General features: G+C 40.0%; 1 protein-coding gene across 1 annotated transcript; it reads right to left on the bottom strand.

Moving 5' to 3' along the window:
* Window positions 1–62869: 62869 nt before the first annotated feature.
* Window positions 62870–140659, bottom strand: LOC124596236 (beta-galactoside alpha-2,6-sialyltransferase 2). Its single transcript, XM_047135300.1, has 4 exons — window positions 139604–140659; window positions 86013–86212; window positions 77300–77474; window positions 62870–64392 (listed from the first exon to the last, which is right to left on the bottom strand). The coding sequence occupies exons 1-4, from the start codon at window positions 140415–140417 to the stop codon at window positions 64151–64153; spliced, it is 1431 nt and encodes a 476-aa protein (XP_046991256.1). The 5' UTR covers window positions 140418–140659; the 3' UTR covers window positions 62870–64150.
* Window positions 140660–144179: the final 3520 nt, after the last annotated feature.

Raw genomic sequence — 144179 nt, 5'->3', positions numbered from 1 at the left:
GTGTCGAAATTCCATCCTTCGTCGCAGATGAACAGCAACCAGCATGGGTACGTGAACCAGGCGCTGCTGTGGAGGCCCACTGCAGCAACATTCTTTGAACGGTCGTTGAGGAGATATACACTACTGGCCATTAAAATTGCTACCCCACGAAGATGATGTGCTACAGACGCGAAATTTAATCGACAGGAAGAAGATGCTGTGATATGCATATGATTAGCTTTTCAGAGCATTCACACAAGGTTGGCGCCGGTGGCGACACCTACAACGTGCTGACATGAGGAAAGTTTCCAACCGATTTCTCATACACAAACAGCAGTTGACCGATGTTGTCTGGTGAAACGTTGTTGTGATGCCTCGTGAAAGGAGGAGAAATGCGTACCATCACGTTTCCGACTCTGATAAAGGTCGGATTGTAGCCTATCGCGATTGCGTTTTATCGTATCGCGACATTGCTGCTCGCGTTGGTCGAGATCCAATGACTGGTAGCAGAACATGGAATCGGTGGGTTCAGGAGGGTAATACGGAACGCCGTGCTGGATCCCAACGGCCTCGTACCACTATCAGTCGAGATGACAGCCATCTTATCCGCATGGCTGTAACGGATCGTGCAGCCACGTCTCGATCCCTGAGTCAACCGATGGGGACGTTTGCAAGAAAACAACCATCTGCACGAACAGTTCGACGACGTTTGCAGCAGCTCGGAGACTACGGCTGCGCTAACCCTTGACGCTGCATCACAGACAGGAGCGCCTGCGATTGTGTACTCAACGACAAACCTGAGTGCACGAATGGCAAAACGTCATTTTTTCGGACGAATCCAGGTTCTGTTTACAGCATCATGATGGTCGTGTCCATGTTTGACGAAATCGCAGTGAACGCACATTGGAAGCGTGTATTCGTCATCGCCATACTGGCGTATAACCCGGCGGGTGGTATGGGGTGCCATTGGTTACACGTCTCGGTCACCTCTTGTTTGCATTGACGACACTTTGAACAGTGGACGTTACATTTCAGATGTGTCACGACCCGTGGCTCTACCCTTCATTCGATCCCTGCGAAACCCTACATTTCAGCAGGATATTGCACGACCGCATGTTGCAGGTCCTGTACGGGCCTTTGTGGACACAGAAAATGTTCGACTGCTGCCCTGACCAGCACATTCTCCAGATCTCTCACCAATTGAAAACGCCTGGTCGATGGTGGCCGAGCAACTAGCTCGTCACAATACGCCAGTCACTACTCTTGATGAACTGCGGTATCCTGTTGAAGCTGCATGGGCAGCTGTACCTGTACACGCCATCCAAGCTCTGTTTGACTCAATGCCCAGGCGTATCAAGGCCGTTATTACGGCCAGAGGTGGTTGTTGTGGGTACTGATTTCTCAGAATCTATGCACCCAAATTGCGTGAAAATGTAATCACAAGTCAGTTCTAGCATAATATATTTGTCCAATCAATACCCGTTTATCATCTGCATTTCTTCTCGGTGTAGCAATTTTAATGGCCAATAGTGTAGTTCGTAGCCCCTGTTTCATCTGGGCGGTCAGTTGCTCAACATTTGAACGTCTATTCGCCCGTACGTATCTCCACAGCTGCCGTTAATCCCTGTCATCTATGGTCCATTGTGCACCAAAGTTTCCTCGGCGCCAGTTTTCGATAGCGCCATTTTGCCATGCACGGTCTACTTTAACCAAGGCGGCACGCGAACAGTTTACAAGCTTCGCCGTTTCGGAAACGCTTCCACTGTTGGCTCGTAAGACAATAATCATTCCTTTTGGGACGTCAGATAAGTAGCTCTCTTTCTGCATTACAACGATTGTCCTGTTTTCCACACCTTCCCTACACGCTTTGTGTGTCCTCCATTGTTAGTGCTGCCAACTGCCGTCTGTGAGTGATTGTTGCACGTCGAACGTAGGCGGTGGATACATCAATGTAAGTGGAGCGTGTATGTGCCAGGTGTATGTACGCAAAAAAAGACAGTACCAATTGTAAGTACATATTTTACGCAACATTCAATTGTCCTGAGAATAAATAAGGGAAACTAAGGGCATAGTTTTCCTAAGCGTTATTCCCCTCAGATAATTCCATAATAGCGCGTATTCCCAAAGGATTCATTCTATTTCACAAGACTACGTCTTTCACATACATGAAGATAGAAACATGGCCCCAGCAATAACATCCAAATAGTTTTAATTTGCCGATTCCGATCAAGATTTTCAGGAAGTGGATGGCGGCACTGATAATACACTCCCAAATATTTCCTGTTCGAGGTCCCTTTGCCTCACTTCGAATTTACTGTGGTTTCGTTGGAAAGAATACAAGTTCTACAACAGCCCAGGCTGTAGGTACAGAATCAAAGATGCACTAAAATAAAAAGCGTTCATGTTTTTGCTGAGGCTATATGCTCCAAAAAGCAAATTGAAACAGTTTCAATATCTAGGTTTCGACCAAGGTTTTCGGTAGCTTCCCCTCGGTCGGCCCCTCAAATACTGAAATTGGTAGTATTTTCCCAAAAACTCTATTCTCCCCCCCCCCCCTCCCCACCCACCGCACTGGAATTTAGCTGATGGAAACCGAGTGTCTTACAACACACCATACTCACTTCAGCAGTGAATGAAAGTTGCAAAAAAAAAGAACCTGCAAATGTTTAATATGAAGCTTCGTTTCTGCCATTTTCGGAAGGAAGTGGAGTAGTGATTAAGACATTAGACACGCAATCGAGAAGATAGGTGTTCGAATCTCTATCCAGCCTTCCAGATTCTGGTTTTCTGCGGTTTACCTAAACGGTTTAAGAAAAATAAAAGTGATTTCTTTGATTCGGACACGACCGAATTCGTCCTCCATCCTTGGCCTATCTAGACTTGTGTTCCGTCTAGAATGATGTCATCTGTGGGACGCTAAGCACTCCCCTCCCTACCTTTCTGGGCTTTTTATAAAACCGTCATGAAAATCGTCTTAGAACAAACTATACGCAAAATGACTGTTATTTTGTAAAATTGTTAAGGTTTCCCTGATATGGTGGTCTGAAGAAATAAATTGTTACTTTTTAAAAGTGAATATAAAAAATTCCCTGTGGCAAATCTAATTAACATTAAATGTTAACAAAAACCACCACACTTGTTATTACACATGTGTTCATTAGCTCATAGTCCGCCCTCCGTAGCTGAATGGTCAGCGTGATGGATAGTCAATCCTCTGGGCCCGGGTTCGGTTCCCGGCTGGGTCGGGGAATTTTCTCCGCCCAGGGACTGGGCGTTGTGCTGTCCTCACCATCATCCTATCATCCTCATTAACTGCAGGTCGCCGAAGTGGCGTCAAATTGAAAGACCGGCACCCGGCGAACGGCCTGCGCGACGGGGGGCCCTGGCCATACGAATAAGAAATAAATTACTTCATAATCTGTTTAATTCTGAGTGAACATCTTCAGATGACAAAAATTGCCGGTGTCATGACTCTGAAAATAGGTGATTTAAACATCTGCAGATTATGAACTAACAAAGAGGAGAATGGATTTTCTGTATGTTATAAGGGGTATGCTAGCAAGTGACGAGCACATCCATTCACTCCACCGACTGTCTGGGACAAGCACAACCATCACTACGAGCAGCCCTATACTGGACTACATACTCTGCATGTTTTTATGTTCCTCGTACGTAGTGATGGCTGTGCTTTCCCAGGCAGTCGGTGAAGTGGACCAATGTGCTCACCGTTTTCTAGCATATGCTTTGTAACATTTTGTGTGGTGATTAGGCATTTTCAGAGCGATGACACCGGCATTTTTTGTCACCTGAAGATGTTCGCTTAGAACGAAACCGGTTGTGGCGTAACAGACGCACATGTAATAACAGCTGTGGCAGTTTTTATCAAAATTTAAATTATTCTGCCTTCGAGGCACAGAATGATCAAGATCAATAAATAACAATAGATATGTTTTGACGTAATTTTTAATGCCTCAGAAATAAACATGTTCTCACTGTTTTTGAAGTATTGTGCGATAGCTTTGTAATATCTCGGCTATTTTTGCAATCAGGAAGACGACGTTAGATTACAATAGGCGTCTGTTTGTTTGAGGATGCGGCGCTTCACATGACCTTTTGATATTTATGTAATGACGCCTCTGCAACATCCCTGTCTGTCTCTTGTCTTTTGATATTTATGTAATGACGCCTCTGCAACATCCCTGTCTGTCTCTTGTCGTTTCCGTCAATATGATTTAAACATCTGCACATTTGAGCTAGCAAAGAGGCAAATGCATTTCATGTTCTGAATCGATGCCATAAACATCAGGTCGGATGCGATCTGAGCTAAATGTCTGACATTGTGTCTTCCTCTGTCACTCTTTTCAAATCAGGCTTTCGATTGGTCTGATGCCGTCGTCCATCTCTCTCTTCGTTGTGCTAACCCTTTCACCTGTACGTAGCTACCACACTCTTAACATTCTCCACAATTTCATTTATATATTCCAGTCTTTGTCTGTCCCTACAGGTCATTTCCTGTTGTCCTCCTTCCAGCTCCAACCAATTACTTGTAATACACTACCTGATCAAAAAGATGCTGACACCCTAAGTAATGCGGAATTGATTACTAGTTGTCACGAGAGGCGGACCCGCCAGTGTGCCCCAGGGAAGTGTGGTAGGTCCGCTGTTGTTTTCTATCTACATAAATGATCTTTTGGATAGGGTGGATAGCAATGTGCGGTAGTTTGCTGATGATGCTGTGGTGTACGGGAAGGTGTCGTCGTTGAGTGACTGTAGGAGGATACAAGATGACTTGGACAGCATTTGTGATTGGTGTAAAGAATGGCAGCTAACTCTAAATATAGATAAATGTAAATTAATGCAGATGAATAGGAAAAAGAATCCCGTAATGTTTGAATACTCCATTAGTGGTGTAGCGCTTGACACAGTCACGTCGATTAAGTATTTGGTCGTAACACTGCAGAGTGATACGAAGTGGGACAAGCATGTAATGGCAGTTGTGGGGAAGGCGGATAGTCGTCTTCGGTTCATTGGTAGAATTTTGGGAAGATGTGGTTCATCTGTAAAGGAGACCGCTTATAAAACACTAGTATGACCTATTCTTGAGCACTGCTCGAGCGTTTGGGATTTCTATCAGGTTGGATTGAGGGAGGACATAGAAGCAATTCAGAGGCGGGCTGCTAGATTTGTTACTGGTAGGTTTGATCATCACGCGAGTATTACGGAAATGCTTCAGGAACTCGGGTGGGAGTCTCTGGAGGAAAGGAGGCGTTATTTTCGTGAATCGCTACTGAGGAAATTTAGAGAACCTGCATTTGAGGCTGACTGCAGTACAGTTTTACTACCGCCAACTTATATTTCGTGAAAAGACCACATAAGATAAGAGAGATTAGAGCTCGTACAGAGGCATATAGGCAGTCATTTTTTCCTCGTTCTGTTTGGGAGTGGAGCAGGGAGAGAAGGTGCTAGTTGTGGTACGAGGTACCCTCCGCCATGCACCGTATGGTAGACTGCAGAGTATGTATGCAGATGTAGATGTAGAGTATGAAACATGGAGGGGAATGTCGTGTTGTCAGTAGAGAAGCTGTAACACCTGAATATTCGATCAAGAGACCTCAGTGACTTGGAACGTGGACCAGCCATGGGACATCACTCGAATAACAAAATCATCAGGCAGTGTTCAGCCCTTCCAAAGCTCGTCAAGTCGACTGTTGGCGATGTGATTGTGAAGAGGGCACGCGGAGGAACAACCACAGCTAAACCGAGACCAGGCAGACCGCATGTACCGACGAACAACGACCGTCGAGCACTGCAGAAGTATTGCAGAAGTTGGTTGTAAAAAAAAATCGCGTGAAATCATTGGAAGGTATTACTCGTGGACTCCAAAGTCGTACCAACAGTCCAATTAGCACAACGACTGTGCTTGGGGTACAGTGGTTCAGCAGTTCCTCAGAAGCCACACATTTCCGTAGCCAGTTTCAGGTGACGCTTGAGGCAGTGTAGAGCGACGCCACTGAACAGTGGAGGACTGGAAAAGGGGTGATTTAGATAGGTGAATCACTCTATAACCAGTAAAGCCCGACTGAATGGTTTGGGTTTGATGAATGCCTGCCATCAAGTGGAGTGCCAACAGTGCAATACGGAGGTGTTGTTACAGTACGGATATATTTCTCGTGATTAGGGTGTGACTTACTCACTGCGCTTAAGCATGCCAAATTCAGAAGACCGCAAAATCTCCAAGACTGGCTAAGTTTCACGGAAGCTCGAAATTTAGTGCGGACGTCAATACGAGATGCTTTTCATAGTTTCCACAGTGAAATATTGTCTCAAAATATGGTAGAAAACCCAAATAAATTCTAGTCGTATGTAAAGTACACCAGTGGCAAAAAACGGTCAATACCGTCACTGCTCGATAGCGATGGAAATGTTACCAATGATGGTGCCACTAAAGCGGAGTTACTAAATACAGTTTTCCGTAATTCCTTCACGAAATAGGACGAAGTAAATTTTCCAGAATTCGAAACCAGAACAGCTGTTAGCATGAATGACATAAAAGTAGTTATCTTAGGTGTTGCGAAACAACTCAAAGCACTTAAGAAAGGCAAGTCTTCCGGTCCAGATGGTATACCAATGAGGTTCCTCTCAGAGTATGCAGACACAATAGCGCCTTTCTTAGCAATCATACACAACCGCTCACTTGACGAAGGGTCTGTTCCTAAGGACTGGAAAGTAGCACAGGTCACACCAATATTCAAGAAAGGAAATAGGAGTAACCCATTGAATTTCAGACCCATATCACTGACCTCAATTTGGAGTAGGATTTTGGCGCATATACTGTACTCGAACATTATGGACCACCTTGAAGAAAATGACTTATTGATACATAACCAACATGGATTCAGAAAATATCGTTCTTGTGTAACACAGCTAGCTCTTTATTCCCATGAAGTAATAAGTGCTGTCGACATGGGATCTCAGATCGATTCCATATTCCTAGATTTCCAGAAGGCTTTTGATACCGTTCCTCACAAGCGACTATTAATCAAATTGCGTGCATATGGAGTATCGTCTCAGTTGTGTTACTGGATTCGTGATTTTCTCTCAGAGAGGTCACAGTTCGTAGTGATGGACGGTAAATCATCGAGTAGAACAGAAGTGATATCTGGCGTTCCGCAAGGTAGTGTCACAGGCCCTCTGCTGTCCCTCGTTTATATAAATGATCTATGTGATAATCTGAGCAGCCCCCTTAGACTGTTTGCAGATGACGCTGTAATTTACCATCTAGTAAAACCATCAGACGATCAATTCCAATTACAAATAACCTAGAGAGAATTTCTGTATGGTGCGAAAAGTGGCAATTGGCACTAAACTAAGAAAAGTGCGAGGTTATCCACATGGGTACTAAAAGAAATCCGGTAAATTTTGGGTATACGAAAAATCGCACAAATCTAAGGGCTGTCAATTCGACTAAATACCTAGGAATTACAATTACGAGCAACTTAATTTGGAAAGACCACATACATAATATTGTGGAGAAGGTGAAACAAAGACTGCGCTTTGTTGGCAGGACATTTAGAAGATGCGACAAACCCACTAAAGAGACAGCCTACATTATACTTGTCCATCCTCTGCTGGAATATTGCTGCGCGGTGTGGGATCCTTACCAGGTAGGATTGATGGAGGACATCGAAAAAGTGCAAAGAAGGGCAGCTCGTTTCGTGTTATTGCGCAATAGGGGTGAGAGTGTCACTGATGTGATACACGAGTTGGGGTGGCAGTCCTGAAACAAAGGCGGTTTTCTTTGCGGCGAGATCTATTTACGAAACTGCAATCACAAACTTTCTCTTCTGAAAGCGTAAATATTTTGTTGACACCCACCTACGTAAGGAGAAATGATCATCATAATAAAATAAGAGAAATCAGAGCTCAAACAGAAAGATTTAAGTGTTCATTTTTCCCACGCGCCGTTCGAGAGTGGAATGGGAGAGAAGTAGTATGAAAATGGTTCCATGAACCCTCTGCCAGGCACTTAAGTGTGAATTGCAGAGTAACCATGTAAATGTAGATGTTAAGAAAACGCTTAATGCGCAAGGATACGAAAATATATTATGGCACTGTGTGCTATGTATAGTAGAGGGATCAGTTCGGAGGCGATAGTTGTTTGTATTAGCGTGAGACTGCACCCTGTCACGAAGCAGCACCTGTGATGCATTGGTCTGCAGACAATAACATTCCTGGAATGGACTGGCCTGGCCAGAGTTTCGACCTGAACCCAATAGAACACCTTTGGGTGAATCGGCTTCTCTCCAAACCCCACAGCTACCTTTTCTTGTTTCGGCTCTTGAGGAAGATTGGGCCGCCATTCCTTCACAGACGTTGAGACACCTCATTGAAAGTGCCCCTCAGAGGAGTTCAAGCCGTCGTAATACCCACTAACAGGTGACCGGATACTTCTGATCAGACGGTGTACAATATGCCTTGTGTCATTTACATGTTTAAAGAGGATTGTCGGCACAAGCTGGACGGACTGTCGTTCGATTGTTAGAACCTATGTATACTTCATCGACGGAACCACACTACACAAAAACTCCGTCGAACAATATTAACGTTAGCTTGATTGATCAAAGCCATAGGCGACCGCGAAGAATTGTTCGCTCGTTCCGAGCTTACAGTCGAGAATAACTTAACATGCAGGGAACAAAACACCAGCGTTATCTCGTAAATACGCTCGAAGTAAACTGGTAGCGTGGAAGACACAAAAATACAACACACGTATATAAAACACAGTGCCTCTGGTGACTGGCGCGCGAAAGTTTGACGGCACGGTTTCCAAACACAACACAGTGACACGCGCGATGCAACACTACTTAACTGCACGATGTCGTCACAAGGATAAATGACTATCTACGTTCCTCTGTACGTGCCGTAATTACTCTCATCTTATTCTCATTATCCCTAAGCGGGGTATACAACAGCAACAGCAGCAGCGCAATGATCACACAGTCTCTCAAGTACAGTTTCTGTATGCTTACAAGGTTTACGAGAAATACGTAGTGTTTCTTCCATAAATTGCCATTTACATTCTCTATTATAATCCTAGCAGGGTGTCACACAATTTATTGGATGCCAATCATCGTGCATACTTAACAGGTCATCTAAACACTACAATAATTCTCTAGAATTGGCGGAGCTTGCATCTGCATATACAGATGTACTGCAGTTTTTCAGAACACTTTCGGTTGCATCCTGCTTCAGTATCGTTTCTTAGTTGCAGCCCTAAACGTTAATATGAAGTTGGTTGGTTGGTTTATTTGGCGGAGGAGACGAAACAGCGGGGTCATTGGTCCAATCGGATTAGGGAAGGAAATCGGCCGTGCCCTTTCTAAGGAATCATCCCGGCAATGGCCTGAAGCTATTTAGGGAAATCACGGAAAACATAAATCAGGATGGCCGGACGTGGGTTTGAACCGTCGTCCTCCCGAATGTGAGTCAGGTGTGTTAACCACTACGCCACCTCGCAAAGTTAATATGAAGTAAAGTGCTCAAATGTTAATCACTAATACAGGTGTTTATAAATGAATATCGGGGTTTTAACGCTTCATAATATTTATTACATTAAACTTACAGTTATAAATGATATGTCAAATGAAAGAGCAACTCAAACAGTTGTGTTTGGCACCAGTGCGCATGCGCAGCGCGCAATGATTCCGCCGCAATCCGCTGAATTGGTTGAACTTCACTGTAGCCAAGCGCTGGATAGGCCGCAAGGGGCCCAATGACCGGGCTTGCTTTGCATGGTCTTCACGTTCACCCGTCCTAACGCCATGCGATTTTTTCCTTTGGGTCTTCATCAAGGATCGTGTATACGTGTCTCCGCTACCAGCAGACCTCCATGAATTAAGAAACCTGATTGAAGCAACTGTTGCTACAATCACTGAAGACACACTTATCAACGTTTGGGAAGAACTCAGCTATAGACTTGATGTGTGCCGTGTGACAAATGGTGCTCACATTGAACATTTATAAGGTTCTTGGTAAGACTGTTTGAGTTGCTCTGCCGGCCGCGGTGCCCGTGCGGTTCTAGGCGCTCCAGTCCGGAGCCACGCTGTTGCTACGGTCGCAGGTTCGAATCCTGCCTCGGGCATGGGTGTATGTGATGTCCTTAGGTTAGTTAGGTTTAAGTAGTTCTAAGTTCTAGGGGACTGTTGACCACAGCAGTTGAGTCCCATAGTGCTCAGAGCCATTTGAGTTGCTCTTTCATTTCACATATCATTTATAACTGTAAGTTTAATATAATAAATATTATAAAGCGTTAAAACCCTGATATTCATTTATAAACACCCTGTACAGTATTATAATCGAATACTGTCGAGTTCTTTCTGTTTGTTGTGGGCATTACCTTTCATTAATCCACACAGAAAAAAATCTTCCACAGGTTATATCAAGTGCAAATTTGGTCAATCCTTCTGTATTTCATTACACCTGTAATCAAAAAACGAATTAAATTTAAGAAACATTTACGTATATAAAAGACTGAACTAACATTCTGAAAGCCAGGGTCTCCCCGCCTAATACAGCTGTTATTTCCTGTACTACATTGTGAAGTTAAGAATTAGCACAGGAGTATAGCTGTGTTCTTGGTAAATGGGAAATACCTACATCTATGGTGAGTTAAAGTGCACAATGAAGTGGCTGGCAGAGGGTTCATTGAACCGCCTTCAAGCTATTTCCGTATCGTTCCACTCTCGAACGGCTCTGGGGAAAAACAAGCGCTTAAATCTTTCTGTGTGAGCTCTAATTTCCTTATTTTCATCATGCTGATCATTTGTACCTACGTAGGTGGGCTACAACAGAATATTTTCGCAATCATATGAGAAAGTTGGTGATTACCACAACAAAAAACGCCTTTCTTTTATTAAATGATAGTCACCCCGGTTCACGTATTATGCCCGTGGCACTCTTTTCCCTGTTGTGCGGCACTACAAAACGAACCTCTCTTTTTTTAACTTTTTCGATGTCCTCCGTCAGTCCCATCTGATGCGGTTCCCACCAAGTTGTATAGAATATATATCGCTCTGCTGTACTCCAGAGGAGGTGGGCAATCATAGTGAAAACAGTCCCTTTAGTAGACTTGTTGCATTTTCTAAGTATTCTGACAATAAATTGCAGTTTTGGTTTTTCCCACAACATTATCTACGTGATCGTTCCAGTTTAATTTATTCGTAACTGTAATCCTTAAGCACTTTATTCAGTTCACAGCCTTCAGATTTGTGTGATTAATCGTGGAACCAAAATTTAGCGAATTTATTTTAATACTCATGTGGATGACCTCACACTTTTCATTATTTACACTCAACTACCACTTTTCGCACCGTACAGGTTTCTTGTCTAAATCATTTTGCAATTGGTTTTGGTCAACCGATGACTTTACGAGACGGTAAATGGCTGCATCATCTGCAAACTATTTAAGAGGATCGCTCATATTGTCTCATATGTCGTTTATGTAGATCAGGAACAGCAGAGTTCCTACAACACTTCCCTGGCGAACACCAGATTTTATGTCTGTTTTACTCTATGACTTTTCGTAAGTTACTACGAACTGCGACCTTTCTGACAGGAAATCACGAATCCTGTCACACAACTCCATAGGCACACAATTTGATTATAAGACGCTTGTGAGGAACGGTATCGAAAGTCTTCTGGAAATCTAAAAATACGGAATTCATTTGACGACCCCTGTCGATAGCACTCATTACTTCGTGAGATTAAAAGTCTAGTTGTGTTTCACAGGATCGATATTTTCTGAATCTGTGCTGATTATTTGTGAGCAAATCGTTTTCTTTGAGGTAATTCATCATGTTCGAACACTGTATACTCATATGTTCCAAAATCCTACTGCAAATCGACATTAGTGATATGGGTCTGTAATTCAGCGGATTACTCCTATTTCCTTTTTTGGGTATCGGTGTGAATTGTGCAGCTTTTCAGTCTTTAGATTCGGATCTTGGGAAGAGAGAGCGGTTTTATATGACTGTTAAGTGTGGAGCGATTATCTTTATTAAGTGATTTAAGCTGCTCCGCTAAATCGAGGTAACCATGAAATGTCTGTATCATAGCTTACTATTTTTTTCGACATGAATGAAGGAATCATTTAGTTCGACTGTAATAAGACATATGTATCGATAGTAAGCACGAGGTGGGGGGGGGGGGGGGGACGTTTGGCAAGTGTCTTTTTATTCGGTCGCTACGAGTAGCTATGAAGCCATGATTACTAGAGTACAAAAACTTAAATTTTTCAGTAATTATTTCTTTCTGCTAACAGAAGGTTTTGCTTTGCGGATGTTTAGGAGCCTTTAAATCGCTGCCTATTCCATTTAGCCCGTTGAACGTCGTTTTATCGAATTTATCAGCGACGAACCGCAATTGAAACCTCCGTTTACATCCACTCTGTGAGTAATGAGGGTATATATCCCATATGCATCTGGATCAGCTGTCTGAAGTAATGTGTAGTATTCAGTGTCTTCGTGATAATACTAGCAGCCTGGTGTACAACAATCCATCAAGCGAATTCATATTAATCGAGTCTGACACTTTCATTTCTGAAGATTGCCATAACAGTTAGATCGAACGTAAATAGAGGCTGTTCAGTCCTCGAGGAAACATTTCCTTCTCCTTTTTGTTCAGATGCAATAATCTGCCGTGTAGTGTCTTAAGCAACACGGAACTTGCTGTCATTCTCTTACAAGGACAACGCGCTCCACAGAAATGTTCGTGTCCTTGTGATGCCTTGGAAGTATTTCTTGCCACGTATCTTGCTTTGTTATTCCAAAGACTGCAGTTGACCGGACGTGCCGAAGTGCAGAAGCCTTCACAACCGTTTACCCGTCCTCTGACTGTCGTATGGTCTTGAAACAACACGATGCCTTCCACAAGAGATTTAGAAAAGATTACTTCTGGGAAATATCCACTCTTCATGCAAGTATCGCAATCTAAATCCAGGTGCAATCCCACGTTAGATCATAGCACATTTCCTCAAGACAACACTGCCGTCAATGTCTCGCGTGCGTTTGATTTTCTTCCACATAAAAATGTTACCTTCACAATGAAGTGCCTCGAGACGGAGAATACAATACTGACAAAACCATATTCGCATCCGTACACTCTGGCATTACTGTTCTGGCGTGAAAAAGTTTTTGAAATCTATTCATGGTGTTCAGGGACAATAGAGACCAAATTAGCGACAGTTTCGGTCGAGGTAATTTCAAACGTCAATAACGCTACAGCGTAGGGGCGCGATCTTAGTCTCATATGAAGGATGTAAATTAGTGCTAGTATTGCACCCACGTTTGTGGCTGCCGGACAAAGGAAACTGCACACGCGATAAATAGGGTTACCATATTTCCAAACGAAAAACCACGACATATTACAAAAGCGTATTTCTCGCTGCCTGGAACCTTCTTTAGCAACTCTTTCTTGGATTTGACGTTATCATACTATTGAGAACAAGTGATATCTTTATAGTTATAATTGACGATCAACAAGTTATTCACACCTTGTACAAAAAATGGTTCAAATGGCTCTGAGCAACATCCATGGTCATCAGTCCCCTAGAACTTAGAACTACTTAAACCTAACTAACCTAAGGACAGTACACAACACCCAGTCATCACGAGGCAGAGAAAATCCTTGACCCCGCCGGGAATCGAACCCAAGAACCCGGGCGTGGAAAGCGAGAACGCCACCTTGTACATAAAGTCTATTTCTTCCGTCTGTCCAAGGTGTATTTAATAAGGAAAACATCCTTTCTACAACTGCATGGTGGGCAGGGATTGTAAAAAAGGATTGCACAATTTTCGAAACTTCTGAATATTCATCTGCAGAACGTTTGCTCATGAAAATACACCGTCTATCAGATACAGTTTTCTCTAAAAATGTTGATCTGCTTCCCGAACTGGGCTGTTCACTTAGTAAGATTTACTTCATCAAATAATTCACTGTCATCCAAAAGAACATGTCCATTTTCCAAACATGCTACAGCATTTTCCACACTTTCACTATCAACTTCTTTGCTAAGAGTGTGCCTTGTGCTTCTTTACTTTTTTTGTGCTTTTCGGTATTAACATGATCCATAACATCAGAGTTCCCATCTTGTGATATACAGAAGAAATACCAGGAAGTAAACAAACTTAAAATAATACTAGTAGTAAGTTATAAATATAATACCGGCCAAGCATGGACGCAGGACACAGAGCTGCAGGCTCTGCATGCATTATTTTCTTGCACGTAATTATGTTTAAGAAATACATGCACATCAAGCATTCTGTCTCATACAGTTCTCACTTCTCGTAGAAATGGAAATTCATTCATGCATTTACAGTTATCTTTAGGGATATTCGAAACGTTAACATCAATGACGACGATACGACCACGGCCGACTCGAAACGTGGTAGGCTACTCTGCAGAACAGTTTCCCAAACTTTTCTTCTGATGTAACACATCTACATCTACATCGATACTCCGCAAGCCACCTGACGGTGTGTGGCGGTGGGTACCTTGAGTACCTCTATCGGTTCTCCCTTCTATTCCGGTTTCGTATTGTTCGTGGAAAGAAGGATTGTCTGTATGCTTCTGTGTGGGCTCTAATCTCTGATTTTATCCTCATGCTCTCTTCGCGAGATATACGTAGGAGGGAGCAATATACTGCTTGACTCCTCAGTGAAGGTTTGTTGTTGTCATCTTCAGTCCTGAGACTGGTTTGATGCAGCTCTCCATGCTACTCTATCCTGTGCAAGCTTCTTCATCTCCCAGTACCTACTGCAGCCTACATCCTTCTGAATCTGCTTAGTGTATTCATCTCTTGGTCTCCCTCTACGATTTTTACCCTCCACGCTGCCCTCCAGTACTAAATTGGTGATCCCTTGATGCCTCAGAACATGTCCTCCCAACCGATCCCTTCTTCTAGTCAAGTTGTTCCACAAACTCCTCTTCTCCCCAATTCTATTCAATACCTCATCATTAGTTATGTGATCAACCCATCTAATCTTCAGCATTCTTCTGTAGCACCACATTTCGAAAGCTACTATTCTCTTCTTGTCTAAACTATTTATCGTCCATGTTTCACTTCCATACATGGCTACACTCCATACAAATGCTTTCAGAAACGTCTTCCTGACACTTAAATCAATACTCAATGTTAACAAATTCCTCTTCTTCAGAAACGCTTTCCTTGCCATTGCCAGATGTTCTCGAAACTTCAACAAAAGCCCGTAGCGAGCTACTGAGCGTCTCTCCTGCAGAGTCTTCCACTGGAGTTTGTCTATCATCTCCTTGCCATTGCCAGATGTTCTCGAAACTTCAACAAAAGCCCGTAGCGAGCTACTGAGCGTCTCTCCTGCAGAGTCTTCCACTGGGGTTTATCTATCATCTCCGTAACGCTTTCGCGATTACTTAATGATCCTGTAACGAAGTGCGCTGCTCTCCGTTGGATCTTCCCTATCTCTTCTATCAACCCTATCTGGTACGGATCCCACACTGGTGAGCAGTATTCAAGCAGTGGGCGAACAGGTGTACTGTAACCTACTTCCTTTGTTTTCGGATTGCATTTCCTTAGGATTCTCCCAATGAATCTCAGTCTGGCATCTGCTTTACCGACGATCAACTTTATATGATCATTCCATTTTAAATCACTCCTGATGCGTACTCCCAGATAATTTATGGAATTAACTGCTTCCAGTTGCAGACCTGCTATATTGTAGCTAAATGATAAGGGATCTTTCTTTCTATGTATTCGCAGCACATTCCACTTGTCTACATTGAGATTCAATTGCCATTCCCTGCACCATGCGTCAATTCGTTGCAGATCCTCCTGCATTTCAGTACAATTTTCCATTGTTACACCCTCTCGATATACCACAGCATCATCCGCAAAAACCCTCAGTGAACTTCCGATGTTATCGACAAGGTCATTTATGTATATTGTGATTAGCAACGGTCCTACGACACTCCCCTGCGGCACACCTGAAATCACTCTTACTTCGGAAGACTTCTCTCCATTGAGAATGACATGCTGCGTTCTGTTAATGATCCTTCGGAGTCCTGGTACGATGATGTAACACCTTGTTTATTTGGAACGTTACTAATTAAAAAAAAATGAAAAACACTTACTTTATTGAGTTCTTACTTCAATTTTAAATCATAACTAACAATACAGAAATTACAATGAAATTTTTAAAAATAAGAAAAATCTCGAAAAAAGACCGCCATGTTATCAATATTTTTCGTGGAACACTGGTTTCCCGCAGAACACAGTTTCATACACACAAACTGTCGCATGACTCTCTGGTGTGAAAGTTGTTACCGTTTGACAGTTGGAGCGATACTAGCGCCCCAAGCGGTAAGAAAGCAGTGACATGTGTAGTGAGAATAACGAAAGTTTTATTTATTTTTTACTAGTTAACGAAATAATTGTTATATTTCTACCTTCCATACATTGCTAAGTTACCAAGGTAATGAATTAACGTGAGACAAATGTACAAGCAGCCGAATTTCACTGATTCAGTGACATAAGGTACAACTTATTAATGAAGAAATTGTTTCGAATACGTGTTTCGAATATCAGTTTAATAAGTCACAGCTGCAAAATACTAACGCGAATTCTTTACAGACGAATGGAAAAACTGGTAGAAGCGGACCTCGGGGAAGATCAGTTTGGATTCCGTAGAAATGTTGGAACACGTGAGGCAATACTAACCTTACGACTTATCTTAGAAGAAAGATTAAGAAAAGGCAAACCTACGTTTCTAGCATTTGTAGACTTAGAGAAAGCTTTTGACAACGTTAACTGGAATACACTCTTTCAAATTCTGAAGGTGGCAGGGGTAAAATACAGGGAGCGAAAGGCTATTTACAATTTGTACAGAAACCAGAGAGTCGAGGGGCATGAAAGGGAAGCAGTGGTTGGGAAAGGAGTAAGACAGGGTTGTAGCCTTTCCCCGATGTTATTCAATCTGTATATTGAGCAAGCAGTAAAGGAAACAAAAGAAAAATTCGGAGTAGGTATTAAAATTCATGGAGAAGAAGTAAAAACTTTGAGGTTCGCCGATGACATTGTAATTCTGTCAGAGACAGCAAAGGACTTGGAAGAGCAGTTGAACGGAATGGACAGTGTCTTGAAAGGAGGATATAAGATGAACATCAACAAAAGCAAAACGAGGATAATGGAATGTAGTCAAATTAAATCGGGTGATGCTGAGGGAATTAGATTAAGAAATGAGACACTTAAAGTAGTAAAGGAGTTTTGCTATTTAGGGAGTAAAATAACTGATGATGGTCGAAGTAGAGAGGATATAAAATGTAGACTGGAAATGGCAAGGAAATCGTTTCTGAAGAAGAGAAATTTGTTAACATCGAGTATAGATTTAAGTGTCAGGAAGTCGTTTCTGAAAGTATTTGTATGGAGTGTAGCCATGTATGGAAGTGAAACATGGACGATAACCAGTTTGGACAAGAAGAGAATAGAAGCTTTCGAAATGTGGTGCTACAGAAGAATGCTGAAGATAAGATGGGTAGATCACGTAACTAATGAGGAGGTATTGAATAAGATTGGGGAGAAGAGAAGTTTGTGGCACAACTTGACTAGAAGAAGGGATCGGTTGGTAGGACATGTTTTGAGGCATCAAGGGATCACAAATTTAGCATTGGAGGGCAGCGTGGAGGGTAAAAATCGTAGCGGGAGACCAAGAGATGAATACACTAAGCAGATTCAGAAGGATGTAGGTTGCAGTAGGTACTGGGAGATGAAGAAGCTTGCACAGGATAGAGTAGCATGGAGAGCTGCATCAAACCAGTCTCAGGACTGAAGACAACAACAACAACAACAACAACACGTGCATAATCCCAGATTACTTTGCTGACAGCGAGAGAATATAAGTACATATTTCATGCATGAAAAGCATACATTTCTGTTGTTGTCTCTTCTTATTGTGATGGGCACTTTCTGAAAAAAGGATTCGCCCTTTCTGACAATTCACTCGACTTTCTGATAGACGAATATTTTTTTAAATGTAATTACTTTTGCTTCAAAAGCGAATATGTTGAGAATTCTTGCCGTTTGTGGCTCAGATGTAGCAACCAGTGTGGAATTGATTTATTCGCTGTTGCAAAACAGTTTTATTACTTTTTGACTTTTAATATAACCTCTGTGCTGTTTTCCCTACAGCTACAGGTGTGGTGACCTATGTGGTGCCTTAAATAATATAGATATTACAAACCATACAGGTTTCATACGTTCGACATTCAGTGAATTGGACTGGATATGTAGCGAACTAAACTTCGCGTTGTTGGGTTGATATTTGACGTCTTTCTGAAAAACTTCAGGTCTTCTTGTGTTCTCGGTCAATTCTTTGTTGTCAAAGGAAAATGACATCCTTCAGTCAGTATCCGTATGTTACAAGAGATCCGTAAATAAACTGGCCTGTAATCTACCGTTTCATACATCCAAGGGTAGAGAATGTGGTATATAATGACAATACGGTTTCATTCTTTTTAGTTATTGTCGATTTTGATGCCGGTACCAAGCTCCCTATTGTAAAAAATATGTTGCAAATCAATAGAATGGATAGTATTCCCAGCTATTCGATATCATACTCACTTTCTGGCCGCTTGGCACGCTGCTATCGCTGTAACAAAAATCACCTGGATTGTCGCGACACTGATGTAGAGAAGCGGAGGTGAAGAATGATGAAGTCGCCAGGCCACGACAGTCTCCAATCGCCGGAAGTGTCGCCAACCCGCTTTTCTCTCTCCCACTTAACGCCGTTTCAATTTTAGTCAGCCAGACGATGCTTGACATCACAGAACAACAACTTGACATGGAAGTCCAAAACTCTTATTTTTTGTACTGTTTTCCAAATTTGCAACAAGGAGTTGGTGGTTCAAATGGCTCTAACCACTATGGGACTTAACATCTGAGGTCATCAGTCCCCTGGACTTAGAACTACTTAAACCTAACTAACCTTAGGACATCACACATATCCATGCCCGATGAAGGGTTCGAACCTGCCACTGTAGCAGCAGCGCGGTTCCCGACTGACGCGCCTAGAACCGCTCGACCACAGCGGCCGGCTAAAGAGTTGAAATACAGCATTAAAAACCAGATGGAATCCGGATGAACCGTACGATTCGGTAACCCTACCAATAAATTAACATACGACTTCCGAATTTGCGGATTCGTGACGTGCCGGTAAATGCGATCGTAGCTCAGAATTTAATTTTCTGATCGGACTGTATCAAGTCTTGTTTTCAAGAGAAGTGTATTTCTTCCAAGTCATTTTGGGCTCCAAATGCTTATATCAGAAACAAAAAGACGCACAATTGTGAATTTGCAAAACGTCTGAAAATGTCCAGACTTTCTTAAAACAAAGTAAAAACTGAATTCCAGAATTAGACACGAACGCACCGAATACCAAGGCGCAGTATTGCCATGAACATATGATACTTAAGTATTTCCAGAGAAAGCAAGCTGCATCTGTCGAGAACGGATCAACTACAGGCATGATTTCCGTCGTTATAAGATGAAAAGAACAATGCAGTTGAACCCTGAACCACTGGAACCACTCTGAATATCTACAATGTGCTGATCCCGACTACGTTAAAAATTATCACTCAATTTCAGTATGTATAGTCTTTGTTCATGAAAGTAACTGCCGCGGTGCCCCACTATACATGGTTTTTTTCCATGTATTTGAATACTACAAAGTCTGTTTTCCTTCCCACTTCTCATTATTCCTACTTTTTGTGTGTAATTCATATCTATTAAATAGAGCCCAAGCAGGACAATGTAGAGGATGCGCAGTGATCAAGTTTCGTCCAAAGCGTTGGGCGAGTTCATTCGTTTGTTCGAAAGGGGAGGCCGACGGCCGGCCGCGGTGGCCGAGCGGTTCTAGGCGCTTCAGTCCGGCACCGCGCGACTGCTATGGTCGCGGGTTCGAATCCTGCCTCGGGCATGGATGTGTGTGATGTCCTTAGGTTATTTAGGTTTAAGTAGTTCTAACTTCTAGGGGACTGATGACCTCAGCAGTTAAGTCCCATAGTGCTCAGAGCCATTTGGGAGGCCGACAAATGTTTGCCCACTTTCGACTAAATGGTGATGACAGAATAGAGGCGTTCGCCCTACTATCTTTCTCAAACGATTTTACAAAAAGGTATTTCGTAAAAAAATTCATTTTTGCTTTAGTTATAGCTTTATATGTCAGGTTCATGATGATGTGCCGATCATTTCGTTAATAATCTTAGCTATTGTGATATTTATGTGTAAGTAAGACATTGCGCGAAATTCGGAAAAATTTGCAATGAAAGGCAGGGTAACCTTGGGTTCTGTGTGGGGCGGCAGTGGGATGGGTGGACTGCTGTGGCCTGCTGTAGGGTTGTGAACCACTGAAGGCTACAGTAGGACGAAGCCTCTCCGTCGTTTCTAGGTCCCCATTTCAGTACACAGTACACAATAGTGCTGGTGATCCACACTCAAGCATAGTTTTACAAATATTCGCTTCATTTTCTGTTGTTTATCTTAGTGTTTATGAATAAATTGTTTTACTTTTATATATCTTCTGCCATCAACATTTAACACTTCTACTTAATTATTATCTACTTGTCGGTAAGGTAACCTTCAAAACTTCGAAGAGAGATGAACTGACTTATCAAAAGTGCATGTCGCCTGATGTTATCTAGAATCATAAGTAGAAGGTTAACACGAAAGTTTTCTCCACATAACTGAAATATTCGTAGATTGCCTGGATCTTCATGAAGTGTGTGGTTTACAGTGAAAGTGATCGGTTCCAGTTTTTAAACATTTATTCTTCCGTTCGTAACAGCTGATCAAATCCATAATGACGCATTGCAAAGAGGCCGAGTTGCACAGTATGTCTTCGTAAAACAACTGACTGGTTCACAAATCAAGAAACACTCTTTCACAACTTTAAATCTTAGTGAAACAATATTCAAGTAACTAACACAGGTTACACTTCGAGATATCAGCTCAAACTGACCGTCACAGCAGCCTCGCTGCTTCCTTATTTATATATTCTAAATAATGGATGGTCACTTGAACCATTATTACTTAATAATGACAACATATTTTTCATCTTATTTACAATTAAAAGTTCCAAAGCTAAGATGTTCTGATTACACAGAATAATACGTCTAAAATTACACAATTGAATAATATGCGAAACTTATAATGTAAAAATGTTTTTAGATGTGAAAATTCCATCTAAGTATGAGTACAAGAATGAACTTCACAAAATTAATTAATACACGCTAATTACACAATGACTCACATTCCTAACAATAATTGAAGCTAAGAGGGTAAAACGAAACAGGTTTTTCGATTGACAGAATTTGTAACAGATGCCTAGAATTTTATAATTAGGAATATATCTGGTTATAACAATACAATTTTAATTAATAAAGTCATTAAGACGGAATGTTCTTTACAGTTTTCATCCTAAATTTACGTTTTACAATATGTGCCTTCATTTGCAAGCGACAGAATAACTTCTTGAATGAGTAAACTACATTCGTAAATGTCCAATTATTTGAATATTTACAGTTGGTGATTTATACCATATATTTTATTCCTACCATTTTCACTAATTCAAGTCTTTCCCATTACTACAATGAATGCCACAGTTTGTTAAAATACATCGCCGTTTGTTTTATTTTGTAATAGTGTCTGTTAATTAGTCTCCAATTTAGTGTCATTTTTATGAAATTCACGAGTCACCATAATACCAATCATTTTAAAGTGAAGTATTGTACTACACGATGTCAGGCAATCGAAGTTTTCATAAAGTCTTTGTATATAAGGTATATCACAAACATTTACAAAGGGCGTTCAATAAGTAATGCGATAGTTTCTTTCTCGGACAGTTTCTGCTGAAAAAAAAATGGAATTTGTTGTGTAACATCATGGAATATTCCCGCTTCAGACCTTGTCGTTCTATGACTTTCTGATACGTGGCAGCGCTTTAGGTAGCCTTCAAAATGGCGCCTGTATCGAGGGTGCGTTCCAAGCAGAGAGTTGTCATTGAGTTTCTTTTTTGCAGAGAACCAGAGCATTGCAGATATTCATATGCGCTTGCAGAATGTCTACCAAGACCTGACAGTGAACAAAAGCGCAGCGAGTCATTGGACGAGGCGTCCGTCATCATCTCAATAACGTCGCGCAAACCTGTGCGATCCCCGGCGTGCCGGTCGGCTGGGACTTTTGCAACGTTGGAACGTGCGGACAGTCTCATTCGATACGCTCGACGGATCACAATCAAACATATCGCTGCTGAACTGGACGTTTTTGTTGGAAATGGTAAAACACCCGGCTACCAGTTCGGGTACTCAAAGATGTGTGCCCATTGGGTTCCTCATCGCCCAACAAATGACCATAAAAATTGCAAATCTGTGGTAAGGTCTTATGGGACCAAACTGCTGAGGTCATCGGTCCCTAAGCCTACACACTACTTAATCTAACTTTAACTTACGCTACGGGAAACACACAGACCCAAGCCCGAGGGAGGACTCGAACCTCGGACGGAGGGAATCGCAGGGACCGTGACAAGGCGCCCTAGACCTCGCGGCTACCCGCGCGCAGCACAAAATAGCATAAAGAGCAACGAATTACCATTTGGACTGAACTGCTTACGCGTTACGTGGCTGAGCGTGACAATTTTTTGTCCATCACTGTGACAGGTGATAAAACATGGGCTCATCACTACGAACTGAAAACAAAACAGCTATCTGCGAAGTAGAGCTACACCACCTCTCCTGAAAAGAAAAAGTTAAATGCCTCACCCTCAGCCAGTAAAAGTCATGGCAACGGTTTTCTGGGACTCTGAAGAGGTTATTCTGCTTGATGTCCTCCCTCATGCTTCAACGATCAACAATGAGGTTTAATTGTGCTACCCCCCAAAAAACTGAAGAGATGACTGCAGTCTGTTCGTCGCTATAAAAATACAACTGAATTTCTCCCTTACCATGACAAACTTGCAGCCTCGATCTGTCTCCTTTCGACTTCCATCTGTTTCGCCAATGAATTTTGCTCTCCACTGGAAGCAGTATGTGTATGACGTGCAGGTTATTGATGCAGCAAGACGTCGGCCAGTGGTGTGGTACCATACAGGCCCTCCCAGTAAGGTGGCGTAAGAACATCGCATTAAAATGAGATTACGTTGAAAACCAGCGTATTTTAGCCAAAAGGGTGGCAAGTAATATGATGTAATTGGAATCCCGAATAAAACCAACCTACTTTCAGAAAAAAATGTGTTGCATTACATATTGAACGTTCCTTGTATATTCTTGCCGAACAGCGTCGAAGTGTCCTTGTAATATTTTCAATTCTGTCTCCAGGGTTCTGACATTTGCTCTCTTATTTTCAAATTTCTGTTTATACGTATTTTTAAATTTGTCCAGCTTTTCGTCCACATCTGTATCTCATGTAGAACATTCCAATATTCAAAATTTTTACTTGATCGTCAATACTTCTCTCCTTACATGGTCGCTTCTCTTTACAGTCTCTTGTATTTATCAACAGACATTATTAAGTCATCTGCGCTAGCTGTTTCCTTTAAAAAGAAAAAGTGCATGTTGCAGCTGATCTTGACAAAACTGTATAACACAGACATCGTCACCATAGAGCGTAGTACCAACTGAGATACTTTCTCCATGAAAATTCCGTGTGAACCAGGAATTTCCATATTCTAAACATATCGACCTTACATGTTTCAAAATTATTTGAAAAAGGGAGAGAACTTAGAGAGCTCTTCTTTCTTCGATTACTCGTTTCACTGCGAAAATGGTAGCTGTTCATGACCGCTCTTTCCTAAAATTATATGGTTCTTCGGTGAGTAATGATTTGAATATTTTAGCATGGTGCAGCAGAATCAGCAACTGTAAAATGTAATTATATTAAATTTCATCCTGCAGTTGCATAAGCAAAGAAACTTTACCTAGGTTTCGGCTATAATAATGTAGCCCTCTTCAGAAATGTGACAGCATAATACTACACTACTGGCCATTAAAATTGCTACACCACGAACACGTGCTATAGACGCGAAATTTAACCGACAGGAAGAAGATGCTGTGATATGCAAATGATTAGCTTTTCAGAGCATTCACACAAGGTTTGCGCCGGTGGCGACACCTACAACGTGCTGACATGAGGAAAGTTTCCAACCGATTTCTTATACACAAACAGCAGTTGACCGGCATTGCCTGGTGAAACGTTGATGTGATGCCTCGTGTAAGGAGGAGAAATGCGTACCATCACGTTTCCGACTTTGATAAAGGTCGGATTGTAGCCTATCGCGATTGCGGTTTGTCGTATCGCGACATTGCTGCTCGCGTTGATCGAGATCCAATGACTGTTAGCAGAATATGGAATCGGTGGGTTCAGGAGGGTAATACGGAACGCCGTGCTGGAACCCAACGGCCTCGTATCACTAGCAGTCGAGATGACAGGCATCTTATCCGCATGGCTGTAACGATCGTGCAGCCACGTTTCGATCCCTGAGTCAACAGATGGGGACGTTTGCAAGACAACAACAATCTGCACGAACAGTTCGACGACGTTTGCAGTAGTATGGACTATCAGCTCGGAGACCATGGCTGCGGTTACCCTTGACTCTGCATCGCAGACAGGAGCGCATGCGATGGTGTGCTCAACGACGAACCTGGGTGCACGAATGGCAAAACGTCATTTTTTCGGATGAATCCAGGTTCTGTGTACAGCATCATGATGATCGCATCCGTGTTTGGCGACATCGCGGTGAACGCACATTGGAAGCGTGTAATCGTCATCGCCATACTGGCGTATCACCCGGCGTGATGGTATGGGGTGCCATTGGTTACACGTCCCGGTCACCTCTTGCCCGCATTGACGGCACTTTGAACAGTGGACGTTACATTTCAGATGTGTTACGACCCGTGGCTCTACCCTTCATTAAATCCCCGCGAAACCCTACATTTCAGCAGGATAACGCACGACCGCATGTTGCAGGTCCTGCACGGGCCTTTCTGGATACAGGAAATGTTCGACTGCTGCCCTGGTCAGCACATTCTCCAGGTCTCTCACCAACTGGAAACGTCTGGTCAATGGTGGCCGAGCAACTGGCTCATCACAATACGCCAGTCACTACTCTTGATGAACTGTGGTATCGTGTTGAAGCTGCATGGGCAGCTGTACCTGTACACGCCATCCAAGCTCTGACTCAATGCCCAGGCGTATCAAGGCCGTTATTGCGGCCAGAGGTGGTTGTTCTGGGTACTGATTTCTCAGAATCTGTGCACCCAAATTGCGTGAAAATGTAATCACATGTCAGTTCTAGTATAATATATTTGTCCAATGAATACCCGTTTATCATCTGCATTTCTTCTTGGTGTAGCAATTTTAATGGCCAGTAGTGTAAATTAAAACATGACAGATATTGGCCTTGTCAAACTTAAAAAAATGGCTCTGAGCACTATGGGACTTAACATCTATGGTCATCAGTCCCCTAGAACTTAGAACTACTTAAACCTAACTAACCTAAGGACATCACACAACACCCAGCCATCACGAGGCAGAGAAAATCCCTGACCCCGCCGGGAATCGAACGCGGGAACCCGGGCGTGGGAAGCGAGAACGCTACCGCACGACCACGAAATGCGGGCTGTCAAACTTAAACAGTTAGTACTACAGTACATAGTCATAAGACTGCGTCACCTCTACTAATGTTTTGCCGATAGGTCACACCAACGGGCCTGACAGGTGGGCCACGGGCGCTGAGTCGTAACTGGGAGCCGCGGGCAGCGACGCAGCGAGCTCAGCTGGTGGTCGCGCGCAGGCGCGTGCGGAGCAATACAAACTTAAACCAATAAATGTTAACTGAGATTATTACTGACAATAACTTATTACTATAGTTCGGACTATTAATGGCATTAAAACCATGTCACCGAAGTTACCGTTTCATAAAATCATCCTTTGTACAGTACACTTTTTAGATGTCTTTTGCATTTTATAGAACAGTAACTTGAGTGTCTTATGGTTTTAATGCCATTAGTAGTCCGAACTATGGTAATAAGTTATTGTCAGTAATAATCTCAGTTAACATTTATTGGTTCGAATCCTGCCTCGGGCATGGATGTTTGTGATGTCCTTAGGTTAGTTAGGTTTAAGTAGTCCTAAGTTCTAGGGGACTGATGACCTCAGAAGTTACGTCCCATAGTGCTCAGAGCCATTTGAACCATTTTTTTAAATTTTCAAACCCACAAATCAGTGCACAAACACCAAAAAAACGTCTCTACTTTCCGCCAAAACACATGTGCGGCAGTACATCCACATAGCTGATTGTCGAACTGGTTCAGTTCATCCTGACATTTACAATCGCTATGAAGAACTACTAGCAGCTTAGCAGCTGCAGTAGAGTGTATACACTTAACTACGTAAAGAATTTGTTACAAAATGTTGCTCGGTACAGGATACATCGAAGAAATAAAGTCTGTAGCTGATCAGTTACTCTAAGCATTAAAGGGTTAATTGAGAGAGTATAATTTGTACATATTACACATGCTGACAGAAAATGAAGCACCCAGAAGACGCGGTTGGATGTCATTGGAACTTAGTACACATACAGGGTGTCACAAAAAGGTACGGCCAAACTTTCAGGAAACATTCCTCACACACAAATAAAGAAAAGATGTTATGTGGACATGTGCTGCTAGAACATGTGCCTTTACAAGTACGTCACAACATGTGGTTCATGCGCGATGGAGTTCCTGCACATTTCAGTCGAAGTTTTCGTACGCTTCTCAGCAACAGAATCGGTGACCGATGAATTGGTAGAGGCGGACCAATTCCATGGCCTCCACGCTCTCCTGACCTCAACTCTCTTGACTTTCATTTATGGGGGCATTTGAAAGCTCTTGTCTACCATATGTAGAGACTCTTCGTGCTCGTATTGTGGACGGCTGTGATACAATACGCCATTCTCCGGGGCTGCATCAGCGCATCAGGGATTCCATGCGACGGAGGTTGGATGCATGTATCCTCGCTAACGGAAGACATTTTGAACATTTACTGTAACAAAGTGTTTGAAGTCACGCTGGTACGTTCTGTTGCTGTGTGTTTCCATTCCATGATTAATGTGATTTGAAGAGTAGTAATAAAATGAGCTCTAACATGGAAAGTAAGCGTTTCCGGACACTTGTCCACATAACATATTTTCTTTCTTTGTGTGTGAGGTATGTTTCCTGAAAGTTTGGCCGTACCTTTTTGTAACACCCTGTATAAAGCATCGGCGGGAATGTAAATAAATGATTTAGAGTCGCCGTTCTGTATGACAGTTAGGCGCCCACCTGAGTGCTTTAATATTGTTCATAGAAGGGAAGTGGACAGCTTCAGTTGTTGAGTGACAACAGTGAAGGATGTACAGATGCCGCATACTCATGGTGGACAGCGTTATCAGCACCTGACGGAGTTTGAAAGGAGCCTCATCGTTGGTGTCCATTTGGTCATATGGTCGAATCGTACAATATCCAGATTTGTAGAGCATTCGAGTGTGACAGTGGCCTGCATGTTAGACTGCATAGTAACTTGAGGGCAGACGTACTCGTCCTCGAGGTTCCTGTCGACCTCGCCTGACCACCACAAGGAAGGGTCGCCATATTGGCCACCACACATCGTAACCCATTCACATCTGCTGCTGCCATCCATGAACAAGTAATGTGCTCTCTGGATTATATTGTCATCCCGCTGCATTGACTGGAGACTAAAAATTACATTGTAATCTCAAGAGCTCCTTCCCAAGCCCGTGAATTAATTTATTTCTGGCAAACGTTAGTCTTGAGATTTCTGACACTTCAAGGCCAGGATCACATGGCGAGACGTTGCAAAGAACTTTCTGACATCTTGATACTCGCCGCCAGTCGAACTACAAATCTTCCTTACTATCTGATCTCGGAACTTGTAGTTCGACTAACAGGCTTTAGGAAGGTAAAAACAACAGCAGAACTCGTAAACATGGCACGTATGTCGTTTTCCCCTTAGTGGTCCCTGTTTGTGAATACTCCTTCTAGCGCGTCGTAGCCAACGGGTTTTTGACACACAGAAACGAACGGATTGCACAAATTATGTTGTGCAACAGGAAACCTGCGATGCGTGCGGGAAGTCGGGTTTCCGATAAGTGAGGTACAGTAACCACTGTAATTCAAGGGCCGCATTGTCCGAAGCATCCTTGAAATACCGCTGGCGCTCTGCTGGCAACAACTACGTAACTGTTCGCACAGATGTCACCTGCAGCGTTTTGCACCGATATTTGGATACAGCAGCAAAATTTGTACAAAAACAACTTGTCAAATGAATTTAATGTTTTCTTCATTGACCAATGGAGCAACGGTCATTGCTGATGGTGGCGCGCATTTTCCCATTGAATCTCAAACGCATCTAAAAAGAATGCAATGATTTCGGAATAAAATTGGCTCCTAAGGTTTTTACCATTTACGAGCCGTGGTAATTTAATACCACCATCACTTTTGTGGGGCCTGTATCTGACAGAAGCGAGAGCAGCAGCGTCACAGTTCGGAGACAATGGCCAGATCATACGTAATTTGCATTAGATCAGAATGATTGCAAATAACCGTTAAATAATCCGCAAATAATCTCAGGGGCACGCTTTGCTTATAGAATAATTAAATCAATGACTGAACGCGGCCTGCATTTGGCACGTTGTGTCTCTTTTGATACGATCTGCTTAGTTCACGGTTTACAAATATATAAAAAAACCGTAACTCATGTACAACTTAATAATTTCGGGGAGAACTTCTTCTTCTTCTTCTTCTTGTTTCGTATAACCCATTTGGAGGGTACGATGAATCAGCTTTGGCTAGTCTTCATTGTATTATATTTCCTTAGTTTCCAAATTTCCTTCATCCTTTTAGAGTGTTGCTCCCTTTCTTGAGTCCACTTTCGTCTAGTTGTTTTCTCTCCCTCCTGAAATTCTGCCTTTTGAACTTTCTTTTATTCTCTGTATTATATAATATTTTGTCATTAAATAATTTTTTTGCAGCAATTATCACCTTCCTATAGATCTTTTTGTATCTATGATAGAAATTTAAGAATTCTGGATCATTGCGAATCTTTTTCATGGAACAGAGGTGTTTGAGTGTTTGGGAGGACTTCTTAATACTTGCTGTTATCCATCTGTTTTTGTGAGATGTTGATACAGGTATGCATACTTTTGGAAATGCCTTTTCAAAGTTCAATTTAAACAATATGGAGAATTTTGAGAACATCATATTCACATTGGTTTCCTTATACACTTCATCCCAGCTTTGTTTTTCTAGTTCTTTTGAAAAATCTTTTATTTTGATTTCTGATAGGTGTCGTTTTTAGGCTTGTAGTTTATGGAATGATTCGATGCCTGATTTTTCTGATGTTATTTGACAGAGATGGTCTGATAGTCCGAGATCTTTTACAGCTACATCACATTTTTCCCTGTCTATATTTGTGGCCACTTCGTCAATTACTGGTGAAGTCGTTGTAGTCACCACATGCCAAAACTTTGAAGGATGTTTATGAAGGTGCTGCTGGATTCATTTGTGACATTAGTGTTGGTGTTAATGTCCCCACACAGAATTATGTTGACCTTTGTACTTGAGATTTGTTGAAAAAAGTGTCCACACTACCACTGGGAGATCTATACACACACAAAATTATTAATTTCTTGGTGATATCAAGCCCTGTTAATTCAATAGCTGATATTTCAAGGTGTTTGTCTTCACTGAGGTCATGTCTTGATTTGAATTGTGTTCCTTTTCTGATATAAATGCATGATCCTCCACCTCTTGAAGTAGTTCTGCAGTAAGAGTTTGCCTTTTCATACAATGATAATATATGTTGGATTTCTGTGTCTCTACACCAGTGCTCAGTAATACAAACTACCGTGCATTTCAAAGATTGCAGCTCAACTTCTAATAGTTGTATTTTATTTTTTATTGGTTGCATGTTTTGATGGAGGATTGTAAAGTCTGTGGAATGCCCCATGTTACTCTTTCCAATTGTTTGTTTATTTTTTGTAACATCTGGCATATGTAATATTTGAGGTGTTAAAATCTGTCTTGTGAGTGATTGTTTCAGTATTTTTTTAAATGCTGGTGATACTCTTTAGGCAGAGGAACATGTTCTCTGGATTTATCCTAAAAAATACCTTCTTTTCCCACCTATGACAAGAGGTATTTGACCATGTGTGGCCCGAGATCCACCCCCTATACTTTCATGAATCAGCTATACCAATCTTCTCTTCCCAGTCCTGTTTAGGTGTAGGCCATGCCTAGTGAAACCCCATCTGTTGATAGTCCCGATGGGCACCAGAGAAACACTAGCAAATTTGGCTGTCCTCAGAGCCATCCCTAACCCCACATTGATTCCCCTCACAGCTCCATCAAGGTGTGGTCGAGCATGACGCCGGAACAGCTCAACAAAGTGTATGTTGGTGCCATGAGTCAGGGTAGTTACCTTGTCCAGGTCACCACCTATGTCATATGCCCGTGTTTGATATGGAGCGAACGCTGGAACTGCATAGAAGACGAAAAGATACGTGAAAACAATCCAAAATCGTCGTATCGAATGTATTAAAGTTTACTTGCCTGGCTAACACTGAAGAAATCAGGAATAATACGAGTATAAGTTTTGCGCAAGTTCTTAAAATGATAACAAAACCTTGTGTTACTTGGAATCGACTGTACTCCATATTAACAGTGCAGTAACGTCGGCGGAATCTCTAGATGTTAGCTTATATTTCGATTTTCCAAGAAGGGGCTATAAATGAAAATGGAAATCTGCGGCATTTGTCAAAATGATTCAAATGGCTCTAAGCACTATGGGACTTATCACCTGAGGTCATCAGTCCCCTAGACTTAGAACTACCTAAACCTAACTAACCTAAGGACATCACACACATCCATGCCCAAGGCAGGATTCGAACCTGCGACCATAGCAGCAGCACGGTTCCGGACTGAAGCCCCTAGAACCGTTCGGCCACAGCGGCCGGCCGGGATTTGTCAATTTTCAGTAAAAGTACGTGCATACAACTGTACAGAAGTAGTGGAACAAAGTTCATATGGCCCCACTCTCCATTGTTGCCAAACTTATTCAAAACGGCGGATCCAAGATGGCGGCAATAGATATGGCAACGTCGCAATGATTTCATCACAGGAAGTTCAAATTTTGGCGGGAAAATAGGTCAATTGGGCTATCTCCACTAACCTAACCCCCTCCCCTTCCCTATAAAATGGCAAAAGTACAAATTGCAATAGGACAATGCAACGCACCATGGCTACCTCCACTAACCTAAGAAAATGGCGGGAAAAATAGGTCACTTGGGCTACCTCCACTAACCTAAGTCATCTGACCGCCACCTCTTCCTAGGAATTGGTTGGAAAAGGACTCAGCCCGTGCAGGGCTGCTGGATAGGATGGACGTAAGTCTTTATTTTGCATGCTGTGTTTATTTAATCAATTTGAGGCAGTAGCTCCGTCCTGTGTGTCCACCATGACGTCAGGAGTCCAACTGACCTAGTACACAGTACTGCCACCAGAAGGTGCTGTTGCCCCTCCTGTGACATAATCCAAGATGGCGGTCTGGGGTGGGGAAAATGGCGGGAAAATGACTCAGCCTGTACTCGGCTGCTGGAGAGAGGAAGGAGTGTGCGCTATTTATTTTGGAGGAATTTATGTAGGGACGGATTTCACGTAGTTTATTTATTACACTGATACAAAACACATGCTCTGATGTGCTTGGGGTCACAATACAGAGCCTACAGACCTGAAAACTACGCGTAAATCTCCGAAATGATGCAGTACACTGATGTGCAGTGACGCATACAATTCTTAAATTGCAAAAATAATGCGTGGAAAAGGTTCTGCAAACACACTTACGTATTGCCAACTGTCGAAATCATGCACACCTGTTCACAAAATGATGCAACAGACACTAAAACAACTCTTAAATTGTCAAAAGATATTGTAAGTGTAACGTTACGCAAACATGCTCACAACACTTAAACAGACAAAAATAATGCGGTGCACAAACACTCATTTCACATAAAAAAGACACTTTCGAACTATCATCAACCGCGATGTACAGCGAACTGTTCCAACATGTGTACGTGTCGACGCTGCTGCGTACCACCGACGGATAGACAAATGCATGGGGCACAAGCCATTGCTCTTGCACTGCTGACGATGGCAGGTGAAAATCGTGTCTACAGTTAAAGTTCTTCGAGTGCTATACTGACGTCACATGTCTATGTAAATAAGAGCCAAGTCACCCTCTGGATGTGCACATGTTCACCGTTGCTGGTGCAATTCCTCTCTACCTGCGGTCCAGCGAAGATCTAATTGTCGAGTGACTCACCCTCGCAGATGCAGCAGAAATCTGTTCCAATGCTTCACAGAATAGCACAGGCTGCATTGTTCCTAGCGATCCTAAAGGGACATGCAAGCTGTGTCCAGCCTTGCACGCATTTACCAGCCAAGCATGACATGCATCACCGCGAAATGCTCGTGTAGCTACACACCATCACAAGCGCATCTAAAAGGTTCTCAATGTTATACTGGTGCCACATGGCTTTGTAAAATAAGAGCCAAGTCGACCTCTCGGAAATTGTATAGTGTCCCAGAAATAATTAACGATCGCTTCTGTAGGAGCTTTCGTGATGTCTCTGCTTGTCCGCAAGGAAATTCTTGCCCTAGCAGAACCTGTTTGCGAAAATAGCCCAGAATAACACCGAATGCATTCCTCCTGATGGTCCTAATGTGGCACCCCGCCCATCACGTGTTACCCTTCCTGGAAATTGTCCTGCTTTCAACAAATATCTCCAAAATGCAAACATTCTCACCGCTCTATAGACTCCTATGCCCCAGCACAAAGGATGTCTTGTGAATGAACGGAACTTTATCATTGGCTCTTACTGATTTTACCCGCCAAATTACTGATTACGCTGGTGTGTACGCACTGTCCGCCATTTTTTCTTTCTGCAGACGAGACTTTCAGCGGAAAAAACCCTGCAAAGAGGCCTACAGATCGTCAAATACAGAAAGACTCTTACTCAATTATACTTCTCTGTCACTGAGGAAGGATGCTTGAAACTGATCTCCAACCCGATAATATGTCACCGATACCATGTCGATGTAGTAAACGTACAATTCGTATCCTGCGCCATACAAAATCGCCCCTTTTGCATCATGCATATAGCTATCGGCCGCCAAGACACTCGTACATATGCAACGAAGACAGACAGCATAAGCACATACACCATACGTGTATTCCTCGCTCCACTAGATATTTCCCGCGAGGTCGGGCGGTCATCCAATCCCAACGCATGACCAGAGTGCTCTCAGCAGACCGAAGTCACTCTCAGAACTTTTGTACAAAGCCAGGGTCGACTACCTTCGGCACAAAGGCGTTACTGTTTCTGGCCCTGACCTGCCTGCTCGTTAGCTTTTCACATCCTTCTCCAAACTCTGGGATTAGACTCTGGGATTACAAGAAAGTATGTAATTTCACATGGTCTGCCAGAATATCATGCTATTTTCGTGACTAACTCATACATATACCATGAAGACAGTTGTACAAAGGCTGGGTCGTTTCCCCTCAGCACAAAAGCGTCAATGTTTCTGGTACCGACCTGCTTGCTTGCTTTCTACACCAATCTCCAGACTGTGGGATTACAAGAACACATGTATTTTCACATGGTTTGCTAGAATATTATACCCTTTACGCGATACTCCTCGATATCAAGCACATAGCAATATCGCTTGCATAGCAGTGTCGCTCACGCAACATAATTCCGAAAATATAGACTGGAAATTATTTCTCTAGAAACCCGAAACTTTAGCGGGGTGGAGTGTGCTGTAAACCACTGAGTAAACTAGAAACTTACCCCTTCTGCGTAGACCTTTAATTGAAAACTTGAAAAAAATAGAGAAACTGATATTTCCACTAACGAATACCGATGTCGGTGATGTAACAGATTCCAAATCATCCCTATAATTTACAAAGTCAACTGAGGTGTTTCTCATGTCTAGAGAAATTGCAAACGTGTCTTCCACCTGTCTTTCACCTGCTAGATGCACACACCACAATCGATGTTCAATCAACTAAATAAAGGCGCGAAATGTGCAGAAGCAGTCAACCGTATAATTTACATGGGACGAAATAATGGTCCAGCGCAAACACACGTCAATATTGAATCTTCTCAAATTTCCACGTGATCACGAAAGCTGTCCAACACATACTAAGTCTTAGTTCGTTATTCGGCCGTCTAGAGGACGACACGGTTAAGTCCGTTACGTTCCTGCATGCCAACAGACCTCTCCATTTGGACAGCTCCTATCGTTAGCTGGAAACGTGAATCATTCCTGCCACAGACCACCGCCAGCGCGCCACGCATCCCTAGACGGAATTATCCTAGGAAACCAGTCTCAAACAAATTTGATCACTATACTTAAAATCAAATATTACAATTGTGATTCCAATTGGACGAAATTCAAGAATGAGTGAAGTATCAGAAACACACCCCGCTGATGGCTGTGGCTCTGGTAACCGAAATATCTGTACCATTCTTATTACTTGACATACTTTCCCCCTTTGCTATCACAGTAGACCACGCCAAATCCATACCTTCATTACGACTGGACATAGTCATTTCCTTTGCACATGTCGGAACACGCACACTTACCTTAAAAGCCTGATGCTCAAGGTGAACCTATCACGCACCCTCTACTATTAAGTATAATGCTCTGCCAATAACCGATTGCTGGCGATACGAAATAATACTAAGAAATTCAGCGATGCATGGGCATGTCTCATACGTTTTTCCTGCGAGTGCCACCACTGCGTCTTAGAAAGAGGGCGTAATCGTCTTACAAACCGCTATATGTTTAAAAAAAACACGACCACAGTACTATCACACTCGGTCTTGGTTCTACAGGTGCACACAGGTATTCACGTTAAAAGCTATACCAGCTTTCTAAATCGACTTATGGCATTACCTACAAATGAATTGGTTTTTCCAGTCAAATACCGACACTGAATATAGATGGTGATAACTGGATTGTATGTTATCAGACCAACGGCGCGGTTACACGTAGCCCATGATGCAACCTCATGATAAAATCGCGGAATTTTGAAAGTGATTCGGCTAAGGAACATGGTATGAAACCGGAATTTGCAACTCCCTCATGCTGCCGCTAGATATTTCTCTAGTATTTGTGATGTATTCTGTCTCAATACCATGTCAGAGGTTCTGCGATATATCCAATGGGTTATGGGCGAAAGTTGATTGAGAAGGATCTCAAACCAATGATGGTGTGCTGATTGAGGTTGTAAGAAAAAAAAATGGTTCAAATGGCTCTGAGCACTATGGGACTTAACATCTATGGTCATCAGTCCCCTAGAACTTAGAATAAACCTAACTAACCTAAGGACAGCACACAACACCCAGCCATCACGAGGCAGAGAAAATCCCTGACCCCGCCGGGAATCGAACCCGGGAACCCGGGTGTGGAAAGCGAGAACGCCACCGCACGACCACGAGATGCGGGCTAAGAAATATACATAGGGTTTTCAGGTCTCTAGCGTTACACTCTCCAGTACAAATGCTGCCTGGGATTAGGAATCAAGTCTTCCCATTCTACCACATACCTGTGTTGGATCCTATGGAGAAGTCCTTTAATGATTACTGTCATTAGTGAATCATATTTCTAGCACTCTCATATCTCGAAACAAGTCACCTTTTTCGAACCTATCAGCTACAGAAAAATCTGCTTTGCGCATGTGATTGTTCCAATTTAAGTCGGAACTGAGCAGAAGTTGGAGAGGGCTATACCCGCCACATTTTGCAACTCATGTAGAAACTGAGTGACCTGAGTTAGTGCGACAGGACCGTTTTTTGACCATTCAGAGGAAACGGGAACATGTTGCCGTAGCTCCGCCAACAGTGTACGATGTGTAAGGTTAGTGCCAAATGAAGCCTCCTCCTGCAACACGCCCGCATCTCGTGGTCGTGCGGTAGCGTTCTCGCTTCCCACGCCCGGGTTCCCGGGTTCGATTCCCGGCGGGGTCAGGGATTTTCTCTGCCTCGTGATGGCTGGGTGTTGTGTGCTGTCCTTAGGTTAGTTAGGTTTAAGTAGTTCTAAGTTCTAGGGGACTGATGACCATAGATGTTGAGTCCCATAGTGCTCAGAGCCATTTGAACCATTTTTCCTGCAACACGAGGTAGTATAAAAGACAGTACGGGAACTGGGGAAAGGACGAGGATTTTGCTACTGCATTGTAGTGCGCCCTCAAACTACGTACCAGTACTGCTGCCGAAGCAGATCCGCATCCCTCAGGGCCAATTCACGTCTGTTAGCCCAACATGCTATCTTTGTTATTCTGTCCCATCCAACAGAGAAAAATTACAAACTATAAAAGCTCCACTAACTTCATCCGATAGAGAACTCGATAAGAATTTACCGCATCTCTCTCCTCCCATATATAGAAAACCAATACCGTCTGCATGCCACCATTTAGCACATGTGACGATCCTATTAAATATACAGCTATTGATCCATTGCACAGACCAGTGTAAAGTTGCATCGCCTGTACTGTAGGAAGATGACCGTATCCCACAAACTATACTATAAGTCAAAGAGACCCCACCCCCTCTGTGATCCTGTGTCGTTGTTTGAAACATTGTTTTTTTTCTGCTGTAACAAGCTTTGTACACTGCCATACATTTTGTTTTTTTTCTGCCACGACTTCGAGGTCTATGTCAGGTTCAAAACTGATCCATTGCTTCTCACAGAAAACTAGACGTCGCACAGCATAAGTCATGCTACCATACCACACCAAACACACTGGGCGATTTTAAATAAAAGATAGTTACAACCTAAGGAAACTGGTTGGGTTTGGCGGCGTTGTGGAGAGGTTCCAAACTGCTGTCAGGAGGTGATTGACGACCTCTACATTTAAACTCATCTGTCACAGTGACAGAATAGATGATGGCTCTGCGTTCTGTTTCGAATGATTCATCATATTTCAGTCATGTTCGCGTTCACTGTTTTGGTGCTAGCCATTCCCAGAAGCCATGCAAAGTGGGTGCGCAGTTTGAGGCACCGTGTCACGGATTTCGCGGCCACTCCCGCTGGAGGTTCGAGTCCTCCTTCTGGCATGAGTGTGTGTGTTGCTCCTAGCATAATTTAGTTTAAGTTAGTTTAAGTAGTGGGTAAGTCTAGGGACTAATGACCTCAGCAGTTTGGTTCCTTAGGAATTCACACACATTCGAGCATCCCCAGAAGGTCTTGCCCGTCCACCCAAACTCTTCCACTTACCCAAACAAGAGATGTCAGTCAATCATTATGTGGTAACCAACAGCGTACCAGTGGACGGATATTTTTACTGACATTCGAAATGTATGCTGTAAGTCAATGATATGACCTTGAGATGCTTATTTTTGTGATGGTCTCTTCATAAACTACGTCTTTCCCTGCAGGCCCACGAGCAGCTCTTGTCGTTGCAACTGCATTGTTAAGCAAGTTCAAAAGTAACATGCTTTGACATAAGTTTTATTCCGAATTGGAATCCCCTTGCCCCAATTCCAGCTGGAATGGCCTGGCTCACAAAAACTAAGTTCTACAAGGACCCACCTTCTCCTTTCCGGACGGGAATGTAAGACAAAAAAAAATTACAAAAAGAAACAATCTACATCTACATCTACATCCATACTCCGCAAGCCACCTGACGGTGTGTGGCGGAGGGTACCTTGAGTACCTCTATCGGTTCTCCCTTCTATTCCAGTCTCGTATTGTTCGTGGAAAGAAGGATTGTCGGTATGCCTCTGTGTGGGCTCTAATCTCTCTGATTTTATCCTCATGGTCTCTTCGCGAGGTATACGTAGGAGGGAGCAATATACTGCTTGACTCTTCGGTGAAGGTATGTTCTCGAAACTTTGACAAAAGCCCGTACCGAGCTACTGAGCGTCTCTCCTGCAGAGTCTTCCACTGGAGTTTATCTATCATCTCCGTAACGCTTTCGCGATTACTAAATGATCCTGTAACGAAGTGCGCTGCTCTCCGTTGGATCTTCTCTATATCTTCTATCAACCCTATCTGGTACGGATCCCACACTGCTGAGCAGTATTCAAGCAGTGGGCGAACAAGCGTACTGTAACCTACTTCCTTTGTTTTCGGATTGCATTTCCTTAGGATTCTTCCAATGAATCTCAGTCTGGCATCTGCTTTACCGACGATCAACATTATATGATCATTCCATTTTAAATCACTGCTAATGCGTACTCCCAGATAATTTATGGTATTAACTGCTTCCAGTTGCTGACCTGCTATTTTGTAGCTAAATGATGAAGGATCTATCTTTCTGTGTATTCGCAGCACATTACACTTGTCTACATTGAGATTCAATTGCCATTCCCTGCACCATGCGTCAATTCGCTGCAGATCCTCCTGCATTTCAGTACAATTTTCCATTGTTACAACCTCTCGATACACCACAGCATCATCCGCAAAAAGCCTCAGTGAACTTCCGATGTCATCCACAAGGGGATTGACGACCTCTACATTTAAACTCATCTGTCACAGTGACAGAATAGATGATGGCTCTGCGTTCTGTTTCGAATGATTCATCATATTTCAGTCATGTTCGCGTTCACTGTTTTGGTGCTAGGCATTCCCAAAAGCCATGCAAAGTGGGTGCGCAGTTTGAGGCACCGTGTCACGGATTTCGCGGCCACAATGACGGAAGAGCTAGGATGATATTAATGGCAGGCCGTGTGCGGTCCAACGGCAGCAGTCTATGCATCCCTGTTGTAATGGACATATCTAACAAGATTCCGTAATAGTAATTTTATTTGTTTAGACATGTATAACGAACCTGCCAGGAACTGGGCCTGCAGTTGGTGTGGGTAACTGTACCCACTCAAAAATTGCAGATGAATATTTTACCACCTCTAGATTAGAAGGAATATATTAAGACCAAAAGACCCTTCGCAGAGCAGGTGTGTTAACTACAGTTACAATGACGTACAGACATCTTAGTGCGAGTACTCTCCTACATTTGGACCTTACTAACCAAACATACATCAGTAACTGCTGCTGCGTGTGTGGAAACGCTACGGTTCCAAGTGGGAGCCAGGTTACCGAAACCATAGGCGTCACCACCGCAGGGAAGGCCAGGAGGGAACGTATCCCCCCTCTCCCCCCCCCCCCCCCCCCAACATTTTTAGGAAAGTTATTTAAATTTTAGCCTCAGTTGACAAAAAAAGACACCGTTTATGGAGAAAACGGTACTCGGGGCTGTACTTCGAGAGACCATAGAATGTATATTTATAGGAAATATTGTAGGAAATAACCTAAATGATATGATTCAACCTAGTCACTAAATTATTTTAAATCACAGCCAGGTTCGTTACTAATCCCGTAAATACTGTAGGATTAGATTATGTATGTATGATTGTATGTATGTATGTATTGAACTGGGGACCTAGAAACGGCGGAGAGGCTCCGTCCCCGCCGTGGCCCTCAGTGGTACACAACCCCACAACGGGCTAAAACAGTCCACTCGCCCCACCACCGCCCCACACCGAACTTCGTCTTTCGAAAGATGCATCGCAAGTAAACATAGTGGGAGCAGGATACATAAGCACGAATCTGCTGGGTTTTGCTGTAAGTTTGTAGGATGTATGGCCAGGAAGCAGATGTCTAACAATCGAACACCATGTGACAATCACTACAGTCCGGTGTTGGCAAAATATCAAAAGTTTTAGTTAGTGCTTGTGTCAAGAGAAATCGCTATGAAGATAGTTCGAGGCAGTTCATCAATACTGTATTTTTTTAAGGCAAGGAAATGATGGTAAGTATATATTTATTTCAAAGCGTATTCCAGATCAGTCAGTTTTACCACTACAATGCAGTAGAACACTAGTTTATTTATATTTATCAACTTCTTAACTGATCTAAATACAGCAAGTAGCCTATTATGCTCTGCGTATTATTTTTCCTTGATTCTTCCCTACAAAAAGTTTTATAATAAAATGCAGTTTACCCGTAACAGATTCGCCCAAGCTATTCAGTAAAACTACGCGCTGTGAATTTTTAGAGGATGTATTTGTAAAGTAATAGGATTCCAGCTTTCTCAATGTTTTAAAATCATACGTTTGTACTTTAAACTAGGAAATACATTGTGTTTTCTGCCGGATTATTTTCACCTTCTTAAAATGATTTTAACAATCAAACTAACATATCATTTTAAATTGTAGAGGCTTCGTCTGCTACTGTTTCACTCAACCAACTTTGCCAAAATTTTGCATGAATAATGCTTTTACATATGAAAAGAACGTAGAACTATTGCCGTTTCTAAATATTTCACCATTTTATGGTAGTTGCCGACTCAATTATTTGAATTGTCACTAACAATATGTGAGAAGTTATCCCATCCTTTCCACTGAGAACAGTGTATAAATGATATATAGTCAAGAGAGACAATCCGTAAATATTTCACTCAAGTGCACTTATTAGTAATTATACCCTTCACAACTTTTCCAAAAAAATTCAGAAAAAATTTAAAAAAATAGAAATGACATACCATTACATTTTCATATTGTCTCTTGGGTAATGTTGAGAACTGTGAAAAATATTCTTTTCATCCTTGTGAAGGATACGTTACCAACTACTTGACTATAATAGTATAGAATATTTCCTATTATTTTGCTATACCTTTTTTGGAGACCACAGCAGACTTCCTACTTCATATAAGATTTTGTCACTATTCCTATAAAATGTGTGTTCATTTTCAGAGAATTCGGAAGAGAACGATAGTAAACTTTCATCTGAAGGAAAATCTGAAGAGCAGGTTTCTGCCATTGCCATGTTCAATAACACTGAGAGACCGAAACATGTCGCTGCAACTGCAGAAGAGTTGCTACTGCATGACGCTAGTGTTCAAGTTTTTGGCGATCTACAATGTGAAGAACCTAAACTTTTGCTTCACCACTGTAGTGTCAAGATCCAGTCTTTGATCAAAAAATTATTAACCTTTAAGAAAAGTATGACGAAGTAGCATGGAAGGCCATGTTGTGTTAGCAGCTGCAGGTCGGTAGCCACCAGTGTGGTGATGAATGCGGGTCACAGTGAGTGAAACGAAAGCGAAAGTAAACATTGATAATAATAATTTTCCTGCACCACCAACAGATCACTTTAGTCTATAGTTGTGTGTAACCATAACGCAATTTCATTCTGATGCCGCTTAATAAATAAATACGAACTTAGATGTCTCAGGAGATTTAATACGAGTAAGTATCAGTTCTACGAAAGGTACATTTTCACACTCGACAACGTAAACAAGACTGTAGTTCCAAATATGTCCTCTTGGGCGCTAGGGTAGACATACACAGTAGGTATGTCCTGTAATCGGTCGGCGTGAACCAGTCAAAGAGTCAGTAGTTCCACACTTGTCGCTTGGGGCGCTGGTGCAGACTAGTATATGCTAGGTGTGTCGTGTAATACGGACTACAGTGGACTCCGCAGCGAGGATAGACGAGCTCATCGGTAAACGGCGATGGACAGCGGTGACCATGTCGCAAGGGGGGCGATGTCACCACACCACGACGAGTCTCTGGTTATGGCAACACGACTAGGCACCGGGTTTTAGTGAAACAAACGGGCACAGGAGGCATATAAATAAGTCTGAATTTTAAGGCAGGGAGCACTTGACATCGCTGGAAGCCAGCAGTAGCACCATAACGCCAGAGCGAGGCTTGACAGCGAGACAACTCGGCTCTGCCTGCTGTAGCCAAGGGTTCGAGACTGGGCTGCGCCTGCCGCCTGTACCATCACAGGACTTGGTGTCCATCCCGATTTCTGCCTGAGGGCAACGGACTGTACCTTTCACACAGCAGACTCCACACACCGCCTCGGCCGCGGGCTGAACCGAGGGACTGTCTCCCGAGTGAGAGACCACCGCAGCACTACATCACGCGCCGCTGACATCAAGGGCTGTGGCCTACAGAGGCAGCCGGTCTCAGTAGCACCCATCGGAAGCTACAGCCTATTCATCAGCCCCAGCCAGGGTCAACTACAACACGTATCGAAATCAGTAAAAGTTCTTTGTAACTGTTAACAGCGTTTGCCCTGTGCCCTTCGGTCTGTCACCACCACTCACTCACTCCCCAGCCTGCCCACCCCGCTACGGAGTCTCGAGCAAGATAATAACAAAAACATCAAATTCAAAACATCTCAAGGATTTTTCAGAAAATCATATTTTGAAGTTTGTGACCAACTGGTTGCGTCACTGAAGCGTCGATTTCTTAAAGCGTTGGACAATTTACATTTGAACATCCTTCATGTCGCGATGAAACTGTAAAATTTTACAACAATGAGTTAAATGGAGATAGATTGATAAGTGATGTAGACACGTTTCTGCAACTTTGGAAGAGACAAAATGAGCAGGCAAAAAACTTGAGAGAACTTGTGGAGTTTTTTAAAAATATGAATGAACAAGGGGAATAATTCTAGAGTCTGTGCCCTTCTTTCACTTGCTTATTACAATTCCCAGACCATCCTGTTCTAATGAACGAAGTTTTTCTTTTTTACGCCGATTAAAAACTTAAGATCAACAGAGTTGCGAGACCGACTCAGCCATATAGCTATTTTGCATGTTTACTGTGGCGTTAGCGATTAAGTCACATGTTCAGCTTCTCTTTTTGTGTTCATTGTTTAATTCTTGCGTGTTTTTCTGTGCTTACATAGTTCTTAAATACGTGACATATATTTGTTATTGAGAGGTATAGTATCATGTTTTTGTAATGGTAACTTGCACGGCATTGGTGCTTTCTATTTATTTCAACAGAGGGATTTGGGAATCTGCTAGCATTAACAATGCAGGCGTACTGTTCTCGCTTCTTGTATTCATAATGATGTGACACCGTTTTGCCAGCAGTCTGCATGGGAAGCCAATTTGGCATGCCCTGAGTGCACCATCCTGTTGCATTCACATCACTTGCCTTGTTGTTAAATGAAGATCGTCGAGCAGAGCAGGCAGTTCATTCTGAAGGAAGTTGGCATACAGTCTCAGTCTGCCTTAAAAAAAAGAGGGGCAGCAAAATGGCTGCCGATAGTACCAAGCTGTCAAAAGATGGTCCATAGGTGTTGATCTGTCTCACGCAGCCTGTGGGGATTCACGAAGGACCAATAGTGTTCAGCAGGATGACTTGGCACACCTATGCTGCAAAATATTGACTCGTCTATAACTGGAGTCCCTTTAAGAAAACCAGTAGATTGCTTTAACGCCAACTCATAAAAGGTTGCCCTATTGGCCTTGCCCTCCACTGAATGCTTTTGATGCACGTGCTTACAGAACGGAGTCTTTCAAAATGTGATACACAGTGGTGCAGGATATCTGTAGCTTTCTAATGAGCATCCTGTGCTGCTTTGACGATTTTCGTGTACCGTTTCCAAAGTTGTTGGATTTGTTTGGATTTCACAAAGGCCTGTTTCACTGCGTGCAAATTCCCAGCTTCTCGAATTCGTTGTGGTACAGACCGAAATGTCCTGAACTCAGTATGTACTTAACCTGTGCCCCTTCGAACCCCTCTCAAAGCTGTGGCTGTCAGGATAAGGACAGCGCAGGAAATAACTGTCTGCAATGTATATCTTCCTCCACGTGGTGCAGTACCCCTGAACGTATTGGCTGCACTGATTGATCAACTCCCTAAACCTTTCCTACTTTTGGGAGATTTTAACGCGTATAACCCCTTGTGGGATGGCGCCATGCTTACTGGCCAAGGTAGGAAGGTTGAAAATTTATTGTCACAACTCTACCTCTGCCTCTTAAATACAGGTGCCCCCACACATTTCAGTGTGGCACATGGCACATATTCGGCCACTGATCTCTCGGTTTGTAGTCCTGGCCTTCTGCCATCTATCCACTAGAGAGCACATGACGGCCTGTGTGGTAGTGACCATTTCCCCATCTTCCTGTCACTCCCCCGGTGTCATGCCCACGGACGTCTACCCAGATGAGCTTTAAACAAGGCAGACCGGGAAGCCTTCACCTCTGCTGTCACTGCTGAATCTCCCCCACATGGTGCCATCGATGTTGTCGTTGAGCAGGTCACTACAACGATCGCTTCTGCGGCGGAAAACGCGATTCCTCGTTCTTTATGGTGCCCCCGGCGAAAGACAGTCCCTTGGTGGTCGCCGGAAGTCGCTGAGGCAATTACAGAGCGTCGGCGAGCTCTACAGCGACATAAGCGGCACCCTTCCCTAAAGCACCTAATAGCCTTTAAGTGGCACCGTGCCCGCGTTCGCCAGCTTATAAAACAATGGAAACAGGAGTGTTGGGAGAGGTACGTGTCGACCATTGGGTGCCATCGTCACCTTCCCAAGTCTGGACGAAGATCAGACGTCTTTTTGGGTACCAGACCCCATACCAGGCCCCAACAGGTGTCCCTGGCATTAACATCAATGGCGTGTTATCTACCGACGCAAACGCGATTGCCGAGCACATTGATGAGCACTATGCTCGAGCCTCTGTGTCAGAGAACTACCCCCCAGCCTTTCGCACCCTCAAACGGCATATGTAACGGAATGTCCTCTCGATCACTACACGCCACAATGAACCCTATAACCCTCATTTACGGAGTGGGAGCTCCTCAGCGCCTTTGCACATTGCCCTGACACAGCTCCTGGGCCGGATCGGATCCACAGTAAGCTGATTAAATATCTCCTATCTGACTACAAGCGACATCTCCTCGTCATCTTCAAGCGGATTTGGTGCGATGACGGGAGAGCACCATTATTCCGGTGCTCAAACCCGCTCAAAACCTGCTTGATGTGGATAGCTATCGGCTCATCAGCCTAACCAACCTTCTTTGTAAGCTGTTAGAACGTATGATAAGTCGGTGGTTGTGTTGGGCCAGGTTGGTTTCTGCCTGGGTCGCTCTACAATTGATAATCTAGTTTTCCTCGAGTCTGCCATCCAAACAGCCTTTTTCAGACGCCAAAACGTGGTTGCCGTCTTTTTTTATTTAGGTAAAGCATACGACACGACCTGGCGACATCATATCCTTGCCACATTGTATGAGTGGGGTCTCCGGGGCCTGCACCCGATTTTTATCCAAAACTTCCTGTCACTTCGTAATTTCTGTGTCCAAGTCAGTGCCTCCCATACTTCCCCCGTATTCAGGAGAATGGCGCTCCGCAGGGTTCTGTATTGAGTGTCTCTCTATTTTTAGTGGCCATTAACGGTCTAGCAGCAGCTGTAGGACCGTCGGTCTCACCTTCTCTGTATGTGGATGACTTCTGCATTTCGTACTGCTCTTCCAGTACTGGTGTTGCTGAGCAGCGCCTACAGGGAGCCATTCACAAGGTGCAGTCATGGGCTCTAGCACACGGCTTCCAGTTTTCAGCCACGAAGTTGTGTGTCATGCATTTCTGTTGGCATCGCACCGTTCATCCAGAACCAGAACTTTACCTTAATGACGATCCACTCACTGTAGTGGAAACATATCGATTCTTAGTACTGGTTTTCGAAGCCAGATTGACTTGGATACCTCACCTTCGTCAGCTTAAGCGGAAGTGCTGACAGCACCTCAATGCCACCGCTGCCTGAGTAAAACAATCTGAGGTGCAGATCGCTCTACGCTGCTGCTCTACAGGGCCCTTGTTCAATACCACCTCGACTATGGGAGTCTGGTTTACGGTTCAGCGGCGACTTCAGCGTTGCATTTACTCGACCCAGTGCACCATTGTGGCGTTCGCCTGGCGACGATGGCCTTTAGAACAAGTCCAGTGACCAGTGTCCTGGTGGAGGCCTAAGTCCCCCAATGAACACTGGACTCGCATTCGGGAGGACGGCGGTTCAATCCCGCGTCCGACCATCCTGATTTAGGTTTTCCGTGATTTCCCTAAATCGCTCCAGGCAAATGCCGGGATGGATCCTTTGAAAGGGCATGGCCGAGTTCCTTCATCCGATGAGACTGATGACCTCGCTGTCTGGTCTCCTCCCCCAAACAATCCAATCCAATCCCCCCATTTAATGGTAGGCGTGCACAACTGCTCGCCAATACGTTGCACACTTTAATAGTTCTCTGCGCATCTGAATTACCATCTCCTTTTCCCAGGACAGCGGTTCATCAACCGCATCGGCAGCCCAGGTCAGGACGTATGACAGCGGTTCATGTGCGGTCCCTTCTGTCTGAACTGGAGTCCTTCCCGTTACCACCTCTCCTTGAGGTCCATTCACGTACACCTCCATGGTGTACACCAAGGTCGCAGATTCTTTTGGACCTTTTACATGGCCCTAAGGACTCCATTAACCCTGCTGCTCTCCGCTGTCACTTCCTCTCGATTCTCGACATGTACTGGGGCCATGAAGTGGTTTACACCAGTGGCTCGATGGCTGGTGGTCACATAGGCTTTGTGTATGTTCATGGAGGACATATTGAACAGCAGTCCTTGCGAGATGGCTGCAGTGTTTTCACTGCAGAGCTGGCGGCCGTATCTCGTGCTCTTGAGCATATCCGCTCATGCCCTGGTGAGTCATTTCTCCTGTGTACTGACTCCTTGAGCAGCCTACAAACTATCGACCAGTGCTACCCTCACCATCCTTTGGTAGCGTTCATTCAGGAGTCCGTCTATGCCCTGGAATGGTCCCGTCATTCAGTGGTGTTTGTGTGGGCCCCAGGACATGTTGGGATCTCAGGCAACGAACTTGCAAACAGGCTGACCAAACAGGCTACGCGGGAACCGCTTCTGGAGATTCTCTGAAACTGATCTGCGTTCTGTCTTATGCCGCAGGGTTTTTCGGCTTTGGGAGATGGAATGGCATAACAGTGCGCACAACAAACTGTGTGTCATTATGGAGACTATGAATGTGTAGTCCTCTCACAGGGAAGCAGTTGTCCTCTGCCAGCTCTGTATTGGCCATACTTGGCTAACGCATGGTGGTTACCTCCTCCGTCACGAGGACCTACCTCAGTGTCACTGTGGCCCTACCGTTGATGTTGGGCGGCAATGCTGAACAGCAGCTTTAGTTTTACGTTTTATTCGTGAGGGTGCGTTTTATCATTTGATCTAAGTTTTAGTGCATGTCCTTTATCCCTCTGTGTCCTCCACCCTATATATATATATATATATATATATATATATATATATATATATATATATATATATGAAGAAGGTATCTGTTATTTCAGACATATATATATAGTTAAGGCTCATCGGCCATTTGACCTTATTCTTCTGTGCGGATGCACAAACAGTGCCCGAACTCTTACGGGAATTGGCAGCAAGCCGCGAGTAATGATTATAATGGGCAGGGGCACTATCAGTATAGTGCGGGACAATAAGTTGAGAATGTGGGTCACACAGGAGGCATGCCAGAATAAGTCCCTGCAGTTGCACTATCCTCAGTGGCTCAGTTGGATAGAGCATCTGCCATGCTGCCAAGTAGGCAGGAGATCCCGGATTCTAGTCCCAGTCGGCATTTACAACATTTCATATCCAAAGGGCATTGATCGAACCTAGATAGGAAACCGCAAATTGTGAGCTCTGCTTGCACGCCGTGAGTGAGGCCAGCAACCTTCATCACTTCCGCAAGCCGCCTGTAGGAACTGAGAATGGGCTCCAAACCCAAGTGACAGGTGCTGTTGGTGCCAACATGAGCAACAACTTGCAGGCTACTGCACCCTGCACCCTCAATAGCTGCAGGCAGGGCCTCCTCAGCATCTCATGTAAGGCCCATGGCAGACACACCGAGTGCACACTGGAATTCGTTCCAGGCCTGGACGTTATTTCCCCAAGGGGCTCCATAATGCGCATAATTCTATGCTCACTTTGGGGCATTTGTAACGTAGCCTCGTGCCTGGCACATGTAGCTGATGAGGTGTGGCACAAGTTTCAAGCTCCTGCGACATGTGCTTGTAACATAGACGCTGGTATGCCAGGAAATACTCTGTGCTGGCACATATGCCTCTACCCATTCACTCATCGAAAACACACCATAAATCTCTGATCCATTTTTTACTGCGCATGTGCAATCAGTTCACAGGCAGACTCGTGATGTTGCATCTTAGAAGCAAGTGATAAGCTTTGTACAGTTGGTAGCAGTTTGTGAAGCTGGAGTGGACTAAATTAATACCATTAGACTAATTGAAGAATTTCGCCAAAAGCGTTCGTAACGAGATCCTGTGATTCTAAAAACCTCATCACCAAACGCGATGCAGTTCTATATTTGCGTTTTGGATAAAAAATTGGGCAGTAAAATTCACAACCTGAAGTCACAATTCCTCCTTGAATTTAACAAATTTTCATCGTAGAAGACATCAGGATTGGGCAAAGAAGAGCTGTACGTATCAAAGTGGTCCACCTACAATTAGTCGCCTTTCCTGAAGAATGTAAACAAACCAGAAATGAGTTTATCCACTTTTGAGATAAGTTAGAGCGTATTTCTTTCACATAATTCTTATCATATATATTTATTTACATGTTAATAAAGAATTTTAATGTGTTGTTTACAGTCGTGCATGAAAAAGAAAGCGTTTTTGATGAAGTTGGTGATTATCACTGAGCTATCTTTGACACTATGCAAACAAATATTGCCACTCTATTTGTCCTTCAGCAGTGATCAAATATACTGCAAACCTGTTTCTCACCTGCTTAGCGTCTTTGGTAACATTTCTACTGACTCTTGATATTGATGTAAGTGATGATAATGATGATGATGACGATGATGATGATAATGTCTGGTTTGTGGGCGATAATGTCTGGTTTGTGGGTGCTCAAGTGCGCGGTCATAAGCTCCAATATAAAGTCCCAATTTTTACACAGTCCATTTTCTTGTAACAACCCAATCTAGTCACTCTCAACACAAACACCCAGTCCCCGGGCAGAGAAAATCTCCAACACAGCCGGGAATCAGACCTGGGACCCCGTGATCTAGAGGCAGCAACACTAGCCCATAGACCATGAGCTGCAGACATTGATGTAAGTGGTGGGTAATCTCTAATCTTCTGGGCTCTACAGTCCCCCTTTCTAGGTTTTGAGAATCGAAACCGCCTGGTGGTAAGCAAATTAGGCAAGCTTCTCCATTTCTTCTTACAAGTTATGAAGATAAATGCAGCACAAAATCACAATAGTTGCTTTATGGGGATCGAGATGAATAGGTTTCAGTAGAACATGAAAAACAGACGATAGTAATTAAGTATTCTAAATTTGCTGCTTTTGTTATGATATGTTCTTGAAGTGGAAAGACATCGTCAGCAATAATTACTTGGGGGAGGGAGTGGACATTGTTCTTCCAGGCAGAGGTTCTGATCTGGGTATGTGCAGCTCACCTGTTTGAAGGTCTTTATTAAAGGTTGTATGGTTAAATATGTCCTTGCATTGTCGGACACCACTGAAGGAACGGCCCACTTGTCCACTAACAGAGTAAATGGATGAGGCCAGATGGCCAGCCACCACATTGGTCCTCTGCCTCAAGTAATGTGACAGTGTAACAACCTGCCACTCATCCTGCAGTGAGCATGGATCCCCTGTGTCTGGTTCACTGGAAAGTGCCCCAACAACAGAGCCCATGGACAAAGCAAGTGACACCTGAGGTGTCCCATTCAATGGCCTGTTTCTCTGCTGCCGCCACACACTGAGCCAGCAGCCTGTGGACATTTGACCGCAGCTATAAGTGCCTTCAACTGTCCCTCACCTACAAGCAACCCTACATCTGCACACAGCATGCACACAACCTGTCAGTCCTACTACTGCTAACTTAAGAATTCAACTATGAAAACAAACAGAAAAGACTAAATGTGTGACTTGCTAGTCTCCTGGTACTTCGCCAACGGAGGCTGGCAGCTGACGGAGCTCTGGCCAGTGATTACTGGCCGTCCAAAACAACATATGGCTACTGTGCTACACACATGTACACATGGTTACAGAATGCAAATGAGTTACAAAAAATTGCTTTGGTAATAATTAAGCAAGTTGCTGACTGGCTAATTGGTCAGGATTGCATTGTGAAAATACACTCATCAGCCAGAACATGACAACCACCCACCTAATAGACAGTGTGTCCATCTTTGGCATGGATAACAGCAACACTGGATCAAGGAGTGAAAGCAATGAGGCCACGGTAGGTTGCTGGAGGGTGTTGGCACCACATCTGCACACACAAGTAAATTCTGGGAAAGGTTCCAATGAACTCTGAAGCCATGTAAATCACATCCCTGATGCTTTTGATTGGGTTCATATCTGGCGAGTCGGGGGGCCAGCACATCAATTGGGAATCACCACTGTGGTCCTCAAACATCTCTATCACACTCCTGGCCTTGTGACTTGGTGCACTATCTTTCTGACAAATGCCACTGCCGTCAGGAAATATGACTGTCATGAAGGGGTGATGTGACTGCAACCTGTGTACCATACTCCCTGGCCAGTGTGGTGCTTTTCACAAGCTCCACTGGACCCATGGATACCAATGTGAATCTTTCCCCGAGCATAATTAAATCACTGCCATCTCATCTCCTTGTCGCAGTGCAGGTGTCAAGGAGCTGTTCCCCTGGAAGACGGTGGATTCACGCCCTCCCATTGGCATGATGAAGAAGGTATTGGAATTCATCAGACCAGGTAATGCTCTGCCACTGTGCCAACATCCAGTGCTGATGGTCAGGTGCCCATTTCATTCACAGTTGCTGATGTCGTGGTGTTAATATTGGAACATGCATGGGTTGTCGGTTGTGGAGTCCCATCATTAGGAGTGTTTGATGCACTGTGTGTTCAGACATATTTGTACTATGCACAACATTGAAGTCATGATAGTTCCACCACTGTTTGCTAACTAACCTGTTTTAACAGTCTGCACAGCCTATGACTTCCACCATCTGTAATGAAGGGTGGCCACCCAACCGCCGCACACTGTCTGGACATGATTTCACCTTGGTTTTGCCACCTTTTGAAGGCCCTCACCACATCACTCCTTGAATAATTCACAAGTTGTGCAGTTTCCAAAACGCTCATCCTGAGCCTCTGGACCATCATAATCTCCCCTCATTCAAACTCAGATAGGTCACGTGCCTTCACCATACTACACATAGACAGCACACTCACTGATAATATGTACACAGTGCCTGTGTCTGACTAGCAGTCATTCCTTGCCAGATGACACTGCTCTTTCCTGGATTGATTTATATCAATAATAGGTCAGTCGTCATAATGTTCTGCCTGATCAGTGTATAGTCTTGCCACTCACTAAGTGCAGTGTTTCAAATTATGTAAATTCAGGTTGGAATATCAAAAATATTAGAGAATTGATAGACTGCTACTCACGATGTCATCTTTACAGTGAGTAGCACTCTATCCTTTTTGTAACATTGTTAATGGTGTTTAATCAACTATCTGTTTTCTTGTCTTAATTCCAGACCTTAGTAAAATACAGTAGATATTATTGTGTTAGGGATGTGGAAACTGAGAGACCAGGCTGTTCTGTGACATCCTGATTAAGCTTACACTATATTGGGCTGTATCATTACTATGGCTACATGGATTGCTGATTGGTATCTAATGCAACTGATAACTACAAAAGACACTAAAAGACTGGTAAACATTTAATCACCATTTCTTCCTTGCTGACTTGTCACATCTCATGTGTCAGCCTGCCTTGTGCCATCAACTACCCCCATGTCTGCAGTAGTGCTGCTCAATTATTGCTAGAATACTGTTTTTTTTTCCTCATTTACTATCCTTGTTAATACATTTTGACAAGTTGAATATTGTACTAGACTAACTTAGGACTGATCTGTCAACTGGCTACATAAAATTCTGCTTTAAAAATAATTTTGTTTGTGACAGGCAACAAACTGACATTTTCCTTTGACACTTGGCATTGCATGGGAGACATGATGATTAGTATTTCTTTTCAGGACTCCAGCTAAACACTGCAGAAGCTAAATTGCAAATATCTGCCAAAATACTAGAAAACTGTGACTGATGACTCTAAACCTATATATACCAGATGCTTAAAAAAGTGTACGATTTCCTGTAGAAGCAGTACTGGTAAAAACAAGGAGGAAAGTTTCTGTAATGATATGTTCAGAAACAAATACTTGTTGAGATATGGGCGGCTGAGGACCCACAGTTCACAGCTTGTATTTTATTTACAGATGAAGTAGGAGTCACAAAATATGGCATAGTAAAATACAACATACATGTGTGGGCAGATGCAAGTCTTCGAGCAATCACGGAGATGAGGCATCAGTATCAATGTATCGGCACGAACTATCAGTGACAGCCTCATAGGGACCTAAATTTTAGCAAACAGGTGTGGTGCTATGCATCAGTGATACTGTTTCCATGTGATGAATTACCAGCACTATTGTACAATTTTAACCTCACAGAAAGACAAATGTTGATATCTCAACAGTTACTGGTTTCTATTCATATCATTATACGAACTTTTCTTCTATATTTGACCAGTACTTCCTCCTGTATGAATATGTACATTTCCTAAACCTATGTTGAAAATGACTACAGCCCTTTCTAGATTCAACGATTCATTTAAAGCATCAGTTAACCATCCCTGAGAACCAATGTTTCCTGCTATTTGTGTATGAAGCAGCGTACAACTCATATAAAATTTGATTGTCATTGGACATCGTAGTATAAATCTAATATTGTGACATTTATGACTCAATTAACAGTGAAATTTTGTTTTTATTATCACTGGTATGATTAGGCAGCATTTAATTTCCTCCAGCCATTTAATCATTACCTATTTTTGGTTGCTGTAGGAAGGGGAAGCAGTAGTCACCTTAACAACGTGGAGGCATAAAACTGTCCTTTGGAGATGTCTCAAAGCTATAAAACAAAGGAACCTGGCCAAAAAGTCTCACATTCTGTGAACAACAATCTTAGGTTTTATTAACAGCTCCCCATGCTCCCCCCACCCAACCCCAAAAAATCACTGCAGTAAACCAGCAACTGATGTCCTTCCTCCTCAGTTAGTTATTTTCTCAGTACTCTAAAATACACTCTAAGACAAAAAAAAGTTGTGCCACAAAGGAATTATCCAAATGGGATGGATATCAGTAGATGTGGTATGCATGTGCAGACAAGCAAATGATTACAATTTTAGAAAAATTGGAAGATTTATTCAAAAGAAAGAGCTTCATAAACTGAGCAAGTCAGTAACATGCTAGACACCTCTGGCCATTATGTAAGCACATATTTGGTTTATTATTGAAAATAGTATTGTTGGATGTCCTCCTGAGAGATATTGTGCTGAATTCTGTTCAGTTGGCATGTTAGATCATCAAAATCCTGAGTTGTTTGCAGGACCCTGTCCATAATGCTCCAAACATTCTCAGTTGGGAAGAGATCCAATGACCTTCCTGACCATGGTAGGGTTTGGCAAATACAAAGGCAAAAGCAGTAGAAACTCTCATTGTGTGGGGGCAAGCATTATCTTGCTGAAATGTAAGCTCAGGGCGGTTTGCCATGAACAGCAGACATGTCTTGGACCTGGACTGGACTGGAGTAGAATTGTCTTCAGTGATGAATTCCACTTTAAACTGAGCCCCAATGACCAGCAATGTGTTTGGAGGTTCCCCAAATAGCAGTGTGATACCAACCTGCCTGTTACCCATCATACGGCCTGACAACCATGAGTGATGGACTGGGATGCCATTTCTTTTCATAGTAGAACCCCTTTGCTTGTCTCCCTTACAGCACAACGGTACATCAGCAATTTTCTATGTCCCCTTTTGTTGCTCTTCGTGGCAAGCCACATGGGCTTATATTTCAGCAGGAGTTTCTACTGCTTGTTTCATCATTGCCAAACCGTAAGTTGGCAAGTAAGGTTGCCAGATCTCTCTCCAGTTGAGAACATTTGGGGCATTATGCACAGGGCCCTTCAAGTGACTCAGAATTTTGATGCTGCCATACCTGTTGGACAGAATTCGGCCCAATATCTCTCAGGAGGACATCCAACAACTCTATCAATCAGTTCCTAGCTGAATAACTGTGTGCACAAGGGATAGAGGTGGACCAGCATGTTATTGACTTGCTCTATTTGTGAAGCACTTTTTCTTAACTAAATCATCCAATTTTTCTGCAACTGTAATCATTTGTTTGTCTGTACATCTACATTGCTCCTAATGATTTCTGTCCCATTGAGATAATTCTTTCATGGTGTGTCCTTTTTTTTTTCTTTTTTGTCTTAGACTGTTTGTTAGTTTCATTGGTTGGGTCTAGACTACAGGCAGTCCCTTTCTTCCATCACATTTATCCTTTTTGATAGTAAGCTGTAATTTTGGCTTCACAACTTAGGAGAGCTTGTCCCTCTCTGCTGCTGATGCACTTTCGGCACATCGGTGGGTCACTTACATGTTATTACTCATCAAGAGACAGACATCATCTTGATATGAATTAGTTCACCTCATTAAATGATTGAAGAACTGTAGATGCCAAAATGACTCAGGGAATTTTACTGCTGACATAATCTTCCATATCCTGCATGCTATTCCAGGGTTTTCAGCATACGTACGTGGTTATAAAGCATCCAGTCTGCCTTATGTACCTGGCTATAAAGCATCCAGTCTGCCTTACTGAGCATCTGTACAGAGAGCCAATTTCTATGTACTGCTCCGTATGGCAGAAAAATGATCTATTACTTTTAGATAGGTTTTTCAAGTTTTTAGGCCAACATATTTTACTCAGAATCTCTATATTATTATTATTATTATTATTATTATTTTATCTTCTATGAGTAGCCTTCATTGTGACACAGTGAAGTTTAGAGATATGTTGCATAAATACTTTGTGAGATGTTGCAGTTTTTTTAGTTGCGCTATAACAACACTTTTCTCTTCATCGCAGTTTTTATTGACTTTGTTACACCTTACAACTTATGCATTTGAGCATTATGCCATTTTCAAAGGATCTGAATAAGAAGGGTATGCATGAGAAACATATGATGACATCAAATAATTGTAAATACACCATGACAAGTGAATAAAAATAACGCTTACCAAACATATTATACGCAATGCGTTATAGATCAACAAACAGCAAAACTGTATCTGTTGAACATATACAGGTATGACATAAGACTGAGGAGATACAATGTATTGGACAGATTCGTTTTTGCTATTTGTTAGCCTACAAAGCAGTGTGTCATATACACACAACAAAAAAAGTTTAGCACCACCGCAGTTCCCAGAACTCCTGAACACAGACGTTGACTGTGGATATTGTAACATAGACACAGTCCCTTTGACTATTCAGAGATGTCCCTAAACCCAACCAAAGATGTAAACAACCATGCCTGAGCAGCGCCTGTTAGATGGTGGGGCTTCGACAGCCAATCAGTTCGAGTCATTCCACCAGGAAGGAGGTACACGACTCATGTTGTCTGTAGTTCAACCAGTCTAGATGGTCAATACCACGGTTCAATGATGTCCACATTGTTACTTTGTGCCAGGAAGGGCTCTCAATAAGGGAAGTGTTCAGGCATCTGAAGTGTCCAGGCGTCTCGGAGTGAACCAAAGCGATGTTGTTTGGACATGTAGGAGATACAGAGAGACAGAAACTGTTGATGACACGCCTTGCTCGGGCACCCAAGGGTTGCAGTGGATGACCGCTACCTATGGATTATGAAAGGAGGAACCCTGACAGCAACGCCACCATTTTGAATATTGTTTCTCATGCAGCCACAGGATGTCGTGTTACCACTGAAACTGTGCACAATAGGCTGCATGATGCGCAGATTCACTTCTGATGTCCATGACAAGGTCCATCTTTGAACCACAACACCATGCAGCACGGTACAGATGAGCCCAACAATATGCCGAATGGAGAGCTCAGGATTGACATCACGTTATCTTCACCGATGAGTGTCGCATATGCCTTCAACCAGACAATCATCGGAGACGTGTTTGGAGGCAACCCGGTCAGGTTGAACGCCTTAGACACACTGTCCAGCGAGTGCAGCAAGGTGGAGGTTCCCTGCTGTTTTGGTGCGGCATTATGTGGGGCCATGTACGCCACTGGTGGTCATGGAAGGCACTGTAACAGCTGTACGAAATGTGAATGCCATTCTCCAACGGGTAGTGCAACAATATCAGCAGCATATTGGCGAGGCATTCATCTTCATGGATGACAATTCATGCCCTCATCATGCACATCTTGTGAATGACTTCCTTTAGGATAACGACATCACTCGACTGGAGTGGCCAGCATGTTCTCCAGACATGAACCCTATGTAACATGCCTGGGAGAGATTGAAAAGGGCTATTTATGGACAATGTGACCCACCAACCACTCTGAGGGATCTACGCCAAATCGCCATTCAGGAGTGGAGCAATCTGGACCAACAGTGCCTTGATGAACTTGTGGAGGGTATGCATCAATGCAAGAGGATGTGCTACTGGGTATTAGAAGTACCAGTGTGTACAGCAATCTGGACCAGCACCTCTGAAGGTCTTGCTGTATGGTGGTACAACATGCAATGTGTGGTTTTCATGAGCAATAAAAAGGGCAGAAATTATGTTTATGTTGATCTCTATTCCAGTTTTCTGTACAGGTTCCAGAACTCTCAGAACCAAGGTGATGCAAAATTTTTTTTGATGTGTGTAATTGGTAAGTGTTAATTTCCATTCACTTGACACAGTGTATTTACTATTTATTACTTGATGTCATTATTTGTTTCTCACATACACACATTTTATTGCAGATCCTTTGAATATGGCGTAACACCAAAACACACGAACTACACTCCTGGAAATGGAAAAAAGAACACATTGATAGCGGTGTGTCAGACCCACCATACTTGCTCCGGACACTGCGAGAGGGCTGTACAAGCAATGATCACACGCACGGCACAGCGGACACACCAGGAACCGCAGTGTTGGCCGTCGAATGGCGCTAGCTGCGCAGCATTTGTGCACCGCCGCCGTCAGTGTCAGCCAGTTTGCCGTGGCATACGGAGCTCCATCGCAGTCTTTAACACTGGTAGCATGCCGCGACAGCGTGGACGTGAACCGTATGTGCAGTTGACGGACTTTGAGCGAGGGCGTATAGTGGGCATGCGGGAGGCCGGGTGGACGTACCGCCGAATTGCTCAACACGTGGGGCGTGAGGTCTCCACAGTACATCGATGTTGTCGCCAGTGGTCGGCGGAAGGTGCACGTGCCCGTCGACCTGGGACCGGACCGCAGCGACGCACGGATGCACGCCAAGACCGTAGGATCCTACGCAGTGCCGTAGGGGACCGCACCGCCACTTCCCAGCAAATTAGGGACACTGTTGCTCCTGGGGTATCGGCGAGGACCATTCGCAACCGTCTCCATGAAGCTGGGCTACGGTCCCGCACACCGTTAGGCCGTCTTCCGCTCACGCCCCAACATCGTGCAGCCCGCCTCCAGTGGTGTCGCGACAGGCGTGAATGGAGGGACGAATGGAGACGTGTCGTCTTCAGCGATGAGAGTCGCTTCTGCCTTGGTGCCAATGATGGTCGTATGCGTGTTTGGCGCCGTGCAGGTGAGCGCCACAATCAGGACTGCATACGACCGAGGCACACAGGGCCAACACCCGGCATCATGGTGTGGGGAGCGATCTCCTACACTGGCCGCACACCACTGGTGATCGTCGAGGGGACACTGAATAGTGCACGGTACATCCAAACCGTCATCGAACCCATCGTTCTACCATTCCTAGACCGGCAAGGGAACTTGCTGTTCCAACAGGACAATGCACGTCCGTATGTATCCCGTGCCACCCGACGTGCTCTAGATGGTGTAAGTCAACTACCCTGGCCAGCAAGATCTCCGGATCTGTCCCCCATTGAGCATGTTTGGGACTGGATGAAGCGTCGTCTCACGCGGTCTGCACGTCCAGCACGAACGCTGGTCCAACTGAGGCGCCAGGTGGAAATGGCATGGCAAGCCGTTCCACAGGACTACATCCAGCATCTCTACGATCGTCTCCATGGGAGAATAGCAGCCTGCATTGCTGCGAAAGGTGGATATACACTGTACTAGTGCCGACATTGTGCATGCTCTGTTGCCTGTGTCTATGTGCCTGTGGTTCTGTCAGTGTGATCATGTGATGTATCTGACCCCAGGAATGTGTCAATAAAGTTTCCCCTTCCTGGGACAATGAATTCACGGTGTTCTTATTTCAATTTCCAGGAGTGTACTTTCATACTTACAAAAACTTTGACATTGTGAGGAACATGCATCATTCTAAATATGAGGAGGAAAAAGCTCTTTTAAGGATAACAGATCATAGTAACAACAGGTGAAATGCAACAATAAAGAATTATAGGCAAAATGTAACAAATGTTAATGTATATTCTCTGAAATGGAATACATTACTTGAGAAAGTTGTAAATAAGAATTAAAAATTATCACTGAATTTATCTTGCAAATTTTCTCTCTCATAGTCAAAATTGTTTGAAAACAATGCTTCATAATATCAAAATCATATTTTCAAAACAGCTAGTCATTAATTAATTACTCAGTATCAGTCTGCATTTGAAGAGTCCTTTTGTGTATGCCCTGATCTTATAAGTAAGCACATGTGCACAAGACATGTAGTTATCTAGAAAAACATACATATTTATTCAATACATTGTTGGTTAATAAACTTGATCTCAAAAACAAATTTAGTGCTGCAGTTTTGCAAGCATCCTTTTCATAATCATTATTAAATAAATATTTATTCCATTGCAGCACATACTTTGTTGCTCAAAAATAAGCCAGGTCATTAAGGACACATCCATCATTTCTAAGATTGTAAAATTGATGATTATTCTAATCAAAAACATGATTAATGTGAGGAACAATTACTGATACAATGTGTTTATAATGTATGCAGGTCACCAAAACATAAAAAGAACATGAAAAAATTGTTTACAAAAAGTTCCAACATTCATTTTAGGAGACCTCTAAAGTGTATACCAGAACATGATGTTATACTATTTCAAGCACATCCAGGTAGACCAACAATGTGTAACTGCATTACTGATCAGTTCACCATCCAAATTTACATTAGTATCACAAACCTCTTTCCAACTGAGCACTTACAAAGAATTATCATTGCATATCATCTGCCATAGTGACAAGGAAAGAATATCATCAAAATAGCCATAGCAATGTGTGATATCACTCCCAATACAACAACAATGAGCAGGTGCATTATCGTGTTGCGCTTATAAATAACTGTATGTCGGTGAGGTGAATCTTCAAATTACTCAGACGGCTTTTGTTGAAAGTAACATAGATGTCTTTCTTGTATAAAACTTTCATTTCCAACAGCTGGCCAAGTGAACAACTTATTGATCATGCCACAATATTCATTGTGAGGATATTAAAATCAGCCTTTATTTTCAGTGACTTCTACAGCAATTTTTATAAAGTGGAAATGGTGCAAACATAATACCTTGATAACTGTTAGTGATAAAACTCTTATTATAAACTATTTTTCTTTAAGTGATAACAATAATATTCCTAGTCTATGACAAAGGCTGTGTTCAGTTACAGTACTTCATTTTCAAAAAATAAAATAATACGGGTAACTGCCAGTTTTGAAGCATTGAGAAAAGTGTGTGTGTGTGTGTGTGTGTGTGTGTGTGTGTGTGTGTGTTTGCCACATTTGAATAGCACAGTTAAAGACTATGAAGACCATGTTAACTAGCCAACTTTAATAACACACTGACAACCATAGAAAATAGTTACTAATCATTCAGAGAAAAACAGAACACAGAAGTCTTCAGGTATGAAATTATTTGTTTGTGAAGTCATGATAGTTACAGTTATAACACAGTATATTATAGAATCAGAGTTACAGAGTGTATACCAATATGCAAATGAGCAAATGTTAATTGCTTATGGACTTCCACTAAACAAATTTAGTATCTAAATTCTTTAATTCCAGGCAGCTGAATATGTTTATTTAAACACAAAGAAAATGACACATCACCAAGAGATAATGCAGGATGCTGTTTCCTCAAATAAAATTAAATGATTCCAGAAGCACTAAAACAATGTGTATATGCAGGTGATCAAGAAATGACAATTAAAATTTTCCAGTTCCTATGCGTATTTATTATGAAGGTGAAAGTTTGTGCTATATGTATTTGGTATCAAACAGTTTCTGTATTGAATATTTTTCAGTCTACAGAGTATAAATGATAACTGTTTACAATATACCACATTGGTGTAAAGAGAGAAGAGATGAACAATTTTAAAGTAGCAAACTTGTGGTCTATCAAGCCTGGAAACTGCCTCAAATTGGCCTGCAAAAACCATCTAAGCTACAACGCATGCACACCATGAGATTTTCAGTATTCTCTCATTCTCTTCATGCAATCTATTACTCCTAGAGAAAAAATGAATAGAAACTGTTTTGTATGAAATTTAATGTAGTTTAGTTTTGTGTTGGGATTGTTACAGATTGTGATTTTAAAGTTATTCAAGAAAAGCATATGAAAGTGACCTTCAAAAGTGTCTCACCCTGTACCCACCCGACCCCAGTCAGGATTTTTTGTGTGTTGTCCTCCCTCCTGTTACTACAAAAATTTGAAGGTATGCAAATTATTTCCTTTTTGGGGTTCCGTTCATAAATTAGTAAAAATGGAATCCTTATGGGGTCACTTTCTTGTCCATCTCCCTGCCTGTCTGTCCAGCTGTTAGAAACCCTTTCCTCAGGATTGGATAGATGTATTACGTTGAAATTAATGTCAAATATCGAAGTCTATGGTCCCATAGATGTGTAATGAAAGTAAGCTTCTAAATCAATGCAGACAGAAGATACAGTTATTTATGTCATATACTTTGATACTCACACACTCATTCATCAAAACCTACAGGGTGATCCCCATTGGTCTAGGATTGTGAAATTTGGCAAGAAGCAATGTTTCATATACAAGTAAAGGAAAAAACAGAAAATTGTTTATTTGTAATTATATCACACGAAAAACGTATTTCTTTTGTCATTTGTTATCTGACTTCCAATTGAAAATTAAAACATTCTCAAAAGCCTTGGAAATCACAGGACCAACATTGTCCAAGTATCAATGTTGATAAAAGGCAAAAATCATTTCTGCAATAAATGAACAATCTATACAAACAGTTAAGTCTGTGCAGAATCCTTAGAGCATGAGTCCTATTCTAATCTGACCAACTATTCTGGTCCTCACTGACTGGACTATTATACCATCGGCTTAGTCGTGCACTCACAAATTGTATAATTTATGTTTGTGTATGTTTTACCTCACAATTTTCTGATTTTAACAGCATGAAATTGACAGTTAAATTGTGTTGATTGTGTGGTCTTCTTAGTATGAAGCTACTACAGTTGTTTATATCAAATTTTAAATGTAATTAGTTTTTGCAAAATGTCTAAGTAACAATTTTTTTCTTTCATTACCCTCAATGGAAAGTTTAAATTAATAATAGTCAACTAAGCCAGTGGTATAAGAGCCCATTCAAACAAGATTGAAAAAAAAAATATAGTTGAATATGGAAAGTAACTTATGTAGTCGCAAATTTTTGTACAATGTTAGGAGGAATGCCATGAACAACATACTAAAAATCCTGATTGGTGTGGGAGGGGGGAAAGGGGTGCACCTGAAAATCACTTTCGTATGTTTTTCTTGAATAACTCCAAAACTGTGTCCTATAGTGAAAACTTATCCCAATACAAAATTGAAGTACATTCAATTTCCTACAAAAAAGGACCCATTCATTTTTTCTCTAGGGCTAATAGTCTGCTCAAAGAGAGTGAGAGAATATTGAAAACCCCTCATGATGCAGATGCACTGTAGCCCAGGAGATTTTTGTAGTCCATTTTGAGGTAGTTTCCCAGCTTGATAGACCACAAATGTTGCAAATGCTATTAGGATTATGCGTGACTGAAGATGGCAGATTTAGTACTATTGATAGGCACATACAAAAATATATGCAACTATTTTAGTTTTGAGAATTATTACTTATTTCCTTAGAGAGGAGAGATGGATCGATTTGGCAATTGGGCAAGGTTAAAGATGAAGGGTAGGTGACTCAGACTTCAGGATGAGACAATCCTATCAACAGCTGTGTTTGAGCAATTGAGCACTGTAACCATGTAGTGAGCCACGTGAGCAGCAGTTATTCCCAGTCACTAACTATCCGTGCAGCTTCTGTCTTGCTTGCTTCCAAGTGGGCAAGCACTTGGTGAGTGTGACCCAATGGACATGTAAAATTTTCCAAATGGCTAAGGAAATGTGATGATTAGCTACGTTAAAATGCAGTACAAGGCCTATGGGAGAGCACTGAGCCTGTACACACTGGAACTTCACAGCCTTTGTGCATCATATGATTTGCGTTTGGCAAGTCATTAGGCAAGTCAGTGAAATATCTTTGGCAACTTCCACTAAGCTGTGCTAAATTTATTCGTCTTCTCTCACACACAGCTGCCAAGAAAACAGCACACAGGTGGGCATGTGCTTGCAATGCTCTACTGGGTGACCTCTCTTCCTTTTTAACCCTCCCTGGCCTATCCCTCTCTTCTCTCCTCTCTTCTCCTTCAGGAAGGAACTAATTGTTCTGAAAGCTAGGACAGTGTTTACTGTTAAATGTGTTTGTTGGTATTACTAAATATTTTGCTTCCTAAAGCCAGGGCTCATAATTTTATAGTTTTCTTGAGGAAATTTTACTCTTGATGCAATTAACTCAAGCAATAACAACACCCTTTTTTTTATATTGTATTCTACAAATGGGAGGAGGGTACTTTATGGCCACCACAAAAAATGCAAATTTTGTTAATTGTTATTGACTTTTATTAACAACATACTTTTTAAAAAGATTCTGATGTCTAAGTATGGTCCAGACCTGAAATTATTGAATATGGCATCCACTGTAAAATGTTGCATCTATTACTACACATCAATTACACTTCAATTTTTGGATTAAGTCAACCTCAAAAAATTAATACAACTAAAGAATTTGGTAGAAGCATTCAGTGAAAATAATAAATATTTCCTCCATAATTTTAAAATATAAAGTACATGCCTAGATTACAATAATTAAAAAAGGTGGGCATAAAGTAACCCCCTTTGGAATTGTTATGAGTTGAACATAACGTAGCATACTCAGTTACGATAATGATGAATAAACAATCATTCCATCGTTAAAATCCTGTACACATCTGTAACAAAATCCATACTCCAAATAAAAAATAAAACTACTCCTATAGATAATGAGACTTGATATTTACATTACATGAAATTGCTAGAAACTATGGTGTCTGTTACTGTAAGTCAGGCTGAAAACTACTTCTGTCGTAAGTTATGAAACATATTTCCCCTTCCTGCTATTGACCACAATTATGTGATAACAAAGTACTGAACTACACTAATTTTGTTTGGTGCATCACAGAAATGATAGTGACTGTTCATAACCACAATGCTACTTCCTATCAAATTGTAAGTTACCAACAAGACAATAGCTCATCTTTTGTAATAGCAATTCTGTAAATATTCAAAAAATTTAAAAGGACACTCATACTCATATACATCATTTGGTAAACCTCACACCGGAGGTTACATGATGACTTTCTTCCTTATATTTAATTTGCAATGTCTGCCTGATTCAGTTTTTTAGTTTTTATCTAGGTATAATTAATGATATCACCTGCATTAAAGATTTGTCTCTGATTTCATTTTGCATTTTCCCAAATCATTACTGAGAAATGCTGTGCCACCTTGGAAATAGAGTAAATTCGTTGAATAAAGTGACCTGACTGTTAACACTACAGTGGTACTAAATTTGTATTTGTACACTTCACTTTAGTTTAATTTGTCCAAGATCACAAACTAGATGTTTCTGTTTTGAGGAATTTGCTTTAAAATGAGTGGGGCTGTGTGTTATCAAAACATGAATTTATTTTGAGGAGTCTGTTAGTGTCAATACAGTACATAAGACAAACTAGATATCATTATAAAACTATTTCATGAAAATAAAATTTGAAAATTATCATTTATTGTAATATATATAAATATTTCTTTCTTGTGAATAACAATAGTTGTTAGAAGAAGAAGAAGTTATTAAGAAAACATAAATAAACAAGATCAACATCCCAATGTTTTGTATCCAGGGACTCTTACATAACCATCATAGAAAACAGCCACATCATTTGCTGTGTTGAGAGCCAATGCTAAAAGCTTCTCTGCTGCCAGAGGATGCCAAACACCAAATGTACATGAAAGGTCTTCAGCTACATCCCAGTAATGACATCGTTTTGTCAGTCGCACAGAGGGCACATATTCAAACAGATCAACATATGCACAATGTGGAAGCAATAGTGCAAGTCCTGCAAAGCAAATATATAAGACAGAAAGCTACTTTCATAAAAGACAAGAAATTCAAGTATTTAAGTGTAACAGACAGACTGGAAATGAATTACAGAGCATTTAACTATGATGTACTACCTTTGGCATGACAAACAAAAAGAATATCATTGCAAAAGTCTTGAATTTTGAGTTTTCTTGAAAACATTTAACATTATGTCCTTATTTTCTTTCCACACATTTAGGGCAAAAAATATATATTGATTGTACTCTGCTTACAGTATAATCATTTCAGCATGACCATTTTCATAGTTAGAAGTGATAGCTCAAGAAGTTTCCTTTGGTGCCAACAAAGTACATAAAGGCTATGAGAACACAGAAATGGAAGTTTTTATTACATATAATTTTTTTCTTTTGATGCCACTTGATCAAGACCAGATAAAGAGATAGAGTTTTATAAAATGAAAGTGATAACAAGTGAATATGAGTGTAACACTTACGGAACCAGGAAATAAGAAGAACCAGAAACAAATGGAGAAAATGTCCCAGCATGAAATGCACGATGTAAGAATAAATAAACTAATATTGTAATGTAACATACTACGTGGAATGTAAAATATTATGTAAGAAAATCCAGACACTCACAATATAGAGAAAGCACTGAGCACTGAGTAGTGTCAGGAGAATGTAGCTTTGTTAAGTCCATATGACAAAACATTAATCATCCCATTCAAAGGGCACAATGGTCAATTTAGAGCACTGTAGATGGTGCAAAACTGCTAGCAGGTTGTGAGATCCTCAATAGCTGACATAGGTCATGGCAGTGAAGTAGTGTGTATGTGGCAGTCAATTGTATGGAGTCAGTGCAGTAAGGTGGGTCAGCATGGCGATGGGACGGAGTCACAGGAAGGAGATATCATGCCCATTACCACATCATGAATGAAGTTGTCTGGTATATTGCTGTATGAACTGCATGACATGTCTACAAGAAGCAGTGTAACATTCACAGACATGTATCACAGCATGAGGAGTGTGGTTGTAAAAAGATACTGTGCTGGTGCCACTTTAGATTACCATGAAAGCCAAGTAGTTAGCACAACTTTACTGTCAGCTGCTATGGCACTGTTTCTCACACGTGCCCGCTGATGGGACCATGCCAGACTCCAGCATATAAGTCAGTGACAGACTGGCCTGATTCTTACCTATGTGTGTCATGATGCCAGCAATGGAGTGCATGTTGAGTATTATCTTTTAGGCTTGAGCATTATTTTGTGTACTCTATCCGTAATGTGCAGAATTCTAATACAGCTTGGATTTTACTTTGCTTTGAAACAGACTTAACACTGTTTCTGAATAGCATCTTATATATATATATATATATATATATATATATATATATATATATATATATATATATATATATATTGTTATGAATAAATTCTGTTGGTAGTACATGGAGATCACCTTTTTTTACAAAGGTGGCAACAAGGATGAGATTTGTGATGCTTGTAAAATGGATTCTGAAAATTTTTGTAATTAGGAGAGAGTGTGAGTTACTCAACAATGGAAGAATTCCAAAAGCTCCTAATGCAAACTGTGCCGACTTATCAGGACTTAGTGACATTTATATAATAGTCAATGCATGTGTTAGTGACTGTAACAGGAATGCCTCCCACGCCACTCTCACTTACAACCTTTCCACCATTTAATGAGCAACAATACCAGCTATATATTTTGGCTTGACAAGTTTCTGATACAGAAAGACAAAAGTCTATGTTCTTGTCAGGAAATCATGAACTATATCAGCTTATACAAAAGCTACAGCCGTTAATAAATCTGTCAGAACTTGAGTTACCTAGATTGTTTCCTCTATTGCAAGAACATTTTTCAATGAAGAAACATTTTATTGCAACCAGGTTAAAATTTGGCAGTGAAAAAACGCCCCTATCACTTTTATGCAGACTGGGCCACTGACCTACAGAGGTAAAGGACGGGTGGCAATTCAAATGTTTGTGCACGTAGAATTATGCAGACACTCTAATTAGGGGCATTATAGTGCATCTTATTTCCAATGCAGAAGTGAAGGATCACATACTGCAGGAATGAGATCCATCTTGTATGGAAGTTATGTGGGTAGCTCAAGCCTATGAAACTGCCCACACAGCCCACAATTTGTTTATGGAGGAAGGAGACATCACAGCGATCTGCTCCATGGCACTGGTTATGTGGGACTACACGCCACCTCAGATGGGGTCCCAACCTGCTCCACAGTCCAGGTAGCATCAGCAGCTGAGCTGTTACCCAGCTGTAAACATTGTTCCTTCACCTTGCACACAATATGTGCACGTATCGACATGTGACATGCCACATGTGTAAAGGAAAAGGACACTTGCAAGATATATGTCAAAGCAGGTTCTAAGTGTATATGTCCCAATCAACGGAAGTGTACCAAGTGAGTGATGACTCTGCAGAAGTGCAGATGTCTCAGGATGAAAGCTAGCAAGTGTACTTAGATGTGTTCATAGGTAAACACCCTGTGCAGTTACTTCTCAGCACCAGTGCTCTGTGACCTTGCTAGACCAGTCAACTTACTTAAGTTTCAGATTGCTGACCTTGAAGGCAGCTGAAACAAACCTACGGATGGACCTATGGTTACTATCAGATTCCCTTGCTAGGAAAATTTAGTTACAACAAAGAAAATTTCCTTGTGGCATATGATCTCATTTATGGGATAGACACTTCCCATATTCTTGGATTTACAATTCGTGAAGAAGCAAAAGGACTAAAATGCAACCTGCACATTGTTTCAGGCAACCCCTCCTGACAGATTTTTGTTTCAACTTCTCGGGCAGGACTCAGACTAAATGAAGATTTTATCACAGTCACCATTCGTGTGGATATGATGCCTCACACTGCATCTGATATGCACTCTGGTATTCTGGCAACTTATAGGGGCCAACCTGACTGAAGGTCACAGCCCTGCACTGCCAGTACTTCATGACTGCCCATCACTGCACCCTCTTGGACATTTTGCATCTGCTTCTGGAGCATGTCTTTGTTAAGTGACCTCCCTTCTAGGTGGGCTCTTTGGTACAGGCTCCTCAGCTAGGACTCAACCCAATGTGGATTAGTGGCACAAACTCTGCCCACTGTGGGCCTGTGTTGTATGCCATGGGATCCATCCATGGACTTCTATAGCAATCATTAATACAAAGGCAGTTTTTGTTACAATAAGATTCTTTCAAAACATGTTGGAGTGAGCAACCAGTCACATTATTTCTATGAATCATTAAGTCATGACAGGAAGTATACCAGATGTGAGCTTTGTTCCATGGATGGCTCAACACCCTCAGACTTGATATGACTGTGAAGGTCAATAGATATCCTCAATGGTCAAAACTGGGTATGTATATGTCAAAGTGATATAATGAAGAGGTTTCACCATAGTGAACCTAACATCATCTTTTCTGTGACAGTCATGCAGTAGAAAGAGTTATGGATCTTGCTTAGTGTAACTGATGTAAGATTGTGCCTATATTGAAGTCTTATACATCTAAACTAATGTTTCTGGTTGCAGCAACTGACATGTCAATTTGGTTATTCAAGAAAACATAGTAATAACTCAACAAGAATAAATAATTAGTTCTGTCTTCTCAAGAAACCAACTTGGACCTATGTAATGAAAAGTTTGGATAAATTATTACAGCCCCTAGATGACAACAACTAAAGGGCAGATGAGTATTTATCGACTTTTTCCAGTAACATTATCTTAATGGAACCCATTTATCCTTTAAGGTTGGTGATGATTCACTATGATTGCATGCTAGTATTCTTGTCAATTATTGTTAGTCTTACCATTGTGTGAGAGTGTTATACTAGTATTTGGGTTCATCAGCTGGTACCTGATAATCACATTCTGAAGTACTAATTATTATTGCAATTTTCAGCAGCAAATGTTATTTCCAAGATGCATAGGTGGCAAATGCAGAAGAAAGAGGAGGCACTTGAAACCTGAAAATTTCTGAAAAAACTGAGAACAGGTCCCACTGTCAGAAACAGCTGCTGAATTGGACTGCATCACGTGGAGATAAGTATAGTATCACGTTTATAGAACAGTGTGGTGTCTTTCAAGCACTTTATTTTTCACTATTTTGTGTGTGTAAAACAAAAGGGAGCACAAACATAGCAAAAACAGAAGATGAAATAAAATCAGGATGTAGATGTTGTGTTAAATCTGTTAAATCAGTCCATGGCAGGTTAGAAGGGGTAAAGGATCTTAACTTTGCAGAACTGACTGAAATACTTTCCACACATAGGAAAGAAAATAATGAGAGTTGGAATCAGAAATGAAACTTAACAATGTTGAAACTAGTAAACAATTACAAAACAATAAGAAACAGCTCGAGGCATTCAAACTAGAAAACAACAAAAAGTTTCAATTTATAAGACGGAAATAAGTGATCAATTACAGGTGAAGCCAATGGACAGTTTATGGTGTTCAGGGAGGAAAGTAGCGAAATCCTTGGTGAAGTTGAAGGTAAAATTGCAGTAAATACTACTCAAATGGAACAGCAAAAAGTCTTTGTTGAGACTGATCTATAGGGAATGGAATATATTGAAAACAGGATTCTTAACTTAGAAACTGAGTTTATACAAGAAAGTAGTAAATGTGAACAGAAGTTCAAGGAGACTGGATCTGTTATTAAAAAGGAAGATAATAAAATAAAAACAGCCTTGCTCAAAATATATTAGCAAATGAAATGAACCGTGGTGGTATCTTAGATCATGCAGACTTTCTCCAACACACTAAAGATAACTTTAACTTTATGAGTGGTATGACAGACAATTTAAAAATTAAATTCATCAAAATATTTCTTGATGGAGAAGTTTTATATTGGGCAATCCAAACCTTTAATCAGTGGGTAACACCTGGTGAGTTTGAAAATGTCATCTTAAATAAGTTTTTATCATATTGTGAACAAGGCAGAATTAAAAGCAAGTTGTAAAATGGAACAAACTACAGGGGCGGAAATGGGGATATGAAAAACTTTTTCAAAATCTAACTGAAGAGATTAGTACATTTAGACAGCCTTTTAATGAAATGACACAAATTGAGCCACTGAAAAGGAGATTGCTTGAGAACTTACAATGGAATTTAATTGATGAACTGGATGATTCAACGCATCAATTTTTAAAAATGTGTTGACAAGTTAAGTAGGGTTTTGGAGAGTATTAATAGACAAAACTTCAGTCAGAGAAATCATCAATATGGGGGATGAAATCAAAACTCAATATGGAAATTTTAGAAATGAACATCACAATAGTAGAATGAGAAGTGATTGTACTGGAAATGGTAGAGACAGAAATTGGAGAGGCAATTCTGACAATAGGAACAATGGATGGGAAAGGACAACTAAAGTGCAAACACAAAAAATACCTGTTAACAGGGGAAAACAAGCAATAAACTGAGGATTGTTCCAATGAGGCCCATAATTTTTGGGTAAGGGGATCAAATATTAATCAGACCAATGAATTTTGTTGGGTTGTTAAAAGTAATTACATCCAGATGACACAAAAACATATCGACAATACTTTACACCAAGTGAATAGATTCAAGTTTAACAGTGAATTTTGCTATACCATGAGAAAGAATGATCTGTTACAGGATGACAATAGGCAAAAGGATGTTAGAAACTTGGGTCTGGATACAGAAGTAGTTGCAGACAGTTACAGTTTGTTTGAAAGTGACTTCAAAGTAATGAAGTGGGAAGAAGTGGAAATAAGAATAATGTTGATTCTGAATTTGGGGGGAGGGAGGCAAGGTTATTTAATGAAGAAGGATGTGATGTAGTGATTACTAATGCTGTTATGCATAATGCTGATGATTAGACACTGGGAGCTGAACAGGCTGAAAACAACATTATTGAATATAATGCAAATAAGGTTGGTTGGTTGTTTGGGGGAAGAGACCAAACAGCAAGGTTATCGGTCTCATAGGATTAGGGAAGGATGGGGAAGGAAGCCGGCCGTGCCCTTTCAAAGGAACCATCCTGGCATTCGCCTGGAGCGATTTAGGGAAATCACGGAAAACCTAAATCAGGATGGCCGGACTGCAAATAAGGAAACTAATATAAATAGTGGTGATAAAGGTTCTGAAGCTGCTACTGAAGTTTATATTGAAATAAATGAGGAATAAGCAGTCACCAACAATCAGTCTTTCCCTCTCATCCCGTTTGGTAAGTCTCCCTCATCCAGGATTCCAGATGGCTTTTCCAAACTCTACCCCTTTTCTTAAACATCACCAGTCCTTTCCCTTCACCCCTCTTCCTTCCCCTTCAACCCTTCTGCCAGAAGAAGGAGCCACTAGCTCTGAAGGCTAGCACACTGTCATATCTTTTTATATGTGTGCTCTCCTGCTGCCACTTGGTGAGTAGATTTGTTATCTATCCAATTACTTACATGAAGAAATAGTAAAGTTAGATGGTGAAGATGAAGTTTCAAATGAGGATAGGATTAGTGATCCATTTGTATCTCATAGACCATTGTTGCTCATTGAAGTAAGCAAATCAACGAACATTACAAATGGTCATGATGATTTGGGCAATTAAGTTTTTTATGTGTGTGGAGGGGAAGGGAGAGACATTTTTAAGATTATTCTGAAATTACTGTGGGAAAACTAATTGTAAAGATTTTGCGACAAACTTGGGGAAATTTGTGAATCTTTTAAAGGAAAGGGGTGTAACAACAGATTTATTGTTTTGTAACCAACTTATGTCAGAGGAGAACACATGCATCAGAGACCCTGGTGTATCCATCAATCTGTTAAAAACTGAGATGGAAACCTTAAGGGAAAAAGAGATAATAAAAGAAACGAGTTTTAAAGGAACTGAAAATGATTTGCTGTATGAAGATTCTGAAAGAAGAATTGCTTCCCAGATAGAAATTACTCCAAAAGTTGTATAGGGATTAATTATCCTATTTTTTGTCTCTTCCACATTCCCAGCAGAGTGATATGTCTTTGCTAATTTCAACATGTCATTAACAACTTAAAATGATCCAGAGTGGTAAAATTTGAATGATTGCTTTATTGTTTATAAGTGTTTGTAGATGTTCACCTTTATATATTTTATTGAACTGCTCAAGTGTAACATAATTTTGTCAATACTTACACTATGAATTCAGATCAAAATTTTTGTGTAATGATTATTTAGATTACTTGTAATGATTTATGTTGAAATCGTTTATTAGAAAGTAGGAAGGAAGAAGGTTGTTGAAAAGTCGAGAGCAATGGAAAAAGGTTTTGCTCATTTTCAATACGGGTTTACCTTTTCAATTTACTAAGCAGTACCCTATGATAGCAGGAAACTCTTATGTAAAAATTTTATTACTGAAATGATGTTATTTCTGAAATGATGTAAAAGTCCATAGAATTGTCAGACCTGACTGTTACCTAGCCCTCTCTTTAAATGAGACAAAGACTAATTTTGTGATAGCAGAACACCACTGTTGGGTTGGAATAGCTGAGTAAAAATTGATTGTGGATAAGCTATCGTTTTATCCTTCAATGTGAAACACTATTGAAGATTCTATATAGTATATATCTTGGGCAAATTCTCTTTTCTTCCCAGAATGAAACTTCTGTGGTAGTTGCACATAGTAATTTTTTTAAAACTTAGTCTTACTTACATAGTATGACACTGTAGGTAGTGGAGAGAAGGTGTTGTAATTACAACAATAACTAATCAATCGCACTCCTGTCGCTTACTATGAATACTTTCATTCTCGAACGTACACACAATGTGTGTAGCATAGACTGCATACTACAGAGAACTGATCTGGCGAGGATACAGTTGTTCTTGCTGTAGTAGGGCAGTGTAGAAGTGTGTAACTCTAATACGAGAAAAAGTTACAGTTCTGTGCTAAAAAAAGGAGTTTGCGAGAATTGTAACGTTGAAATAACAAATTTAAGAGAATGAGTTTCAGGTCTACAATTCTTAGTCAACACTTTAAGAAGCGAAATCACCACACTCAAGAATGAAAATCGGGAACTACGGTCGAAGAACAAATCAAGCGAAGTGGCACCTGACGAAAGGCACAAATCGTCCGAGTGGACAGAAGTGAGACACAAAAGTAGGACTTTAGCTGGAAAAATAAAAACGAACTTTGCAACAGCAGTTACATTTACGTATAAAAACAAATACGGTGTTCTGCAGTCCAATGACAGTGTTAAAGACAGTGTAAATGATCCAGACCATTCAAAAGACAATGCACTGAAAACGAATAATCACTCTGGGAAAAAGGTTGATAAACAGGGAACAACGGGTAAAAATAACTGTGTGCTTTTTCTAACAGAGAGCCATGGCAGGAATTTATCAAGTATGTTTCGAGAAATAAATCGAGACTTAGCAGTGACCAGTGTTGTTAAACCCGGAGCGGGAACTAAACACTTTTTAGACCCTTGCATTCAAACAAAATCCACGCAAGAAAATGACTTTGTCATATGCATAACAGGATCAAATGATGTAGTGAAAAATGAAGCAGATGTCTCCGTAAAAGTGCTTCAGAACTTTCTCGAAAAAAATAAATCAAGGAATACAGTTGTTGCTACAGTGACTCATAGCCATGATCTAATCTATAGTTCATGCATTAATAAAGAAATTCGAAGAACGAATATTAAAATAATGAAACTGTGCTCTGAATACGGAAATTGTGCTGTGGTCGACATAAGTAAACTGCAGCGTAACCTTCACACCAGACATGGGCACCATCTAAACTATGAAGGGAAAAAGTTTGTGTGCAAACATGTCAATGAAATAATTAAAGAAAGACTCACACAGAATAAAACAATCTACGAAAGTAGTGGTTTGAGTAATACCTGGAATGTACGTCATTTTTTGGTATAAAAGTCTGTGAATCGGTGGGTAATAAACCTCCTGTACTTGAACTAGGTGCTAAAAGTGACATTTGAATGAGAGAGTGTTCACAGACAATTAGGAACAAAGTATTACAATTAGAACATTTTTGCAGTATTGAAAACATTGATGTTGTTTGTATCTCAGAATGTTGGTTGACAGAAGATCAAGTACAATATTTTGTTCCTCAAGGGTATGCTGTTGGGGACATTATCTGTAGAAGTGAAAGAAAGAATGGAGGTGTCCTAATATTTGTTAAAGATAGTATAATGTTTACTAAAATAGATGTTAGCTCTTACTATGCAGAACTAGATGGAGAATTTAGCTGTATAAGACTAAACGTAGAGAATACTATAATTGTTAGCTTATATAGATCACCAGGAGGAGATGTAAATACATTTTTCGAAAGATTTGAACTGCTTATGAGGAAAATACTAAAATCTAACATAAAACTAATCATCTGTGGTGATTTCAACATTGAAATGGTCAACAGTGATGAACATGTTACCAGAACGTTTTTTAATATCTTAAGATCACTAAATTTACAATGTACAAATTACACACCAACACAGGATAAGGTGTGCTTAGATAACATTATAGTAAATTTTTCTAGAGATATGTATGACATCAGACTTGCCAGTGGAGCCCTAGCTGATCATGAACCAGTGATTTCAACATTCTCCTGTGATCAGTCGCCCAAATCAGTCAGAATCAAGTCTAATGCCACATGGGTAAGAGGGCAGAAAGATGAATATATTAATTTATTTATTGACAGAATATCTGATGTTAACTGGGACTTTGTATACAACACACAACCTGAGAAGGGGCTGGTGAAATGGTGTTTAACAACTTCCTGGAAATACTCATAGAGTTATGGTACTCCTGCTCACCATTAATCAAAAGTAGCCCTAAGCATAAACAGAAAAACAAACAGCTAAAATGGTATACAGATGAGCTAGCTCTCACTAGGGAGGAGATGCTCAGAGTGTACAGAATATATAAAAATTCTTGTCAACAAGGACCTGAGCTAGATAATACTTCTTATAGAGCTTATCTAAAATGTAAAAAAATCGACAAAGACAAACTGCCCTTGGCCAAAAAACAAGTATGTGAACATTACATTGAAAGTGCTCCCAACAAATGTAAAGCAGCATGGGATATCATCAACCAATATAATTCACCAATCCATACACAAGATGGAATGCTTGGTCCCAGAAGAAGTAAATAATTACTTCCTAACCTCAGTGAACAAGCTGAAAAACAAAATCAAGCAAAATGGCACTTGTGCGCTAGATCATCTTGGTGCTGTGCCCCATAGGATGTATACTTTCCACTGGAATGTTGTCACCCCAGAGGATATTGTAAAAGCTGTGGCAAGATTCACCAACTCCAAAAGTATGGACTGTTATTGGTTTTCTAACTATGTAATGAAAAAAAATACACCTTATCTGTCAACCTCTTTCTTTCATTTTTAATGTGTGTTTAGAATCTGGAGATTTCCCAGATGCACTCAAAACTGCTAAAGTGATACCAGTCTTTAAAAAGGTAGATAAACATCTGCCCCAAAACTATCGACCAGTTTCTATTGTGTCAATTTTCTCTAAAGTTTTTGAATATGTAATGTACAGTCAACTAAATAACTATTTTGATAAGTGTGGTCTCCTCTCCAACAGACAGTTTGCATATCAACATGGTAAAAATACCACTACTGCTGTCACTGAAGTTGTTAACCAGGTGTTAACTGCATTCGAAAATAAGGATCCAGTATCAGTCGTACTTTGTGATCTTAGCAAAGTCTCCGACTGCATACCATCTAACACCCTCCTTGCAAAACTGGAATTTTATGACATACACAAACCATCTTTGGATGTAATCGAATCATACTTAATTAAAAGGAGACAGTTTATATCAATTAAAAATAGATGCTCCTCACTGAAGGAAGTTCGGACTGGAGTGCCTCAGGGCTCGGTCCTAGGTCCTTTTCTGTTCATCATTGCAATTAATGACTTACCTTACCATGTAGGAGAAAATTCAATAGTGTGTTATGCAGATGATACAACATTGCTCAATACACACCATGACACAACAGAACTGCATCAGGCAACACAGGAAAAACTAGAACTAGTAATGGATTGGTTTTCTTCTAATGAACTCCTGTGTAATTCTGATAAAACACAAGAACTAATTCTGGGTTTAACTACAGCTGTTGAAAGCAAATCAATAAAATTGTAAGGATTCCACATTGATTCAAAATTAAACTGGGAGGAACACATTAGCCACATCTGCAAGAGAATAGCAAGAGCGCGTTATCTCATCTGGAGACTGACAGATGTAGTCACTGATGAGTATCTAAAGGTGGTATATTTTGGCCTCTTTCGGTCACAAATTTCCTATGGCATATTGTTATGGGGACATTCTTGCTTTGTCAGTGAAATTCTGAAAATTCAAAAAAAAGTAATCAGAATAATGAGCAAATTTAAGCCCAAGGAACACTGCCGCCCCATCTTTATCAATCACATGATATTAACTGTTGTGAATCTATACATCTACACAGCACTGCTTTATGTCAAAAGCAACTTAAATGAGTTCGAGACCAGAGAGAACATACATCCCCACAACACAAGAGGCAAACTGGACTTCGACATACCAAGACACAGACTCATAAAGACTGCAAACTCACAGAAAATAACGAGTTTAAAACTCTTCAATAAACTTCCAGCACCTGCCCGGTCACGTAAGGTTTATGACTGGTTACTCAAACACCCATTTTATAAGATAACAGAATATTTTGAAATAATCATTGACATTAGTATATAAGAATATTCCTAAAAGAAAAGGAATTAAATTGTAAAAACTTTAGTGTAAAGTTATTGTTAATTATATATTTAATGTTCAGACCTATTCTGCTGTAAGTGGTCAATGGTGAATAAACTGAATACTGAATACTGATGTTATTGGGTGGGGGGTAGAGCCAGTGATTCTACAGCTCCACAATATTTCTGCCCTAGAAGAGTGCATTTTAGTGGAACTCCTTTGAGGATTGTACATAAAAAGTAAACTCTATAATCTTTTGCATATTTCTGAGTTTAGGAGATCTTCTAGAACAAAGAGCATCAATTTCATGTTTCCTTTGCTTCCATAATCAAAATAAATCTGTATACAAAGTACATTATCTGGGGTTTTATAAAATGTCAATTTAAAAAACAGTGCTCAACTTTTGTCACACAAAATAATAATGTCTAAGATTATTGCGGGCACACATTTAAAAAAATTGACTGTATTGCAAACTGAACTGTGGCACAAAAGAAACAAGGGCTGCATTGCACCAGAAGTATGACTAAAGAAAAGGACTAATATGTCGATGAGGGGAACACATGAAATGAAATGTAAGAAATAAATTATTGAAAACAACTTATGTAAAAATAACCTGTAGAACAGAGATAATTTACTTTTGACAATATTATGAAAAGTATAGTTGCTACTGACCATATAGCAGAGGTGGCAAGTCGCAGAAAGACACAACAAAAAAGCTGTGAAACAAAGCTTTCAGCCACACAGGCTTTCATCAGAATTAGAAAATGTACACACACACATTCACTGGCCACAATCTGTAGCCACCAAGGCCAGCTTTGTTTGACAGTCTTTTTGTTATTGCTATCTGCAACTCAGCAACTCCACTATACGGTAGGAGCAACTGCCCTTTTCATAATATTGTCATTATTCCATCCTGGATTTTCCATTATTTGACAATTTGCTTATATTACTTCATTATGAAATTAATTAATAGACATTATGTCATTTTCCTTAACATTTTCTTGAAGTCACTAGGCACGTCACTTAATGTACAAAAAGATGTTTCTGACAACAACAAAAATAAAATAAAATGTAATATATGACATAACTAAGAACTAATTACTGCTTTGCTAAACACTATGACATATGAAAAGATAGGAGTAATTTAATTTTCCAAAATATTATATCCTTGTTACTTTAAATTTGTGAAGAAGGGAGACATTACCTAAGAATCCTGAAGATGGTGGATTTTTTCTTATACGTACAGGAATGTGGCTCTGTATGTATTCCCATAGAAGCCACTGTGAGCGTGGATCCAGCAAGTGAAACACTGCATCTGGAAACTTTTCTCGGTGTTTGAAGTATGGGGTGAAAACATCAAAATCAGGATTTTCATACCACTGTAATTCAGAAATAATCAACTATGAACAACTTCCTAGAAGCTGAAATGATTAATGAATAAATTTACAACTTGCACAACATAAAATTTTGTGACATAAGGGAGAAAATAAAAAAAAGGTAAATGTACAAAATTGAAAATGTTAAAAGAAGAACACCATAAAGCAGGGCAACTTTGTTACTTAAGTATTTCATTTTGACAATAGCTTTTTGTTCTTAAATACTGTAAGTTGGATCAATATTCAACACTTAGCTATGCTGCAGTGTGTTCTTGCATAGTGCTGCAACTAGCGATGGAAGCAACAAGTATGTGCACTACACTTGAGGTTGTCACAAAGCCATTTTGTCTGCAAGCGTAAAAAGTCTCTGAAAATTTCTTTGGATCTCTTTTCCACTGTCAATAACTTTGAAGAGCTGGCTAACTGAAGGTAAGTTGTTATAAATAAGTTTCATCCACCATTCTGTATAAAAGTTAAATTTCCTTCAGGCATTGGAGAGTGAAATAAGCTATTTCCATAGATTATAAGGGTAAGTTTGTGACTACACACATACCTGCAGAAACAAGTGTGACAATTTAAAATATAGATAACAAGTCTCATTAATGAAATTAGTGATATCTGTGAATGGTTTAGTAAAAAAAGACAAAATATTTTTCACATTTTAACTTCATTTCTAAAAATAATACACAGTTGCTCATAATATAGTATTAAATACATCACAACATTTTTTTGTTTCTCATACCACTGGAACATGTCTAATAGTTTGCACTACTTACCTTGCTTAAAATATATAGTGTTAAATGCAAGTGTTGTGACCTGCCCCTTTTTTCCCTCCCTCTCACAGTTCCGCTGAACAGATGGGTAAATAAGTGTGTAGAAGTTTTATTTAATTACTTTTCTTAATGCAGTTTGACCATTTTTCTTCATTTTTATTTTGTTTCAATCAGGATAGGTGTTCCAACATTTGTATTTTAAGAAAGTTAGAGATAAAAGTCTCACCAATTTGCCAGACTTTGTGACTAATGTTCTTCTGTGTATTGATGAAACAAAAATCATAAAACTGAGCAAATCTGTAACAAAGTTATAACTGTGTGCCATAAAGAAACACTAAGTCAGCCCATCTTATGTTATGGATAAATTTAACCCTATTCTCCATGTCTTAGACTTCATGTCACAATTTTGTCCTGAGTTAGGTGGTAACTATGTGACAATTAATATTCTATATTCTGAATACCCCATCATCATAGTCATTTGTCGCACATAAACAGGCCATTTAGGCCCGGGCACAAGACAAAAATATACAAATACTTAAACACAAAATATAACAAAATAATCATCCAGTCCATCAATCATAATTAAACAGAATTGTAACATCATAAAAATTTATTACATTTGTTTGCCCATTTACTTCTGTCTCAGGCATCTTCAATCCTGGCTGTTGGATCTGTTTCTTTCAGGGTCACTAGAGTTCTGTCTTTCCACCTTGCCCACAGATGATCTGTTGAACATCTACCAGTTGGCTGATGTACTACTTCTTTGTTAGGGAGAGTATCAACTTCTGCTCAGAGAACATGTCTTCTCAAATGTGCTCTCAAAAGCATGGATCCACTCTTCTGTTGCCTGTGTACTTGCACATCTCACAACCATACATTATAACCAGTTGCACTAGTTACATGTATCTTGCTTTCCTGGGATACAATGCATGACGTATGTAGGTGGTTTAAACTGTAGTACACTCAGGTCACATTTATTGTCCTTTGTTGAATTTCTTTCTCTGTTCCATTTATATTTGACAACATTGACACTGGTACTTGAATGTTTCAACTCTCAAAATTGTGACTGTATACTGGTGGTGTCCTTATCATTTTGTCAACTAGAAATTACCATATATTTTCCTTTCTCACCATTGACCAGTATCCCTAGTTTGCTTGCTTCTAGCATAAATCAAGATGTATCTGCTGCCATCTTATTGAGAGTTTCACCTACCTTCACTACATCATCTGCAACTGCAAGGATAATCTCTCTTCCAATCATTTCCACAATCCTGTTACAGCCAACTGCACACTACCATTTCCAGTGCAAAGTTGAACAGGACTGGTGACAGAGTGCCACCCTGTCTCAGCCCATTCTTAACTGTGAACAGTGCTGACAACTGATTTGCGAAGTGTACTAGTCAACTCGATCAGTTGTAACAAGCTGCAATCACCCTAAAATACTTCATTGGTATACTGAACTCCCATGTTATCTTTTGGAGGGGTGGCCTATTAATGCTTTCATATGCCTGCTGGTAGTCAATGAATATAAGGTGTAAGTCTTTATTGAATTCATAAAACTTCTCCATCATTTGTCTCAGTGTGAATACTTCATTCACATAAAAACTTATTGTCACCAAAATTAAAGGATGCAGGTTATAAAATTATATATATAGAGTACACATTTGTATAAGGTTATGTTATAAAAAGTGCTCATTCTAGGCATCACAAAGTTGCCAGTTTATGGTATATTTCTACCTTCATAAGATATAACTCATTATGTAGTGCATTATATAATTCACAGATCCTCCAAAATAAACATTAAACCATTAAGATAAGGTGGAGTTTACAACTAAGTTAAAGAACTTTCTGTTGCATGGCTCCATCTTCTTCAATAAAGAGTAACTTCACAGAAACTGTTTAAATCATTGGTTTAGTTTATTTCATGATTAATGTCAGCACTAAAATACGGCAATATGTCATACTATAAAAATAAATGGTTTTAGAGCAGGAGGAAGTGTCTTCCAAAACACTCTGACGCACTATGAACTGATAGGCTAAAAAAACTGAAGAAACTTACATTGTGAGTGTCGGTAACACTAAGTCATTTTATTGTATTGCTCTTAAATAAAATGTATATCTTACACTTCTTTCCACATCGCAGAGATTGCTTGGCATTGTGTCCATATAACACAATTATTTTAATATAATGTAAACTAATACTTTCATCTGGAAAGAGCTGAAGAAGAAAAGGAGTTGGGAAGGAATTATTTGGTGTTAAAATTGAGGACCATACTACAATATCTTCTCCTCCCTTTATCTCTGAAAGTATGTACTACTGTTTCACAAACCTGGGGTTTATATTTACAAATATTTTCTTTTGGCCAAGATAAAGTTTCCTTCTAACAGGAAGATGTCAGTCCTACTTCTGAAGCATGTCATTACCAATACTTAGTACACAAATATACAATCATATACCATTTTAAATTACACCACTCATGACTATGATCATGAAAGACTTAAAGTCTTAATGAAGATATGGTGCATTTATGCAATGAAAGAACTGTTTGGGTTACACTTCATTTCTCTACATCAATTGTTATAATGTATTTCATCAGACTGTCATCACTATCTCCTGCTGCAAAATTTTTTCTTAACAATTTCAAGATTTACTGTTTTGCTTATTTTTATGATAGAACCTAATGATGGTAGTCTGCTCAATAGATTATGCAATCCAGACAGTTCTTTCACTGTATTCTTGGTAGTATCACACAACATCATCATGGCAACAATCTATCCCTTCACCCTCATTTTGAAAATAAAAATAATACCATTCTTGTGAAAATACTGTGAACAAATGCACAACAATGCACACATCATCATTATGCTATTGATCCACACCTCAGATTATTTTGGTGTCACATACATTTCTGGAAGAGAGATATGTATCCCTACTTCTACTTTACCAATAAATGATACTCACAAAGTATAAAACAATGTAATAAATATAATAGAGGGAAACATTCCACGTGGGAAAAAATATATCTAAAAACAAGATGATGTGACTTACCAAACGAAAGCGCTGGCACGTCGATAGACACACAAACAAACACAAACATACACACAAAATTCTAGCTTTCGCAAGCAATGGTTGCTTCATCAGGAAAGAGGGAAGGAGAGGGAAAGATGAAAGGATGTGGGTTTTAAGGGAGAGGGTCAGGAGTCATTCCAATCCCGGCAGTGGAAAGACTTACCTTAGGGGGAAAAAAGGACGGGTATACATTCACACACATACACATATCCATCCACACATATACAGACACAAGCAGACATATTCAAAGGCAAAGAGTTTGGGCAGAGATGCCCCTCAGTCGAGGCGGAAGTGCAGAGGCAAAGATGTTGTTGAATGACAGGTGAGGTATGAGTGGTAGCAACTTGAAATGAGTGGAGATTGAGGCCTGGTGGATAACGGGAAGAGAAGATATATTGAAGAGCAAGTTCCCATCTCTGGAGTTCGGATAGGTTGGTGTTAGTGGGAAGTATCCAGATAACCCGGACGGTGTAACACTGTGCCAAGATGTGCTGGCCGTGCACCAAGGCATGTTTAGCCACAGGGTGATCCTCATTACCAACAACCACTGTCTGCCTGTGTCCATTCATGCGAATGGACAGTTTGTTGCTGGTCATTCCCACATAGAATGCGTCACAGTGTAGGCAGGTCAGTTGGTAAATCATGTGGGTGCTTTCACAAGTGGCTCTGCCTTTGATCGTGTACACCTTCCAGGTTACAGGACTGGAGTAGGTGGTGGTGGGAGGGTGCATGGGACAGGTTTTACACCGGGGGCGGTTACAAGGGTAGGAGCTCCTGTATGTGTATGTGTGTGTATGTGTGTGTGTGTGTGTGTGCGAATGTATACCCATCCTTTTTTCCCCATAAGGTAAGTCTTTCCGCTCCCGGGATTGGAATGACTCCTTACCCTCTCCCTTAAAACCCACATCCTTTCGTCTTTCCCTCTCCTTCCCTCTTTCCTGACGAAGCAACCGTTGGTTGCGAAAGCTAGAATTTTGTGTGTATGTTTGTGTGTCTATCGACGTACCAGCGCTTTCGTTTGGTAAGTCACATCATCTTTGTTTTTAGATAAACAATGTAATAATTAATATTTAAAAGAGTACTACTGTTGTGAATGTTTTTGGTATACATTTACATGTGGTGAGTAATCTGGAGTAACGACTTGTGTCTTCGAAGTGGGATGATGATCACATAAACTACACAAGTGGCTGTATCCGCAGGGCCATTTGTATATCCTCCAAGAATCGAGACACATTGGCCCTGATGCAAGAGCAATAGATGACAATATGGAAAGCAAATAAACTGAGCCAAAGAACTTGAAATGTGTATACATTCTATTGTTTATTTCAATCTGTCATCTTGGCACTTACACTGCATTAGAGAGTTAAGGAACTACTGTATTATTCCACGTAAAGAAACGTTTAATATGAAGAGTTGCTGTATTTGAGAGCAAGAAAATATGGCTCACAGATCTGGGAAGTGTCATATTTATGTGCACTGTTGGATATTGTGCTAAATCCATAGCTTCCAACATTTACTGCCAAATCTGAAGACAAAGTCTGAGCCTTATCCTTGGTCATGATTAAAAGTGAGCTTACGTCATAATCAGGAGTCACCACTCATGAGAAATGTCAAGTTCTATAACACTAATCATGAATATAAGGAATATTACACTATGACTTTGATTGTCAGCCTGTGTGCGCAGTGTTGTAGTGTTCAGTGTAGAAGCTTGCTTTCTTGACTTTGTAAAATATTTTAATTAGTGTTGATCACAGTCTAAAAGATGCAAGGACTTGTTTTTATTTTTTGTTTTGTTTCTTTGTCGTTTATATGTTCTAATAGTGTAGCATTATGCTGACAACAGCATCACAGTGTAGTTTGACCTCTTGCTGCTGGAAGGAGATGAGTATATACTCGTTAACATGTCATGTTATCTCAGCACTGCCACTTTACCAGAGATCCCAGAGATTTGCATCACTTGCATTAACATATTTTACAGGAAATAAATTCCTTAACATGAACCTCAAATTTACAGTGTGTTTGCTTAGTTCCTCTTCCAAGATACTCTAGGACCAGTAAAAACATCAATTAAGGAAAACAGACAAAATAAATTAACTTTCTGGCACATTTAACTTTAAGCTCAATGTAATGGACACATTGTTCATCTTAGATATTTGAGAATCTGTCTAATATGTGATTAAACAATGTCCAGTGCTTTTCAACATTTTTCTGTGCATAATGTCTCCTAAGTATCTACAATAGTTTAAACAGAGGTGTACACATTACAAAGTAGGAGAGACTATGGTTATCATCTGGAAAGGCACAACACAAAAAGTGTAGACCACAGCTCCTCTTATGTGGGGATCAAATTTTATAACAAACTTCTAAAAAATTTAAAACTCAAGTGGAAACAGCTTTGAAATAGCCTTGAAGGAGTTTCTTATCAATAATTTTTTTCAAAGTATTAATGAATTCCTTTTAGAGAAGGAGAATACTTCCATTTATACAAATAGTATTTATATGTAGCATTAATCAGGTTATGCAATTATATCTTTTATTTTTATTGTTCGTAATAGTTGCCACAATGTTATGACAGGAAGTGTAAAATATACCCACAATCTAAAACAAACCCTTATATTTTTCTATGGAGAATAAATAAAAATATTTGGCACCTCTAATTAACTGATAAAGAATTAAAGAATCAAAACAATATATTAAACAAGTGATCAGTTCACAAAATAAACAATTCATTTGTGCAGTCACAAGTCGTGTTCTGTAAATCCCAGAGTTGATGTTTTAAATATTACTTGTGTGGATAATAAATATATATTTATCAGTGAGATATGGAAGCAACTAAGTGGCCTTAATTGAAAAATTAATCTTTTTTTTAACCTTTTTTAACTCATATTCTGTAAATACCATCATGTAGCAGAACCATGTGGCATATTGGATTATTCGAAGTATATGATAACAAAAAAAAGGTGCTTAGCTAAAATGCATGCATTAAAAGTAGCAGTAAAGCCTCTTATGTGAAAAATGCTGCTTCTCCCCCATTACAAAAAGTATCTGCTATTGCTTGCTAAATAAATCTGAGAGTTATTGGACAGAGATGTGCAATCATACATCATTTGCTGATGCTTGCAGTGGAATGGTTTTCTGAAATAACCTGACTCATACTAAAAGTAGGTGCCAATACTGTGTGCACTGCATTCCTTTACTGTTATCTGGTATTTACATAGCAATTGAAGTCAAACTATACTCTACCAACAGCTTTGTCATTCAACTTTTTATGCATTATTTTGATATTCTTATGAAAATGTCAGTGCAAACACTAATGAGCACAGTATTATTGTACCCTTCTTTGCAAGAGCTACTGAAGTAAAACTAAGAAACTACTTTTATCCCTTGAGATGACTGAATACGTTTTAATAACTTGGCAACAAAAAGAGTTACAAATATCAATCACACCACAAAACTTTTCTTGTTCCAAGCATTAGTCAAAAACTTTGATTTAATATTTTTAACAGTCTATGATATATTAAGTCTGTTTATGAAACATGAAATACACTGTGGAAGCCTACGACAGCTGTTTAAGAGGGTACTGATGGGCCATATTTGTGTTATTGTCATTTTGTTCTAAACAGTTGTTAATTCATAATACCTTCCCCTGAATGTCATGCAACTCCCTTATATTTTACATGCTTCATACATTGTATTAAATTCTCCACAAATAGCAGAATATTATTACATAGTGACACTTGCACTTATCATTCAACATTGGCATTGAAATATTTTCACTATATTATTTATCATGATGGAAAAGTTCCATTAATAACATAATTTTATATGTCAACAAGCATAAAAACAATAGCATGATGCACACAACTAACTATAGAATATTATGCACAATTTCAGTAAATTATCATTGATCAATAGTCTTCCTTTATTTTCCCTAGCATTTATCCTGTCAAGTATGGGGTCCACTTTTATACGGCAAATTTTATTTTATTTTTTAACTGTGTAGCTGGATGCTCCTACTGATGCCAATAGTTGTCAAGGAACCTAAGGGAAAGAAGTTGTGTGGAGCACCTGCCTGTGAATCATGTACCTTTGTTAAGTGCATTGTCATATTTAAACTGCTTGCAATTAATATTCTCTGATGCGGAAGTTAGGATCCAGCCCAACAATTGCCTAAATGAGCGTGAGAGACAGCCTATAACACAATCATGCTGTCACTAAACCAGCCGACAGTTGTTAATCTGCCATGTGGATTCAGTGTGGGTCTGGCACATCTCCCTATCTCACAAGCCAGTGCACTGCATGTTGTGCCATATGAGCAGATACTAATCAACAGTACAGTAAGAATAGCTAACAGTTCAGCATCAGCAGGTATCCGTAGTAGACCACATGATTTCAAATCCTTTCATCCAAGGTATCAGAGATGTCAGCAATCACTGATTGAGCAGCATATGAGAACATGTTCATCCAATGAACAATAAGTAGCAGGATTTACTATGAGTATCATATACTGCTATACAAACAAGAAGGAGACAATGCGAGAAAGTTGATTTTCCTCTTAAACCACTGAGCAAAATTTATCTGATAAATTAAGACTGTGGGTATGTTCAATGTTTCTCCAAGTGTAAATATTACTTTCATTATTATTATTATTATTATTATATTAGAAGTGACACCAGTAAAATTAAGGAACAAGCTTACCTCTTCAAGAGATGATGAGTAATTACTTGGATCCCAAGCAAGGAGAGAGATACCTTGATAAAGTGCTGATGTAAGGAAATTGAATTCAGGTTTTGATACAACCTGTGAATTAAGAATGCGCAGAGTTGTCTTTGATCCAACATCAGATTCATAACCTTCTGTTGGTGCATGGTTGAACCTCAGAACAACATCATGTGTATCTAAATCATATAAAGTCAAATGTCAGTATGGTATTCATGTAACAATTTAAGTCTGCACAGAAAAAAAACAAATGAAGAAAAATAATAATGCATGCCAGAACTAACGTTATTCATTATTACAAAGCACAAAGCAATTTGTGTTCAGAAACTGCAAATATATGTCTTTGGATCATTGCTTTTCTGATTTGCAGAACTGCATTTGCTGACTGTAAGCCTCTGAAAATAAAACTATCTGGATATATTACTCAGTGAGCAGAGAACCATAGTGTAGGCATACAAAATTTATTTCAGACAAAGACATGATTACACTAAGTGTGCTCCCTTGAGTAAAATCAGCTTGTTCAGAGAATTAGACTGGGAGCATGTTGTCAACTCAATACACAAATATTTACTCTGCAAGGAAAAATTTCAACACAATTGTAAGATGACCACAAGTATCTTAGTTATGAAGCTGTAATTTGATGCTGTAAGCTTTAACATTATCATAAAACAAGGAGGGTCATGTTATCAAGCAAAACTGATACTTCTTAAACCTACATACAAATCATCTGGAGATGGCTGACAATCTTTTTGAAAGTCTCATCTATCCAACTCCCGAAGGAAAAAAACATGCTATCTACATGTTAATGGGAATTCTCCATGAATTTACAAAAAGGGGATTATTATTATCTTTCTCCATATTCATGGATACTTTCCTTCAACCCAAATATGGAAAAGATGATAGAGGAAAAGTTTTGCTTTGTTGCATAAGTGGCACAAGTACAAAAAGTCATAATGCACCGGCAGAAAAATGCTCCTATCAGAGCACAGAAAAGGCAGATATGCTCATATTAACAAAAATATTCTGACTGAAAAGTGGGGTACTAGCTGTATCATTCTACCTTCCTCAGCACCTTTAAACATGTTCACAAACATATTCATGCTCTTTCTAACATGTAACTCACCTCTCACTCCCACAATCTGCCATAAATCTACACAGATACTCCACGAGCCAATGCATGGTGAGTAGCAGAAGGTACCCAGTCATTTCCTCCCCTGTTCCACTTGCAAATAGAGCAAGGGAATTTCTTGTATGTTAACGTCATCATCGTTATGCAAATGTGCATTGATGGTAGTAGAATCGTTTGGCCATCAGCTTCAAGTGTTGGTTCTATAAATTTTCTCAATAGTGTTTCTCAAAAAGAATGTTGCCTTCCCTCCAGGGATTCCCATTTGAGTTCCCAAAGCATTTCCATAACACATATGTGTTGTTTGAACCTACCATTATCAAATCTAACTTGCTGCCTCTGAATTGCTTAAACGTCTTCCTTGAATCCAGCCTGGTACAGATCCCAAACATTCACACAGTACTCAAGAACAGATCGCATCAGTGTCCTATATGCAGTCTCCTTTATAGGTGAACCACTCTTTCCTAAAATTCTCTCAATAAACCAAAGCTGACCATTTGCCTTCCCTACCATAGTTCTCACTTGCTTGTTCCTTGCAATGTTACCCCCAGATATTTAAATGACTGACTGTGTCAAGCAGGACACTAGTAATACTGTATCCAAACATTACAGGTTGATCTTCCTATTCATCCGCATTAACTCACATTTTTCCTTCCCATTGCTGGTGTCTCTTCTCACTGTCTCTGTCTCTCTCTTCCTTGTAGCCATTGTCACTGACTCTATCTCTCATTATCACTGGCTCACACCAAGTTCCACTTTCTCTTTCTCTTTATTCTTCTCCCACTAGCACTCTCTCTGTCACTCTTCTCTCAATGTCTACTATGTTCCATTGCGACTGTATGCCTCTCTTTCTCTCACACTGCCATTGTCTCCTTCGCTCTTTTTATGCCACAACCACTGTCTACCATCTTCCAGTATTTGTTAGTTTTCTGCCTCTTTCTTACTGCCACTTTTTCCTTCTTTCTCTGCAAAAAAAAAAAAAAAAAAAAAAAAAAAAAAAAAATGTGAATATGTTTACATGCCAATATTTTTGTGAAAATTTGACAGGTGTTGAGGAAGGTAGAATGTGGCAGCTGGTACTTCACTTTTCAGTCCGAGCTTTTTAATAAAGAGGAGCATATTCACCTGTTTAATGCTCCTCTTCTTTCTGCTGGTTCCCTTCTTTTCCCTGCCACAGCAAGGCATGTCACTCATATGAAAAGAAGTTTATAGGCTAGCAAAATTTTGGTAGTTTACTTATGTGGAACAGAAATAACACAAAACTAATTTTACACCTCAGATTGGAGTTCATGAGCACAAAAACGTTTCTTGTGCTTTAGTTTCCAGAACCCTTCTGATGATAATGGAGACACTTTACAACATGTTTCTCCATTGTATGTCACTACATTTTCACTTCACACTGCAGCTTAAGTGCATATTTTATGTGCACAAGTAGGGTAACTTCAAACCTCTGTATCTCGATAATGGATAAAAATATCTCGAAAATATTCAGAGCTGTTTGAGATTGGAATCTTAGGAATATATCGTAAAAATTACAGCAATTTGCTGCTCATAGTGATCTCAGAATCCACAATTGGGTTTTGGTCTGCTGCTGATGGTATAAAAAAGGTGAAAAATGCATTTTTTTGTGGTTTTCTCAAGAACTGCCCATAAGTTTATGCAAATGTATCTTTCATTCATTCATTCATTTGGGTATAACCATCAGTCAACCTATTTAATGTACACCTATTACAGAGCCTGAGACATTAAGAACCTCATCTCTAACTGAGGGGACATATCATTTAAATGAGTAACAAGAAACACACTTTTGCACAGCCATTGTGTCATCAATCCTATCTGATAACCAGGCTGTTAGCGCCTCCTCTGAAGACCATACACTGCAAACAGATCATCTGCTGCACAACACACTGAAAATAAATGACAATGGAACCTCTAAAACCAAAAACAAAGTTGAGGCCTTTAAGGGAAAGGTAATTATAAGATAAAAATATGTTCAGTTGCCACCTGTATCAAAAATATCAAACTTTAATTACAAAGGCCACAATATCACATATGAATGCAACCAAGACATCCTGAGAAAGTTATCCATTCTCAGGGATGTGCAGCACAATATATAGATCATTGGCAAAAACCTATGGCACAGAGACCCAGACAAAATTCTGCAAGACAGTGAAAGTCCCAACCCTTTTGTACAATAGTGAAATATGGAGCCTGAAGGCTAATGGCAAGAGTCAAATTCAAGCCACAGAAATAAAGTTATCGAGAATGGATCACATCCACACAGAAGACGCCAGATGAGAACTGGTAATCCTTCCAACATCAGGATACAGGTTGGCTGGCAGCTTTTCTAGGAGCTCTTTGTGGTGTGGGGGAATAGCCATGTATGTGAAAAACGGCATCCCAGTTGAGTCAACTGATGTTTCAAAGTACTGCACTGAAAAGGTGTTTGAATGTTGTGCAGGTATGGCTAAATTTAATGGAGCTAAACTTCTAACCGTTGTTATTTATAGATCCCCAGACGCCGATTTCACAACATTTTTGCTAAAGCTAGAGGAGGTTCTTGGTTCACTTTATAGGAAATACAAAAAGTTAGTTATATGTGGTGACTCAGTGATTGTGCAAGGAAAAGGATACTGGTAGACCTCCTTAATTCATATAATCTTATGCAAACCATATTCTTTCCAACGAGAGTGCAAGGGAACAGTAGAACAACCACAGACATTTTTGTTCATTCCTCATTACTAGAAGGGCATTCTGTTAGCAAAAAGGTGAATGGCCTTTCAGATCATGATGCACAAATTTTAAATCTAAAAGATTTTTGTGCTGCAACACATGTTAAATATAGTTATCAACTGTGTAGGAAAGCTGATCCAGTTGCTGTAGAGACATTTGTAAACCTTATCAAGGAACAAGAGTGGCAAGATGTTTATAGCGCTGATACAGTAGATGATAAATATAATACTTTTCTCAAGACTTTTCTCATGCTCTTTGAAAGTTGCTTTCTGTTAGAATGTTCAAAACAGGGTACTAGCACAAACAGGCAACCTGGGTGGCTGACTAGAGGGATAAGAATATCCTGTAGAACAAAGTGGCAGTTATATCAAAATCTAAATGCAGCAGCCCATTACAAACAGTATTGTAAGGTGCTTAAAAAAGTTATTAGGAAGGCAAAAAGTATGTGGTATGCAGGTAGAATAGCTAAGTCTCAGGATAAAATTAAAACCATATGGTCAGTCGTAAAGGAAGTGGCTGGTCTGCAGAGACAGGTCGAGGATATAGAATCAGTGTGTAGTGGGAATGTCCGTGTTCCTGATAAGTCGCATATATGTACAGTATTTAATAATCACATTCCGAATATAGCAGGTGAACTAAATAGAAACCTAGTCCCAACAGGGAATCATGTAGCGCTCGTAGAAAAAAGTGTTCCGAGACTGTTACATGAAATGCTCCTCCATGACACTGACAAGAAGGAGATTGAGTTAATAATTAAATCACTAAAGACCAAGAACTCTCATGGATATGACGGGGTACCTAGCAGAATACTGAAGTATTGTTCTGTGTATGTTAGCCCAGTACTTAGCCATATCTGTAACTTTTCCTTTAGGAGTGGTCGGTTTCCTGACTGATTAAAGTACTCTGTAGTGAAGCCACTTTATAAAAAGGGAGACAGGGATAATGTTGACAACTTTAGACCTATTTCCATGCCATCGGTGTTTGCTAAAGTTATCGAGAAGATTGTATTATCAAGGTTACTGGAGCATTTAAATTCACGTAAATTGCTGTCAAATGAACAGTTTGGTTTTAGAAATGGTTTAACAACTGAAAATGCTATATTCTCTTTTCTCTGTGAGGTTTTGGATGGAACGCTAGGTGTTTTCTTTGATTTAACGAAGGCTTTTGACTGTGTTGACCACAAAATATTACTGCAGAAGTTGGACCATTATGGAGTAAGGGGAGTAGCTTACAATTGGTTCGCCTCTTACTTTAAGAACAGAAAGCAGAAGGTAATTCTCCGCAATATCGAGAGTGGTAGTGATGTTCAGTCGCAATCGGGCACTGTTAAGTGGGGCGTTCCCCAAGGGTCGGTGCTGGGGCCACTGCTGTTTCTTATTTATATAGATGATATGCCTTCTAGTATTACAGGTGATGACACCAGCTTAGTAGTGAAGCATCTTGTGTGTAATAATGAAACAGTATCAAATAATGTAGTTCATGAAATAAGTTTGTGGCTTGTGGAAAACAATTTGATGCTAAATCACAGTAAGACTCAGTCTTTACAGTTTCTAACTCACAATTCAACAAGAACCGATATTTTGATCAGACAGAATGGGCACATTATAAGCGAGACGGAACAGTTCAAGTTCCTAGACGTTCGGATAGATAGTAAGCTGTTGTGGAAAGCCCATGTCCAGGATCTTGTTCAGAAACTAAATGCTGCTTTATTTACCATTAGAACAGTATCTGAAATAAGTGACAGTTCAACACGAAAAGTAGTCTACTTCGCGTATTTTCATATGCTTATGTCATATGGTATTATTTTTTGGGGTAATTCTTCTGATTCAAAAAGGGTATTTTTGACTCAGAAATGGGCTGTTCGAGCTATATGTGGTGTAACTTCGAGAACCTCTTGTCGACCCCTATTCAATAGTCTGGGAATTCTGACATTGCCCTCACAATAAATATTTTCTTTAATGTTGTTTGTTGTTAGCAATATTAGCCCATTCCCAAGAGTTAGCAGCTTTCACTCAGTTAATACTAGGCAGAAATCAAATCTGTATGTGGAATGCACTTCCTTGACTCTTGTGCAGAAACGAGTGTAGTATTCTGCCGCATCCATTTTCAATAAGCTACCACAAGAACTCAAAAATCTTAGCAGTAGCCCAAAGGCTTTTAAGTCTAAACTGAAGAGTTTCCTCATGGCTCACTCCTTCTATTCTGTCGAGGAGCTCCTGGAAGAGCTAAAAAATTAAGCAAATTCCAGTGTAACATTGTTGATTTTCTTTATTTAAACTTACGACTTGTCGCCTGATATGTTTTTTATATTTCATTTTATCTGTTTCTACTATCATTTTATAATTTCATGTATTGACTTGTTCCATGACCATTGAGACTTCTCCTTAATGTGGTCCCACAGAACAATAAATAAATAAATAAAATCAGAAAATCGAAGGATATAGCCAAAAATGGCTCAGCCATATGCTTTGAATAGACAATGAGCAGCTAGCAAAAACAGTGTGTTGAATACTGACTGACAGGCCAAATATGCTAAGGAATACCAACAAAGAGGTGGACTGATAGACTGGAACAGTCCAATAGGTCGAATCATGATGTAGATGATGATGTAAAACTTGTATGGGCTTCCATTCTAGTGACTACCTTCCCATATGGTTACCACAAACAACAGTGCCTGAAACTTATGCATAAGCAGGACAGAAAATATGGTAGTTTTCCCGAATGCTCTGTATCTGGTGATATGCCTCAATCACGCAGAAGAGAAAAAATATGTTTCCTGACAGAACTGACACACAGAATGATACTTATGACAGAGGACCTGCCAAATTTATTTAAACCCTAAAGGGACAACACCTAAATGCTTTGCCTTCAATAGAGCCCCCCCCCCCCCCCCCAATATGAAGAGCTTACAATTAAACTGCAATAGCAGCACTTTGGTTGGAGTAGAATTATGTAGACTTCTGAATGAAGTACAGGCACATATAATCTATCTCCAAGAGCCATAAATGCATGGTGAAAAACTTCTACGCTTTCTGTAAATCTCACAACAATTACTGTGAACTAAAATACCAAGCCTGGGCTTGTAATAGTGAAGAAAATTACACAGTCACAAAAATAATACAACCATATTCTGAACATGTATCCAACCTGAAATTATGCATGGATGAAAATCTTGAATCATCACATCCATGTAGGCACAGTACTATTATGACATACGGCCTTTTTTCTGACCAAATAAGAGATATAGCACAGTTTTACAGTTTTCTAGGGACAAAAGACTACTCATACTTAGTGACATCAGTGCATGGTCAAAGCTCTAACATGTAGACAGAACAGACAATAGCAAACAAATCGTAGTTTACACAATAAATGAATGCCAGCTCTTTGATCTAAACACCTACATTCTGCAGCAATGTAGGAGGAACGAGCAGTAGTGACATCTCACTAGCAAATGTAAAGTCCATACTATATCCCAACAAATGATAAGTACTAGAAAATAGAAACAGTGTCTTCTTTCAAATGAAGCTGGCTGGCAAAAATTTGCACTGAAACAGAAACTCCATTGGTTCACTGAGGCAACAAACTAAGGAAAGATACTAGTGAAAAAATGAAACATTACCAAAAAGTGAAAACAGCACAAGAGAGGGAAATAACACTAGAACTACACAGTGATGCAACACAAACAATTGAAAACAAACTACACAAACTAGACAGGATCACTGGAACAAGTTTGTCAAAACTCAGCTACAAAACAATATATGGGGGAATCATTCAAACTTCAAACAGCTAAGGTAAAGATGCAGACACTACTGCCAACTCTTAGCCACAAAGAGGTCACTATTACAGGGGGCTGGAAATGTTCAGCAGTGCACCAGCTGAACAAGTTTCTCCCTGATGATGAAAAAATGAATAGCTAGTAACATCACACAAACTTACAAAGACAAATCGATGACACCTACACAAATAGCCCTATTGCTGTCCCATTTGCCCAAGGAGAGCTAGTGTTAGCAGTTAAAAAATCAAAGAATAAGAAGACTCCCAGTCCAAATGGCATACACTCAGAAATACTCAAAAATACAATTGCACATATCATTTCTACAGCTACCGAATGATGCACTGCTGCAAGGTAGGGTCCCTGCCATATGGAAAGAAAACTGTGAAGATAGTAATCAGCAAAAATCAGGGGATTAGCACCCATAGTTTTAAACCCAAACACTCAGTAGACAATGCAGTTAATCACACACTGGAAATAATACAGGACATACCAGAAAAATACGCAGCAACAAAAGCAATATACATAGCCAGCACCTTCAACAATCTCTGGTGATCTGCCTTGTTCGCAAGGCTACAAGAGATGCAGACACCAACAGTTGTATACAATAGCTTACTTGACTACTGCAAAGGTAGGGTGACTCAGTGGTAAGCAGGAATGCAAAAGGTTATCAAGAAAATAACTGAAAAATGTCCACAAGTCTCAATCTGTAGGCCAGTTTTCTAGGCTATTGCCATGAAGTCACTCCTAAATAATCTGGATGAAGATGCTTGGGTCAAGGGCAAAGGTATGGCAAAGGTATAACAGCCTACACTGACAAATTCCTAGCAGTAATAACTGTGAAATCGAGAGCACAGCTTGAAAGCATGCTTACACAGCTCCATGTAAAAATAACTGATTAATGCAGCCATAATAATCTCACAAGTGTGGCAAACGAACAGTATAGTTACTAGTCAAAGGGGAACTGCAGAGAAAACCCACCATTTGACTAAACAACACTAGCATACAGAGAAAAATAACAAGATACCTAGGTACACACCATGATGAATGACTGATGTTCAATGAGCACATTAGACTTACCATTCAAAAAGGTGGCAAGACTAATGCACAAACTTGCCACACTAAACTCAACTCACCACAGACTACCATTGCAGACAATATGAATATATCATACAGCCCTCTTTGAGGCTATTTATGTGCTTCACAGCAAGTGTCTGGTCACATCAATTGACACAACCAACAAAACTATTGTGAGGTGGACAAAGAAGTGCATTTCTCAGAATGTCAGGGGCATTTGGCACCATGCCTTTGGAAGCCCTATGCATTTTTCTTGCAACATGCCTCATTTACATAACTATTAGACAGAAAGTAGCAGCATACTGGCTCAAAAGGGGAAGACTGGACATGGTACATGAGATAACAGGAAAGCAGGTTACAGAAAAATGCCAATTAAATCTTTGGAAGATTGAGACATGGCAAAAAGAATGGGGAAAATCTATGGCTGTCAGGTTTTCTCAATCTTCCTGAACATCCAGGATCAGTTGAGGCTCAGACATGTTGACCCAAGTTGTGGTATAGTACAAAAATAACACTACACTGCAACACACACACACACACACACACACACACACACACACACACACACACACACACAGAGAGAGAGAGAGAGAGAGAGAGAGAGAAGAAGAAGACAGAGGACAGAAATTGAAGACATAGGGAAAGCTTCAACAGACACAGAAAATTGGAGCATATTTAACCACATCACTGATGTAATATCAATAGGGCTACTTATAAGCAACAGTGTCCATATATGAAATCACAACCAGATGTACACTGTATGCCACAGTATGATACATGGGACAACAGAAATTCAAATACTGGTATGGAAATTGATAAACATACAGATATAGATGATGACGTGAACATGCCAGTATCAGAAAATTCAGATACATATATGGCATAGTAAAAGATCACATGACTGCAACAATGATGCACATAATATATACATGGAACTTAGAAATAAGATAATAATAAGGAATAAAACAATGAATCTTCTTGTTTGAACAAAGTAAAACAAGGAATTCTTTAGTTTTGTGTATCATTATTTTCAAACAGGTGCTTGTTTAATATGTAAATTGTATAGGCTACAGACTGTAAGGAATGTGAACTTTATAATATTGTACATAAGAATACATATGCAGTATAATAAGACGTAACTACACACACGCAAACACAGAACATAGATAAGAAGTGCCCTGCAGGTAGATGATGCCCGAGGGCACCCTTCTGGGGCTCCTCTCCAGTTTATGGTGGGGGCAAATGGAGGAAGTAATTGTAATAACAAATAGTATTGTCATATCTCATACACAAACAACATAGAGTTAATCTCATGACACACATACATACAGTAGTAACCATAGTAGAATATATAATGTTAATTCAAGTGAGACAGGCTCAAGAGTGAGGTACGCTTGAAGTGTTTACCAAAGCTCTCATACTTGAAATAGACAGGTAGAGGAATCTCTTTTACTATGTAAATCTTTCCTTTTGTCTATTTTTTTCTTCTTAAGAACATAGTAATTTTTTTTTCTTTTTCAAAATGTACTTTATGAATCAAACGTTTTTTTAACAATGTTAATTACGTAAAAGGCAAGAAAAATAACAGTACTGAGAGAAGCTGTAGAAATAGACAAAGATTCTGCCTTTGCAGCTCCTTACTAATTTTTAGTAGCAAATGACCTACCATAGTTACCAGGGTGGTGGGTAATTCTGTAATGTTAATAAATAAATAAATAACAAATAGTGCCTGAAACAATATTTCTTTGAGCAACTTTGACAGCAGATAGAATATGTGAGAGTTAACTAGCTCTATTTGAACAACAATGTAGTATCCAGAAATTGGTGGCTCACGTGACTTACATTATTAATGAAATTTCTATTAATCTAATTTGTCATCAGTCTTCTGACTGGCGACCCATCCCAACTTCCAGTCCTGCACCAACATCTTCATCAGAGTAACATTTACATCCTATGTGCTGGATTATTTCTTAGATATATTCCAATTTTTGCCATCTGCACATTCTCTAGTACCAAGCATGTTATTCTCTGATGACTTATCACACTCCACTATACAGTCCCTTCTGGCCAGTGTTTCCCATATTTTCCTTTCCATCTCAGTTTTGCAGAAGACCTGATTTCTTATGAGTCCACTTAAATTTCAACATTCTTCTGTAACCTCACATCTCAAATTCTTTGCTTTCCTTCTTTTCCTGTTTTCCCACAGTCCATGAGTCAATTCCATTTAATGCTGTGCTCCAGACATAAATTTTCAGAAATTTACTCCTCAAATTAAGGTCTGCGTTTGATACTAGTAGACTTCTTTATGTAAGTTATGTCCCCTTTGCCTTTGCTAGTCTGTGTCTTATATACTCCTTGCTCCAACCATCAGGCATTATTTTGTTTTTGCGAGGTAGCAGAATCCCTTCATCTACTACATGGTCCCCAATTACTTTTATATTAAGTTCATTGCTTATCTCAGACCTGCAACTCCTCATTACTTTCTTCTTTTCAGTTAGTCCATTGCATTGTTCACTCCATTCAACAGATCCTGTGTTTCTTCCTCACTTTAACTGAGGACATAATTCATAAGCAAATCTTATCATTGTTATCATTTCACACTATATTTATGCCACTCCTGAAACTTACGTTTATTTCCACCTTTGCTTCTATGACATACAGCTTGAACACTATGGGAGAAGGGCAGCGTCCTTGCCTTACACCCTTTTTAATCTGAGCACTTCTCTCTTGGTATTCTCATTGTTCCTTCACATTTCTTGTACATATTATGCATTACCTATCTTTTGGCATAGTTCATACAAATTTTTCTGAGCATTTCAAACATCTTGCATCATTTTAAATTCTTGTATGCTTTTTATGGATTGACAAATCCTACAAAGGTCTCTTGCTTTTTTAAAAAAATTCACCTCCATTATCAAACATAACATTATAAATATCTCTCTGGCTCCTTTATATGCATTCTAAAGCCAGATTAATCATCATCAAACAAATCCTCAATTTTTTCCATTTTTCTGAACATTGTTCTTGTCAGTGACTTCAATGCATAAGCTGTTCAGCTGGTTGTGCAATGGCTTCCACATTTGTCTGTCTTTGATACCTATGGGATCGTGTAGATGATGTTTTTTTAAAAAAATGTCTAGTAGTGTGTCCACAATCCCATCGATTCTATGCAGTAACTTTAATAATCAGTTGTTCATCACTACTGCCAATGACACGAGAAATTACAGAGAGAAGTTCCTTCTGCCTTTTTTGATTGTAAGTCTTCCAAAGTTCTTTCAAACTCTGACCATAATACTGCATCCTCTGTGCATTACAAATTGACACCCATTTAATCTTCTATAACATCAGGATACAGTTCCTCCTACTCGTAGATACCTATCATGTACTCTGTGGATCGATCCCCTGCCTCTTTTGGGTTTAACGGTGGAATTCCTTTTGCGATGTTATTATTGAAAATCTTGCTTTTAATTTCACCAAAAGTTATTTTGACTTTTCTATATTCTGAATCTACTTTAACAATGACCATTTCCTGGTGAATTTCTTCACATTTTTTCAGTTATTTCTTATTACTACTTTGCCAATCATCAAATCGTCCCATCATTTACCTAATATGGTTCCATGGGAATAATATTGCCTTTCTTCCAGAGATCGTCTCTATTACACTTTTATGGTGGCTATACTGACCTCTTATTATCCCAGCAGCATGTCTCAATTTGTCTGATGTCCTTTGTCATTACTACTTGATAAGTAGCAATACTCTAAAACAGTTTGCACATATGTCTCAATATGCAACTTCCTCTACAGATGCACTGCCTTTCCTCACAACCTTCCCAACCTGCATAAGTCATCTGTCCACTTTCCCTATTACTGATTTTACAAACTAGTATGCCTAATAATGTAAATGGTGTAAAGGCTCCATACGTTTACCATTAATCTTGAAAGATGTTACTGGGTTCTTTCTCTTTTTTTTACAGTATTACATTGCATTTATCCACAAAAAAAAAAAAAAAAACAAAAAAAAAAAAAAAACTTTTGATCTTTTGCCCAGTAACATAAAATGCTGTAAGGTTTCCAACTAAAATTAAAATTTAAACTGAAACCATTTCTCATTTTTTCTGACTTCACTAAAAGAAGGTATCCACTGATAGGACAAATTGTGGGGCATCGAAATAGTCAGTTTGCTAATGGATGGAACTGTAGGGGGTACAATAAGTTCAAATGGGTGTAGGTCACAGCAGTTATTCAGAGATGAAAAGGGTTTGTACAGCATGGACTAGAATTGAGAGCTGCACCAAATCAGCCTTAGGATTGAAGATTGATGAAAATGATGATGATGGTTGATATTTTAGAGCACAAAATGGTGAGGTCATCAGTGCCTTGGACTGAAGGCCACAACAACAACAACAGCAACATTTACTTGGTTACGGTGGTACTTATCAATGAAAATAGTTACCTACAACTTCAAATTTTAATTCCAATTTACTACCTGCCATGCAGGATTACAGCAAACACTGCTACTTGACACTTCGCTAACAGAAAAAAATTATTGAATATAGGTATTCAAATCATTTGTAGAAGGGGTGACTAATGAGATATGCTTTAGTTTTCTTTCAAATTGGTGGGCATTCCTGATTCCTTTTAGATGGAAGCTTGTTGAATATCTTCACACCAGAGCTCATAATGACACCATGACTTCCAGACAAGGAGGCAAAGACAATGAAAATTATTTTTCTGTTCTGTATTGTGATTCTATACATCACAGTTCAGCTGAAACTGATTATTATTGCCAGCAACAAAAGCTGTTAAGGAGCAAACATATTTGGAAGTGATCGTAAGAATTCCAAGACGTTTAAAAAGGCTTCTACAAGATTTAGAATCATCTAGTTTACACAATATTCTTATTGCTCACTTCTGCTGAACAAACATTTATTTACTTTATGTTGACTAGCCCACAAGATAATTCCATAAAATGGGTGTGAAAAAATTTACAAGATAAGGCAATGCTTGTCTTTAGGTGAACACAGTGAGAGATATTTCTAGGACAAAACACATCAAACTGTGTTTCTTAATTAGTGTATTGATGCCTTGATCCATTTTAGTGCATCATCCAACTAAACACCAATAAAATTTATACAGTGTATTTCATTTCATGTATGAATGTTAATGTCTATTTCTGATGCTAACACATCATTATTGCTTGTTTGAACTCACATAATACAAATCTTTATAATATTAAAATTTAAACTGCTAGTGGGAATCATTTTTTAGCCTGTTCAGCTATCACCTGAGCTGTGTCTGGTTGTATTAAAACTGCGACACCATATGCAGTACAAGAAATGAAATTTAGTACAAAGGGCTCCATCTTTGGCAGAAAAAACAGCTCTAACCAAGCTGGGAATCAAGTCAAATTGAGCTTGGATGATGGATATATGCTGCTTCATTTCTACACCAGATCTAATCAATCATGGAGGTTGGCAAGTGGTGGCATGCAAGTCTCTTGCCAACCCATGACAACACATTTACAGTAGATGAGAGATATGAAGAGATCACTGTCCACAGCAACAGTTAAATACACAGCATATCAAAGTAGGTCTGGACAGCAAAGGCAACACGTGTTCTTGCAGTATTTTGTTGAAAGATGACTTCATGGACACTCAACAGCTTAGCAGAGGCTGTTCCAGCTCAAGTATCAACCAGTGGACAGTCAGGCACATGCGTGCAGCTGTGGGCAGGGGTGGGGAAACAGCTGAAGCATGGGCTGTCAGGCAGCAGGGGCGTAACGTACATCACCATACTGTCCTGATTTCACACTCACAGGGTGGTGAAATGGTTCACATGGACAGGTGCAATGTGAGCAGAACTGGGAGTCATCCAAGAGGACATGTTGCCACTCTAGTGTCCACTGCTGTTGTTGGTACAACAACTAGGAAGTTACAACAATTGTATTGTATTGTATTGTATGTTAACCGGGGGGCCAGAAACAATGGAGAGGCTCCATCCTCGCCACAGCTGCAGTGGTCCACAACCCCATGACGACTACCGCAGTCCACTTCACCCCCCACACCGAACCATTCTTTCAGGGTTATTGTGCAGTTCGGCCCCCGGTGTACCCCCCAGGGAATGTCTCACACCAGACAAGTGTAACCCCTATGTTTGCATGGTAGAGCAATGGTTTTGTAGGCGTACGTGGAGAACTTGTTTACGCAGCAATCACCGACATAGTATAGCCAAGGCGGAATAAGGGAACCAGTCCACATTTGCTGAGGCAGATGGAAAACTGCCTAAAAACCATCCACAGACTGGCTGGCTCACAGTATACCTCGACACAAGTCCACCGGGCGGATTCGTGCCAGGGACCAGGCGCTCCTTCCCAATCTGGAAAGCCGTGCGTTAGACCGCACAACTAACTGGGCAAGCAGTTGCAACAATAATATCTCAGCAGGCAGTCCTCGGTGCTCCTGTCACTGTAGCACTGTCCATATGGCTGCTTTTCTTGTTGTAAACAAACCCATTTGCTCATCTGAGGCAAGCTGAGTGAACAGTGTGAAGTGGCCAAAAAGTAACAATTTTTTTTACATTTGTGGGTTTCATACATTCTACTGTTAAATTTTTTTATCTTGTTAGGGCACATGTTCCTGATGAATGTTTACATTTTCAGCTCTATTGCATATTTAGTTTATTGTTGACAGCTGAAAATGTTATACAAGTATTTGGTGCTTGATGAATTTTTACTTTTGAAAAGATGGGTCACAGACTCTGAATTAACTTTCGATAGAGAAACATAATAAAATGGAACACTGGATCAAAATGTTGGCTGTGGCTAATTGTGTGTCCACTATGAGTAAGACAAGAGTTTATGAGTGGTATAAACGTTTCAAGAGGGTTGAGAAGATGCTGAAGATAACGGCCACCCTAGCACATCAGTTACTGACAACAGTGAGGAAGAATTAATGAATTGGTTCTGGAAAATTGCTGAATCTCCATCAGAGATGTTGCTAATGATATTGACACATCCTCTGAGTCATTCCAATCAATTGTTTTGGAAATTTTAGGCATGAAATGTGTAGCAGTAAAGCTTGTTCCAAAATTATTGAATTTTGACCAAGAATGGTGTTATGTAGACATCGCTCAGGAATTGCTGAATGAAGTCTACAAAGATCCAGTACTTCTAAAGAAGGTTATAACAGGTGATAAAATACTGGTGGATATGAAACTGAAAACAAGGCCCAATCGTCCCAATGGAACCTGCCTGAAGAGCAATGAGCAAAAAAAAATTTCAACAAGTTTGATTACATGTGAAGGTTCTTCTCAGTCTTTTCTTCAATTACAATGGAGTAGTGCATCCTGAGTTCCTGTCTTACGGTTGTACAGTAAATGAGGAATACTCTGTGGGAGTTATGCACCATTTTCATGAAACAATCCAAAGAAAATGACTAGAATTGTGGCAAAACCACTAATGGAAATTGCATCACAATCATACTGCCGCTCACACCTCAATGCTTGTTCATGTTTTTTTTGGCAAAAAACAAAACTGTTATGTTGCCTCAGCCACTGTATTCACCAGACATGGCTCCCTGCAACTTCTTTCTATCCCTGAGACTGAAGAGAACCATGAAAGGCTGTCATTTTGCCACCACTGATGAGATGAAAACAGATTCACTGAAGGAGCTGAACACTATAACAGAAAGTGAGTTCCATAAGTGCTTCCAAAATTGGAAAAAGTGCTGGCACAAGAGTATTATATGTGAGAATGATTACTTTGAAGTGGAAAAAGTTGATGTTGATGAATAAGTAAAAATTCTATGAGAAAACAAAAACTTACGATTAATTTTTGATCATACCTTGTATGTCTCTCTTCTAGGGCCCTAGTCAAATGGGGCTATTGAAAACTGAATGGCACTGAGTGTGATATTCTTCAGTACATTAATACCATCTTCACATAACTGTTGCAGAATCCTGACTTACACAAGCAGAAATATCGGGAAGCTGTGAACCGCAGTCTTGATACTCGACAATCCTGTTGCTGTCACAGTCAATCATGTGTTGGTACACATTTCTCCTTCACATGAGGCTTAACATGATATTCTCACAAACAACCAAATTCAAATTTGATTTCTGATGAGAAACCCACTGTGTAATATTTCCTTATATACATAAAGTAGACAGAATTACTCCCATCTTATATTGTGCAGTTGTACTAAAACCCTAATTCTCTGCATATCAAAGCATGTTGTAGACTTCATGCCAACTTTATTTTTGTTGCATGCAGTTTTTATGGTGTCGCAATTCCAATGGCCAAAAGTATGTTTGAACACAGCAAGCCAGACTGTACAAAATAAACTGTTTATTTAAAATAAAGGATACAGTATCAAGCAAACTGAGATACAATGCTACATATTCATACATTATTTTCTGTAGACTTCATCATGAAGGAGAAGCTCTAGAACTCGAGAGTCAAAGAAAATGCTAATAGTGATGATACTATTTCCCAAGAATGTATTTGCAAGTAATTTTCTATGTGTGATATAAAATAAGCTAATACTATTGGCCCAAAGAGACTTCTTTGATAATATTTCTGTTTTTTGATTAACATTAAGTAGCTGTGGTTCTGCTGTTTATGCTTGCTTCAGATTTACATGCCCATGGACCCAGGAAAGGAAAATCATGGTGGTCTACACCAAGTCAATTAGAAAACTGGTTATTGTCACAGGGTACTTAAATGATATAAGAATATGACCTGTAGATGGTGAAAATAGTTATTTAGCATGTCACTAATATAAGATTTTTAACTCACAAATCTAAGTAGTCAAATAATTTAGGGAATGAAAATGTTCTTAATTTTTATTTAAATTTTTAATCATTCCCAGATTCTCACTTACATCTGCTAGTAGTGTTGTTCCAAGACCTGAATATAGACTTCTGAACAAAGACGTATATTCTGTATGGAAATTATTTCTGTGTCAGTCATCATAGTTAAGTATTAAATGAAGTCTCTTTGGTATCTGGAGGAGAATGGTGACTTATAAACTGATGACTGATGAATTCACAGCTTTAGACACATTTTATTTTATTTGACTAGTAACCAGTTTCAGCTTAACAACTACTCTCAGATCTATAACAGGAAATTTAAAATTAACGTTGTTTCAGAATGTGTTAAAGATGAACCATGAACCTATGCTATACACATGGAAAATGGTTCAGCTTATACCTTATTATGAAACAGTGAGAAGACATTTAGTCACTAAATGAAATGATTAACAATATGCATGATACTTAAATTAAGGTACTTTACTTGATTTAAAGATTTTACATCACAAACAAGAAGACATGTTACTTGATGTAAAGTACTGGATGAAACTGAAATCTATGCTAATCTGAAAAGTAACTGTAAAAACTCCCTTAATTTACACTGCCTAATTCAAAACTCTTAGACAATTGTTATAACAGAGTACATTGTCATAGTATCTAGTCGCAGTTTGGTTCCTGTCATAAGTGTCCATCATTATTCTATGGGCTACTTGCTGGCAATGATCAGATCCTCACAGTGGACTGATACAAACACAAGATGATGGACTGCCTGCTCCCCTACCCATTCCATGACTACCACATGCTGATGGGCTCCCTATGCAGAGACAACTGCTGACATTACTTTGGACAACTATCTCCTCATCATGCTTATGTTTCTTTGGCATATACTTTATTTCTTATCCTTTGTAATTTCAGGCATATTTTACATTACTTCTATTACTTTTAACATATCACTTTGTTTTTACATGTAATGAATTCACACTCCTCTATGCTCTGAAGTATACTGTTGCACTACATTTTCTTGTAGCCTTTTTCTCAAATTATTTTTACCATATATGTACTTGGCAAATGTATGAACATCACTTTTGACTGAACTTAACTACTCTCAGTAAATGTTAGCTTATTAAAGAGCTGTCACTGCCCCAACCATCAGCACCTGTAGTGCTAATATTTGTAACTACTACCCATTATTTAAGTCTCATACATGTATATTGTTTATCACTCTAGTTAACGACTATACTTTCTTTGTGTGGATGGCTTCTACAGTAATTAGCTTACTTGTTTTCCAGGTGTGTGTGTGTAATATGTTCATCTCCATGTTTCACAAATTCTAAAATGCTTCTATTTTTCATTTTCACCATTTGACTGTATTTATGTTTATTACGTCCACTGTCAAAATTTAGACTTTTTGGTAGTTTCAAGAGCAATACAACAACCTTCAGCATATGTCAAACATGTTATGCAGAAATCTGCAAACCCAAAATTGTAAAAGTATACATAACAGTCATAATTGCAATCAAATGGCAAAAATGTTGTCATTTTAAAAATTTTGGATGACTGTGGTCCCCAATAAAGAAAAGCTCCTATTTTTATTTTCCTTTTATAGATGATTCCTGTACAGCTGAAACCCTTTAAATGCTCATATAAAATAAAATTTGTCAAATAATGTGAATCATCTGGTTTATTGAAGTAATTTATATTACAATTCAACAAGTGAAACGCCTACAAACCAATTGCAGGAATCTCAAGATCTTCCAATAATCCCCTGCAAGACTGTAGCATATGAAATATACAGTATGTGTTTAGTCTGCAGGTGAACACAGTGAGTGATATTTTTAAGTGGAAAATATTCCAAACTGTGCTTCCTTATCATTCTGTAAGTGTTATCACCCCATTTTAGCTCAATATCTATTTAAGGAACTATAACATTCATGTAATGTATTTATAAAATTTGACATATTGTTAGTGAAACATGACACTATGGTTTAAAATTAAAAGTCTAGAGTCACAAATTTCTATTTTATTTACTGGTAATTGATTTCAGTTATTTAAATATCAGACCTAAAAGAAAAAAATGTTTTAATTGTTCTAAAAATATAATACTGTGGCTGTAAGACTACTACGTCCATATGGTTAAGTCTTACCACCAGCACACTGCCAACATGGATTGCAACTAAATTACCACCTAGGCAGGTACACATCGCTTGCCAGAGATACCTCATAACTGAGTTCTTACAGTGGACAGTTGGGCATTATATGACAAATGGCTCTGCCCACTGTGCATCAGTCACCCAATGATAAGGTTGTACCATACATTACATAATTTGATTAGCAACTTCAGAATACAAGGATTTCTCTAAAATAATCCTTTCAACATGAACTTGCTCACCAAATTATGCAGCGTAAATGATGCACATCTAGTAGGTGGAGTATGTTGCTTTATAACACCAAAGAGCTCAGTTGTGAAATACCTCCTAGCAAGTGACATGTGCCTACCTAGGCACTACTTTATGATCAATCTATGCTGGCAGCAAGCTGACAGAAAGAACGGACCATACAAATATAGTGATCTTGCAATTGTGGTATTGTCTCACATTTTAAGAGTATTTATAACATTTCCGTATCTTTTAGATCTGATGGTGGTTAAATAACTGAAACCTAATACCAGATATAAATGTGAAAACTGCAACTCTTACACTTTCTTTCAGTTACATTGTATTCATGTACTGTATGACCACAGTGTCTATACCTGACTGATATTTTTGTCATTTGTTTGAAGATTCATCAGTCAGCACAATTCTTTAATAATTGGTGGATCATTTATAAAGGTTCACAACAGGAGAGCACTGACTACTGAAATTTGTGATGTTGTAAATTTTATGTGCCTGTGTTTCGAGTTTTGCCTTGCTTCTACAGTGGATCCCTTTTATTTTCCAAACAATAAAAACTTGTGGTGGGATCAAATGGCAGGTACTTTTTCTTATTTATTTTAACCACAATGTTACTGCATACCAATTTTTTTTAAATTTTAAGACATTAAAGAAATATGCCCTAATTTACTGACTAATTACAATCCCAAGTTATGGGATTTTATAAAGTCAATTTAAGTTTTCAACATTCTACAATAAATATAATGACAGTCAGAAGAACAACAGATTTTCACCTACATAATGACTTTCGTAATCTTGGTTGTTGTATGACAGCTGCTATTGTTGATTGGGCATCATTCAAAGGCATGTCAAATGTTTTCATGATATATTTTATTTCTTACTTTGGACAAATTTGAATGACGACATTTTAAAAATCAAATATCACACCAGTGCAACTTCTTATGTGCAAAATAGCTAGGCCTTAAAGAGATGAACTTTTCGACACTTCATTTACACAGGTAGTAGCAACTGTTCGTGAAATATTTCAATTTTCCCTCAAACCACTAACTAAGTTTTTATTAATTACCCTGATTTATTTCAAGCAATTAAATATTTTTTTTTTGCAAAACTAGACATCACACTGCTCAATTTGATATCCCATTTCTCCATTTCCAAATCTTTGTTTGACTATGAAAATTTGAACAAAAGCCCATTGTGTTATCTGCAGGGAGTCATGTTTTTGTTACACTCAAACATTTCACCACTTTGTGTTCAATGATTTCAGTGCATTGTCATTTTTCCCACCGTAACTTCCTGAGACAGAACTTTACATATGTGCTTCTATTTGTTTCTATTTAAGCCTGATACATACTATTCTTATTGTTTTATTGTTAGGGGTGTTTTCAGTGAGTAGTGCATTCTTTTTATATTTGAAATACTAAATCAAGAGTCTTAGGTACTGTTGCTTTCAGTTTTTGATTACAGCCTGTCATCTGAATTAGAATGAACTCTATCTCCCTGACATAAGATGCTTTAATCCTAGGTGTTATTTAAACTACCTGACTCCATGTATCTTTACCTTCATTTCTCTTTATGGAAAACAATGTTTGAACTGTTACAGGAATTGATTTGCAAATGATTTTTAGTTCACATTTACCAAATCTGCTTTAGTAAATACCTTTACATAACTTGATGAAATCATCTTGTGTTATCAGTGAAATAAAGGACTTGAACTTAGACAGTGTTTAAGCAGGTTTCCTTCATCTTCAGCTAACGTGTCAAGATTCATGGGGGAAATAATTTTTATGGATTCCAAACAATACTCCTTATCTCTCAAAGTGTGTATATAAAAGTGTGTCCCAGCCACTGGTGTGTGATAAGGTACTGTCAGTCCAAGAGTTGAGTATCTGTCCATCTGTCAGTTGTTCATGCTACGATAATCTCCGCAGGGCGCATTCATACTGAATGTGCATTAATGCAGCATCCCTTGAAGAAATTAAATGTAAACTTCTGCCTCAGTTAACAAGATCACTGTTCACTTCTCCAACATTTTGATCACACAGTTCCAGAATCCACTGGCATCACACGTGCCTGTTTCACATGATATGGTCACAGGGTCACCAATGGACACAGCAGAGCCTTATGCCCAACACCATGTGTCCACTGGCAGCCACAAGCTCCACTACGTTTAGTACAGTATATCTATGGATGGCATATTAGTAACAATCACAGTCACATACAGTGTGATGATGAAACACTACTGTGTACAAACATAGTCTGTGAATGTGCTCTTGGTTTGTGAGGTACTGCCAATTTAAGCTTGGTCATAATTGGAGTTTCTTACAGTTTTAGTTGCTGTGCATTTATTGTAGCCTATTGCCATTACAATTACCAACACAAATGTATGGGAGTGTGTGAGTGTGTGTGTGTGTGTGTGTGTGTGTGTGTGTGTGTGTGTGTCATAATTATCATCAAGACAAGGTTTGTATGAAAGAAAATTTTTGGAAAATCCACTGGAAAAGTCAGAACTTTGGATTAGATTTTTGTCTGAAAATCTCAATGCCAAAAATGTAATGGGCAGTTTTATAGTTCTGCTGTCATGTTTTCATAAGAAGAAAAAGAAAAAAAAATTGCGATGTTTAGTTTTTATTGTTCTGATGTCACCTGTTTTCATAACAGCAACAAATTCCGCACTGCATATTGATATTTTGCAGAAATGAATACAACTGAAAGTGGTATTTCAGTGTGATATTAATGGTGACCATATATTTGGTGTGTTGCAGAAATTAAATTGATGTCAGTTGATGGTAATTTTGTATGTTGAAAACATTCAGTTAATTTCAGTTTGTGGTTTATTTCTTTAGCAAAAAAGCCACCCTTGAGACTTCCAAATATTGGTTGGTGTACATGCAACACAAGCCAAATACATGATCATTGAGTCAAAGAGACAGATGAAGAGCATAGACAGCATTTGGAGACAAATTGAACAAGCATTTCTCAAGCATAATCCATTATGATTGCATAACAATGGATATAGACATGTTTCAATCACTCAGTTGGAGCTTACGCACAAAATAATTTGAAATGTTGACAAAACAGACAGTGAAACATGACAATTCATACTGCAGATAAGGTGTTAGGATATGATCTAACAGTTGGTTATGCAGTGCATGTATTGGTCGACTTTGGAACAATGGGCAATGTTGCAATGCTGCCAGGATTACGTTGTGTGAGTGGGATGGTCAAATTACCACAATTGACACTGCCATTAGAGCCACTGACATCATTGCTTCCTGGCCAAGAACTGTTTGAAGCATTCCTTGCAGAATATAAAAAAGTACAACACTTACTTCCAAATGACTTCATTTGAGGCAAATATTATCAAAGAATGAGGGCTTAACCCAACTTTTAAGGTAAATTCTTTCTTGTCTGCATCACACATCAAGATTCCATTTACAATAACAATAAATAAGTTCAGAGAGAAGGGTGAGGAGGAGATGGACAGACAAAGGAGGAGGAAATGTACACAAAGAAAGGGAAGAAGGATATGGACAAAGAGATGAGGGAGGAGGAAATGAATAGAATGAGAGTGGGGTAATAGATGTACTGGGAGTGGGGGGAAGGTGATGGACAGAGATAAGGGGGGGGGGGGGGGGGGGGGAAGCAGGAGATGAACAAAGGGAGGGGGAGGAGGAGAGGGATAGAGAGGGGGGGTGGAGATTAGAATGTACAGGGTGTTTCAAAAGTGACCGGTGTATTTGAAACGGCAATAAAAACTAAACGAACAGCCATAGAAATACACCGTTTGTTGCAATATGCTTGGGACAACAGTACATTTTCAGGCAGACAAACTTTCGAAATTACAGTAGTTACAATTTTCAACAACAGATGGCGCTGCGGTCTGGGAAACTCTATAGTACGATATTTTCCACATATCCACCATGCGTAGCAATAATATGGCATAGTCTCTGAATGAAATTACCCGAAACCTTTGACAACGTGTCTGGCGGAATGGCTTCACATGCAGATGAGATGTACTGCTTCAGCTGTTCAATTGTTTCTGGATTCTGGCGGTACACCTGGTCTTTCAAGTGTCCCCACAGAAAGAAGTCACAGGGGTTCATGTCTGGCGAATAGGGAGGCCAATCCACGCCGCCTCCTGTATGTTTCGGATAGCCCAAAGCAATCACACGATCATCGAAATATTCATTCAGGAAATTAAAGACGTCGGCCGTGCGATGTGGCCGGGCACCATCTTGCATAAACCACGAGGTGTTCGCAGTGTCGTCTAAGGCTGTTTGTACCGCCACAAATTCACAAAGAATGTCCAGATAGCGTGATGCAGTAATCGTTTCGGATCTGAAAAATGGGCCAATGATTCCTTTGGAAGAAATGGCGGCCCAGACCAGTACTTTTTGAGGATGCAGGGACGATGGGACTGCAACATGGGGCTTTTCGGTTCCCCATATGCGCCAGTTCTGTTTATTGACGAAACCGCCCAGGTAAAAATAAGCTTCGTCAGTAAACCAAATGCTGCCCACATGCATATCACCGTCATCAATCCTGTGCACTATATCGTTAGCGAATGTCTCTCGTGCAGCAATGGTAGCGGCGCTGAGGGGTTGCCGCGTTTGAATTTTGTATGGATAGAGGTGTAAACTCTGGCGCATGAGACGATACGTGGACATTGGCGTCATTTGGACCGCAGCTGCAACACGGCGAACGGAAACCCGAGGCCGCTGTTGGATCACCTGCTGCACTAGCTGCGCGTTGCCCTCTGTGGTTGCCGTACGCGGTCGCCCTACCTTTCCAGCACGTTCATCCGTCACGTTCCCAGTCCATTGAAATTTTTCAAACAGATCCTTTATTGTATCACTTTTCGGTCCCTTGGTTACATTAAACCTCCGTTGAAAACTTCGTCTTGTTGCAACAACACTGTGTTCTAGGTGGTGGAATTCCAACACCAGAAAAATCCTCTGTTCTAAGGAATAAACCATGTTGTCTACAGCACACTTGCACGTTGTGAACAGCACACGCTTACAGCAGAAAGACGACGTACAGAATGGCACACCCACAGACTGCGTTGTCTTCTATATCTTTCACATCACTTGCAGCGCCATCTGTTGTTGAAAATTGTAACTACTGTAATTTCGAAAGTTTGTCTGCCTGAAAATGTACTGTTGTCCCAAGCATATTGCAACAAACGGTGTATTTCTATCGCTGCTCGTTTAGTTTTTATTGCCGTTTCAAATATACCGGTCATTTTTGAAACACCCTGTATATCCAATGTCCCTACATATTTAGCAGTAGCAAAGCATTGCCAGGTTTGCTAGTTAGTAATAAAAACTTTCTGCTCATATTGAGAAGACTTTAAACTTTTATCTCTGACCAGTTTTCTAAGCTGCTGTAGCACTTTAGGTCAAGTTCATGTACATGATTTTTGGTAACATATTTGGAATACAGAAAACTAAATTTAGTTATAATGGAAAAATTTGTCTTGATGGCAAAACAGAAGATAGTTTATTAGTTGGAACTGGTTTCAGTCTGCACATACCATCTACTTTGGCGATCTGTGAAGGCGCTGAGTGAAACTGAACTGTATGCCAGAAGGTACATTCATCAAATGGTGTAACACATGTGCCTGCTGGAATACAGCTCAGCTTCGATCAGTGAGTTTGTGGATCACTTGAGGAGATGCCATTTGGTCTGAAGACAATTTATAGAGATTGAAACGAGTCACCACTAATAAATTAACTTCTATTTTGTGATCAAGACTGATTTTTTTCATTATAACAAGTGGTTCTTGTTGGGATGGTTTGAGCTCTCTGTACAAAGTTAGTGAGAATAGTATTCCATCACACTAGGTACAGACATGTGTGTTTCTTAGTGTAGACTGAATGCCCCTGCATACCATCCACATTATTCTTTAGCAGAATAACCAGGAGTGGAAGGCATCAGTTTTCCTATACCACCATAGTGAATTTGATCGTGCTGTATATTGCAGAAAATCTGTCAGATTTTCTCCACCACACATCCAAATCATGAAAGTATTATCCATCTGAAGAAAAATTTTGTTTTCAGGTGTCCAATTTCCAGTCTTTTTCCTTAATGTGGTCTATATACATCATGTATTGGAAATTCTTTTATAAATTTTGAGGGTAAAATTCCTCCCACCAAAACAGGAAAATGGTCACATAAACAAATAGTTAGAGAGTTTTTAATGAAGGAATGCTTTGCCAAACATCCCAAATCAGTAACCCATAAAAAGTGTTTGAAATGCCTTCATCTTGCTTCTACACATCCATGTACATAGCAGGTAGTGGACTGTTACACCAGTTTGTATACTCTTTTTCAATTTAGGGAGAAGCCAGAAGTCACAAGATGCTAGGTCAGGGAATAGGGAAGCTGACAAACTGCAGCCTTGATGTTTGGCCAAAAAATCGCGAATTAACTGAGAATGATGATGGGTGTGTTATCATGGTGAAGGTGCCAACTGCCTGCTGCCAACAAGTCAGGCCATCTGCATCTCACTTCTTCACAAAGGCAATGCACAACCTCTCGGTTGTATTCCTTATTGACATTCATACCTTCTGGGGCATATTCATGGTAGGCTATGCCACTGGACAAAAAAGATGGTCAGCATGACTTTCACATTGCTAAGGAACGCCTTCACTTTTTTTGGATCTCAGGGATGATGGATGTTTCCATTGGGATGCTCTGTTTCTGGGTCATACCCATTATACAAGTACTTATCACCAGTGATAACTGTGTTAAGAAAGTTGGGATTACTGTTCACAGTATACAGCATGTCCTGTGCAATCTCCTAACAAGTTGCTTCTGCTCAATTGTTAGCAACTTTGGCATAAATTTTTCAGAGATCCTCCTGAGGTCCAAATATTCCATTAAAATGGAATGAATGAAGCTAATACTAATTTTCACTTCATCTGCAAGTTCTCTGATCCTGATTCATCTACACAGCATCACTAGAGTCCTTACGTGAACAATAAGAACCTCATTTGCAGTTGATGAGTGCCTACCTGAATGTGCTTGACTCTTCACTGACGGGCAGCTATCTCTGAAGTGATTGTACCGCTCCTTTATCTGTGTGGTACCCATCCAAAAACCTGTTAAATCTTGTGCATTGTTTCAACTTGAAAATCAACAAGCTTGAAACAAAATTTGATGCAATAATATTGTTCCACTGTTTCTGTCTTTTTGCTCACAACACGAAATCTAACAACTACCACTTACATATGTTCAGCTGTCAATGGCTAGCCACCAACTGACTGACTGCACAGTCATGAAAAAAAATCAGAAATGTGCACTGCATATGCCAGCAAACATACAGAGCAAGCATGCCCCAATACCATTGTTGGTTTCAACGGCAAAAAATAATGTCAGATACTTTCTGAACAGCCCTCATACAACCAATGAAATTTGTACCCAATAATTAAAACTCATTTTTCTAGAAAATGAAGCTGCCTCAACACAAGACAATGTGTCAATAACTCACAGTATCCTCCGTGGTGATGTGTTGTAATAGGGATAAACTTTGCTGATATTAACTGGCACTCTGCTGAGACATGCTTTGTAGCACCAGAAATGGTTGACTGAAATTGAGCATGACTCATTCATATGCGTGACCAAGAAGAATGCACTCCGCAGGCTGTCAAACAAAGTAGTTATAAGCACAGGGCATGTCAAAATAGGATGTGATATAAGTACCACACAGACAGTTCATGTATTCATATTGCCTTTAATGTGCACTGGGTCTTTTGACATTTGTCAACTATGGGAAAAGTCTTGTCATTGCTATATTGCACAAATATTAATCAATTTCTTATTTCTAATGTATTATTTACAGATGATGCAACATTTGGAAGAGATCCATTTTTGTCATTGGACATAAATCCTCACATTACAGCTCACTCTAGGCAATAATACCAGTTTCATGTGAGAGCTGCAATTGCACACGACTGTCAGATAGGCCAAAGACATCAGTATTGTCTACATGGATTTTATTCAAAGCAGTCTCTCAGACTTACTAAAGAGAGAGTCCCTGAGACAAAACAGATGCCTTATTGCACAACGGGGCTCCACCAAAGTTCAGCCACATGGGTAAAGATGCACTGGAAGATATTAGGCTGGCACATGAGTTCATAGTGTTTTTCCATAAGTTTAATAAACACAACAACACAAATAACAGAGACTTTAGTCATCAATAATACATTCTACTTCACTATTTACTACAGTCTCCCAATGTGGTTTTGGGGCAAAAAAAAGCCATGTTTAGAATGCATTTGCATTCAGAAAGGAAGTTCCTTGAAGGCTGTTCAGTAGAGAGCAGAAAAGATGAAAATCTGAGACCCAACATCAAGTGAATAAGGTGAGTGTAGAATGACCTTCCAACCTAACTCCAGTATAGTGGTTTTCGTAAGTCTAGGAGAACGCAGATGGGCATTACCGTGCTGTAGCATCACTTCACACAGTCTTCCTAGGAAGCAATCCGTAGCACACAACACCATTGTTGTTCCATCAGACGTATAACATTACCGTTTGTGGATGCACATAGGGCTTTGAACGTGGAGCCGCTGTGATGTTTAGGCTCAATCATTCCTTTCTTTTCCTTATGTTAGCATAAAGACACCATTTCTCATCACCAGTAATGATACAGGATAGGAATGGTAAGTGATCTTCACAAGCTGATTAATGACAAGCAAGCAGAAATGCACATATGGCAGCCAACTGATTTTTGTGACTTTGGCTTAGAGCATGTGGTACCCATACACTCAATATCTGAACCTCTCCCATTGCATGAAAATGTCACATGATGATGGAATGATAACTGTTCATCACATTTACCAGTTCTACAGTACACTAATGTGGATCATTGTGGATTAATGCATTTAAATGATCTTCATCAAACCCCAAAGGTCTTCCTGAATGTCACTAATGTCAAAATGATCCTCCTTAAAATGAGAAAACCATTTTCTTGACTTGATCTGTCCACTGCCATTATCCCTATATACAGTGCAAATGTTTCTGGCTGCCTCCACTGCTGTCACCCCTCTACTGAAACCAAACAGAAGAATATGTTGGAAATGTTCTGCTTTCTTCACTTGGCACTCCATTTTACAGCTTCCACAGCTCCACTATCTATCTCCAAATGACAATATGTACATTCTTCCAACCTCAGTTATTTGGGGTTTTGCCTGTGGGGCCACCTCAAACTATTGGCTTATGAAGCAAACATTCCTAACGCAATGATCCTTTATTAATAGGTCAGTCACAGTTTTTTACCATATCCAGTAGTATTTTAATAGTGCTTGACAATTTATGGTACACATGAATGCATGTTCAGAAGCAAGTAGATATTGACATTTGCCATCAATTTGACTGTCATTAATAACTCAAAAATGAAGGATTTTCAGGTCTGTGTTTATATGGAAATTATAACATGTTTTGGTGTGAAGCATCTGCTACCCCCCCCCCTTCCACCCCCCAACCAAAAAAGAAACTATAAAACATTTGTTTAGTTACAGAAATGCACTTCACGTTAAGTATATGTACTGGATTTGTAATCAGGCTTGATAATAAGTCTGTTTGTACAGAGTTTATTTGAATATACAATAGGATTAACAGTATACAACTCAATGGCAGATGGCAATAATGCACACAGAGACTAAAGGGGGGGATGGGGTAAGCATCCAAAACCAGAAATCAACAAAAACCCAGAAAAGCAGCATTGACACCTTAGAACAGCATTAACATTATTCCACTAACACCTTCCCTCAGTGTTAATTATTGGTGTTACAAAAACTAAATTACAAGATTTAAATAATTTTATTTTACCTAGTGGCTTTGTCAGAACATCAGCTAGTTGCTCATTTGTGTTAATGTGCTTTAACACAACTTTCTTAGCACAAACTTTCTCCATAATGAATAAAACTTTGACATTTATGTGCTTAAGTTTATGTGGCAACTGTGAGTTTTTGCAAAGACTTATTATTGGTGTATCATGTTCATAAAATACAATAGCTCGCTGAATGCCAGAAAGACTATAATACAATTACTGAACCAACATGTTGCACTAGTTGCCATACTTAAGGTTACAAATACTGATTCTGTTGATGACAGATACACTGTGGGCTGATTCTTAGAGGTCATAAAACACTGCAACCAAAATCTTTAAAAATATAACAAACTGTGGACTTTCTATCTACTCTGTCACTGACTCCATCAGAGTCAACATAACAAATTATACTATAAGTACCGTACAAGTTTTATCCATAACATATAACAGACCAAGTTTTAGGGTTCCCTTAATATAACGCAATACATGTTCTAAAGCATTCCCTAAATCCAGACTTGTGTGTGATTGGTACCTGCTTAGAATACTTGTTGCTACAGAAATATCTGGTCTGGATCCTAACATGGCATATATCAATGACCCTACTAATTTTCTACATCATTTCTTAATGTCATCATTTTCAAATTTTTCTCTTTTTAACACACTGTGATAAAATTTTGCTCAGTAGGAGTTGAAACAGAATTACATTTGAACATATCAAAAACTTTTAACACTTTTTCAAGATAGGTACTTTGTCAAATAGTGGTAGTTCCCTCCCCTGAATTTTGAACAATATTTATTCCCAAATAGTTCATAATCAGACCTAAATCTTAAAGTTATCACTAAATAACAGCTTTACATTGTCAATTTCACTCTGAGAAGTTGAAGCTGTCAGCAGATCATCAATGTAAACAAGTATGTCTTAGTTTTATTTCTGTCTTTATATACAAGCAACACTCAAAATCAATTCCTAAGAAATCCTAAGCCAGTTATTACTGTGTAGGATTTAACATTCTAATTTTTGGGTTACTCCTTTAAACTATAGGGGGCGCCTCTATGTCTACAAACTTTACCACTCATTTTATTGAAACATCCAATATGTAATTTAACATAAAAGTCTCCAACTATTTCTCTATACAGAAAAACACTACAAACATCCAGTTGATAGATGAGAAAGTTATTCTCATGATGATAGAGCAATACTGATATCAGCCACATAAAGGCATTGAAATAATTCAATTACAAAAAGTAAAACTTTGTGTTGGACCTTGATTCGAACCCCTATTTTCCTCTTCATGAGTGGTCATTTTAACTGCTTCAACTATCTGAGCACGCTTCCTGTCCAACCCAAATTCCCAAGTTGTCATACACTTCTTCAGTAACACCCTCATGTACAATAGTAAAGTTATTCTCATTACAAAAAAATGTCACTGATGTTTATTACATTTCAGAATAAATCAATTTTTAATGATATTTTCTTTGTGGGGGCCACAGTCATACAGAATTTTCTGAAAGAAGTTTCTGTCATCTGACTGTTAATTGTTCATTTATTGTACACAATCATGATTTCAGCTTTGTAGCCATACCCAAGTGCATACTGAAATATTAAAATATGTCTGTAATCTGCATTTTTATAAAAGAGAAAGGTTGGTCCTTAATATTAAGGAATATAGCAGGGCAGGGGGGGGGGGGGGGGGTGGTTTACAGTGGTCAATGTTGAAGTGAGTGTTGCTACCTTAAAACAACATTAACATTATACCACTAACATGTGGAGTTCCATATTTTCTATTTTTAACTATGACTGCCAGTTAAATATATGTGTGTCGAAACCTACATGTTTGGGTTGTACGTATACAGTGGAACCCCTGTTTAGCATTTGTCTGGATGAATGTGGTTAATTTATAGCTGTGAGGTGGTAGCCCCATCATCAAGCTTAACCTCCGCAGCGCTCGTAACGCGGCCAAGGGATTCTATACCTACTGGCTCACATCAATGATTTGCCTCGGATAAAGGATTCAAAGGAAACGGACATAGGCTATGGAACAGGAATTTGCGAGATAGAAACAAGAAACACTGCTTCACATTTGCGACATGGAACATTCATAGTCTTAATTTATAGAACCACACTAAAATTGTCTTGTAAAGCAGCCTAGAACTGACTCAAAACAGTCCTTGTATTCCCAATTTGACACATTGTTGTGCAGCATTTTCAGAATTTCTAATCTGTTTTCATGTGATGAGTCAATGAGTCACTTAGCCATGAGCACTTTTTTTTTTTTTTTTGTTCACAGATGCGAACAGATAGGATGAACACACCAACAGCACAACATGCTCTGTCATGTAAAACTCAATGTAGTTTGGCTTGAGAGAGAGAGAGAGAGAGAGAGAGAGAGAGAGAGAGAGAGAGAGAGATGTGTGTTCGATGAATCTGTTTTGACAGAGTTCTGGAAAGGTTCATATTTGTCTTCATTGTAAGATGGCATGAAAACTGCTAATGAGCATGACAAGAGAGTAATTAAGACCACAGAACTTCCATTCATGCTTGGCCACATAATACCAGAAAAGTGTGAACCTGCAGTTTAACAGAATAACATGCAATTATCTACCAATGTGCACTGTAATTCTGCAACTAAAATGCAAGTCTGTACTTCAGAATCCAGATGGACAGGCATGTGGAGGTGCACGGGTACGCAACAGTTATTTAGTCTATAGGTTACATTAAATACTTAAAAAAAAGGTGTTACAGATATGCAATGTTCATTTTATATTCAGTTTTGATCTATTAGCAGCTATTTGTACTTTTTTGCTGATTCTTAAATCAGAAAGTGTGGCTACGTGTTTCAGTTTGCAAGTGCCAGGCTACAAATCCAAAAGTCTGTATTCTGGTCCACAGTCAGACTAGGACCCTTTCTGTCAATTGCCTCTTTTTCTCGCCTATGGCTGCAGATTTCTAGACTTGTGCTATTGGGTGGGGAATTGTAGGACGCCCCTAGATAGGTCAGGGGTGCACTACACAAAGGAAGCGGCTACTCGGGTAGCAGAGTACTTGTGGCATGCACATGGGGGTTTTTTAGGCTTGGCAGTAGTGCGAGGTGTCCTGATGAACACTCACCAGTCGACGTGCAGGCAGGGAAATCAGGACGCGCTCAGTGTAAAGACACTTCACTATCAAGATAATAGCAGTAAATTTTCAGAGTGTTCGGAATAAAGTTCCTGAATTTACTGCCCTTCAGAAAGCGTGTGGCACGTAAATTATTCTCGGGACTGAGACCTGGCTGAACCCTGAGATAGGAAGTTTTGAAATATTTAGTGAGGGTTGGAACGTGTATCAGAAAGACAGATTAGACACCGTAGGAGGTGGTGTCTTCATTGCAGTTGACAAAAATATTGTGTCTACTGAGGTCGAAGTAGAGTGTGATTGTGAAGTTATCTGGACACGTTTAACAGGGCTAGTAGGAATAAAGTTAATTGTTGGGTGTTATTACCAGCCACCAGGTTCTACCGTGACAGTTCTAGAATCATTCAAAGGGACTCTACACTCTGTATCACAGAAGTACCCTGATCATGCTATATTAGTCGGAGGCGACTTCAACCTACCTAGTATAGACTGGGATGTCTATGGATTCATTACAAGTGGTACAGACAAGCCGTCGTGTGAATTACTTTTGAACACATTATCCGAAAACTGTCTTGAGCAGCTAAATCGACAGCCAACGCGTAATGGAAATATTTTAGATCTGGCAGCCACGAACAGACCAGACCTCACCAACAGTGTCAGTGTTGAGACAGGGATTAGTGATCATGATGATGTCATTACAACTAAGGTTACGAAAGTTAAAAAGTCGGTCAAGAAGGCTAGGAGAGTATTCTTACTAGAAAGAGCAAATAAGCAGTTGCTAGCATCCCACTTAGTAAATGAATCAACTTCATTTACTTCCGGTACGATGGACATGGAAGAATTACGGGCAAATTTTAAACACATTGTAAATCACGCACTGGACAAGTACGTGCCAAAAAAGTGGGTTACGGACAGAAAAGACCCACCATGGTTTAACAGCGCAATTTGGAGAATGCTCAGGAAGCAAAGACAGTTGCACTCACGGTACAAGAAAGATCGGGAGAATGAGGACAGGCAAAAGATAGTAGAGGTTCGTGCTGCTGTAAAAAGAGCGATGTCCAAAGCATACAACCACTACCACCGTCATACCTTAGCAAAAGATCTTGCTGAAAACCCAAGGAAATTCTGGTCTTACGTAAAATCCGTAAGTGGGTCAAAGGTTTCCATCCAGTCACTCACTGATCAGTCTGGCCTGGCAACGGAAGACAGCAAAACGAAAGCTGAAATTTTAAATTTAGCATTTGAGAAATCTTTCACGCAGGAGGATTGTACAAACATACCGCCGTTTGAGTCTCGTACAGATTCCCGTATGGAGGACATAGTGATAGACATCCCTGGTGTTGTGAAGCAGCTGAATGGGTTGAAAATAAATAAATCGCCAAGTCCTGATTGGATTCCAATTCGGTTTTACAGAGAGTACTCTACTGCATTGGCTCCTTACTTAGCTTGCATTTATCGCAAATCTCTTGCCCAATGTAAAGTCCCGAGTGACTGGAAAAAAGAGCAGGTGACACCTGTATATAAGAAGGATAGAAGGATAGAAGGACAGATCCTCAAAATTACAGACCAATATCCTTAACATCGGTTTGTTGCAGGATTCTCGAACATATTCTAAGTTCGAATATAATGAATTTCCTTGAGACAGAGAAGTTACTGTCAATGCATCAGCACAGCTTTAGAAAGCATTGCTCCTGCGAAACGCAACTTGCCCTTTTTTCACATGATATCTTGTGAACCATGGATGAAGGGTATCTGACGGATGCCATATTCCTTGACTTCCGGAAAGCGTTTGACTCGGTGCCCCACTGCAGACTTCTAAGTACCTGTAAACTTCTAACTAAGGTACGAGCATATGCGATTGGTTCCCAAATATGTGAGTGGCTCGAAGACTTCTTAAGTAATAGAACCCAGTACCTTGTCCTCGATGGTGAGTGTTCATTGGAGGTGAGGGTATCATCTGGAGTGCCCCAGGGAAGTGTGGTAGGTCCGCTGTTGTTTTCGATCTACATAAATGATCTTTTGGATAGGGTGGATAGAAATGTGCAGCTGTTTGCCGATGTTGCTGTGGTGTACGGGACGGTGTTATTGTTGAGTGACTGTAGGAGGATACAAGATGACTTAGACAGGATTTGTGATTGGTGTAAAGAATGGCAGCTAACTCTAAATATAGATAAATGTAAATTAATGCAGTTGAATAGGAAAAAGAATCCCGTAATGTTTGAATACTCCATTAGTAGTGTAGCGCTTGACACAGTCACGTCGATTAAATATTTGGGCATAACATTGCAGAGCGATACGAAGTGGGACAAGCATGTAATGGCAGTTGTGGGGAAGGCAGATATTTGTCTTCGGTTCATTGGTAGAATTTTGGGAAGATGTGGTTCATCTGTAAAGGAGATCGCTTATAAAACACTAATACAACCTATTCTTGAGTACTGCTCGAGTGTTTGGGATCCCTATCAGGTCGGATTGAGGGAGGACATTGAGCATTTCAGAGGCGGGCTGCTAGATTTGTTACATCATCATGCGAGTGTTACGGAAATGCTTCAGGAACTCGGGTGGAGTCTCTGGAGGAAAGGAAACATTCTTTTAGTGAATCGCTACTAAGGAAATTTAGAGAACCAGCATTTGAGGCTGACTGCAGAACAATTTTACTGCCGCCAACTTATATTTCACGGAAAGACCACAAAGATAAGTTAAGTGAGATTAGGGCTTGTACAGAGGCATATAGGCAGTCATTTTTCCCTCGTTCCGTTTGGGAGTGGAACAGAGAGATAAGATGCTAGTTGTGGTACGAGGTACCCTCCGTCATGCACCATAAGGTGGATTGCAGAGTATGTATGTAGATGTAGATGATTTGTTAATGTTAGAAATGCTAAGCTGACCATACTTCAGAGGTACATTAAACTGTAGTTCCCCCTACAACTGACTTGGTAATTCAGTTTGAAGGTTGGTAGAAAGAAAGTGCCCAGTAATGCACTGTGGTGTTCACACCAATTTCCACATTGAGGACAGCTTCACTTAATTACCAGAAAAAATATCCATTATCAACAGTGAATGGAGAAAAAATAATTAATACCACTGACATCAATAACTGTGAGAAGTACCAATTCACAGCAGTGTGTTCAGTTTCCAGTATTATCTCTGTTCAACTGTAGTTATTGTGGTTTTCAGCCCAAAAAGAGATTTGATACATCTCTCCATGCTAGTCCATCCAGTGCAGCCCTCTTCTTCTCTGTATAGCTACCACTACATCCATCTGTTTACTGTATTCATTCCTTGGTCTTCCTCTACAATTTTTACACCCCCCCCCCCCCCCCCCCAACATTTCCTTTTGGTATCAAATTAACAATTCCTTGATGTCCCAGCACGTGTCCTATCAATCAATCCCTTTAAGTACTGCCATAAACTTCTTTTTTCCTAATTTGATGCCATAATTCCGCATTTACTACCGATCTACACATCTAGTCTTCAGCATTTGTCACCAGCACCATGTTTCAAAAGCTTCTATTTTCTTCTTGTCTGAACTACCTATTATCCAATGTGGTCACATTAAACTCACATTTGTACACATATATCTCACAAATTTCTATTCCACAGAAGAATTTCTGTTACTTTAATGAGTAAAAGGTGCTGAGTAGGAATTAATAACTCACACTTTTATATTTAAAAAACTTCCAAATATTCATCGAGTAGCCATATTTACAAATTAATATGGGGTGTAAATGTAAAATGACTCATTCCACATCATTACAATTTTTTGTGCAAAATGATCCCTGGAACATAAAACAAACTAAATAAATAACTAATTGAGAAAAAGAAGCAGCATATCTGACAGAATACATACATGAACTGAAGATATTGTCTCCATGTTTCCAAGTGCCCACTAACCCTCCACACCTTTAATCTACCTGCCTCATAAGGCTCCCCCTCCTACACCCTCTCTGTCCATTTCCGCTGCCCCTTGTGGTCTGTGAACAATAATTTCAGTTCATGTTTGTATTTTGTCAGATATAGTGATTCTTTTTCTCAATATGTTTATAGGTACGACTGTGTGTTCAAATCTGAAAGATGTGTGTTTAACCACAAGTTTGATATGACCACACTGGATGATACATGCACTAATGATTGCTCCTCTACAGCCAAAATCGATCTTCAATAAATCCAGAGTATTCACTAGTGATTGCTGCATTCTTCCATTTCAATTGCTCTTATGTACCTAAAGTCCAGAGTTAATGTTTATTTTTGTAGTTCCTATGTACACTCGACCACATGGGCCAAGAAACTTATATACTCCTGTTGTGGCAAGTGATGGGTATAAGTCTTTTGAAGTATTTAAATATTCATGCACTTTTCCTTGTTTAAACACTCTGTCTTCTTAGTGCTCTGCTGGTGTGTTCTGTTACTTTTTTAATGATTGGGAGAGAAACTTTCCTTTTACTTGGTTATTTTTCAGTTCTTTTGGGGTATGGTGCCCTACTTCCCTCTTTGTCAGGGTAGCCATTTCTTCTGAAAGCAGTTCTTAAATATTTAAGCTTGTCCTCTGAGTACTGTTTTCCTCCACCCCTCTCTCTGAGCATACCTTCCGCCCCCTCCGTCTATTCACATCCTCCCCCCCCCCCCTTTTTCCACCTCCACAACCCCGTTACTTTCCCACCTGCCCACTACTCCTTTACATCTATCACCTGTCTCATTCATCTTCCCCTCCTCCTCCCTCTCAGTCTATACCCTCCTCTAACTCTCCCTAGCAATGCTCATTGGCATGTGTAGCCCCTGGAATACAATTCAATAAAGCATGCTGATACCACTTCCACAACATGCTAGGCATGCAGGGCGGGCTACACATCAGGGGCTTGAAAATCATTTATTTGCCCCTGATGTACAGCCCACAATGCAAAGAAGGCCAATAAAGCAGGACGGTACTACTAAAACACAATACGCTTGTCATGCCAGGCACACTACATGTCAGGGTCCGGAAAACCGTTTCTTGCCCCTGACATGTAGGCTGCCTTGCCAATCATGTTTATTTGGCCGGTTCATACTGTTCCCACACAAAATGTCTGTTGTATAGGGCAGCCATGTCAGGGGTTGGGAAAAACTTGCTTTTCCCCATATCTGCATTCCTATTGGAGCTAGGAGTTTATAAACCCCACAGTGCTGAGACTCGCGAGGCCTGCTGTTTCTGTGCTGAATTTAACTGAAACTGATTGTGGGGCTTGGAAAGATATCTCTCTCTCTCTCTCTCTCTCTCTCTCTCTCTCTCTCTCTCTCTGTGTGTGTGTGAGCGTGTGTGTGTGTGTGTGTGTGTGTGTGTGTGTGTGTGTGTGATATTGTCTTCAAGTTTTTTTCCCTTACCTAGACACTCTATTACATTCCTTCCCCCCTTTGCCTTCTTTGCTTTGTACTCGTTTGGCATTTGAGCTCTTAATATTCATACAGCTGCTTCTTTTTGTCTAAAGATCTGTTTAATTTTCCTGCACGTGGCTTCTATCTTTTCACTAGTTAATCATATTTTTACATCTTCCTCCTAAGCCACTCCTGCTTAGACATTTTGCAATTTCTGTCAGTCTCATTTTTTAGAAGTGTGTATTTACTTTCTCCCTTTTTCAGTTAAATTCAATATCTCTTGTGCTACTCGGGGACTTCTACTAGGCTCTCATTCACCTATTTTACCATCTGCTGCCTCCACTGCATCACCTCCCAAAGCTAAGGTATAAATTTGTCTTCCATTCCATTTCTTGCCAATTTCAATCAATCATTGCCTGAAGCTGCCTCCGAAACTCTGAACAATCTAATTCTTTCAATTTCTCTCCAGATTCCACGTCCCATCTGCTGCCATTTTGCCATTTCTTGAGTTTGAACCTGCTTTTCAAAGTAATAAATTATCGACATAGCCCACATATGCCCCTGGAAATGTCTTAAAATCTAGATTCAAAATCTGTCATAGCTTCAATCAGGAACTTTTCCATACATCCAGAAGTCTTTCACTTACAAAGCCTTCTTCAGTGAGTGTTAAATCAAGTTTCTGTAATGATTAAATTCTGCTGTGTGCAGGATTCTACCTGGTAGCTTTCTCTCTAATTCCTTTTCACCAATCCATGTTCTCCTAATACTTTTTCTTCTTTTCCTTCGCCACATTATACATTCTTTAAATCTTTTCTTCATCTGAAAAGCTAACTGGCACATAAACTTGTGCTACTGTGTTGGCAGCTGAACTTTTGTCTATCTTACTATGACAATGTTTTCACTATGCTGCTAATATTAGCTTACCTGCATTCCAATTTCCTTATTTATCATGTGTTACCCCTATTTTATTTTGTGTTGATAACCCTATACTGAAAAGTCTATGAGTCCTGGTCATACTACCACTGAACTTCACTAATTCTCAATATAATTTCAACCTATCCATTTCCTTTTTTAAATTCACTAATGTCACAAACCAGTTAAGAGATCTAACATTCCACAGTCCAATCCTTACAACATCAGTTTTGTTCTTCCTGATAATGACATCCCCCTGAGTAGTCCATGGGCAGGGATCCAAAAGGGGGGCTGTTTTACTTCCGGAATATTTTACCCAAGAAGATGGCATCATCATTTAAACACACAGTAGAGCGGATTGCCATCGGGAAAAATTACAGTTGTAGTTTCCCTTGCTTTCAGCCATTCGCTGTACTGACACAGCAAGGTCATGTTGGCTAATGTTATAGTGCCAGATCAGTCAGTCAACCAGACTGTTGCCCCTGCAAATAATTTAAAGGCTGCTGCCTCTCTTCAGGAACTACAAGTTAGTCTGGCCCTTCCACAGACATTCTTCCATTTAACTTGCACCTACAGTACAGCTATCTGTATCATTGAGGCATGCAAGCTACCACACCTTGACAAGGTCCATGGTTCAGGGGATCAGCCTCTCTAGTGATGTAATGAAAAACAAATGAATGGAATATATGATTCACAATCTGGCTAAATTCCTTGGTATTCTTTAACATGATTATGTTTGACATTCTCTAATCAGAATACATTCTGGAGAAACCTATGGGAAAAGGGATAAAACAATGTAATATGAGGGTTGGGACTTTAATAGTGGCAACTATTTATTTAGAGCTCGTACAAAATAGGTAAGTGCTTCAAAGTTTTACTGACCTTCGAAGTAGTCACCATTGTGTATAACCTGTTGCCAGCAATGTGGAAGTCATAGGTTACTCTTAGCAGTAAAAGTTGTGTTCCCCACCGCCACACCCTCACCCGCCTCCATTAGGCCAAATTTTACTGCCTGACCCATGCAGTACTATCACCGTCAGAGGGTGGTACGGGACTACAAGTCCCACCGCCACACCTCCAAAGTGAATTGCAGTGACGCAGTCAGTGCCCTGTGGAAATTTACTGCAATAGACCGGTGATGCTGTATTGTAACATTTGTATATATACTATTTCAGCGTTGGTGTCTTAGTAGTCATTACCCCAGGTTAGCTGAGAAGTATTTGGTGTGCGCAGTCCTCTCGTACCGGGCTCCCGGCCATGTCGTGTTGACAGTTCGAGCGCCGTGGCATACTGCCCGATGAATTTGTAACAGTTCTGAAGCGAATTCTGTCAACTATTTCCTTCAGTTTAGAAATTGAGTTGAACTTATGAGGGCTTAAGTCACGGGAGTGCAGTAGATGGTGTAGCACTTAGCAGCCCCATCACTCAAGCAAATCAGTAACAGCTTGCACTGTTTGTACGTGCTTGAGCATTGTCCTGCAAAATGATGGTCAGGTCCTGCAGAAAGTGTCATCACTTCTGGCTCTATGCTGTTCATTTTTGGAACACAACCTACAACCAGCTTAGAGACAAAAGTGATGACACTTTCTGCAGGACCTGACCATCATTTTGCAGGACAATGCTCAAGCACGTACAGTGGAAATTGTTGCTGATTTGCTTGACTGATGTGGCTGCTAAGTGCTATACCACCTACTGCACTCCCCCGACTTAAGCCCCCGTGTGTTCAACTCGATTTCTAAACTGAAGGAATCACTTCACAGCATTCACTTCAGAACTGCTACAAATTCGTTGGGCAATAGACACGCCGCTCGAACTGTCAGCACAACTGGCACTGCTTAGAGTATCCTATGACTTCCACATCGCTGGCAACAGGCTATACACAATGCTGGTGACTACTTTGAAGGTCAGTAAAACTTTGAAACATATGTCTATTTTGTACGAGCTGTAAATAAATAGTTGCCACTAATAAATTTCCAACCCTCATATATAAGGAAAAAGGAATAGAACAATGTAATATGTATGTGCATGGTTCCCAATGATATGAACTACTAAAACATCATATTGTATATGAACTTGGTAAAGAGAGATAAGATTCAGTGCTGTGGTGCACAAACACTATTCTGTAATTGATGGAGCTCCTAAATTTCTAAACATATAGTTTTAGCCAATAGGCATCTTCTGTGAACTGGCAAAAACCTTTATCTTGATCAGAAATTATTTTAAAAAGAGAAAGAGAGAAGGAGAGGCAGGGGTGGGAGAAGGCAAGGCATGGGGGGAGAGGGGGTTGCCACATAGGCACCAGACAGTTATAATTAAAGTGCAGCTATCCACAAAGGTCCAATGTGGGCTGTAATTATTAATGCATTGAAGCAGAACTAATTTATACCACAAAAAAATTAGTTCAAATTTTTGCCACCAGGTGCAAATCTGGCTCTGTGAATGTAACAAGATGTATAGAATGTTTCTGTTTGTGATGGATTAGGAATGGGACGTTGGCAGAAAAGGGAGTGAAAAGGCATTATGTTAGTTTTATTAGCAACCGCTGATTACACAATTTGTTCAGCATGAGCACCAGAGATGCTGGCAACATGCTGCGGCCATAAAATGACGTAATCAACAGTTGCTTGCAGCAGTTATGGTGGAATCTGAGCAATGTATTCCAGTATACTGGGTTCAGATCAGGTACTGGCTGAATGTGTCCCTGGAAAATGCGTTCTTTTAGATATCCCCAGATCCAAAAGCCTTATGGATTCAGATCAGGTGATCTTGCACACCATGCATCTGGAAAACCTCTGAAGACAACACTTTTTGTGAAAGGCTGCATTAAGCAGGTCTTTCATGGGCAAGTGACATTAGGTGTTGCCACATCTTGAATGGAAACAGTAATTTGCACACAGTTGCACTCTTTCAAAGCACGAATCACAAGTTGTAGAAGAGATCTTGCCAATGTGGAGATGTCATGGTTACACCTGACAGGTCATCTGGGTGTATCCTCTTCAAAGTACAGATCAAGAATAAGGGTGCTTGTGAATCCACACCACACAGTCACATATGGCAAGTAGAATGGCTCTTTGTGCACAACATCTGGTTTAACAATAGCCCAGATTTGAAAGTTCTGTGTATTCACTTTGGTCTGTAATGTAAAATGTGCCTCAACACTCCATAGAATACAGCTCAGTCAGATGTCAACAACTTTGATCTTTGCCAGAAACTGAAGACCAAATTTAGAAAGTTGCTGCACATCATGATGTTTCAGTTGCTGCATCATCTGGATCTTGTAAGGGTACCAGTGTAATATAGACTGCAAAACTTTCCAGACTGTTGACCAAGGATGGACAATTCTTGTGATACTGAATGAGCACTAGCACTATTCGGGGCATGTGCTGCATGGGCAGTAAGAGTAACAGCAACCTTGTCAATAACTTCCACTGGAATATGATGCCTTCCTCTTCCAGGTGCCACACCAAGCTCAGCATTGTTTTCAAATTTCATTATAATCTTCTTTAAAGCATTTAATGACACTGGGCCTCTTCTCAGACCTTTTAGTTGGCAATACTCAGTCGATACAGTACTGTAATTGCTGCGGTTTCATATAAAACAGGTTCAATAACAGTGCACGGTCTCTCTTCCAAATAATCATACTGTCCATTGTGTTATGGCTTGTCAAATGCCATTGTAGATGTCATACAGTCATACTATGTGCAGTGCCAGATTTGCACCTCATGGCTAAAATTTGAACTAATTTTTTTCCAGTGTAAATTGGTTCTGCATTAGCATATCTACCAAGTTTTAGTGCAAGACAATAATTATTTTCATTATAACCACTCAGTATAATCAGCCCATCAAGTAATTCCCCAAGTTCCTTTCTCGCCAACAGCAAGCTGAGTGAAAATTCAAAGTAACGACTGTCTCAGACTAGGGTCTCTCATAGTCTGATACAACATAGTCCCTAATGATCCTGTTCTGGGTCTCTTGCTCCTTTATTTTCCTAGCTACATACAACCACCATAACTTTCAACTTTTTGCATATGATATCAGTATTATGACAATATATTTCAGCTATAGACAGCATTAATATACTGTCCTATGTTTTTATTGTGTTTATTCTCTGTTACGATTCACCTTATCACAGCCTGACATATTTCATTCATTTTTATATCACTCACAAAGTCTCAGCAGATCTTACAGTGTAACACAGTAACTATCAGGCACAATCGAACAATGGAAACTTCAGGTTGGAATACCAACAATATTAGGAAAAGGATCGATTGCTAGTCACTGTAAAGAGGACTCACTGACTTGCAGACAGGCACAATGGAAAGATTGTTACACATTATAGCTTTCATCCAAAGCCGTCTTCAGCAAAGAAAACACGTGCACATTCACACAACATACCTGACAAACACATGACCACTACCTCCGGAGCTGCAATCGCAGTTAAGTACAAACAGTCAATACTTCCAAGTTACTGAGTTGTCACTTAAATAGAAAAGACAAATTGCACCTCCTAAGTGCACACCACTAGCTCTTTTGGAATTTTTTCCTGAATAAACTTCTCTCTTCATTACTAGCAACAGGGAGATTAAATTTATGTTCACAGTGCAACCATTAGGCAGTTGACAGTACTTACCTATGTTAACAAAATAACATCCCTATTTATTAAGATTAGCTCCATACTTAACTACTCAACGTATTTAAGGTGTTTCCTTGGATTTTTTTTTATTTTTTATATTTTTGGCTTGGTGTATTGTAGGTAGAGTAGTAAAGTATGTGAATCCACGCATATCATGTAAAATTCAGTCCATTAGCTTTAATACTAAGACCACTTACACATTATGTTTCTAACAATTATGTTGGTGGAACAAAACCACCAACAGGAAATGCCAAATTCAACATGTAATTACCTGAAAGTTTCACAAATTGCTCAAGTGTCAAATAAATGCAATGTATGTAAGATTGTCATCACTTAATAATATTGCAGATTGTGTATGTCATAACTGTATTTATACATACAATCTGAGCTCCATGATGAGAAATGGGCCTTTCAATCTGTTTGTAACATCTCACCTTCGAAGTATCCAAATTCCGTTTACTTGTGGTCATACTGCTAGATTCTTCATGAACTTATTTGTTGTCTAGCCTGTAGGTGCGTGTAATGACCAAGTATTGAATATGCGAACTGCCTCTTTGTGCATTCGCCTATGGAGTTGAATTCTCGGCAAAGAAATAGCAAGCTTGTGGCTTGACAATACACAGTATTCATACAGACAAAATGTATCTGAACTACGTACTATTTTTTGTCTCTAAGGTAAGAACAACATAAGAACATACATAAAAATCATAAAACGCTCTGACAGCTCGAAATAATGCACCACCAATTTTAGCAACCCTCCTGACTGACACTCAAAGGTAACTGACAACTCTGCCCTAACGATACTTATTTGCACGCGCATGGCACATCACGACACTGCATTGCACTACACTGTGTAGTGGCCCCAGAATTTTACGGAAGTCTGGAGACACTTGTGTTCCAGCCTTTTCGAACACGCGTTATTTTAAAGCAGGGCGTAAGGATGAGTATGGGATACTGCACCCATTTATTGTTTGTGCAGGTGAAACTGGAAGGGAGATAATTTGTCGGTGCTGGCAAGTGTTCAGCGCGACCTGCCAAGAATGAGCAAATACGGCCCGGAAGCTCCGTGACCGACTGCAAAGAGTAATGTAGCATTGTACTGTTAAAAAACATATGGAGACACCCCAAAAAGTGACTGTTTATTAGACATTGAACTGCTGTTGAGAGTACATGGACTGGACGTGGATAGTCAACCTCGATAAAAGCTTATGTATTAATTGTGTTCAAAAATGTGTAATTAACTGATTTTGGGTGCCCGGTAATGTGTGGGATTACGTCATAAAGTTTAGTTGGCTTTTATTATTATTATTATTATTATTATTATTATTAATTTTTTTTTTCTTTTTTGTACAAAGTGGAAATAAATATGTTCTGGTGCATTGAATGATATTTCAAGAGTAGCGTATTTTTTAAATAAGAAGAGAGAGAGCACGAAAGTGAAATTTCCCCTTCCTAGCAGTGAAACCTTCGGAGAAGCGTCCAGTGCTAGCAGAAGACATCGGCGCTGCAAGAAAGCAGAACCAGCATTCTTCAACAAGTAAGTCCACGAAAACGCTTAAGCTGTATAGAGAGAGCTTAACATTACATCGGGCCACCACAACTGCAAGACAAACTACACCTTGGCTACTAATCAGTAGAGAACCATCTAGGTAGCATGCCAGAAAGTGCACTTGTTGTCCAGATCCCATTGTACTTGTCAACGGCAGTTCTGAAATAGTTGGTGATGGTGTTGATGTTAGTGCTGGTGATGGTGATGGTGCTGGTGGGTGTGGTGGTGGGCTATTGGGTAGTCAGTCATCACGTGGAACATATGCTGATTTTACTCTTTCTATGGAGACTGTAATAGGCTTGCCGTTCACCAATACCTTGAAGGTGCATTCCCCTATTGCAACACACTGTGTGCAGGCAGTGTACGGTGGTTGGTTGCAGCAAAGGTCTGACACCATCTGTGCACAGCACAGGTCCTGATGAACTTATGTAACAGGCATGCCATGCCTTGAAGCTAGGTGTGGGTGAAGTCAGGTGACACATTCCCCCAGTCGAAGTTGCTATGATTGATATCAGGTAACTGCAATGGTTGTGCTTCTACAAACTCTCCAGGTAGGCACAGGGATTTGCTGTAAACAAGTTCTGCTGTTGAGAAGTCTAAATTGGGTTTATTTGCCATCTGGAGGTCCAGTAATATCATTGGTAGGAGTGAGTGGTGCCAGCACAGTTACTGCCCAGTTGGTAACTGGTGGTCCTATGGCGCACTGTGCCACAGAACTCTGTTAGTTAGGACAACAGGTCCAACTGAAATTGGCGGACATAATCTGTCATTACGTACAGCAGCAACCAAACTGAAAAATCCAACTTGATGTGAAAGCAGATGCCAACATTTCTGCAGACGTGTTACACAATCCGGTTGCTTACAGCTAGGTGTAAAACAATCAGTCATAGTAAGGGTATATCATTATCCACTGGAAGAAGGTAGTGGACCCATGATGTTGACATGGACATGTGAAAATCGCGTTTTAGTTATCGGAAAATTCCCCAACTGGTGCATGTGCGTGACGGTCGATCTTGTTCCACTCATGGCAGTCTTTTTGTATTCTTGGTTGCACAAAATGGTAGGAGACTGGGCAAACTGTTGGCCTAACACCAGGATGACTTAAGTTGTGCAACTTGTTGTTGATGGGCTTGTGAAACACTACCAGCAATAAAGACCTTGGCTTTCCACTCAAGAGGTCACAGTATATTTTGGCTTTTGTATCAGACACATTGACTAACCTCAAATCTATGGCTGTCAACAGGTTGTTGAGATAGTTTTGAAGCTCTTCGTCAGATTTCTGTGCCTCGGAAAATCATATGAAATCTATAGTGCTTGAGCTGTTCAAAACACAAGAAGTGAGCAATTGTTGATCTGCTGAAATGCATATATAAATGGCTTATGCTCTGTAAAAATCATTAAATTCCCTGCTTCCAGATGTAAGTGAAAGTATTTGTTGCCTTATACATTGCGAGGAATTTCCGATCATAAGTGCTCCACTTCTGCCATGATGATGACAGCTTATGGGAGTAGAAGGCCAAAGGTTGGCATGTGCCCTGATGGGACTCTTGTAGAGTAGCCCCAATTGCTACTTGACTGAAGTCGACTGCCCGTGCAAGGGGTGCTTTCGCCGCTTCAAAGGCCACACTCATGGCATCAGTCCACTGAATTAGGGAATTGGTCTGACAAGTTCTGTGGTAAAAGGTTCTCGTAATGCTGCTGCTTGTGGCCAGTGTCGTAACTCGCAAACATTATATGAGCTTGTGATCTACAAAATGGCTTACAGCTTTCCAAGCTAAGGAAGTGAGCCCTTGGATGAAATTTGGTGCTCTAAACAATCAATCTGTGGTTATCCAAAAAAACACTTGGATGTGTTCAGTATCATGCCATATTTATTTAGCCATTCCAAGACCTCTTTCAGGTGTTGCTCATGTTGTTCTGACGAGAAGATGAGAATGTCATCTAAGTACATGAAATAGAAGGATAGTCCTTGTGGTACTGCATCCATAAACTGCTGCCATGTTTGTGCGGCATTTTGCGAGCCGAATGTTGTATACAGAATCTCAAAAAACCAAATGGGGTGATGATTGCAGTTTCTCGAATGTCTTCTTCCACTATGGATATCTGTGTATACACCTTAACACAATCTTATACAATAAAAATTGTCATGCCACATAATGTATAATAGTAATCATGCAGCAGAGGAACAGAATATCATTCTAGCACCAACTGGCCATTGAGGGCCAAGTAATCCCGGCATGGATTCCATGCACCATCTTTCTTTGGCACCAGGGAGAGGACCGTGGACTACTGAATGGGACTATAATCCCCTCTCTCTACATGGCATTAAATTCTACCTTTGCGATCACTAACCAATCTGTAGACAGACTTTGTGGCCAACGGGAAACTACAAGGCTGTCTGTGATCTTACTATGATTTACAGTATCATGACATCCCTCTTCCAGTGCTCCTGGGGGGTCATGTCAAGGTCAGGAACCACTGTAGAAGGCACATGTATTCCCCAACATCTGCCTGCACAACTTCGGCTGAGTGCACCACAGTGCAGTGACAGAAGCCAGAAGTCACCAGGCCAGTTACACTGACCACCAATTGCACATTTTCCATGTCCAGTAGCACATGGTATTACGCCAACAAATCAGTACCGAAGATGGGCTCAGAGACATCCATGATCATAAAATCCCTCATGAACAGACAGAGCAGCCCCACGTCTAATTCCATACACTGATTAGTACTGAAGAGTTGTTCATGGCGGACAGACGGAATAAGGTTGCTGCTCTATGATAACATATCAGTCTCTGGGTCAAGATACAAAAGTCTGATGTAGTATCCATTCAACATTTGTAGCCCAATTTCCAGTCACTAATGCTGGAAAGACATGTGGCAATCAGAGGTAGTGCTTATGTCCGATCATCACAGGCACTTTGGTACGTGCATGGCAATACGCACTTGTGTGCCTGGTCCCAAAATCTTCAGTGATACCAGTGAACAGAGTGTAGTTCTTGTCTTGTTATTCAACGAGGTAGTGGAGGAATGACTTCTAGACCTCCTGCAGTACTGGTTTCTGCTGTCGCTTCTGTCACATCAGGACAGCAATTCATTGATTCACTTGGTGAGGGCCTCGACCATAGCTGTTAGATTGTCCATTATCTGCTCATGTGAGCATGGTTTATGTTAGGCCATGAAACATCACAGCTGGTGCACCAGTCAGGGAAGAGAACATCGTCAATGGTACTGGATTATTTGACAGTCAACACACTGTAACATATAGTGACTGATGCACCAAAGGAATCTCCAACTGCTATGCTATTATGGCAAGCAGCTGCTCCACAACGTGCGCAGCACGTTATCAGGCTCAGTCTAAGTGTCCAACTTGCTGCACAAATGCTGTAACTATTGTGGAGACTTTTGGCCGCCAATACCCTCTTGTTTTGACACTTGCTGGAGGCATTCCTCTTGTGAGGTGGAAACCAATCATATCAATTCTGAGTTAAGCTTTTCGTACTCGTCACCTCCAAGGGGTGTGGTGATCACATCTTCCATTCCAGCAGCGTAACTGTTCTCCCGCTGACTAACAACCAATGCAAATTAAGTGGAGCCTGGCATAATACCCACACAGAGGAATCTGGCTTCCATTTGTGTGAACCATAGTGCCAGGTTGTTTTGCCAGAATGGGGGCAAATACATTGAAAGTCTTTAAACTGACCAAATTATCACCCCCAAGAAATCCATCATACCAGATCCAGCATAGTTGCACCTCTTGCATGCTAGATCATGTTGGAGTCACTACTGTGATCATACTGCTGGATTCGTCCTATAGGCCTAGCCTCTAGGTGCATGAAACGACTTACGCCATATGTGAACTGTCTCTTTATCGAGTTTGCCAAAGGAGTTGAATTCTCTGCATAGAAATAGAAAGTTCATGCCTAGACGATACACAGACTTCATATAGATAAAATGTATCTGAACTAAAAGCTATTTCTTGTTGGTAAGGTAAGAACACACATAAAAACCGTAAAAGTCTCTGAAGGAATAATTTACTATTGACATCAGTGCATCTGGTAACTCACAAAGATAGCCAATTGACATCTACGTCGAACGATATTTATATATTTGTGTGCACATGATATTACTTGACACAGTACTACACTACAAGAGAAACTGAAGCTAGGCTGCTCAACACAATTAGATTTGATACCACAGTAATATCTTGAAAATTTGTCTAGTATGTAATTAAAATTCAATCTAAAACTGAAGAGTTAGACCCATAATCTTAACATGTTGCACATCCAGTGAGAGTTCACAGATCTACAGAATACATTTACAATTGTCCCACGATAATTACAGAGTGACAATGTTCCATATATTTCTTGGACATCACACAGAAAAAGAAAACGGAGAATGGAGAAGGTAAAAAGGAGAATGTAGTTCGTGTGCTTCTGCAAAACACTATGTAGCATATGCCAAAAAGTACATAATCTCTCAGTCACTGAAGTTATCAAGTGTGGTGAATTTTCCAATGCAAAATTGCTTTTTATTTTATCTGCCATTGCAACCTTCTGAAAAGGTCTCTGATTCACTAATTTACCCATGATGAAAATTTTGTAGGGTCACACACTGAAGGACACTAATCAAGGACAATTCGAATGGGAATTTTCTAAGTCGTCTCTTGTGTAGGTAAGAATTCATGTGATGAAACATACTCCAACATTTGCCTTTTCTTTGAACAGATCAGATTTCCATGATTGTCCACAATTTAAAAAATAAAATAAAAAACAACTTAAACACACTATACTACACCATTTGTAATGATATACTCTTGACTAGTTAACAAAGCATTGAGTTACAATAGGTACTGCAACATGTGTAGGGCTAAAGCTCTTGGGTTTCCAGTCAGACTTCTTATCACCACCGCCACTACCTGGTGAAGTGTTCCCGATGTCCCTATATTTATACTAGTGAGGCAGCTGCATCTCCTGCCTGGGGGGGTATTCTGTGGCTGGCATGTGAGAAGGGGACTGGGGACAAGGGGGAGGGGGAGAAATGGGGGAGGGGGGGAGGGGGTCAGGACAGAGTGTGCACTCAAATCTTGAATCTTTGCAAGGGCATTCTTCACCCATCTCATGATGCAGACTCTGCTTGTCTCACTCTCTGTTATAGCTACTAACATGGGCTTTCATGCCTATTGGAAAGATTATTTTGGACTCTTTATTTCTATAGACTTCTTTACAATGAATGTTGATGCCAACATCAGCTAAACACAGCTCTGTGTCTCAAAATGCTGCAAGGCACACATCAGGTCTATATATCTGGGATAGAGCACAGCCCTAATTAAGAACACTCATTTGACTTTGGAAACACAAAGTTACTGTGACCAACAAATGGTTACTGGAGAAGTATTAAAAATGATACAAACAATGACACAAGAGAATCTTTTAAACAGGGACAAGAATTATCACCTGAATTCAGTGTAGAATACTTTGTCAGCAATTACACGCCCAGAGCACATCTGATAGTGGCCAGTATGCAAGATGACTCAAGACTGTCCAGACAGAGATTCAAGTGCAATTTCTGATCACCACTACTATGCTCCCCACTCACAAAAGAAGCAGACAGCTGGAAGGTGCGACCACCCCCTGGTACAAATATAGGGACATCTCAATAGTTCGGCAGCAGATGAGTATAGGTAAGTTATGTGTACGAAGAAATTATATACACCATAAGGATTTACTTTGCTCACAAAACAACATTAGAATCTGTAATTAGGGTTTAACTAGTTGGATTTATAGACTCATAAGTTTGTTCTTCTCATAGTGATTGTTATGAGAAATAATTTGTATTAAAATAATTATGTAGTAACTACTGCCACTCCCCAGACAATAGCAACAAACAAAAAGAAAACCTATTACTGACCATCAAAACTGAAAGTAAACAAAAGAAAAGGGGTTGCAGAATTAATTTCTCTATGTCTACAATAAAATCACCCAGAAGCAGCTTTAGAAAATATGACCCTTAATCACTATTGTGTTTGTAGATGAAAATGAAGAAAGATGTCAATAGTAATATGTATGTGGTTATTTTGCACACCATTCTACAAATTTACAACTAAAAATTAATCCAAACAAAATTAAAATACCATCTAAAGAAATGCTTTCAGTTTGAATGATAAATGAAAAGCACTATATTGCTTATGTTCTACAGGACTAATTAACTGCATTAACTAGTTTTTTGGCTTAAAAGTCTTTAAAGTCTGATGAAGGCCTTGTACACTGAAAAACCAATTAATGCAATAAATTAAACCCACAGAACACAAGCAATATAGTGCTTTTCATTTATTATAATGTTGTTCTACTAAGAACCAACGGAAGAATCAGCTAACATGCTATCAGTTTTACAGGTAACTTTGCAATTAATCATCATGTTACAGAACAGGGTACGAGATTGGACAGTTTGGTTATAACTTCATACACATTTTGAGCCAAAGCCAAATGCCATATCCCTTTTCCGTTCAAGTTGTTGCTGTGGACAATTTTACTCCTTTTAAGATTCAATTATTTGTAAGAAATATTTATTGTGAAACTTTAATCACACTGTCTCTTCAATAAGGCTTCAGTCAGTACATTTACATTTTGTACACTCATACACAATGAAAATGTTTATTTCCAAAATTTGGATTACCCCATAAGGTATTTGCGAATGAAAGTAACCGAAGTATATGCCAACACACTATTTTCTCAATTTCGATATTACTAATGACATGAGCAAACCCTGCATTACTTTTTTTATGGAGTGCCAGACAGACTGATACAGAAACAGAGAGAGATAATGTAACTGAATAGATAAAAAATCTACTCACCAAGCAGCAATAGAACATGCACATAAAAAAAGGTTATCATTATGCAATGTTTCAGAGCCTGTGGTTTCTTCTTCTGGCAGGTTTATTGGGGAAGGAAGAAGGGTGAAGGAAAAGAACTTGAGAGGTCTAGAAAACAGGGTAGATTTTGGAAAAGTCATTCAGAACCACGTGTTGGAGGTGTTGACAGGTTGAGAAGGAAAGACCTTTCTTATGTACGTGTTCGGCTGTCACTTGGTGAGTAGATTTTTTATCTATTCAGTTACATTACATTGTCAAAAATTGATCGTTTTCATTGGGGGGGGGGAGAGAGAGAGAGAGAGAGAGAGAGAGAGAGAGAGAGAGAGAGAGAGAGAGAGAGAGAGAGAGAGAGAGAGAGAGAGATACGGAAAAGTGAAATTGTAGTAATATTGTAATACATTCTCCTGCATTCCATGTTGTCCCTGACGACATAAAATGGTTTGCCCTTCAACACAATTAATTACTACACATTACCATGATCACATTTTATACAAGAATGATTCAGAAAACCAATAACCAAATAACTAATAGTTCTCAGTTCCTGAAGAAGAATAAACTGATCCAGGATTGAGTTATTTCCATTGTAATGACTCCTTTACAGACAGCAATGGATCTGATTTTAAATGAAAGAAAATATTCATGGATAAGATACAACAAATGTAAACAATGAAACATAAATCCATCATTTGTAGTATCCCACAGGGAACCAGGAAGTGAAGCAGTTGTCAATATGGAAGTTTCTTTGAAACCACAATGATTTACAGGGCATTATCCTGTTAGACCTAATGTCTCACTTTTTACTAGGACAGATAGAGGCTTATTCAGATATATATTGGGATAACTACACAAAAACTATACACTAATAATAGTGTACAAACTCACATTAATATCTGGAATTTTCACCACACAACTAAATTGTTAGTCCCAAAATATCGAGGATCTAGCACTCTTACTAATATGAGTACCATACTGCCATAGAATACACACATTTCCAGCAACACAATGACAGAAGTCAATATGATTTCTAACAATGCTAAAACACTGCCTTGACTGTCAAGTTTCATATTGGACAGGAAAAGGGCTATACACATTAACCATGTCACATTATAAATTCAATCTACAATGTAATCAAATCACGTGGTATTTCAAGAGTACACTCTTCTACATCATATCCTACAGAACTACGCACTTCATTCACATTGTGCTTACGCTGTTCCTTGACACAAAAAAAAACATATATGATACAAAGCATATTTAATGTGCCAAATCTACAAAGCACTAGTCGAACTTTAATGAAGTACTGTCTGCCAGGGGAATTGATTGAAGATGCATGAAACTAAATCTACAATCTAATACAACATTTACCAGATCCATGCAGAGGAATATAATTTGCCTGATAGTCTCACCTATAAAGTTACCAAGTCCTGATCCATCTAAAGAGCCAGCATTAGTAACAATTGCACATGTGTTGAAATGCTTGCCTGGTTTTCCTAAAAGAGGTTCATCTGGAAACTGCTTACTAAGACCAAGTGTTGAAAAGGGTTCATCATTCTCTGAAAGAGTTCGGATTTTTACTTTGTTCTGCAGCTCACAAACTAATTCGTGAACACTTTTGCCTTGGTATGACCCTCTTGGGCCAGCATATTGAACATTGTAAGGGTTATTACCATCTCCACGAGCTTTAAAAACGCTACTCTCTTCCAACAAAACTCGACGCAGTTGAACTACGAGTTGACTTTTATATGTGGCAACCCTTGTTGAGAGTTTGTCATTTACCAACGGTAAGTCTGACGAAGCAAGGCATTCTGAAGAGTCACCGCTGCACCTCGGTCCTTGGCTCTCTACGTCTGTGTCCATACCTCGGAGTTTAGGAAACCGTGGTTGACTGTATTTTTTAATGACTGTAGTCGACGTTTTATTTGATCTGCTTCTTAAGTGATGTCTTGGAGAACTCTTATTTGTTACATAATTTTTGACAGTTTGATTCTCTCTGTTAGAGCTGACTCCCATTGAAATAGTTTCTGACGAACCGTGATAATAAAAATAGATCTGACCATTACTGCTATAAATGTTGTGATTATTGTTAATAATACCAGCTAACTGATTATGCTGTCTTTCCACATATTGCCAGTATTGTGACCACAATAAATAAATATAGCCACACATTCCTATAAAAACCAAATTTATAAATATCCACACAGATACAGCAATCGCTCTCATACTGCGAATTTGACGAGTACTAGTCTTTCTTAAAATTATATACACATTTTATAATCAACAGCAGTGCGGTACTGTGGCGTAAACTTGCCGCACAGCTTTAATTAAAAAGAACCTAAAGCAAATAAATTTGTTATAAAAATGACACAGCCTAAATACTGAGGAAGACAAAACAACAATGCCTATTACATGTGATTATAATGCCAACAACGATATTAACAAAACACTACATCCCATTAGCAGACAAATTCAATTTTTGACAGCACATGAATGTTACGATCTTTGGCCTCAAAGACATTCCACTAACATAACAAAAAACCATCAAACTCGGAAGTCTTGTATACGAGGAGCTTGTAAGATCGTGGCTTGTATATCATAACGCATTCCAGTAAAATCCGACAAACAAGACTATAAAAATGAATTTCTTAGAATTATAAATCTTGATTCCCGTATCTTTCCAAACTTTGTTAATTTTGTTGTCGATTTATGGCGAGAAACTTCTATTTTGTTCATGTATAGGCAGGCAGTTTTCGGATATAATAGTTGTGCATAGATTGCAACTACAATATGAATACATAAATTCAACAAGTATCCCGAAGTGAACCTTGTCGCTTTTCTTAAACATAGCAACCCTGATGCAGACTTTGAATGAATACGAACAGACGCATAAAGAAAAGCGCTGCGCGACGCGCTTTCGTGACAAGTTTGTTTAAAGTTCGCTGCACTGATTCAAATTACAGATTGGTAATTTTTTATGTTTGCCATAATATTTTAGCAGTACAAATTATGAAAAATGCGGCATGAAGAAATTTTTTAAGCAGCATTCGATCGCATTTGTTACCGATCTATACAATACTGTCTGAATAAGAAAATTATCGGCAGTTCACTGTTGATATCATTAAAGATGCATCTGTGACTAATGTAATAAAAGTTCCACTAATAGCCTATAGCCAATGTATTTAAGACAAGTAGCAGATCCGTATACAAACCGAACACAACCACGAGCACAGTGTATAATTACGTATCTACTTTCGATAGGCTTCTAGAATAGCACGATATTGTACATTCCCGATTTTGTGGTATGCAAAGTTTTGTGTTTTCTCGTCTTAGTGATACTACTTTGTACGACAGTTAAGGTCTGTCCACAAGGAACTATTTGCCTGATTATGACACAAATCGCCGCAAATCTGCTGCTTCGTCATGTGTCGGTGTAGTAAAGAATTTCAGCAGCCAGTGTCCTGCGTAGCTGGGTCACTTGCCTTACCAGCGACTCAACTGGCGACGGCAAAGACGATTTATAGGGTCCTGCAACGTGGACGACTCGATAACGTCGTGGAGAGGAAGCACCCGAACGTCAACTGGCGAGTAGTGTGGAGGACAATTCACCATGTAACACTGGACACTGACGTCACGGCGATGTGGTATATCACTGTCAACGGTAAGCCGGTGACCAGATCAAGGCTACATGCGATCCACATGGTAGACTCACCCACGTGCACGAGCTGTGGAGTTCAAGACAACGATGAACACCGTCTTAGCTGTGGCGAGTCCACGGCAGTGTGGCACTTAGTGAGGCAAATGTCAGCATACTTCTTCGGGTAACGCCGAATCATATCGACCCCAAGACTATCTTATTCCCATGCACTAAAACTAATGCCATGACATGGCTTCGTGAACATGCAGTGCATTATTTGTTTGAAGACGACACTAAGGACACTTTAGACTTTTGGAACTCTTTGCAGGAACGACATTGCAAGATCCTCCGTAACCCAAAGTATCGACAATATTTTTCCAATTTTTTGTGGAGTGCGTTCCACGACCCTCCACGCAGCTGGAACATCACGGGTAAGAGAAGCTAAAATTACAATACGATGATAGAACACTACACGGTACAACGTGGGATCTACTTTCATCGTTACGAGAAGTCATACCTGGATGATACAGCAGATGGAGAGTTTCGTTGTGAACCCTCACACTCTGTAGCAGTATTTGCCTCATTTCCTCTTTTTGTCCCCGGTGCGAAAAGGTCTTCGCAGTTTTTTGTTTTCCCATCCGCTGCAAGATGTAGCACTGGTTGTGGATGCCACCCTTCAGTTTTGTTTCATGGTTTCCTTCGCCCCGCACTTTGCTCTCTTTCTTTATGCCTTTTTCTACAACTATTAGCATGGTTTTAGTTATGTGCGTCCCCAACTCGACGCAACGAGTGCACTTACTACTTTTCAGTGCCTTACTGTAAAAAAATTAAAAAAATGAAAAAAGAAAAAATTTAAACAATTAAAAATAAATAAAATAAAAAACACAAAAAAATAAAAAATATAAAAAGTAAAAAAAGAAAAAAAGGTGGTAACGCGCTCGCCTCCGATGCAAGCTGGACCGGGTTCGATTCCCGGGCCGGGCTGGAGATTTTCTCCGCTCGGGTACTGAGTGTTCAGTTGTCCTCCTCATCAGATCATCATGATCACCGGCGCACAAGTCGTCTAATGTGGCGTCGAATGAAATACGACCTGCTCTTGGCGGCCGAACTTCCCCGAATAGAGGCCTCCCGGCTAACGATGCCATACGCTCATTTCCTTTTCATTAGAAAATGGTGAACAGCTCACTACATCTGTAGATTTTAATTTACGTTTTCCTGTTTGCTGTTGGGTCAACTGCTCTTCCCTATCAAAGAATTTTAAGTATCTGTGAAAAGCCGATAGCTGCAATGCTTGCTCATATTTTTCCACAAACGTGATTGGCTCACATGTTTTTCAATAAATTCAGAATGAAGTCTTTACAGCAAAGATGCGTATCAGTCATTTTAGAATTTCATGTGCACGCAGAGCCGAGAAAACAGATTGAACACACAGCTGACTCAAACACGTTTCGCGCCATATTTGCATGGATTTCCAGTCCACATGTAACAATTTGTCTGCGCAGATGTTACTGGTGTCCTTACATTTGAACTGTTGTGCTCTACTTCGACTCCAATTTCCACATTTGTACACTTCTTACATCTGCGCAATTTCTACTCCACGTGATTTGAGTTGTCTGGGCAGATGTGCGCACACAGATGGTAGCAAGTTGGCCGTGTTAACTTGTATTTGAAATTACGTGATAATAGGCCCTGAGTGGCCGATGGACGCTTCTTATTTAAGTCAACTTTGCTAGGCAGTGCACTCTTCCGTGTTACATCAGCAGTCGGTGTTAACGCTATGAAAGAGCGTGCTGCCTAGCATAATTGATAATGGAATTTATATTACGAAATGACAACCTAACAAATTCGTGGTTTTATTTGACGTTAATGATTTTATATTCGCCTAGTACAAAGCTGTAATTGCTTTTGAGAACCTGATGATGGTCTGTCGACCGAAACTGGCTGTTAAATAAAGAATTTTATCAGCAGCTCGAAACGGTAATCGTGACGTTTTTCCAATATCTATGAGCTGTGGAGTATCACCTCCTGAAAAGACACAAAAGTACTTCACGGCCTTCCAGGGAAATGTGATAGCACCTCAGTTGTTACAGTTATATTGTTTGTTTGGCGTGTAGAATTTACTGATTTTGCCCTAATATGTGTCTTTGTCTGTCAGGAGTATAATCGAACAAGAGGGCACCAATATCTATCAAATTTTCACAAAAAGTTGCGCACTTCAGTAAACATAGAAAGATTAGTGGGTCACACCCGGAGTCAAATTGTATAAAAATCTTGGAGAAACAGTGAGTGAGGATATGAAATTTAACGATCAAATAGGTTCAATTTTGAATTTAAAAAAAGTAGTAACCTTC

The sequence above is a fragment of the Schistocerca americana genome, chromosome 2, assembly GCF_021461395.2.
Source record: "Schistocerca americana isolate TAMUIC-IGC-003095 chromosome 2, iqSchAmer2.1, whole genome shotgun sequence".
NCBI lineage: Eukaryota > Metazoa > Arthropoda > Insecta > Orthoptera > Acrididae > Schistocerca > Schistocerca americana.
Note: the sequence above shows the minus strand (reverse complement) of the source record. Positions and strands in the feature narration are given on the sequence as shown.

Bases quoted from the DNA above. Each gene is read 5' to 3' on its own strand.
- LOC124596236 (XM_047135300.1), bottom strand. From the start codon at position 140,417: ATGAGAGCGATTGCTGTATCTGTGTGGATATTTATAAATTTGGTTTTT. The intron at 86,213-139,603 runs GTGAGACTATCA...TATATGATTTAG, and splicing joins AGGACTTGGTAACTTTATAG to ATACACATGATGTTGTTCTG. The intron at 64,393-77,299 runs GTAATGTCTCCC...TTTGCTTTGCAG, and splicing joins ACCATCTTCAGGATTCTTAG to GACTTGCACTATTGCTTCCA.